This window comes from Rana temporaria, chromosome 1, assembly GCF_905171775.1.
Source record: "Rana temporaria chromosome 1, aRanTem1.1, whole genome shotgun sequence".
Lineage (NCBI taxonomy): Eukaryota > Metazoa > Chordata > Amphibia > Anura > Ranidae > Rana > Rana temporaria.
Genome location: NC_053489.1, coordinates 206,062,726 through 206,184,025, shown reverse-complemented (window position 1 = coordinate 206,184,025; position 121,300 = coordinate 206,062,726). Strand labels below are relative to the sequence as shown.

General features: G+C 44.9%; 1 protein-coding gene and 1 pseudogene across 3 annotated transcripts; both read left to right on the top strand.

Annotated features, from left to right (window-relative positions):
- The first annotated feature begins 22,719 nt into the window (after positions 1 to 22,719).
- Positions 22,720 to 22,850, top strand: LOC120925176 (annotated as a pseudogene).
- Positions 22,851 to 27,572: 4,722 nt separating this feature from the next.
- On the top strand, positions 27,573 to 113,607 carry LOC120935943 (catechol O-methyltransferase-like). Of its 3 annotated transcripts, none has more exons than XM_040347991.1 (5): positions 27,573 to 27,597; positions 92,705 to 92,984; positions 100,505 to 100,698; positions 110,590 to 110,721; positions 113,208 to 113,607. In XM_040347991.1, exons 2-5 carry the CDS (start codon positions 92,705 to 92,707, stop codon positions 113,385 to 113,387), a joined length of 786 nt encoding a protein of 261 aa, XP_040203925.1. In that variant the 5' UTR covers positions 27,573 to 27,597; the 3' UTR covers positions 113,388 to 113,607. The 3 variants fall into 3 exon arrangements, with proteins under 3 accessions (XP_040203925.1, XP_040203910.1, XP_040203916.1); XM_040347976.1 differs by lacking the exon at positions 27,573 to 27,597 and adding an exon at positions 38,552 to 38,737; XM_040347982.1 differs by lacking the exon at positions 27,573 to 27,597 and adding an exon at positions 70,214 to 70,354.
- The last annotated feature ends 7,693 nt before the right edge of the window (positions 113,608 to 121,300 follow it).

Below are 121,300 nucleotides of genomic sequence, written 5' to 3'. Positions count from 1 at the left end.
TTGCTAGATGCAGCTCTTTACTTTTCATTTCCTCCCACCTATTTTAGTCACCCTGATTTACAAAAAACACATCACTGAGGTTCCAAGGTAAGTCATGGTGCAAAGTATTTTGGAAGTCAGGTGCACATTAAATATAGCTCTTCAGCCCAACTTAACCACTTCCTTACTGGGCACTTAAACCCCTTCCTGACCAGAGGACTTTTTGCGATTCGGCACTGCGTCGCTTTAACTGACAATTGCGCGGTCGTGCGACGTGGCTCCCAAACAAAATTAACGTCCTTTTTCCCCCTGCGGTTTTTATTTTTTGAGCTATAAACAAAAATAGAGCGACAATTTTGAAAAAAAAAAATTTTTTTACTTGTTGCTATAATAAATAGCTCAATTTTTTTTTTACGTTTTTTTTTTATCCTCAGTCTAGGCCGATACGTATTCTACATATTTTTAGTAAAAAAAAAAAAAAAAATCGCATTAAGCGACTGGTTTGCGCAAAAGTTATAGCGCCTACAAAATAAGGGACAGAATTATTATTTTTTTTTTTACTAGAAATGGCGGCGATCTGCGATTTTTATTGGGATTGCGACGTTATGGCGGACACATCGGACACTTTTGACACATTTTTGGCGCCATTCACATTTATACTGCAATCAGTGCTATAAATATGCACTAATTACTGTATAAATGTGACTGGCAGGGAAGGGGTTAACACTAGGGGGTGAGGAAGGGGTTAAATGTGTACCCTAATATTAGTGTTCTAACTGTGGGGGAAGGGGGGTGACTGGGGGGGTGACCGATCTGTGTCTCTATGTACAAGAGACACAGATCCGTCTCCTCTCTCCCCTGACAGCACCGCTGTCTGCGAGAGCCGGGAATGAGAGATGATCTCATATGTAAACATATGAGATCATCTCTCATTGGCCGCACAGATCGACTAGGAAACGGCCGCTCCGATTGGCCGTTCACGGCGATCTGTGACTGGCTGTGTCCAAGGGACACGGCCAGCACAGCAGTCGCGCGGGGAACGTGCAAAGGGGCGGCCGTAAAAAGACGGCCTGTTAGAGATTGGGAGCCGCGCTGCAGCCGTACAAAGTCGTACGGCCGTCAGCTAGTGGTTAAAGTGGTTCTAAAGGCAGAAGGTTTTTTACTTGAATGCATTCTATGCATAAGATAAAAAAACCTTCCTGATCCAGCAATGTGCACGAGAGCCTCGGCCCCTCCTAAGGACTCTCCCTCCGCATTGGCTGTGGCAGCAACAAGCGCCATTGGCTCTTGTTGCTGTCAATCAGCAATTACTTTATCTTTATAAGGTGACCTTGGGTGTTTTGAAAGGCGCCTATAAATAAAATGTATTATTATTATTATAATCACAGCCAGTGAGCCAATGAGATAGAGAGTGCTCTGGGGACACTCGGCAGAAGGGAGGGGCCAGGAGCGCCAGCAGTGGACCTGAGAAGCAGAGGATTGGGACTGCTCTGTGTAAAACCACTGCACAAAGCAGGTAACATAAATAACATGTGAAAAGAAAATTAAAAATGTATTTCATACCGCGGTCAAAGATATAAATACTATTAAAAATATGAAAATACAAATAAATATATGAATGGTGTATTCAAATAATGTTAAAATTTGAATATACATTTTCCAATAAAAGTCCAAACAACCACCATCGGCGATTCTTCAATCAATGGATTTTAATGGATATTTTTGATTTTATGAACTATTATTTAGTATTGAACATAAATAACATGTTTGTTATTAAATAAAAAAAAAAGAAAAAGACAAGCCTTTAATAACACTTCAACTATCATTCATAATTTATTCAGTTGTATCCTACCAGCCAGCACAACCAAATCTTTAGCCTGCAGCAACTTAGTCTGGGGGGTTCCCCGTTACGTCAGATGGGGGCGGGGTCACCCGTACATGTCACTGGGTAACCCCGCGGCATTTCCCCGTTGCGTCAGCGGGGACGGGGTCACCCGTGCACATCACGGGTGGCCCCGCCCTCAGCTATTTAAGAGCTGTCTCGCGTCATTCGGTGGACATCTCCCATCGGATCGTGACGGCGTGTTTTCTCTTTTGTTCATGGACGGTGTTATGTATCACGTACCTGGTAACCAGAGCCCGGTGGTAGGAGTAGGCCTCTCTTACAACTCCGGCTTGAGAGCTGCTGGATATGGAACAGCAGACTCAGAAGCCTGGCGGGGTAGGAGTGCCGGCTGGCTGGATAGATGAGTAGATGCAGACCACTGCTGGAAGTGTAGACTGGAGCTGAAACCGGAAGTAGGGTCCGTGACACTGACAGAAGATTCACAGCAACAACTGAGAAGGCAAGCTGGTTAATAGACAGCAGACGGAAGCAGGGTCAAACAAGCCGGATCACATTAGAGAGTTCAGGTATTCAGATGGGGTAAGCAGGAGAGTAGTCGTGGTACAGGCAGGTAGGTCAGGCAACAGTGGATCAATCAGAGGTAGGTCGATAGCAGCCGAGGTCAGGATCGGAGAGGTGCGGAAGGTCAAACAAGCCGGGTCAATAGGTAATAGCAGATAATCAGGTTTCTTCAGGGTAACAGCGTTCAGAGACTGTAGATCAGACAGCAATGTGCTGGAGCTGTCAGTGTCCATTTAAAGCCGTTTTGGCGCCAAGGAGTCAGCGCGCACGCGCGCGCCCCGCTGCACGCGCTCCCGCCGTGCACGCGCGCCGTTAACGCACGCGCGCGCACCACAGGCACACGATGATGTGTAATTGCGCGCCGCTGATTTAACCCTCTGGAAGGATTCCGGGATTGAGAGGTGAGTCCCTGACATTGCCCCCCCCCAAGGGGCAGCCTCCGGATGCCTAGTCGGGCCATCTTGTCAGGATGATCAAGAAAAAATGAACGTACCAATCTTCTGGCATGGATGTTGTCTTCAGGTTCCCAGGAGTTTTCTTCTGGTCCGTAGCCTTTCCATTTAATCAAAAATTGGTTCTGTCCTTGTCGCCTTCTACAATCCAGGATGGCTTCTACCACAAATTCCTCGCATCCGTCAACATGAACTGGTTCAGGAGGCCTTGTACCCCTATTAGGGAAGGGATCAGGAGCTGCAGGTTTCAATAAAGAGACATGGAATACAGGGTGCACTTTAAGAGAATCAGGTAAAGAAAGTTCATATGAAACCGTATTGATTCTCCTTTTGACCGGAAAGGGTCCCATAAATTTGGGTCCCAATTTTTTAGAAGGACAAGCTAACCTGAGGTTACTGGTAGAAAGCCATACCTGGTCCCCTGTTTTCAGATCCAGCTCTCCTTTCCTTTTCCTGTCGAAGAACCTCTTGCTGTCAGCCTGGGCCTTGGTTATAGCTTCCTGTAGTAATTTGGTGTTTTGTTTGAGGAATTCCACTGTATTCTGTACTGCCGGTACTGAAGATTCTGAAAGAAAATCTGGTAGAAAAGTTAGGTTGAAACCATAATTGGCAAAAAAGGGAGATTGCCCCGTGGCAGAATGACTGGCGTTGTTGTAGGCAAATTCCGTTAGGGGTAGCAGAGAGACCCAATCATTCTGAGAAAACGTAGTGAAGCACCTGATGTATTGTTCCAGAGTCTGATTGGTTCGTTCAGTTTGCCCATTGGTCTGGGGGTGATATGCTGAAGAAAGAGCGAGTTCAATTTGTAATATTTCACAGAGGGCCTTCCAGAACCGAGAGGTAAATTGAACTCCCCTGTCTGATACTATGTTGGAGGGTACCCCATGCAACCTAACGACTTCTTTAATAAAGACACGAGCAGTCTCAACGGCAGAAGGTGTGTTCTTTAGAGGGAGAAAATGGGCCATTTTGGTCAAACGGTCCACGATCACGAAAATTGCAGTACAGTCTTCAGAGCAAGGAAGCTCTACGATGAAATCCATGGCCACCATTTTCCATGGTCTGTCGGGTACGAGTAAGGGTTTCAGTAAACCCCAGGCTTGGTTTCGAGGTGTCTTGTTCCGATTACAAATAGGGCATGTGCTGATGTAAGACTTGCAGAAATTCTCTAATCCAGGCCACCAAAAGGTGCGACGCACCAGCTCTAGTGTCTTACGAACCCCAAAATGTCCTGCCATTGGATGGTCGTGGAGGTGTTTCAGAACCTCTACTCGGATGTCTTCAGGGACAAAAATCTGGCTTCCTCTCCAGAACAGTCCATCTCGGGATTCTAAAGAAATGTTGGGAGGTTTGGAAGAGTCTGAAGATGCTCCCCGGAGCAGGGAAAGTAGGTCAGTGTGCAGTAGCAAGAAACTGTTCTCTGGTAGAATGGTGTCAGGAGTGGAGGTATCTTTTGGGTTGTCATGCATTCTGGACAGAGCATCCGGCTTGATATTCTTAGAGCCCTGGCGATAAGTGATGTGGAAGCCGAAACAGGAGAAGAAGAGTGCCCACCGAGCCTGTCGGGGCTTCAATCGCTTGGCTGATCTTAAATATTCCAAGTTTTTATGGTCCGTATAAATTAGCACGGGGTGTGCAGCACCTTCCAATAAATATCTCCACTCTTCCAAAGCGGCCTTTATGGCCAATAACTCACGATCACCTACGTCATAGTTTTTCTCCGCGGGGGAGAGTTTTCGGGAGAAGAAACCTACGGGATGTATTAGGTCTTTGTCTCCCATGCGTTGGGAGAGAACGGCCCCCACTGCGACTTCGGAGGCGTCTACCTCAAGGAGGAAAGGTAGAGCCGGGTTTGGGTGGCTGAGAATTGGGGCAGTCGTGAAGAATTTCTTTAGCGTGTCGAAGGCTTTTTGCGCCTCAGGATTCCAACGGAAACGGAAGTTTTGTTTTGTAAGCTGTGTAATGGGAGCAACAATGGTAGAAAATCCTTTAATAAAACGTCTATAGAAATTTGCAAAGCCTATAAAACGTTGGACCCCCTTCTTGTCCAGGGGCACCGGCCAGTCCAAAATAGCAGACACTTTCTTGGGGTCCATCTCAATTCCCGTCGGGGAGATCACTAGGCCCAAAAATTGGATGGTATGCAACTCGAATTCACATTTTTCTGCTTTCGCATATAGACCGTGTAGACGAAGACGATTCAAAACCTTCCGGACATGCTCTCGATGTTGATTTAATGAGCCCGAGAAGACCAGGATATCATCCAGGTAGACGATGACAAAAATATCTAAAAAGTCTCTGAACACGTCATTGACGAAATGCTGAAAGGTGGCAGGAGCATTGCACAACCCGAATGGCATGACTAGATACTCGTAGTGACCATACCGAGTACGGAAAGCAGTCTTCCATTCGTCACCGTCCCTGATGCGAATTAAGTTGTAGGCCCCCCTCAGGTCCAGCTTAGTGAAGATAGTAGCGAACCTTAATTTTTTAAACAGTTCGGGTATCAATGGCAATGGATAACGGTTTTTAACCGTGATGTTATTGAGCTCTCGATAGTCGATGCATGGGCGAAGGGTCTGATCCTTTTTAGCGACAAAAAATATTCCAGCACCTGCTGGTGAGGTGGATGGACGAATGAACCCCTTATTTAGGTTCTCGTCGATGTAGATTTTTAGAGCATCTTGTTCCTTCTCGGATAGGGGGAAGATGCGCCCAAAAGGGATCTCGGCCCCAGGAAGTAGTTCTACCGGGCAATCATAGGGGCGATGAGGTGGAAGGGAGTCGGCCCCCTTTTTACTGAACACATCGAGGAACTCATGATAGGGCTCCGGAACAGACTGAAATAAACTGGGATCGGTGTTCAGACATAACAGAGTTGGAGAGAAACTGGAAGATCCAGGAAGGCAGTGTTCCAGGCAGTATTGGGAGGGAAATTGTAAAGTTCCAGAGACCCAGTCAATCTGGGGGTTGTGGACCCGGAGCCAGGGGATGCCAAGGATCACTGGAAACAAGGGTGAAGAGATTACATCCAGAATTAATAATTCTCTATGATTAGCGGAAGTAGAAGCAGGTAGAGGAAGGGTTTCTTGGGTCACTTGACCCGATTTAATGTGGGATCCGTCGGCCAGAAAAACTGAAAGCCTGAAGTCCTTCTTTCGAAGAGGAATGTGGTGCAGACTGGCAAAGGTGGCATCAATAAAACAACTGCAGGCGCCGGAGTCAATGATTGCGTGGACCGGAATCGTTCTTCCTGGGAGCTGTAAAGACAGAGAAAGAGCAAGGTGTGTTGTATTGGTTGAGAGAGTGGAAACGTTGACAGGAACAGAAAAACGACACTTACGCATCTTGATGGGGCAGTTGGCGACATAATGACCGGGCTCACCACAGTAGAGGCACAAATTTAGCTGCCGACGACGTGTTCGTTCTTCTGGAGGCAGGGTGGGTCGCATGACCCCAAGTTGCATAGGCTCAGAGGTGTCAGGAAGAGAGCTAGCCGCACTAGAATGGACGGGTGGTTGGTAGCGAGAAGCAGGCAGGGGCGCTTTAGTAGTGACCCATACAGGGCGACTTAGATGAGAAGATCGCTCTGCTCGTCGCTCTCGTAGGCGTCGGTCAATCTGTATAGATTTATTAATTAAGTCCTCCAAGGTATCAGGAACCCCAATACGGGCCAACTCATCCTTTAGGTTTTCTGAAAGTCCCAAACGGAATTGGTGCCGCAGAGCTGCGCTGTTCCACTGGGTGTCCGCACTCCAGCGGCGAAAGTCCGTAACATACTCCTCAACGGCTCGGCGGCCTTGTTGAAGCGCAAGCAGGGCGGCCTCAGCAGTAGCAGTTCGCTGAGGATCGTCATAGAGTTGTGCCATGGCCTGAAAGAAAGCAAGTAGAGTCTCAGTGTTGGTGCCATTTTCCTCCAATAGTCGGTGCGCCCAGGTTAGAGGCTCTCCTTGAAGAAGCGACACCACAAATCCCACCTTTGTGGCTTCTAAAGAGAAAGTCCTAGGTTGGAGGGCAAAATATAATTGGCAGGTGTTGCGGAAATTCTGGAATTTGGAGCGATCCCCGGTGAACCGCTCTGGCATCGGAACCCTGGGTTCGGGTGGTAGCATCACTACAGTTGGAGCAGCGGCTGATGAAGACGATCTGGCGGAAGGTTCAGGAGCTGCGTCTCCGGACAGATTCTGTACTTGACCTTCCAGTCGCATGTAGCCGTCCTGTAGATTTTTAACAGCTTGGGTGAGAGATGCAAGGTGTTTACAAATCTCCTCCATTGCTGGGGCCACTCCTGAGGGCTCTGACATGGCTGTCTGATACTGTTATGTATCACGTACCTGGTAACCAGAGCCCGGTGGTAGGAGTAGGCCTCTCTTACAACTCCGGCTTGAGAGCTGCTGGATATGGAACAGCAGACTCAGAAGCCTGGCGGGGTAGGAGTGCCGGCTGGCTGGATAGATGAGTAGATGCAGACCACTGCTGGAAGTGTAGACTGGAGCTGAAACCGGAAGTAGGGTCCGTGACACTGACAGAAGATTCACAGCAACAACTGAGAAGGCAAGCTGGTTAATAGACAGCAGACGGAAGCAGGGTCAAACAAGCCGGATCACATTAGAGAGTTCAGGTATTCAGATGGGGTAAGCAGGAGAGTAGTCGTGGTACAGGCAGGTAGGTCAGGCAACAGTGGATCAATCAGAGGTAGGTCGATAGCAGCCGAGGTCAGGATCCGAGAGGTGCGGAAGGTCAAACAAGCCGGGTCAATAGGTAATAGCAGATAATCAGGTTTCTTCAGGGTAACAGCGTTCAGAGACTGTAGATCAGACAGCAATGTGCTGGAGCTGTCAGTGTCCATTTAAAGCCGTTTTGGCGCCAAGGAGTCAGCGCGCACGCGCGCGCCACGCTGCGCGCACGCGCGCGCCCCGCTGCACGCGCTCCCGCCGTGCACGCGCGCGCGCCGTTAACGCACGCGCGCGCGCACCACAGGCACACGATGATGTGTAATTGCGCGCCGCTGATTTAACCCTCTGGAAGGATTCCGGGATTGAGAGGTGAGTCCATGACAGACGGACACAGCACTCTCTTGACAAAGTGGGGTATTCAGCCTCCAACTAGGAGAGGACTAGGCAGAAACAGGTTAATGTTTACAACCCTCTTCCTGCACAATGCAGCTCAGTTTTTTTCTGCCTAGTATAGGGGAAGGACATGGCTCCCTTCGGGCCCATGGCTCTTGGAGTTTTTTTCTATTTTTATTTTTTATTTTTCCCTTTTGTTCCTGAGATCTGCTAGCGACTGGGTGACAGACTGGATCCCAGATCCTTGGAGTCTCCCCAGTTTCGGCCAGCGAACGTGTGCCAACCATTAGCTATGCGCTGGGTTGTCCACGACATGCTCCATTGTTCCAGGGGTGGCCACTGAACTACGTGCTTCGGGGTACACATATGACCGGGCTCCATGCCTGATTCACAGTGTGCCGGGGGGGGGTCCCTCGTTCTCTGCAGCAGCTAGGGTTTTCAGCGTGCTGGACCTTGGTCCTTGTGTCACACACATGGGTCAGCATGGTGTCGGAAGCCGGCGCCTCCGCCCCAGAAACACCTGAGTTAGCAACTGGTGCCCCTGCACCTGATGTGTTAGTGGATGCTATGTTGGCGGTCCTGGAGGCCTTTGTTGCCAGGGTGGAAGTGGCGAGTAGGAACTCGAGGGTAAAAAGCGCCCCCGCCATCTTCCGGGGACAATTCTGATGCTGAGTCGGGCCCGGCTGCGGCTCATGGCCAGGATTCTAATGCGCCATTCAGATAGTGAGGATGACTCCAGGTCTGGATCACCACGCAAAAAGGCTCTGGTCAGTGAGATTATCACCGCAGTGTGAGACACACTAAAGATGGAGGATTCTGCGGAAGCAGCAGAGGCGTCGGTCCCTTTTGGGTTCCGTAAGCCGACCCGCACTACAAAAGTGTTTCCTTGCTTATCTTGATAAGCTTTTGTACAAAGATTGGGTAAAACCACAGAAGGTTTTTTCTGCCCCAAAAAAATTGGCGGTACGGTATCCCTTTGAGGAGAGTTTCCTAAAGAAATGGACCTCTCCTCCGGTAGTGTCCAGGCTCAATAAAGTGACCACGATTCCGATGGAAGGGGCTCCTGCTTTCAAGGACCCTGCTGACAGGAAGGCTGAGGCAAACGCCCGCTATCTATACACGGTGGTGGGCTCGGCGGTGTGCCCAGCGGTGGCTGGGGCTCCATTATCTCAAACGCTGACTGAATGGGCAAAGATACTGGTCCAGGGGCTAAAAGCTCGTCAGGTGCCTGCGGATGAGGTGGCTTTGGCCGACCAGCTAGTGCAAGGCCTTAAGTTTGTTTGCGAGTCTGACCTGGATACTATTCCTTTGCTGTCCAGAGCCTCGGTCTGTGCGGTGTTGCGCCGCCTGATCTGGCTTAAGTGTTGGTCGGCGGACCAATCTTCTAAGAAGGCCCTGATGGATTTGCCTTTTAAGGGCGACAGACTTTTTGGTGCCTCTCTTGATGAGATTATCAAGGATGCCACGGGGACAAGAGCACGCTGCTCCCGCAATCCAAGAAGAGTCAGGAGCCACACCGTAGGCAAGGCCCCTCTTTCACTATGCACAAGCGATTATTTTTTTTCATCCGCCCAGTACTGCGGGTAAACACTCCCAGGCTGACAAAGCGCCTGCTGAGGGTCAGAAGCTGCCAGCGGGAAAATAACACATATTTTGTTTGAAGATGAGGTCAAGAATGTGACCTGACACATGCGTGGGAGTATTTATCAGTTGCTGCAGACCTAGTTCTACGAGTTGGTCGATGCAGGCGGTGGCGATGGGGTCCTGGGTTGAGTTGGCCTAGAGGTTGAAGTCCCAGAGTAGCAGCAGGTTTTTGGTTTTCAAGGTGTATGACAAGATGAATTCGGTGAAAGGTGTGAGGAGATGCGTCTTTGGTCCCGGGGGTCTGTAGCACGGTTTCCTCGAGTATAGTTTGAAGTTGCAGAGTGAGTGTTTCCATAAAAGGCAAAGAGTTCTGTAGAGTTGGTTTGATGAGAGAGAGGTGGGATTTGTAGACCACTGCTAGGCCTCCTCCTCTTTGTCCTATATTATAATATCCTATTATACTATTTTATGCTCGGTTAGGATGCAATAGTTCTCAGGCACCAATTCTGTTAGAATGGAGTTACAGTCAGGTGTTAGCCAACTTTCTGTGATAAAGAGGCAATCTGTGTTTCAGTTGGATGATGAAGTCGTAGATTTCCTGTCTGTGATTAACTGCCGATCTTGTGTTGATCAGGGCACATGATAGATGTTGTAGTTAAATCAGTGACTTCCCGTTTTTGGTGGTTGATTGACAGTTGATTAATAGTAGTTGTTCTTTCCGTAGTGTTTTTTAAATGAAGGTTAGTAGAGTTGAGGCAAAATTCCTTAGGCTGCGGAGGGTGTCAGCTGAGTACTTGATGATGAGAATGATGGGAGAGGGCTGATGGTGATGTGATGATATGATGATCCTACCAATGCAGCGACGATGATGATGATGTTAGGGTGATGATGGTCCTGGAGTTGCGGTTGATAATTGGATAGTGATGATGATGATGATGATGATGATGATGATGATGATGCGATGATGCTGCTGAAAAGATGATACCCCAATCTAAACAGCCCCCCCTCAGTTGATCCAGAGGAAGGCAAAAAACCCAGCCGAGCCTGGCCAATTTGCTGCAACAAGGGAAAAAAATCCTTCCCGATCCCTCTGTCCCTCTGGAGGCAATCGGGGAACCCTGGATCAAAGGGCCATATTCTTGTACTTTCTGCGGCGGCATCGCGTAAGCTAATTACACTACGCCGCCGCAACTTACTGGAGCAAGTGCCCTATTCCTCAAGCACTTGCTCCGTAGTTTGCGGCGGCGTAGTGTAAAAGGCCCGGCGTATCCCCGCGTAATTCCACAAGGGGGCGGCTTGTATTTAAATTAAGCGCGCCCCCGTGCCGTTCGAACTGCGCATGCGCCGGGCTTAAAATAGCCCAGTGCGCATGCTCCAGTTCTCGATGGAAAACGTCAATGACGCCGACGTGTGCGTAATTGACGTAAAGTTGTATTCAAGAACGACTTAGGAAAACGGCGTACCCGACGGGAAAAGACGACGTGGACCCGACGCCATACTTAACATGGCATACGTGGGACTGGCGTAAGGTTACCCCTCATATAGCAGGGGTAACCTTACGCTTACGCAAACGACGTAAGCGACGGGATTTCGTTCGGGAATCGGTGTATCAGGCTCATTTGCATAAACAAATGAGACCTGAACGTAAACGCCACCTAGCGGCCGGCGGCGAATTACATTTAAGATCCGACAGTGTAAGTGACTTACACATGTCGGATCTTCAGCGTATCTATGCGAAAATGATTCTAGGAATCACTCGCATAGATACGCGGGTCAAAAAAGAGAGATACGACGGAGTTTCCTGAGATGCTCAGTCGTAACTCTTCTGAGAATATGGCCCTTACTGTCTAAGATTGGTTTCCCCCGGTTTACTTACCTAGCCGGTGTTGGAGCTAAGATGAGACGGTTGAAGGTGAGAAGGATGTGGGGGGGGTGAGATGGGGGGGAAAAAAAGGATGGCAGGGAAGGGTAAAGAGACCATTCGGGAGTACCAAGATGGCCACTACTTACCAGGCTGGATCCCTGGACTCCCTTCAGGTTGCTGATTGTGAGTGGCCCGGTGAGGGTTTCCTGGCCGTTTAGGCAGTGCCTGTTGTGTCCTGATATTTTTATCCAGGATGGCTGCTTGGGGTTGGTGGCTAAGTGTTCTCTGGCTACGGCTGGGTGGACCAAGAGGTCTGTGGATATTACAGTTGGGGATATGTCTGTGGATATTACAGTGGGGGAGATGTCTGTGGATATTACAGTGGGGGGAGATGTCTGTGGATATTACAGTTGGGGAGATGTCTGTGGATATTACAGTGGGGGGGGGAGATGTCTGTGGATATTACAGTGGGGGAGATGTCTGTGGATATTACAGTGGGGGAGATGTCTGTGGATATAACACTGGGGAGATGTCTGTGGATATTACAGTGGGGGAGATGTTTAATTAATCGAAATTAGTCAATTAATCGATTAAAAAAAAAGATTAATCGAACACGAAAATGTTAATCAGTAACAGCCCTAATTTATATATATATATATATATATATATATATATATATATATATATATATGATAAGGCCTGCCATCGCTGTAGCTATTGGGGTAAATTGCCTGCAAGTGGCACAGAGGCAAGGGTTGCTGTTAAGGATGGGTCTGCCTAAAGGACCTGAGCAAGTCTCCTGTGATCTTGTTGGTTCCAATTCCCAAACCTCGTGTGTGAAAAGCTAGTAAATAAGCCAGGGTCCCAAAAAAACAAAATCATTAGGCCTGCAGAAGGCGATATTTAGAGAGCAGTTTGTATGATTCCATATATGAATCGTCTGTCGAGTAACTTCGGAAGGAATTGAGAGCCCAAGACGAGTAGTCAGTAAGGTCCAAGGAAGGGCGCGGAGATCTATAGGGTTTATATGGCCCTCTAACTGGACCCATACCTTTTGAGGAATGGTGATGGAACCAATCTAGAATTCATGTGAATACTGCAGCTTTATGATATAGGGCTATGTCCAGGACTCCTGCCTCGCCCTCATGTTTTGGAAGAGAGGCTTTTTGTATGCCAAATGATCTTAGGAAACTCCTGATGTAAATACCATAAGTACAAGGCGGGAATGCAGATGGGGACCATTTGGAACAGGTACAAAAAGTGAGGAAGGGCATCCATTTTCAATGTGTTAATTCTACCAAGTCACCTTGTAGCATATACTAAGTTCTTTAGTTTTATGTAAGACTGAGAATTTAAAGAGTAGAGTTGGGATGCCTCCGTCAGAATCTGTATCCCCAAATAGCGTATAGCGGTAGACACAGTTTTGAAGAGGAAAGAAGCTGAGATTCGTTTTAGGACCTCTGGCGGGAGGGATATACAGTATTTAAAAGTTCTGACTTGTTATAATTTACGTTAAAGTTGTTGACACCGCCAAATCTCTGAAATTCCGCCAGAAAAAGGTATTTTAAACAACAAACAGCATGGATTCATGAAAGACAGAAGTTGTCAAACAAATTTGATTTCTTTTTATGAGGAGGTAAGTAAAATCTTGGACAAAAGCGTGGCTGTGGATATAGTATGCTTGGATTTTGCAAAAGCGTTTGACACAGTTCCCCACAAACGACTAAATTATAGGGTAAAGTCTACAGGCTTGGAAAAATCGGTTTGTAAATGGCCACACATACGGACCCTTTGTTCGTTTTTCATCCATCCGTTGATGGATGAAAAATGGACATCAATGAATCTCTATGGAAAGATGGATGATCTTCCATTTACATCCGTTTTCATCTGCTTCGGTGAACATCTGTTTTTTTTGAACAGATGAAAGCCCTCTCTCTTGCACTTTTATTTACCCAACAAGGTAAAACAATAAAACTTTCAGTGGAGGGTAAAGATGTAGAAGGAGGAGAAATAGCAGACTCAGGCATAACGATATGGAAACAGTCCTGCTTCCAACCACTTTGTTTCTTCGTCGCCACTCTCGCCAGAGTGGGTTTAGTGTACCTGGACAGGCTCCTCACACCGACCTGGCAGCCAGAGTATCACTTGGAACTTTGAGGGAAGAAAGCCTCTGCCACAGACCCTCCCTGTAATGTAGATCACGGAGACGATTCTCCTCAGTATGCTTTGGGCCTGTATCTCCCTCAGGTAGTTTTTTTAGTTAGGTACCGATTGACAGGTGACTAACGTCCATCCTCTTAGTGTCCGGATACCTTGATCCTCGATGGATTGTCGAAGCCCTATTGGAAGGCCAGCCTCTCTTGGCTCTTCTCAGGCGGACTCCCCACCGAACAGCTTCCCCTCAGAGGAACAACGCTTGGGATCTTCTCAGAATTTGGGGACCCAGTCGATTACTGGGTCCCCGCCACAGCTTACACGTTCCGAACCATCATGGTCAAGGAACCAGGAGCACCGCGTGGCACACGCACCCCTGCCTGGTAGGCCATCTCGCCGGGGGGGGGCCGTGATGTGTGGTCACCCCGAAGGTGGGTGCCACACCGGAAAAAGAACCCCCGCCCCAATGGCGTCTGTTCCAGAAGTACCCTCTCCCAGCATGCCCCGCGAGAGAACCTCTCTCCTCATTGGCTGCTGGCTAACGGCACCCAACCCCCGACTCTACTGCTGCCACCTGTCGCCCCAGGGTGGTATTACACCCCAGCCACAACAGAATGGGCACACAGCAGAGCCAAGCCGAAACAGAGACCCTTTTTGAATTCAAATTGAAATCAGAGTCACCTACACTCTGATCACCCCCTTAAATTTCGTCAGCACCGGTACTTAGAAGTAACCCGGCGTTACATAAAATTCACAGATCTCTTGTACAAACTGAGGATGTGTATGTACAGGAAGAAGAGAAGAAGAATGCAAACTGATGAAAACTAACATATCACTATTTCCAGATGGAGTAGATGCCCAAATAAAAGCAATCCACAGGTTACACCAGATCTAGCACCAGGCAAGGTCCTGGTAGGCTATAGAGTGGTACTAAAGTAGTTAATGCTAATTTAGGTGCATTTTTATTTTATTTCTATTTTGAAAAGGTGGACTTAGCATTGTTGTACTGCTGCTCATCTCTTCCTGGATTTCCTGCATGCTTTACAGTTTCTCCACTGCTGCTTACTTTCAGTTTCTAAGAACTACATATCCGATGGTACCTTGCTGCCTGCAAGCAATGATTCCTGTACTGACTCCACCTCCTGAAACTCTTTCTCTTATCAACTCTGCAGTTCAGGAGGCAGGCTCTGTGAAATGTGTGACACAGCAGTGCCTACTCACAGGGCATAATTAATATGTATCACGGAATTCAAATGTGTTGAGATCTTCATAATGTAAGGCTCTGATTTTACAAGGTGGGGCAATGACATCTCTGAATGACGTTTTTGCAGAACAGCCAACATCCTGTGTTCAGAATGAGGCAGGACAGCTGCTTAAAGCGGTGTTGCGCCCCAAAAAATAATAATTAAAAACACATACTGCAGCTGCTGGCTTTTGATAAATGGACACTTACCTGTCCTGGAGTCCAGCGATGTCGGCACCCGCAGCTGATGTTTCCATCTTCTGTCGGGGTGCTGCCACTGCCATTGCGGGTAAAGGGTACCAGGAACCCTAATGTTAATGCGCAGGGCCCGCTCCTCTCTCCTACTGTCAAAGACAGATATCCTGTCCCCCCAAAAGGTGCCAATTGTGGCACCGGGGCACACTGTGCAGGGACCGCCCTGTCTTTTCTCCGCTCTCCCCTATGGGGGGATCGGATGAACACGGACCGTATGTCCATGTTCATCCGATCTGATCTGCAGACGGAAGGAAAAATAGGGTTTTCTTCCGTCTGCAGAATCGGATCATTGCGGAGGCGGACGAGATCGGGTGTCAGCGGATGTTCATCCGCTAACACCCGCAATCACATAGGGACCAATGTATGTCCCTTTTTCATCTGCAAACGAATGAATGAAAAAGCGGACATACGGTCCGCATGTGTGAAAGGGGCCTAAGAGAAAATTCCTCTTTTCAATGCTCTAACTTCATAAAACTAAAACCTACACAGTATGAAGGTATATTGCAGTACAAAGTCCATAAGTAGTCTGTATACACCTAGAATAAGTAAGAAAAGATCTAAGTTAAAGGGGAAGGAGTGCCCATCTAGAAATCAGATTTTCTCTAAAGTTGTCCTTTCCATGCATTCCTTATCTCATTGCTGGCATATTATAAAGAATGATGTAATCTCTGCTCATGCTTTATGCATACTAAACAGTCCCACCTCTATATTCCTCAGTTGCTGCTGATGTTTGCACAGTCGGCTTTGAGCGATTATTTCAGCAGTGACCATTCACAATGCTGGGATTGTGTTCATCAATGACCGTGCCTGCCATTATCACTCTCACTGCATTAGGATTCTGTTCAGCCTCTAGGTTCTCAAGCAGCTCAGATGCCTGAAACCAGGCCAAGAAAATCAGTAGAAACACATATGTGAGACTGGCACACACTGTCCATGGTTTTCATAATTATACCTATTATAATAACAATTGTAATTTGTATACAACATTTACAGTTCTGTTACTCTAGTTGGGATTTAAATATGATAAAACTATTTGATATATGAAAGCGTCCATTGGCAGGTTCACACCGCAAAAAATCTCCAGATCCATCACGCATGTGTTTCTGCATGTACGTTTTTAAGGAGTTTTTAAAGCGTTCTGGTGCGTTTTTGATGCGTTTCCAGATGCTTTTTTTTTTCTGTTTTTTCCCCCACTGTACTAGGGTTTGTTGCGTTTTTGATGCATTCCTGTGCATTCCGGTATGTTTTTGATGCGTTTTACCACGTTATATTATAGTCTAGTGCAAGAAAAATGCAGCATTTTTTTTTCTGGAACTGACTGCACTGGTGTGAACTATGCCATTAGAAACCATATATCCTAATTTGTATGCGTTTTTGATGCAGAAAAAAAAACGCACTGGACTGCATGTGGTGTGAACTGTTGTCCTTCAGGAAAAACAAAAAGGTAAATGGAATGGTTTATATTTGCAAAATAGGACGTTCAGATGTCAGATACTAATGCCGCGTACACACGGTCGTTTCTTGTGATGAAAAAAAACCGAAGTTTTTAAAAACTTCATTTTAAATGACCGTGTGTGGGGGAAAACGTTGTTTTATGTCTTCTGAAAAACGACAAAAAAAAATTCGAGCATGCTTAAATTTTTTGTGTCGTTTTTCAAAACGTTGTTTTTTGTGTCACAAAAAATCACCGTGTGTAGCTAAAACGACGTTTAAAACAACGTTTTTAAACCAGCGCATGCTCAGAAGCAAGTTATGAAGCGAGCTTCAATGGAAAAGAGTGCTGAACGTAACCGCGCTTTGCTAGAGCATTTTGAAAAAACGATGGTGTGTAGGCAATGTCGTTTTTTAAAATGAAGTTTCAAAAACGTAGTTTTTTTACTTCACAAAAACTACGCGGCATTAGATTTTGATCAAGGTTAGTATTAAAAAAACATGTAAATAATCATTCTGTATAGAGAAATCCTTTAAACAGTGTATTAAATGTTTCAAAAGGGTTGTAAACAATCGTGTTTTGTATTCTGACACTGACCAGCCCCCTAGCCCCCCCCCCCCCCATTTTACTCACCTGAGCCCATTTGTTCCCTCGGCGGAGACGCGTTCTTCCTCTCTGCCTGGGGGTTCCAGCTCCTGATTGGATAGATTGATAGCAGCGCAGTCATTGGCTCCAGATGCTGTCAATCAAATCCAATAAAATAGGTGCCGGGGGGCGGGCCGAGTCCTGCATTCTGTGTGAATGTACACAGATACAGAAATCGGGAGCGCGTCTGCCGCCGGGGGACCCCAGAAGAGGAGGATCTGGGCCACTCTGTGAAAAACGAACTGCAGGTGGAGGTAAGTATGACATGTTTGTTATTTAAAAACAAATAATTTAAAAGGAGTTGTAAAGTCAGAAGATTTTTTTATCTTAATGCATTCTATACATTAAAGGGGTTGTAAAGGTAAACAAAAATTTCCATAAATAGCTTCCTTTACCTTAGTGCAGTCCTCCTTCACTTACCTCATCCTTCCATTTTACTTTTAAATGTCCTTATTTCTTCTGAGAAATCCTCACTTCCTGTTCTTCTGTCTGTAACTACACACAGTATTGCAATGTTTTCTCCCTGGTGTGGAGTGTTGTGCTCGCCCCCTCCCTTGGACTACTGGAGAGTCAGGACACCCACTAACACACAGCTCCTTTCTCTATCTGCAATGTAGAGAGTTTCCTGACTCTCCTGCTCGCCCCCTTCCCCCTCAAGAGGCTTTCTCCACACCAGGGAGAAAGCCTTGCATCACTGTGTGGAGTTACAGACAGAAGAACAGGAAGTGAGGATTTCTCAGAAGAAATAAGGACATTTAAAAGCAAAATGGAAGGATGAGGTAAGTGAAGGAGGACTACACTAAGGTAAAGGAAGCTATTTAGGGAATTGTTTTTTTTACCTTTACAACCCCTTTAAGATAAAAGCCTTCTGTGTGCAGCAGCCCCCCTAATACTTACCTGAGCCCCATCTCTGTCCTGCAATGTCCACGAGTGTCTTAGCCGTCCAAGCCTCTCCCTCCTGATTGTCTGAGACACAGCAGCAGCACTATTGGCTCCCGCTGCTGTCAATCAAATTCAGTCAGCCAGTCAGCAGAGAAAGTGGCGGGGCTGGACCTCAGCTCAGTGTCTGAATAAACAAATGGAGCTGTGGCTCTGCTTGGGAGCCCCCATAGCAAGCTACTTGCTGTGAGGGCACTCGCCAGGAGGACAGAAGAGGGACAGAGAAGAGGAGGATCTGGGATGCTTTGCGCAAATCCACTACTCAGAGAAGGTAAGAATAACTTGTTTATTATTTTTATTGAAAAAAAAACAATACTTTACAATCACTTTAACATTAAACTCGAGTTGTAATGTGTTTTACTGAAAAACACAAAGTCTCAGCCAGCAGGACATTTTCTAATGCATCATTCATGCAATGCACCTAAAACACATAGATGTTATTGGGGTTTAGTTGTCTTTAGGATTGATTTACTAAATGAAGAGCGACTGTTTACTTTAAAAAGTGAATGTTCACTTATCTTCGAGAAAAATGTGAAGCTGTGTTGCAAGCAGGTCTTGTTTTGGTTATCTTTCTTGTACATGATTGTGTATTCAAAAGGAACAAAGTTCCATTGTATTTAAAAGTCTATGGAAACATTTTCTTTGCAATAAGTGCAAGTCTCTATTTCTTAACTAGTTACCGACCGCCCACCGTCGTTATACGTCATCACTTTAAAGATGAATATCTCGGTAACAGCAGCAGCTGCTGCCACAATCGAGATATTCATCTCTTCAGTGGGCGGCCGTGTAAACGATAACGGCAGTCTCCGCGGCGGATTCGCCGCGAGATCGCCGTTATCGGTGGCGGGAGAGGGCCCCCCCCCTCCCGCGGCTCTCCCGCGTCCTTCGCCGCTTACCGGAGCCGTCGGTAGCGGCGGAGGTGATCGGGACCGTTCGGCTGGTGACTGGGGACGAGACTGAAGGAAAAATCTCCTTCACCCATCCCCATAGCTCTGCTGGGCAGAAGTGACGTCAAAACGTCAGTCCCGCCCAGCGTCTTAAAGCAACATTTTTTTTTTGTCATTTGAAAAAATTACATTTCCAAATTTTTTTTTTTTTTTTTTTTTGCATTTAAGCCTAAATATGAGATCTGAGGTCTTTTTGACCCCAGATCTCATATTTAGGACCTGTCATGCTTTTTTCTATTACAAGGGATGTTTACATTCCTTGTAATAGGAAAAAAAGTGATCAAATTTTTTATTTTTTTTATTTCAGTGTTAAAAATTGTAAAATAAATAAAAATAAATGCGAAAACCAAAAAAATATTTTTTTAAAGCGCCCCGTCCCGACGAGCTCGCGCGTAGAAGCGAATGTATACGCGAGTAGCGCCCGCATGTGAAAACGGTGTTCAAACCACACAAGTGAGGTATCGCCGCGATCGTTAGAGCGAGAGCAATAATTTTAGCCTTAGGCCTACTCTGTAACTCAAAAAATGCAACCTGCAGAATTTTTTAAACGTCGCCTATCGAGATTTTTATTGGTGAAAGTTTGACGCCATGCCACGAGCGGGCACAATTTTAAAGCGTGACATGTTGGGTATCATTTTACTCTGCGTAACATTATCTTTCACAATATATAAAAAAATTGGGCCAAATTTATTGTTGTCTTATTTTTTAATTAAAAAAAGTGAATTTTTTCCAAAAAAAGTGCGCTTGTAAGACCGCTGCGCAAATACGGTGTGACAAAAAGTATTGCAATGACTGCCATTTTATTCTCTGGGGTGTGAGAAAAAAATATATATAATGTTTGGGGGTTTTAAGTAATTTTCTAGCAAAAAAAAATGTTTTAGTCTCGTAAACACCGAATCTGAAAAACAGGCCCGGGGCTAAAGTGGTTAGTGGCTGTAAACCTCAGACATGAAATATGAACAAAGCATAGCCCTCTATAATGTGTACTTTTCTCAATTGAGAGCACTAAGTGTCATTTATGTCTGCTGCTTCCTTTCTCTGCTATCAGCATGAGTCACTTCTGACAAGTATTCTAACACCAAGACAAAAAAAGCGACGGGTGGTATCTCCAGCACATAGCCTGTGATTGACGGCCTCAGCTCTGTTCCTGTTTGCTGTGTGAAGGGGTGTATGTCCCGTCCCTCTCAGAACTATCCTCACTGTGAAAAGCTCAGACAAAAACTTTATAAACTCTGGACTTTGAACTGATTGAGGTAGAGAAGAGAGGACTGCAGATAAACAGGTGAAACTTTTGTAGGAGTTTATTTTTCATCTCTCTCATCACCTGAGCCTACTCACTGCACTGGGTTTACAACCACTTTAACCACTTGACCACTGGGCACGTAAACCCCCTTAATAACCAGACCAATTTTCAGCTTTCGGTACTCTCACAATTTGAATGACAATTACTCAGTCATACAACACTGTACCCAAATGAAATTTTCGTCCTTTTTTTCACACAAATAGAGCTTTCTTTTGGTGGTATTTAATCACCGTTGGGTTTTTTATTTTTTGCGCTATAAGAGAAAAAAGACTGAAAATTCTGTAAAAAATAATAATTTTTCTTTGTTTCTGTTATAAAATTTGGCAAATTTAGTATTTTTTCTTCATTCTTTTGCTTAAATGTGAAAGATGAAGTTACGCCGAGTAAATAGATACCCAACATGTCACCCTTCAAAATTGCACACGCTTGTGGAATGGCGCCAAACTTTGCTACTTAAAAATCCCCATAGACGACGTTGCAGGGTATTGTGGAGTATTGTGGGGTATTGCGGAGTATTGTGGGGTATTGTAGAGTATTGTGGGGTATTGTAGAGTATTGTGTGGTATTGCAGGGTATTGCGGAGTATTGCGGGGTATTGTGGGGTATTGCGGAGTATTGCGGGGTATTGTGGGGTATTGCGGAGTATTGCGGGGTATTGTGGGGTATTGCGGAGTATTGCGGGGTATTTCGGGGTATTGCGGAGTATTGCGGGGTATTGCGGAGTATTGCGGGGTATTGCGGGGTATTGTGGGGTATTGCGGAGTATTGCGGGGCATTGCGGAGTATTGCGGGGCATTGCGGAGTATTGCGGGGCATTGCGGAGTATTTTGGGGCATTGCAGAGTATTTTGGGGCATTGCAGAGTATGGGGGCATTGCAGAGTATGGGGGCATTGCAGAGTATGGGGGCATTGCAGAGTATGGGGGCATTGCAGAGTATGGGCGCATTGCAGAGTATGGGCGCATTGCAGAGTATGGGCGCATTGCAGAGTATGGGGGCATTGCAGAGTATTGCACAGGGAGGGATGGATGGCTGGCTGGATCTGTGACTGCATGTGTCACAGATCCAGCCCGCAGCAGCAGCAGTAGCTGCTGCTGCTTCCGCTCTCTCCCCTCTCCTCTCTCACACTGTACCGTTCGGTACAGAGAGGAGAGGGAGGAACCGGCGTCATCACATGACGCCGGTTTGTTTACTAGTGGTCGCTCCGTCATTGGACGGAGCGATCACGTGGTAAATCGCCGCTATCAGCGGCGATTTACCGTGATCCGTGATCAGCCGGGTCCGGAGGACCCGGCGGTCACGGAGACTCCCGTGTGCGCGCCCCACAGGGCGCGCGGGAGCGCGATTCTGGGAGGAAGTACATTGACGCCCTCCCAGAGTTAAGCAACCGCCTTGTAGACTTATTTCGTCTATAGGGCGGTTGCTAACTGGTTAAAGCGAAGTTCCACCCAAAAATGGAACTTCTGCTTTAAGGGAAGGTGATCCCCTGACATTCCACATTTGGCATGTAATTTTTTTGGGTGGAGCAAAACCCCTCTTTTTAGAGGGTTCAAGCTCCCACTTCCACCCGGGGCACCGCTGTACCGGAAGGAAGTTTACCTCTCTCACCCTCCCTCTCTGCAATCATCTGGGACACGTCACAGGTCCCAGATGATTGCTCGGCCAGTCACGGTGCGCAGCGCGGCTTGCGCATGTGCAGTACGTGCCCGGCTGTGAAGCCACAGCTGGGCGCCCACAGTGACAATGCCGGTGCCGCGGAGAGGAGGGGGAGAGGCTTCATTCCCCCGCATCGCTGGACCCTGGACAGGTAAGGCTTGCGTACACACGGTCGATCCATCCGATGAGAATGAGAATGGTGAGAATCCATCCGATGAGAATGGTCCGACGGACCGTTTTCATCGGTTCACCGCTGAAGCAGACCGATCAGGTCAGAACGCGGTGACGTAAAACACACGACGTGCTGAAAAAAAAACCTGAAGTTCAATGCTTCCAAGCATGCGTCGACTTGATTCTGAGCATGCGCAGGTTTTGAACCGATGCTTTTGTGTACTAACCATCGGTTTTGACCGATGGTCAGCCGTCCATCAGTTCGATTTTAAAGCAAGTTCTCTAATTTTTGTCCGATGGGCCGTACACACGGTCAGTTTGGACCGATGAAACTGAACTTCAGGCCGTTTTCATCGGTTTGGACCGACCGTGTGTACGCGGCCTAAGTGTCCGATTATTAAAAGTCAGCAGCTGCAGTATTTGTAGCTGCTGACTTTTAATATTTTTTTTTAGTAGGAACTCAGCTTTAACATGTACTATTGGTCATATCATGTGATCAGCTCTTCAGTTGGTGGCTCTCAGTAACCTGCTCTCTGCTCTGCCCCTCCAACGCATGCGGTGCGCTCAGAGGCTGAGCCAGATGCCAGTCCAGGCATCTGGGTGGATCCCGACCATGTGAAACGGCTTCTCGGCCTTTTGGCTAAGATCAAGTGTAGTATCTGTTCTTATCAGTTGCCAATAGGTGGTGCTAAGCTGACTGTCCCCGGTACCCTGTTGCAGGGGGAAAGGGATGGCAGTCGGCGGACGCTAAGCCTGTTGGCGTGGAGGTGGAGGCCTTCTGATCGGGACAGAGAGGCATGAGGTCGAAGCCAAGAGGCCGGGTCCCTGGCCGTTGGCCTGGATTTGGTGGTATCTGCCCCAGTCAGTTGTTCTGGAGGGAACCCTTGCTTCTCCTTTAACCGGGAAGGAGCGGGTAGTACTTCCAGAATGTGATTAGGCGGGAGAGATAGGGGTTGTGGGTAGAGCCTGCTTAGGTGGGTTCTCCCCAGCCTCTTCTCCCACCTTCCTGGCTGGGTAGGGTGCTGCCGGTCCGGACCGGGGGCTAGGGACCGTTGAAAAGCCTGTGGAGATTGTGCCCCTGGAGTGGCAGTCCAGGGGTGCCATACATTGCACGAGTGTTTGAGGGGCACTCATCGTGTGGCACCTTCAGGTCACTGATCTCCACAACACACTTTTCACACCTGCCTCTAGGGCCGGGCCTTTTGGCTAGGACCAGAGGAATTTTTGTTTCCTGGCCGGAGGGCCGGCCAATGTATTGCACATTGGTCACTTTACCTCACTCTCCCATCTTCCTTCTCCCCACTTTCCTTTTTTATTTTTCCCCGTGTTTGTTTGTTTTGTCACTTTTTTTGTTTGGTGCTTGGCACTTTATGTGTGGCGAGTAGGGTGCTGGTCCTCGGGCCTGCCTCTGAAAGTCTTGGGAGTTGGTGGACCCGGCCTTCTGGCTAAGTTCGCCGGCTCTCATGGGGTCTCCCTTCGGGGGAGCCTCACCGAGGAGGGTTCTGTTTCGGCAGTCCCTCCGAGGATGTTGGGTCCTTGTGGCTTCGGCTGCTTGGACCAACTCTAGTCCCTGTCAGGAGCCTAACGACCCGGGGGATCAGAGATGGGTCCTCTTCGGAGGACAACTGACGTATGCACCCGTTGCAGTTTTTTGTGATTTCACTCTTTATGTGTGTGCACATTTTTCTCTGCACCGAGTGGAGTTTTTGGGTTGTGTTTTGCACGCCACAGGCTTTTCAACAGAAAAAAAAAAAAAATGTGAAACGGCTCTTTGATATCGGCCAACAGCGGGCTTTAGCCCACTGTGGGCTGAAAATGGGTCACTGGAGTGCATAACTAACTGAACTCCTGTGATCCATAGAAGTACAGACAAAACAGTTTTGGCTATACTCCTCCTTTAATTGAAATGTATCTTGTGAAGCAGAATTTTAGCTGCAATCATCTGCAAGTAATGGCTTGTTCACACTTTTGCAGAGATTTACTGATCTCTGCAAGGGCACACAAAAACCTATTTTCTGTTTTTACACTAAAACACAACCTTCAGACCAGTTTTGCCAACCTGCCAGATTGAAATTTACTGACACAACACCCAAAATTTACTGGCACCGCCAAGTTTTTTTACTGGCATTTCCAAAAGTAAAAAAAATGACTGTTTTAAGTGCAAATTTCTGTATTTAGGCTACACACAAGTACAATATGCAATTAGCAATATGATTTAAGGTAGATAATAAGGCAAATAACATATTTTCTTATTTTATTTTCGATATAGTAAGTAAGTAGCTCAGGGACAGGACTCAGGAGGGTAAGAAATTAGAATGGTCAGGCGCACACACATGAAACTGACTCTCACAATGACAGTAAGGTGCAGCATCACAGATCATCAACACGACACGTCCTCTCCTGAGTCACAGTGACAGTCTCTCCAAGCAAGGTGGTCCCTTCAGTCCACTCCAGTCTAAACAGCACTGAAAGTCCCGCTCCTGGCCTGCTTTGCTCCCAACCCACACACAAGGCTCTGGTCGCTCTGCTTTGCACCATGAGATCACACCACATGCTCAGGCACCGCCTCCGCCAGAGCCACCCGAACACACTGTAGCAGGCACTCGGATGGTCTCGGCCGGCTCCGGACCGAGCCGAGCGTCACAGCCATATTTTTTACTGGCAACCTTTTCCTTTTGGAGATAGAGTATTACCGCGCTACCAGAGAAATGGGAGGGGGGAGGAGGGGGGGGGGAAGGGGTGGTGGAAGAGGAGTACTGCTGCAGCACTAAAGGTGTATCAAACCCAAAGTAAATATTATGAATAGGTAGTGCTGATGCGCTGTATAGAAAAATTTAGGTGAATGAATTAAATGTTACTATAACAGATATGTGAACATCAAAGGACAATAAAATTCTTGCTGATAATGATAATAAAATGACATCAAATCCAAAAAAAACAATGGATGCAAAGTGCGAGGTGAAACTAAATTGGAGCATGCTACTAGAAGTCCCAAAGGCAGCAAAACTAAACAATACACATAAGTGATAATTGTGAACTAGAATGTTGCACCAGTGTCCATGCAGAAACAAATCATAAAGATGGAAAAAGTCAAAATAAAGTGCTGGTGCTTGTGCCAAATATTCAACGTGAAGGTAGTGCAGGCAGGGCTGATCCTAGGCAGGGTGCACAGGGCGCCAAAGTGCCAGAGTTCTCCCCTCCCTCCTTCTCTACTTGTTTGTGTCCGTCCAGAACTAGTGTTCTGAGCATAGGTATGTGTCCGTCCAAAACTCGGGGGAGGGGCCGCTCCTCTTCCTGACATGAGAGTTCTAGTTTTCAGTGGCTGCTGAGTGCTGATGTGCAGGAATGAATTCCTAACACCGGGAGTCTTGGATTCCGCACTGTCTCCACCAACTCCAGTTGGAATGCCTCCCACTCCCATCTCTATCTCAGGCTGCACAGAGAGAGAATAGAGGTGAGTCACAGTGTTCAGTGTGCTGGGGGATGGCATCCCCAGCATCCCTTTACACGTGCTCTGGGCTGCTCTAGATGTTTTATGGCATGATAGATTGCATAGGATCAGTGGCGGTTCGTCCATAGAGGGCGCTGGAGCGCCGCCCCCTCTGGCTCTCACCGCCACTGAGTGAAATAACATAGATTCATGCATTGCACGAATCTATGTTATTTTCGCCGCTGCCGCTGTTATTCAGATGGTCGGCGCTCAATGTCCGGCCATCTGAATAACGCCAGCTGGTTGGCTGTAGGGAAATGTCTATCAAAGCCAACGGCTCTGATAGGCTTTCCCAATACAGCCCTCGGGTCCCGGAAGCTTATTCTCGGAGCGCACAGACTGTACGCCCCTTGAATAAGATGACAGGCGTCTCAGCCAATCACGTTGGCCGGTTCTGGCTACCTGTAACCTGATTGGCTGAGACGCCTGTCAGTCATCGAGGGCGGGAGAAGACATCGTGGGACGTGGATGCCTGACTCCAGTAAAGGTAAGTGCCGGGCGGGGGGGGGGGGGGGGGGGAAGAACGCAATTTACAGGGCACAGTGGGGACAATTCGCACAGCGGTGACCATTAAAGGGCACAGTGGCTGCGTTTAATGGCATGGCACAGTGGTGACAATGGATGGCACAGTGGCTGCGTTTAATGGCATGGCACAGTGGTGACAATGGATGGCACAGTGGTGACAATGGATGGCACAGTGGCTGCGTTTAATGGCATGGCACAGTGGTGACAATGTATGGCACAGGGGCTGCGTTTAATGGCATGGCACAGTGGTGACAATGTATGGCACAGGGGCTGCGTTTAATGGCATGGCACAGTGGTGACAATGTATGGCACAGTGGCTGCGTTTAATGGCATGGCACAGTGGTGACAATGGATGGCACAGTGACTGCGTTTAATGGCATGGCACAGTGGTGACAATGTATGGCACAGTGGCTGCGTTTAATGGCATGGCACAGTGGTGACAATGGATGGCACAGTGGCTGCGTTTAATGGCATGGCACAGTGGTGACAATGTATGGCACAGTGGCTGCGTTTAATGGCATGGCACAGTGGTGACAATGGATGGCACAGTGACTGTGTTTAATGGCATGGCACAGTGGTGCGAATTGATGGCACAGTGGTGCAAATTGATGGCACAGTGACTGCATTTGATGGCATGGCACAGTGACTGCGTTTAATGGCATGGCACATTGGTGCGAATTGATGGCACAGTGGTGCGAATTGATGGCACAGTGACTGCATTTGATGGCATGGCACAGTGACTGCGTTTAATGGCATGGCACAGTGGTGCGAATTGATGGCACAGTGGCTGCATTTGATGGCATGTAACAGTGGCTGCGTTTGGGCACCGTGAGACTGCAATTTTTTTTTTCCTTTGCGCCCCCCCAAAAATTTTGAGCACCAGCCGCCACTGCATAGGATACACAGCCCGGCCCATTCCTGCGCCTAGTCCATCAACAGATGTGATGTATAAGGAGATGTAAAGGGGAGGAGTTAGTAAATGACAACGCCCATTTGGGGGCGCCAGAAATATTTCTGCACCCAGGCGCCTATGACCCTAGGATTGGCCCTGAGTGCAGGAAAGGATTCCAATTTCCTTTTAGAGTTAGTGAGGGTGTCCCCTTACCTTACTGCTGTAAGGTAACAGCATGTATAATACAGCCAAGGCGTTTAAATTGTTTCCAAATGTAGTATGTCCCAGTGAGCTGCAATCTCTATCTGTGGATATAGTCCCCCTCAGGAGTCACGTCCAATGGACAACAATGACCCTTCCTATCCACACCTCAGATTTCTAGGTGCCTGGCTTTTAGACTGATTCTCTTGCTTCCGCACTTTGATTCAGTGACCAGAAGACTATTAATGATTAGCCTGTAAGTGTGATCCACCCTGTCAGACAGGGACTGTATCCACAGATAGAGATTGCAGCTCACTGGGACATACTACATTTGGAAACGATTTGAACGCCTTGGCTGTATTATACACGCTGTTACCTTACAGCAGTAAGGTAAGGGGACAGGCAGAGGGACTGGAAACATATGGCCTATGCGCCTTGTGTGCAAGGGGTCTAAGTTCTTTGTTCAGAGAAGGAACTATGCTGGAGGAATAGATGATCTTGCTGCTCTCTTACCGATTCTAGTAAATGGATAGTTAGTATGATCCGGGCTAATAAGTTCACCTTTTGGAGCATCTTACACGTTACACCCATATAATGAGTATAACATGTAACATGTTCCAGACCTGTTCCCTGCACCCCCAATCCCCCCTCCCTGTGACATTTTTAAAATGATGCTCCAACACGGCCGCATTGTTCATTCACAAGAATCTGTGAATGAATGGACTACAATTTCTGTCTGCCACATTGCTGTCAATGGACCACAAGTGTGCTGATCAGCGCGCTTGTAATCTATTTGTACTCCCTACAGTCCTGTAACATATAGGCTCATACAGAGGTACAAGCAACAGGACTGCGGGCAGTCTATACAGGAGCCTAGTATTGCACCCACAATTCTCTGCAGGCTCCTGTGAAACAATTAAATAAAATGCACATTTTAGTTTTTCTGCGAAATATGTTGATTTATTATTTTTCAAAAAGGTGAACTTGTCCTTTAAAGCAGAACCGAAGGCATCTAACAAAGACAGGCAGGTCAGTGGCACTGTTGGTCGGTCGGGCATCCACCCCTGCACTTACCCCAACCCTGTTGCAGGCGACCAAGGCTCCTATGGGCAGCGGCTCCCATTGTGTCACCTCCTAGGCTTCCAATAAGATCGCCTGTTTCTTTAGCCAATCAGACCCGCTTCCTGATTGGCCAGTAGGAGGATCAGTGCGACAATAGTGAATATTCATTCGCTATTGTCACACAACTGGGTGGGCTCGGAGCGCAGTGCTCTGTGCGCCAAGCCTGCCCTTTTTTTAAGCCAATTGGAGCCTCTGGCTCTAATAACATGCTTAAAAAAAATTCCCCTATTGGAATCCATGCGTCCGGCGCCCGGCATGTAGATTAGGGGGTCGGACACATGGATAGGATGGGCCCCCACTGAGGCAGGCTATTATCACAGAAGAGACTTCTTCAATAATATATACCTACCTACCTGCCTTCTTCTGTGGCATGTAAACGGAGCTGCGCATGCGCAGCTCTGCTTACTTTGCCGGCATGGTCATTGTGCAAGGATGTCCGGTTCCTGCATGTGTGCAGGAGTTATGTCATCATGTGCTGGCCAGTGGAGATGCCTGAAGACCAGCACCCAGTGAGGGACCCAGACCATCAGAGAACAGGTTGTTTAGTGCCTTTAGTTCCACTGTCAGGCCAGGTTTACACTTGTGCCTCTGCATTTTTCATGTGTTTTTCATGCGTTTCCTTAAAAATGAATGGGACCAAAAAAAGCACCTGTATTTTTTCCAAGACTCACAAAAGAGGAACGCAGGTGTCGATGGAGCCCCTAGAAAATAATGGTAATCCTCTTCTCACATGTTGGCCAATGCATGTGGAATGGCACAGGTGTAAATGGGGCAGTTGGAAAATGTCAGGCAACTATGACCTGCAGAAGTGGCAGCCTATACATTTCTCTTTGTACAGGCCGATACCCCTGGAAGCTGGCAATCAGTAGGCACTCATTCATCAAAGCCATGTTACGGTTTCCCACATTGAAAGGTTCTCTATAATCTGATTAGGTGGACCTTTCATTCATCTGCCTGTCCTCCATTCATAGTGCACTTTTCATTCTGGGAAGCTATAGCATGGCTATTATGAATATAGCAAGAGAGCAGAAAGGGTTGGCATAGTTGGCACATTTGACGAGTGCCTATGACAGGTGCAGCCACTTCTACCCTTCAGTACTTTGCATATACCATACCTGGCTATACCATACTTTATAGATAGTTACACTGAATCAGCTTGGAGCTTCAGTAATCCAGCTTGGACCAATGTAACCATGTACAGTGAAACCTTGGATTACGAGCATAATCCGTTCCAGGAGAATGCTTTTAATCCAAAGCACTCGCATATCAAAGAGAGTTTCCCCAAAGAAGTCAATGGAAACAAAGATAATTTGTTCCGCATTCACTTCTATTGCATGCAATACCGCATGTGGCCAGAGGTGTGGGGGGCGCCGGAGAGCCTCGGAAATACTCGAGGACAGCTCGGCGGAACTCGAAAAACCTTAAACACTCGGGAACTGAGTATTTCTGAGTGATTCTGAGTACTTCCAAACGGCTCCGAACCTTTCCGAGTGTCACCGGTGCCCCCGCACCTCTGGTCAAATGTGGTACTGCACACCCCATTGGCTTAAATCCTGCTAATTTTGCGAGACAACACTCGCAAACCGAGTCAGGATTTAAAAAAAAAGTTGCTTGTCTTTCCAAACGCTTTTAAACTGCGTTACTCGTTAAATAAGGTTCCACAGTATACACCATACTGTACCAGGCTGATCCCCCTGGAAGCTGGAAATCATTAGATACAGCTACATCAGTGATCTCCACTAGTGTCTGGATCCCGTGCTGAGCGGCTGCCCCGCTTATTCTGAACACAGGCGGTCGATTGCTTGGCACAGGTGCCATTCACAGAATGCTTTGCATTCTCTGAATGAATACAAAGCGTTATTTGATTGGAGGAGTGGAGAGGTAGGGTGGTGACATCACGCTCCCTACCTCATCCAATCAGTGAACACTTTGTATACATTGAGACTGAATGCAAAGCATTCTGTGAAAGGCATCTGTGCCAAGCAGCCAACCTCCTGTGTTCAGAATAGAGCAGGGCAGCCGCTTAGCATGAGATCCAGACACTAGTGGAGATCACTGGATTTGTGGTTCCTAGTATTCTGACTTCCAGCTTTCAGGTGCATCAGCCAGGTATGGTATATACATTGCTACATTGATCCAAGCTGGGTCACTGGAGGTCCAAGCGCATACCTCCTAACTTTTTGAGATGGGAATGAGGGACACCTATCAGCAAAACCTACGTTAGATCTACCGGTAACGGTATTTCTACGAGCCTTCCAGGACGGCACACCAGAGAGATGAGGGCTCCTCCCACAGGAAACACAATCAATTGACAAGTTTGTTATAAGTTCCCACCCACCCCCTTGCTCCTCAGTATTTAATAAAGTAATCTTGAACTGGTTCACAAGGGGCACCCCATCGGTACTTATCTTTTAGCATATAGCTTACCTTTCTTCACATAGGGTGGGTAGTAGGCCTGCCGTCCTGGAAGGCTCGTAGAAATACCGTTACCGGTAGATCTAACGTAGGTTTTCTCCTACGCCTTCCAGGACGGCACACCAGAGAGGATATTAAAGGACCTCAGGCCTACCTCAGGGTGGGACCACAGCTTGGAGGACCTTCCGACCGAAAGCCAGGTCTTGCTGTGACAACAATTCTACACGGTAGTGTTTCAGGAAGGTGTGATGACTTGACCAGGTAGCCGCACTACGGATCTGGTCCCAGGAGGCACCTGCTCTCTCAGCCCAGGATGTCGCCAGAGATCTGGTTGAATGAGCTTTGATATTAAGTGGAGCTGGTTCTCCTGCACACTGATAAGCCTCTGAAATAGCTTCTCTAATCCATTTTGAGACTGATGGCCTTGAGGCCTGCAATCCCTTCCTGACTCCACCATAGAGGATTAGGAGATGGTTAGATTTCCTAAAACTTTTGGTTCTCTCTAAATATATAAGAAGACATCTTCTTACGTCCAAACAGTGAAACTTAAATTCCTTCTCGTTCTTTGGTTCTGAACAAAAGGACGGCAATATCATTTCTTGCGTCCTGTTGAGTAAGGATGCTACTTTAGGTAGGTATAGGGGATCTGCCCTAAGAGTGACCCTGTCTGGTTGCACCCTAAGAAAGGGCTCTTTCATGGACAGAGCTTGCAGATCTCCCACCCTCCTGGCTGTAGTAATAGCTAACAAAAAAGCTAATTTTAACGTAAGGAACCTAAAGGAAACTTTCTCTAAAGGTTCAAAAGGGGGCATAGATAATGACTCTAATACCCTAGTAAGGTCCCATGGTGGACAGAAGCTTTTAAGGACAGGGGACATTCTTTCCCTAGCTAGTAAGAACCTCTTAACTAGGTCGTCCTTCGCTAATCTTTTATCCAGGTACACGGAGAGGGCTGCTACCTGTACTCGCAGGGTGCTAACCTTAAGCCCGGCGTCTGCTCCATCCTGGAGAAAATCCAGGATAACCGGAACCGACTGGGAAGACTCTAGCCTTTTTCTACTCCAGGTCTGGAAAGTTTTCCATATTTTTAAGTAGATCTTTCTGGTGACCGGCTTTCTACTTGTAAGGAGAGTATTAATCACCTTTTCTGAACAACCTTTTCGTTTCAGAATCTGGCGCTCACTAACCAGGCTGTTGGTTGAAAAAACTCTGGTCTCGGGTGAGACACTGGACCCTGCCTGAGGAGATCTGTCCTGGCTGGGAGTTTCAGAGGTTCTGCTACTGACATGAATCTCAGATTCGCAAACCATGTCCTCCTTGGCCACCATGGGGCAATAAGGAGGACCTGACCGGGGGACCTGCTGACTTTCTGGAGTACCCGCGGAATTAGCGCCAGGGGTGGGAAGGCGTAAGCCAATCTGAAGTGCCAGTTCTGGGACAACGCGTCCAGGCCCTCGGAATCCCGTTCTACGGAGGTTGAGAAGTACCTGTTCACTTTCCTGTTCTTCCGGTTTGCGAACAGGTCTATGTCTGGTTCGCCAAACTGAAGAACTAGGGCCTGAAAGACCTCGGGATTCAATTCCCATTCCCCCTGTCTTATTTGTTGGCGACTGAGGAAGTCCGCTTCTATCTTGTCTGTCCCCTTTATATGTATGGCTGAGATGGAGGTGACCTATTTCTCTGCCCAACCCAGAATTTCCATGGTTAGTTCCAATAGGGGACCGGATCTGGTACCGCCTTGGTGATTCAGGTAGGCTACTACTGTAGCGTTGTCTGAGCTCACCTGGACCTCCCTGTCTGTGACATCTTGTTGGAAGGCCTTCAGGGCTTCTCCTACTGCTCTGAGTTCCCTGAAATTGGAAGATTGACGAGCTAGGAGGTAGCACCATCTTCCCTGGGCTTTTTTCCCCCCCATGTGGGCACCCCACCCCCATGTGCTGGCATCCGTAGTCAATTTTACCGGATCCCATTGTGCCCAAGGTCGACCTTCCCTTAGGTTTTGGTGACTGGTCCACCACTCTAGGGATGACAGGACCTGAGGGGTGAGTAGAATCTCCTGATCCAGGGATTCCTTCTTCTTGTCCCAAGAGGACAGAAAGAAAAAATGGAGTATCCTGGCATGTAACTGGGACCAGACTACCGCTGGTATGGATGCCGACATTAAGCCTAGGACTCTCATAACTGACCTCCTGGGAAGTCTGGGGAATCTCACCAGATTCTCTGCTGCTGACGATAATTTTTTTATTTTTTCTTCTGGCAGGAAGAGCGTCTGAAGCCTGGAGTCTATAGTGTAGCCCAGAAATATTTTTACCTGTTCTGGTATGAGGGAGGACTTCTCTAAATTGATAATCCAGCCTAGGCTTTCTAAAAACTCCATCACCCTGTTGGTATCCCTCTGAACCTGTGATTCTGTCTGACCGGAGATCAGTAGATTGTCCAGGTATGGTATAAGGCATATCCCTTGAAGATGTAGGAAGGCTACCGCCTCTGCCAGTATCTTTGTAAAGATTCTGGGGCTGGAGGTTAGGCCAAAGGGCAGCGCCCTGAACTGCCAATGACAGATTTCCTTCCCTACCACTACCGCAAACCTCAAAAAAGCCTGATGGTCCACATGAATTGGCACGTGTAAATAATCGTCTTTCAGGTCTATGGTTGTCATGTAGGTTTCCTTCATGAGGTTCTTTCTTACTGAGTAAATACTCTCCATGGAAAACTTATTTTGTTCTAAAAATTTGTTTAGTTTTCTCAGGTTTACTATCAGGCGGAATTTTCCTGATGGTTTCTGAACCACAAACACGTGGGAATAAAACCCCCGGTATTGCTGTTCCACTGGCACTGGTATTATTACTAGTTGCTCTGCCAATTCCTGAATCCCTTCCAAGAGGGCCTTTCTCTTTAGGGTATCCTTGGGGAGCTGCGTGAGGGTGATCATAGGGGGGGGGGGAGGTAACAAATTCCAGGCGGAACCCATCCCTTATAATCTTGTGTATGTAGGGACTGTCTGAAATACTTTCCCACTGTTGTACAAACTGGGACAGCCTCCCCCCTACTTTGACCTTGGCGTCACTTGGTCTGTTTAGCATCAGCCTTGGCAGGGGGAAAGAGCAAGTTATTCTTTTTGTTCCCTTTGCCATAAAACCAGCGCCTATTGGGTTCTCTTTTATACTTCTGTTTGTTTTGCCCCTGGGGGCCTCGAAAAGTCTTCTTAAAACCATCTTTCTTAGGTTTCACAGGGAATTTCTTTCCCTTTTCTGAAGACCTAACTAGGACATCATCTAATCCTTGGCCAAACAGGAGTGAACCCTGGAAAGGGAGTCCACACAGTTTTCCCTTTGATGTGACATCCCCTTCCCAAGCCTTAACCCAGATAGCTCGCCTGGACGAGTTGATCAAGGCCGCTGTCTTGGCTGAAGCTTTAGCAGTTTCCAAGGCGGCATCTGCCAAGTACGCAACAGCTTTCCCTATCAAAGATAGAGACCCCAAGATTTCCTCTGACTCCGTAAACTGGGCGAGGTGTTCTGCCAGTTTCTCTACCCATAAGTCTGCATTCCTGGCTACACAGGTCGCAGCTAAGGCTGGGGCCATAGAAGCTGTGTTAGCCTCCCAGGCTTTCCTTAGGAGTGATTCGGCCCTACGATCCATTAGGTCTTTAATACTGCCAGCATCTTCAAATGAGAGGTCTGACTGTTTCGTGACCTGGGACAGGGCCGCATCCAGTTTTGGGAGTTTAAAGAAAACTTCCCCAACTGACTGGGGGAACGGGTACTTCCGTTTCCAGGTTTTCTGAGTGGTCAGTCTCCTTTCTGGATACTTCCACTCTTCTAGGATTATTTCTTTTAGAGATTGGTGAAGAGGGAAGACTCTATCCTGTGTTTCACTGAGCCCCCTATACACCTTATCCTGTGCAGAGGTCGTTTTTGGAACCTCCGGAATCTCTTCAGTGGCATAGATTGCCTGAAGGAGACTGTCCACATCCTCTGCTGAGAAGAGGAACCTTTTCAATTTTCCTTCCTCCCGAGACATGACTGAGTCTCTATCCTCCTCACCCTCTGAGCTGTGTCTAGTGACCTGGCTCATGACCTCACTTTCCTCTTCTTCCTGATCATGAGAAAAGATCTGGGAGGGTAGGAAAGGGGTACTGGGTCCTGCGAGGAGCCTTCCCTGAGAGATCAAACTCTCTCTAGGGACCGGTTCCTCTGTGCTAGGGCCTGTGGCTGCTTGTGTAGCCGTCTCCCTGAAAGCTCTAACCGTGGCCAACATTTCAGACTGCATTGATAAGAGAGAATCTTTCATCGTGGCAGCTGCCTCCTTTCCAGCCAGCTGGTTAACACACTTGTGGCAGAAGGGTTTGGTGTAGGATTTTGGGAGCTTATCTTTACAGTTTCCGCATTTTTTAGAGGAACTGCCACTAGCTGATGCTGAGGATTGAGCAGAGGCCCCCTGGGTTTCTCCGGGAGATTCTGTTAGAGAGGGAACATAATAAACAACCGTGTTATTCCTTCCCACTCTGGGCTGCAGGCTGTACTGGGGAGAAAAGAGAGAGAGAACGAGGAAGGCAGCCGATACCAGCTGCATCCTGAAGTTCAGGAACTCTCACTCTCCTCTTTCCTCCCTTTCCAGGAGGGACAGTACTCACCGACCCCCGATCTGGATTTGGTTGCCGCAGCGCTAGTCTTCCCTTCCTCTTCCATCATGAGGAGGTTGACTGGGTCCTTGGCTTGCCGGTACCTGTTGTAGGGTTTATCCGCCGCCGACCCCACCGCTCCACGCTGCCCTCCACGCCGAAGCGTCACTTCCGGGTTGCCGTGTAGGGAACGCCCACTCTCCGGTGATGCGCTTCCTGTACCTCAGAACGAGGCCTGGAGCGCAATGCTCCTTGCAAACCCCCCCAGGAAGGAGAGATCAGCAGCGTGGCGGATTTTTTGCAGAGGGACGATGGCTTTTTCACCACAGCTCAGAGCGTCCATGCATGTCTTTGTGGCGACCTGTGAGCGACCGAAGCCAACAGGTTAGTTCAGCTCTCCCCGGCCTCCCTGAACCTGCCTCAACAGGGGTACCCTTCGACCTCACCGTCTCCAGGTAATATAAAACAACAAACGTGCCGCTGTGTTCGGGAGAAACACAATCAAAATACTGAGGAGCAAGGGGGTGGGTGGGAACTTATAACAAACTTGTCAATTGATTGTGTTTCCTGTGGGAGGAGCCCTCATCTCTCTGGTGTGCCGTCATGGAAGGCGTAGGAGAAAAGTATGCAGGCATAGGACACACCCTTTGCCATGCCCCCTTAAAGGAGAATTGTACAAAAAAATAAGATTGGTTAAACCCACAAGTGCTTTTTTACCACTGCTATGCCTTTATATTGGCTTTTGGAATTTACAAATGCAGCAATTTAGAACTCAAATGAAAGGTTTAGCACTGGGAAACACTTTTTGATAGATAAAAAGTTCCATTTTATTTACAACTATATAGATCAGACTAAAGTGAGGGACAAATGAGGAGGAATGAGGGACAGAGGGACTTTGTTCCAAATCAGAGACAGTCCCTCGAAATCGAGGACAGTTAGGAGCTATGCAAGCTGGATCACTGGAGGTCCAAGCTAGGTCACTGGAGGTCCAAGCTGGGTCACTGGAGGTCCAAGCTGGGTCACTGGAGGGCCAAGCTAGGTCACTGGAGGTCCAAGCTGAGTCACTGGAGGGCCAAGCTGGGTCACTGGAGGGCCAAGCTGGGTCACTGGAGGGCCAAGCTGGGTCACTGGAGGGCCAAGCTGGATCACTGGAGGGCCAAGCTGGGTCACTGGAGGGCCAAGCTGGATCACTGGAGGGCCAAGCTAGGTGAGTGAGTGAGAAACTTGTAAAGCGCAACACATGCGAACTGAATCGCCTCTGGGCGCTGTTTCCATTTCTTGGGTAAGGAAAAACCCCTTGACCTCAAAAGAGATGGGTTTTAATCTTTCTCCTGAAGGCCAAGTGGTCCGACTCCAGACGGATGGTATTTGGTAGCGCATTCCACAGTCGAGGTCCCTGGACTGCAAATCTTCGATCTCCTTTTGACTTGTATCTGGTTTCGGGTATTTGGAGTAAGTTTTGATTGGTTGATCGCAGAATGCGATTGGGGTTATGGGCTTTTATTTTTTCGCATAGATATTGGGGGGCGTTGCCTTGAATACACTTAAGGGTTAGGTAGAGTGCCTTGAAAGTGATTCTGTCTTTTACCGGCAACCAATGAAGGGATCTCAACGAAGGTGAGATTGACTCCCATGTTTTTTTGCCAGTCACTAACCGAGCTGCCGTATTTTGGACGACTTGCAGACGAGTGATTTGGTATTTGGGGAGTTCTAGATAGAGGGCATTTGCGTAGTCAAGTCTGGAATTGATGATTGTTCCCACCACGACTGCAATGTCCTCTTTCGGGATGAAGGGGGTGAGACGGCGTAGGTCACTGGAGGTCCAAGCTGGGTCACTGGATGTCCAAGCTGGATCACTGGAGGGCCAAGCTGGGTCACTGAACGTCCAAGCTGGATCACTGGAGTTCCAAGCTGGATCACTGGAGGGCCAAGCTGGATCACTGGAGGGCCAAGCTAGGTCACTGGAGGTCCAAGCTGGATCACTGGAGGGCCAAGCTGGATCACTGGAGGACCAAGCTGGGTCACTGGAGGGCCAAGCTGGATCACTGGAGGGCCAAGCTAGGTCACTGGAGGTCCAAGCTGGATCACTGGAGGGCCAAGCTGGGTCACTGGAGGGCCAAGCTGGATCACTGGAGGGCCAAGCTAGGTCACTGGAGGTCCAAGCTGGATCACTGGAGGGCCAAGCTGGATCACTGGAGGACCAAGCTGGGTCACTGGAGGACCAAGCTGGATCACTGGAGGGCCAAGCTAGGTCACTGGAGGTCCAAGCTGGATCACTGGAGGGCCAAGCTGGATCACTGGAGGGCCAAGCTGGATCACTGGAGGGCCAAGCTGGGTCACTGGAGGGCCAAGCTGGATCACTGGAGGGCCAAGCTAGGTCACTGGAGGGCCAAGCTAGGTCACTGGAGGTCCAAGCTGGATCACTGGAGGGCCAAGCTGGGTCACTGGAGGGCCAAGCTGGATCACTGGAGGGCCAAGCTAGGTCACTGGAGGGCCAAGCTGGATCACTGGAGGGCCAAGCTGGGTCACTGGATGTACAAGCTGGATCACTGGAGGGCCAAGCTGGGTGACTGGAGGTCCAAGCTGGGTGACTGGAGGTCCAAGCTGGGTCACTGGAGGTCCAAGCTGGGTCACTGGAGGTCCAAGCTGGAACACTGGAGGGCCAAGCTGGGTCACTGGAGGGCTAAGCTGGGTCACTGGAGGTCCAAGCTGGAACACTGGAGGGCCAAGCTGGGCCACTGGAGGGCCAAGCTGGGTCACTGGAGGTCCAAGCTGGGTCACTGGAGGTACAAGCTGGGTCAATGGAGGGCCAAGCTGGGTCACTGGAGGTCCAAGCTGGGTCACTGGAGGTCCAAGCTGGGTCACTGGATGTACAAGCTGGGTGACTGGAGGTCCAAGCTGGGTCACTGGAGGTACAAGCTGGATCAATAAAACTATGTATAAAATATCCCTAGCTGAACTACAGAAGCAATGTGAAGCAATGTGATGAGTGTAGTAGAAGTCCTGTAGTGTTGTAGTTGATAGGTAGCAGTGAGAGTTCTTATATGTCAGTGTGTCATGTGTGGTTATTGCTGAGCCCTGAAGAAAGCCATGGAGTAGGCAGCGCTCTCCTGTCCGCACAGCCCGCACTGTCACCTCCAATCAGCGTCTCCCCCGCTCTAACCTATAAGAAAGACGTGGCCGGTCAGGGAGTTCAGAATGTACAAAGAGGCATCTGCTTGGAGGCGGGGACAGGGGCCCAGTGAGTCCAATCACAGAGCTCGGATTGATGTTATGATCTGTCATTGGAGATCGCTCCTCGCACTCGGTATAAAGTTCCCATCACTGACAGCCGGGCACAGAGGAACCTCTCCTGATCACATAGGCAAGGTACAGGCATGCTTCATTCTCTACTACTCCATACTGACTTCATCCTCCATTGTGTCTTCACACCGATCAACCTGAGCACTGGATGGCATTATTATTATTATACGATGAATGTATAGAAGGGTGTGTTCTAGGAATACTATAGCCTGGATACTGTCAGTGTACACTGCAGGAGGAGTCTGGTGTCATGTTGTGTACACAACCTCTGCACACTGATCAGAAATCCTGACATTTCCACCGTATTGTGCTTATACTTGCTGATGTCATCTCACTCCATTAATGTACACAGACCAGGGCAGGAGCTTTACATTCATCTTATGTACTTCATGCTTCATACGATGGGCTGTACATTCCATCCAGGCACTACGATCACCCTCTGCATACAACTACACCACTCATCATTGTAGGAGGATGACATTCTCTATGGGATTGTAGCAGAATGTAACAGGTTCTTATATAGAAGAGAATCACTGGTGATTGGAATGTCCTGTTGTGTTATATTATTATTATTATTGTTGTTAATTATTATGCTATATATATATATATGTCACTATAATATAGTAATTATGCTCTCTCTCTCTCTCTCTCTCTCTCTCTCTCTCTCTCTCTCTCTCTCTCTCTCTCTCTCTCTCTCTCTCTCTCTATATATATATATATATATATATATATATATATATATATATATATATATATATATATATATATATATATATATATAATGTTATATCATTACTATTATTATTATTGATAATAATTATTAAATTATAGTGACACATATATGAATATATATAATAGTTAACATTTAATTATAATGATTACATTAAAGTTACATTTATATGATATATTATTATCATTGATAATTCTTATTAATTACATTATAGTGTGATATATATATATATATATACATATATATATATATATATATATATATATATATATATATATATATATATACATTGTATTTATTTATATATATATATATTTTTTTTTCCCATTTTATTATTTTTTATATATGTAAAATATTGCAATTCAGTGCGCAGAGTTATTATTTTACAGACATTCTTCATGACATTTTCTGTATTGCTGTCAGGACCTTGAAATGTGCAGACTTCAGTAGTATCACATAGGCAAGGTACAGGCAATCGGTCAGAATTCATAGAATATCTTTATGTACATATTATCCGCAGGTCATGCCTGTCTGTGTACATCAGTGGCCATGTTATTGGTCACCTTTTGCCTTTGGATCTTTGCGTGGATTCGACACAGTGTTGAAAACTTTCCTTAAAAGCTAGATGTGAAGCCAATCACTAAAATCTTATTTCATTCTTTTTTTTTTTTTTTTTTTAAGGTGTTTATTTAGATTTTACAGAAGTTAAATATAAACAAGAAGAGAACAACTCTGACACTCAATATACATAGAAGGAATGTAGATATTTTTCAGTACTCATTGCATAAACAGTGCGTGTGGGATACTCAAACACTAATAAATCAGATGCCCACCCTGCTCTTGCACAGTTAAAAAAGTAGAGAACCCCAGGAGGTGAGAGGTCATAAGCAGGATTATAAAAATACTGCAGTGCAAAAAAGAAAAAGAAAGGGAACCCTAACTACATCCACACGTACACATTAATACGAACACCACATACATTCCCCATACAGCAGCGCCATGGTCCCTAACAAACTCCAACTTGGATGATAAACCAGAGTGAAACAGTGCAAGGCATAATTAACAATGGACCTTTGTGTATGCCACACTAAGTTACATCAGTGGAGAGAACCTGATTAAGTAAGCTGTGATAAGACATTTCCCCAAAAAGCATCAGACATCCAACCATGGTTGCCATATCTTGGTAAATTTCTTAGGGCATGCCCTGCTTTTAAATATCAGTTTGAATTTGGGTAGATCATCATGAACGTTACGAAAGAAATTGTGGGCTGTGAAAGGCCCAGCTTCCTTCTAATGTAATAAATATAGTTTTATGAGCATAACATTATACGTGGCAGAGTCCTAGCATGCATCCATGGACAAAATCATTGAGAACACCTAAAAGTCCAACTTCCAGGGTTTGAGGCATTGGAAGATTAAGCTTGTGCTCTAAGAAACAAAATAGATACTTCCAGAAGGTCGATAGGCCAGGGCAGTTCTAGAACATATAATTTTTTTTGGCAGAATCAAGATCACATCTAGAACAAGCAATATCCAAATCCAATCCCATACAAACCAGCTTGGCTGGAGTATAGTGTAAGTGGTGGACAAACTTAAGTTGAATCAACTGATTAGATCCTGAAAGCAAACCTCTGTAGCTTCTTCCCAGTCCTCCTCCGAGAGCTCAGCCAGCAGCAATAGCCACTTGCAATGAGAATTCTGAAAGGGGTCAGCCCACATCAACTGAAGACGACCATAGAAGGTCGTCACCAGTTTGGAGATTTCGGGGTATGCCCAGAGGTCTTCAATGGAAGATTCCGTGAACTCGATCACCCAAGACCAAAGAGCTCAGGTACAGTAGGTATGGATTCCTCCATAAGGGGGCATGTGGTGACATCCATGTGAACTGTGTAAGTATTTATTTCCCTCCCTCCATGGCATGAAACCTACTTCAGTAGGAGAGGATCCTGAACCTCTAGCTCCTTTTGACCTGTGCAGTTCGTCCCTGAGAGAGGTGGAGAGACCAAAAAAGGGCCAACAAAAGTGCAGTGGAGGGAGTTTGGGGTTCAGAGTGTAACCATTCATAGTCCTAAGTGAGGTGGGAAGCAATAAAGTAATTTTGTAAATTTGGGCAAGCCAGTCCTCCAGCGGTCTTAGCCGCTATACAGAGTTAATTACCATTCCAAAGAAAGGAGGGTAAGGTAGACTCAACCTGTGCGAAGAGTTCTTTGGGGAGAAAAACCGGGGCAGCTCTAAAGCAGTATGAATTTTGGTAAAAAGATCATCTTGAAGATATTTATGCGGCCAATCAAGTTAATGGCCAATGATGTCCAGGTATTGAGCTTGCCCGCCATTTGCTTGACTATTGGGGTAACATTTTGTTCCTCTTACCTGGAAAGCTCACCATGAATTTGAATGCCCAGCTTCTTAAAGGATGGTGTTTTTTGCAGGTTTGACCTCTGTATATAAGCAATAGGTATCGGTGGGGCCTATAAGAAAGGTATTCCCACTCCACCTGTAAACCAGAGACCTCCCCAAACTTCTCCCACACCTGTAACAGTTTAGTAAAGGAGCTCTCCTTACCATCTAGATAGACAAGTGGATCATCCGCGTAAAGAGAGATTTTCTCTTCCAATTGACCATAGCAAATGCCCCCAATCTCTGACGTCTGACGCACTGCCAGAGCCAAAGGTCTAATAGCAAGTGCGAACAGGAATGGAGAGAGAGGGCAGCCCTGTCTGGTACCTCTTGTCAAGGAGAATGGCAGAGACATCTTTATTGGTGTGGACTCTGGCCTGTGGATCTGCATACAACAGACAAACCCACTGGACAAAGTGTGAACCAAACCCTTCTGCGACACAAAAGGACCAACGTACAGTAGGGATCGACTGATTATCGGGAAGGCCGATTATGAGCATTTTCTGACAAATCGATATCGGTCTCAAACTAGACCGATATTACCTATATTGCTTTAAGGGGTTTTACCAGGGTGACGGTAGGCTTTATTGTAATAACAACCAATGCGGCTCAGCAGCCGATCGGCTGTTATTACAAGCAATGGGAGGGGACATCCCCCCTTGCGCCGCCTTCTGCCGATGCCTCGTTCGGGTCTCGGATCTAGTAATCCGAAAGCAATGTCATGACATCATTTCATGGATTACTGGCATCTTAACCACTTAAGGACCTTTTCACACCGATATACGTTGGCAGAATGGCACGGCTGGGCACAATCACGTACCTGTACGTGTCTCTTTAAGCCCAGCCGTGGTCCGAAGCTCCGTGACCGCGCCCACGGGACCCGCGGACCCGATCGCCGCCGGTGTCTTACGATTGGTCACCGGAGCTGAAGAACGGAGAGGGGTGTGTGTAAACACACCTTCCCTGTTCTTCGTTGTGGCAATGTCAGTGATCGTCTGTTCCCTGATAAAGGAAAAGACGATCAATGATGTCACACATCCAGCCCCGCCCCCTACAGTTAGAAACACATATGAGGTCACACTTAACCCCTACAGCGCCCCCTAGTGGTTAACTCCTAAACTGCAATTGTCATTTCCACAGTAAACAATGCATTTTTATAGCACTTTTTGCTGTGAAAATGACAATGGTCCCAAAAATGTGTCAAAATTGTTCAATGTGTCCGTCATAATGTCGCAGTCACGAACAAAATCGCTGATCGCCGCCATTAGTAGTAAAAAAAAAATTATTAATAAAAATGCAATAAAACTATCCCCTATTTTGTAAGCGCTTTAAATTTTGCGCAAGCCAATCGATAAATGCTTATTGCAATTACCAAAAATAGGTAGAAGAATACGTATCGGCCTAAACTGAGGAAAAACATTTTTTTTATATATATTTTTGGGGGATATTTATTATAGCAAAAAGTAAAAAATATTGCATTTTTTTCAAAATTGTCACTCTATTTTTGTTTATAGTGCAAAAATAAAAAACCCAGAGGTGATCGAAAAACCACCAAAAGAAAGCTCTATTTGTGGGGAAAAAAAGGACGCAAATTTTGTTTGGGAGCCACGTCGCACGACCGCGCAATTGTCAGTTAAAGCGACGCAGTGCCGAATCACAAAAAGGGGCAAGGTCCTTAACCTGCATAATGGTCTGGGTCTTAAGTGGTTAAAGGCACCAGTTTTAAAAAATAAAGTATTAAAAAAGCGCTGATCTTCATGTTTTGAATACTTTGAAGTGCAAAGGAGGGGTTTGAGTACCTGTCACTGCCTAATCCTGTCACAAGGGATGTTTACATTCCTTGTGACAGCAATACCAGTGATTAAAAACATAAAAAATGTACATTTTTTAAATGTACAAAATATCAGCCAAAAATATCAGTTATCGGCAGGAGAGGTGGCCGAAATGTCGGTATCGTATTGGCACCGAAAAAACGATATCGGTCTATCCCTAACGTACAGTGTCAAAAGCTTTTAACACATCTAATGAAATAACCAACCCATTACGTTTTGTGAACGATGCATTATGGATATGTAGGAATAACCTGCTCCTGCCAGACATTTTATCCTGATTGATCAGGTGGTATAAGAGAAAGAACAACTTTCTGCAATCTGAGAGCAAGAATCTTGGCTAGTATTTTGGCATCATTATTCAAGAGAGATATGGGACTATAGGACCCGTGCAATAGCTTGTAATAGTTAATAGTTAATGCATCTGAGGTAAAGGACCCATCAGGGAGTTGAAGTTCAGGAATCAAACTATCCTGAAAATTCTTATGGGCGAGAAACACAAAAAGCCTACAATTTTTTCCCCCCATGTTTGTGAATACGAACAGAGCGGTATAATTGTTGCTTTTTGGTTTGATTTACCATATTAAGTTGTAATGCCCTATGTGCATCCGTCAGCATACCCCGGGTGTCAAAGGACGGATTCATTATGTGACTGGAGCGTGCAATAGCCAGCATACCCCGGGTGTCAAAGGACGGATTCATTATGTGACTGGAGCGTGCATTATCCAATGCTTTTTGTAACGCCTCTTGTGCGGCCCATCCAACAGATCTATAATGTTTGATACGGGAAATATAGGAGCCCCACCCACTGCCTAAAAAAGGCATCCCAGACAGGTCCCGAAGCGGTAGAGTCAGAGTAATGCCTTGTACACACGACCAGTTTTCCCATCGGGAAAACTGCCATGACAGCTTTTGGCCGGGAAAACCGTCCGTGTGTATGCTCCATCTCAGTTTTCCCGACGAGAAAACTGCGGGAAAAAAAAGAGAACATGTTTTCTTTTTTCCCACCGGGATTCCCGGCGGACTTTTTCCCATCTGGAAAACCGGTCGTGTATATGCTTTCCAGAGGGGGAAAAAAACGCGCATGCTCAGAATCAAGTATGAGACGGGAGCGCTCGTTCTGTTAAAACACGCTTTCGGAATGGAGATAGCACATTCGTCACGCTGTAACGGACTGAAAAGCATGAAAACTGAAAAGCGTGAATCGTCTCTTACCAAACTTTTACTAACACGAGGATCAGCAAAAGCAGCCCAAAGGGTGGCGCCATTTGAATGGAACTTCCCCTTTATAGTCCCGTCGTACGTGGTGTACGTCACCGCACTTTGGACAGTATTTGGCCTGAACGTGTGTATGCAAGGCAGGCTTGAGAGTAATCCCATTGGGAAAAACGTTGTTTTATTTCCTGCCGAGAAAAACGGTCGTGTGTACGAGGCATTAGAGGACCAGTAATTGGCCATGTCAGTCGGAATGGAATTATAAATTTCCAGTGTGGAGATCCAGAGGGGACTGAGCCTCCAAACCTGAAACGAGGGTCTATGGCCCAAAGTCAAAACTACCTGAACCATGATTGGAAATTGTCTAAGATCGATAAGCTATAGATTGAACACAGGGTAGTAAATCTTTTGTGGCCAGTGCATAGTCCAGCCTAAAAAGAGCAGCATAAGATTTTAGTGGAAACAATTTTGAGGTAGAGGTTCACATATCTATAAGTCTCACACCATACGCAAAACAATTTTGATTCTGACAATAGAGGTTTCAACCTGTCCAAGGCAGGTTGCATCACAGAGTTAAAATCTACAAAAATAATCATGGGACAAATTGTAGCCGTGACCGGGGGGTAAACCGTGACCAACAAAAGAGAAACACCATGTATAACCACCTGCAAAATAAGGTATTGTCCCTTAGGGTCAGAAATAACCAGTTGACAGTAGAATGGTAACCCCTTACGGATTAGAATCGCTACCCCAGGAGCATAATTGGAGTAGGTGGAGTGATAGTGATGAGCAACCCAATACTTCTTTAAAGCTTGAATCTTTGAGCCCATTAGATGGGTTTTCCTGGAGGCACAGAACATGTGGTTTATGTTTTATAAGTACTTCAAAAACAGAAGCTCTTTTTAAATTTGGAGTTCAGTCCGCAAACATTCCACAAACAGTTATTTACTGTGGACATGAGGAAAGCAGTAAAACCCATAGGACAGGAGGGGAAAAAAAGGGGGATGAAGGCCCATTGGAGGTAACCTCAGATCCGAGCACGGCTACAGCGGGATGAAAAGTAAAAACTTTTGTCCAACAAGATTGGGGTGGGCAATTCACCACATGGCAGCTCAGGCCATCTCCGTAGGTGAAGGTCATAAACTCTCCTACAGGAGAGATGTACGGTCGACCACAGAATGGCTTAATAAAGCCCATTGCAATAACCATAAACAAATAAAGATAAGGAGGGTAATAATAAACATAATTCCGTTACTCAATAGGTGGACATCCATCAGGCGGATGCTCGGGGAGGTTGGGGCCGCGATTTCCACCAAGACAAAGCATTTTGAGGGGACTGGAAGAAATTAATGCTCCTGTTGTGAGTAACACAGAGGGTAGCAGGAAATAGCATAGAATATTGGATGTCATGCTCCCACAGCTTCTGCTTGACACGCTAATAACTTGCTCTCATATTATTAACTGATGCAGAATAATCAGGGAACAAAGACATCACAGCATTGTTAATCTGGAAACTCCCTTTCTTCCGGACTGCATCAAGAATGGATTTACAATCCCTGTAGTTGAGGAGGCGAATCACCATCATGCAGGGAGGGTGTCCCTCAGGAAGAGGACACCTAGGGACTCTGTGGGCCCTCTCAATCACAAAGCAGGAGGAGAGCTGATTGCGTCCAAATTCTTGCTCAAGCCAGCTTTCCAGATAGGCTACAGGGTCTGATTCCTCAACCCATTCAGGGAGACCGACCAGACACAGGTTATTATTGTGGAGGCGATTCTCCAGATCATCCACCTTATCCTCTAATGTTGCAATCTTACCCCCACAGGTGTTAAGTTTGGGGTTAATAGTGTCCTCCATATCGCCTATAAGCCTTTCAGTCTCAGAGACTCTGCCTTGTATTTTGTGCATGTCTTGCTTCATAATGGCAAGATCAATCTTTAGTTCATCCACCTTCCCCATAAGGTCTGAGTTATTTACCTTAATGGTGACCAGGACCTCCGGCAGTGTGGGCCCTTTTCCGTCATCCACACCATCCTTACTCAGGTCCGGGGTCCCAATGGAGGGTGATGGAGAGACATTCTGGACATCCCTAAAGAGATCAGGGGTAGAGGTCCGAGAGATGCATGGCGCGCTGTTGTTATTGCGGTGGCCATCTTGGCAGAAGCAGGTGGTAATGCTCATCTTGGCCCGAGGTTGCTTTTTTCTCCGCTTGCCCATCCACCAAAAATACTCACAATGGTGTAGGGGTCATCTCCAACCAGGTTGGTATCGAAAGATCAGTGTTTTAAACTTGGCCAATCCAGGATGGAGTAGGATTGTTGTAGGAGAGACCGGAGCTGCTCAGGGACATATCTGATCACATCCCGTGCTTGGCCACCCCCCTTTATTTAATCTTTAACAAGGCAATGGAATTTCAAAACCTATGTTCAGTATTTTTAAATCTACACATTTCATTAAAGCTGAATACCAGATTAAGGCCCAGTTTGCACCTGATTCGCACAGCCTTTGTCTCCCACTGCTGTCAATCACGAGGAGAGAGAGAGGAAGCAGGGCCAAGCAGCAGCTCTGCATGTGAATGGACATGCAGAGCCGTGGCTCACGAGCAAGTCTGCTTACGTGCCCTCATTGCAAGCGGCTTACTCTGGGGGCATTTGGCTGGAGGGAAGAGAAAACTAGTGGGGGACCCAAGAAAAGAAAGATCAGGGCTACTCTGTGCAAAACCACTGCACAGAGGAGGTAAGAATAACACCCATATTATTTACAAAAAAAAATTCACCCCCTTCCTGCCCAGGCCATTTTTTTATTTTCAAGGCTGTCACACTTTGAATGACAATTACTCAGTCAAGCAAATCATTTTTTTATCATTTGTTTTTAGACAGATAGAGCTTTATTTTGGTGGTATGTAATTACCACTGTGTTTTTTACTTTGTGATATAAGCTAAAAATATTGAAAATTATGAAAAAAAAAGGATTTCTATTATAAAATTTTGCAAATAAGTACATTTTCTTCATAAATGTAGGCCAAAATTTATGAAGCCTCTATTTCTTTGGTAAAATTAACCCAAATCAGTGTATATTATTTAGTCAGTGTGAAAGTTATAAAGTTTACAAGCTACGGTACATATCATTGAAAATGGATCGATCTTGATGTACTGACTGCCTATCTAATTTTTTAAGGCCCTAAAATAACAGCACAGTACAAATACCCCCCAAGTGAGCCCTTATTGGAAAGTAGACACCCAAGGGATTTCCAGTGCATCCGGAAATTATTCACAGCACTTCACTTCACTTCAAGTATTTCAAGGTCGCTAAAAGCCAAAAGGCCATCTCTCATAACAACCAGGTCAAACCCAGCATCATAGCTGGTAAAGCCAGAGGTAAGATCCAAAAGGCTGGTAGGAGTGGTAAGAGGGTTCCATTCTGTTGAAAGGTAGAACCCATGGGCATCCCCAGTGTTGGTGGTGCAACTGAGTGGAGCCACATTGCTGCCAAGAGTCCATTAAATCCTGAGCCAATGGAGTGTGACATAGTCTGAGCATGTCCTTGTGTGCTTGCCTGGGCTTAGTCACAGATCTGGACATGCTGAGCTCTGTTGTAAATATAAGGGGGGAAATGTGCATGCCTTTCTGGACTCTAGAAGCCTAGTTACCTTGGTTCATACCAGGCTTGTTGACCTTGAACAGTTGATCCAGCTTCTTGTAGGAGTGGTATGTGTGCACTGTGACTGTAAAAACTACTTCACACAGCTGGTGACCATTGAAACCATCTCAGGATCAGTTTGCCATGAATTAGCTGTGTCCCCAATCAAGGCCGTTTGAAGGAATTTGGGGGCCCCAAGCAAAATGGGGGCCCCCAAGCACCCCCCCCCCAGATGCAAAGCCTTCGTTAACGCTACACTAATTTTTCTTTTCTATTCTTACCTCCCCTTCTTCCCTGTAGGCTGCCACTGTAGCGTGGCTGAGCTCCTCTTCCCCCTGCCTCTTCCCCAGTCCCCTATCAGATAGTGCCCGGGCCGGGGATCATGCGGTACAGGAGATTCAGTTTCCTGTCTTCCCGGCCAGACTGAAAGGAAGTGAGCACTCAGTGTGCATTTCAGGAAACTGAATCTCCTGTACCACACGCGGTACCCGGCCAGACTGACAGGACTCCAGGTGGAAGGAAGAGAAACTCGGCCACGCTATAGCCTGGGAAGGGGAAGTTGGGGGCCCCAGGCCAGCTCGGGCCCCAAGCAATTGTTTGTTTTTGCCTGTCCTGTAGCGACGGGCCTGTCCCCAATACTGTTGCATACAGTAGGGTAATACTGGGGAGAGACTTTTCACTGTTCCAGCAACTTTGCAGTAGGAAGCCTGGACTTTCTAGGGATACTGCAGGGAGGACCCCTGACACCTTTGAACCAAAGTTTAATGATGCTGTAGGTGTGACCCCTGATAAAAACGTATCTTTTCCCCTAGCAGTGTTTGCAGGTGAACCGGAGGTGGCCCCTGAGACCCTCAAGAGGCTCCGGTGTGCCAGAGCTAAAAGTCTCTCAGGACAACTTTGGGACTGCCCAGTTACAGTACCATACTGTTGAAAAAGCCTGGAAAAATGTGAAGATAAACAATGGAAACCCAGTAGCTCTGGGGCGTTTCCTCATATTACAGTTCACCATTACCTGTTGTATCGGTTTGACATTGTATTTGAAAATTTTGCTAAAAAATACTCTTTCTTCATAAAGGCTGCTCCTTTAAGAAATACTTCCTACAAGACTATTGTCAAACTAGGAACCCAAGGTAAATCCTAACTGACCAATGGACCCCCTTTATGAAGGCAATGAAGGAGTTGGGCAAATTGTTAAATATTAGGCACTTGCATGCTTCGGTTTACCACCCTCAGACGTATAGTTTGGTAAAACAGTTTAACAAAACCCTCACAAATATGCTAAAGTAGGTGGTGGATGAACATGGGAGGGACTAGAATTGTCTTCTCCTTATTTGTTGTTTGCAATTAGAGGTCTCACAGTCTTCCATGAGGCTTTCACCCTTTGAACATTTGTATGGGAGGCATCCCAGAGGGTTGCTAGACAATGCGAAAGAAACCTGGGAGACTGAAACTACTCCCTACTGGAGTGTCATAGAGCATATCTCAGCCATGTAGGACAGAATTACCTTGGTAATGCCCCTGGTCTGAGAACATATACAAGAAACACTGAGTTGTGAGTACAATAGCTTGGCAACGGTTTGAAGTTTTCTCCCAGGGGAATGTATACTCGTTTTAGTTCTCACAGTGAAAAATAAGTTCCTCACTAAGTGGCAAGGACCCTATATCACTCCTAGTCCTGGGAAATAAGACCCTGAAGAAAGAGGAAGATATAATCAAGGTTTAGTCACCCAAGTCTATGTCTGAATCCCAACAGCAAGAGGTGAGAGGGTATCTACAATGAAATAAAGATTTCTCCTCATAGTTTCTAGGCTGCACAAATATAATTAAACATTACATTGTCACCAACCCCAAGGTTTGAGTAGGGTTTAAGCCTTATGGTATTCCAAAAGCCTGCTGACAGGCAGTAGCCAAAGAAGTACTGAGGATGTTAGACCTTGGGATATTAGAGAGGTCTTAAAGTGAATGATGTAGTCCTATAATCTTGGTTCACAAACCAGATGGTTCCTTAAGATTTTTAACATCCAGAAACTGAATGAACTGTTAACATTTGACACTTACCCCATGCCCCAGGTTGATGAAGTGAAAGGTTGGGTTCCTGACAGGTATATAACCACACTAGAGGACAATGGCAGGTGGTCATGAAAGACAAAAGTAAAATAAAAGACAACCTTTGTGTGATACATTTGCCTATAGGTCTCAGTTTACTGCTCCCTGCTAGCCAGGTTATTGATGTGCTAATGTCCCCTCACTATTTCTAAAGGTTAATTGATCTATTGTGTTGTGTGAAGGAGAGCTGGGTTTAAGTGGCTTGGGTTAATTATTCTGATTGCTTCATTGTGGTAATTATCTCTCTATATGCGGGGTCGAGCGGTCTGGTTGATGTATTCAGTACAGCTAGTGCTCAGCGTCATTGATGTCATTGTCTAAAGAAAATGTGTTTCAGCATCGGCCCCGTCGTGTCTACTTACTTATCTGTATGGAAGCCCCAGTGTGAGGGGGGCGGAGATTTGTCATTGTAACAGTTTTGGAAATGACATATAAGCTGTGTGTTATAACATAAAAGTCTGTGTTGTTCAAGCAGTAAGCTGGTCTCATGTGTGGCTTTCTGGGCGATTCCAGGGATATCCCTCCTCGTGGAATATTGGGGTGATTTTCGTTATGGGAAGAAGGGAACGTTGACGGGGATATCATACCGATACCGTCACACTTTGCAACCCCAGAGGGCTTGTGGCAGTATGTTTAGATGCCCTTTGGGCTGAATAGGGCTCCCACTACATTCAAGCGGGTAATGGATGAAATTCTCAGCCCACATCAAAGCTATTCAGTGGCCTATCTAGATGATGTGGTTATTTGGAGCACAGACTGGGAAAGTCACCTACCCCAATTGCAGACTTTCCTGAATTCCATTAGAAAATTAGACTTAACAGCAAACCCAAAGAAGTGTGCCATAGGGTTGAAAGAGGCTTGGTATCTAGGTTACACTATTAGGAGGGGTCTAATGGCAGCACCTTTAACTGGCCTGACCAAGGGCAAGAGCTCCTTTGTAGCAGTTAAGTGGAATCTCAAGGCTGAAGAAACTTTCCAAAGTCTGAAGCAGGCTCTGTGTAGACAGCCAGTGCTATTAGGCCCAGATTTCAATAAACAGTTTGTGATCCAGACTGAAAGAGTTGAAAGCTGACCCCTCCAGGAAGGAATTCAAGTATTGTGGAGCGAGATTGTTTGGCCATTAAGTGGGCCTTAGAGGCTCTATATTACTATTTGCTGAGCGGCAGTTTCAAACTCATAATAGACCATGCTCCCTTAAAATGGATGGCCCAGACTAAGGACTGTGATTCAAGGGTTACCCACTTGTTCCTGGATCTCCAAGATTTTTCTTTTAACGTGGAGAATTGGGTGGGATGTAATCATAAAAATGCAGAGGCCCTCTCTAGAGCTTATTGTTTGGTAGCTGGTATTCAAACCCACGGTTCAAAAGGGGGGGGGGGTATGTGGCCAACCGCCCCTGCCAGTTGTGGATGGATAATATCTGCCATATAGAGTTTTTACGGTTCATGAGATGTGGCATTATAACGTCTGTAGCAGGATGCAGGGGGTTAAGCACTGGCCACACCTTGTTCCCCATCTGCGGTATAATTTGTCTTTTTTCTGAGTTACTCAGTTGTTGTTGGGGCAAGGTCTAAAGCAGACCCAGTATTGTCTCACTACTAGCCAGGAGGCTAAATAGTTTTTGCTGGTCTTTGTTTTGACTGCGACTACTACTCTTACGAGGGAACTTCTTGATTGGGTCTTATTTTGTTGTAAAGCTGACCAATAAACACTAGCAGGAACCCCTAAACCTACTGGATGCTTGGATTACCTTTCTGCGAGGTCTCTGCTTAAAGAATAAGATCACCTTTGGGATTATGTTTCATGTTCCATCCATTTTTAAGCTGGAACATGTAACATATTCCCATTCCTGCAGCCACAGCCTGCTCTACTGAATCTAGTGACAGCAAGTGGGAAAACTTCTCCCTCCGCTCACTGTGACTATAAAAAAAAACCACAGTGTCTGCCCGTGTCATTCATTTACAGAGTTCTGTGCATGAGAAACTACAAGAAACCACTATCTGTGGAATAGCCCATGTATCCCCATAGACTTATTGCAGTATGGTCGTGTAGGAGGTGTGCTACCGGCCGATATCTGAGTTGTTTGTAATTTTTTAATGTTTGCATCAATTATTTAATAATTTTCATTAAAGTTGATTTTTAAGTGTTCCTTAACCACTTCAATACCAGGCACTTACACTCCCTTCCTGCCCAAGCCAATTTTCAGCGCTGTCACTGTTTAAATGACAATTGCGCGGTCATGCTACACTGTACCCAAACAGAATATCATTTTGTTTACACAAATAGAGCTTTCTTTTGGTGGTATTTGATCACTTCTGCGTTTTTTATTTTTGCTAAACAAAAAAAAATATACCCCAATTTTTTTTTAAAAAATACGTTTTTCTTTTGTTTCTGTTATAAAATTTTGTAAATAAGTATGTTTTCTCCTTCGCTGATGGGCACTGATAGGCACTAATAAGGCGACACTGATGAGGTTGCACCAATGAGGAGGCACTGACGATGGGCACTGATAGGCGGCACTGATAGATGACACTGATGGGCACTGAAAGGCTGCACTGATGGGTACTTATGGCATTGATAGGCAGCTCTACTGTGCACTGATACGTGCCACTGATATGCGGCACTGATAGATGCCACTGATAGGCATCCCTGGTGGCACTGGCAAGCATTGTGGATGGGCAGATTGGCAGCTGCCTGGACAATCAGAAAAGACCCCCCCTGTCAGGAGAGAAGCTGATCGGCTCTCCTCTACTTGCGTCTGTCAGACGCGATTGAGGAAAAGCCGACCAACGGCTCTTCCTATTTACATTGTGATCAGCCGTGATTGGACACGGCTGATTATGTTGTAAGAGCCTCCGTCAGAGGCTCTTTACCGAGATCGGTGTAGCGGTGTGTCAGGCTGTGACACAGCACCACCGATCGCGTGCGGCGGCTGTTATCGTGCTGGCCGTCATATGATGCCCAGTCAGGATAAGTGATTAATAAGGTTTCTGGTGATCTTTATTTTTCAGTTACAAGAACCGACAGCCCTTGCACTTGTCGCTTGTAGTTCTCAATGAACTACCAAGGCGCTGTTGAGCTCTCTGGTAGTTAATTGTCTCTTCCAGTCAGTGTGTATCTGCCTGCCCGTATGAGGTATGAGCAGACAGATACCCAGATACGTCTGCAGAAGTCGTGCATTGCACCCAAGATCTGGTAATTACAATACTTTCCAGGCTACTAGTAAAAATAAATAAATACATGCACATTGTTTATCTGCAAAGGGATGTGCATCTATTATTTTTTTTAAAGGTGAACTTATCCTTTAAAGCTGAACCTCACAATATATACGGTACATATGCCTAGGGCAGCCTAAACTCTGACCATAGAGTTCAGAGATTCTATAAAAAAAATACAATGTCAAATTGACAAGACCATAAAAGTCCAGTATGGGGTTAAATATATAAATAGTTCTAAATCAGTATCCATATTTAATAACCCTTTAATGGGAACTGTATACAGTATTTAAACTTAACATGTTCCACTTCAAAGCTGCAGCAAATGCTATGGCAACAAGTACGACTGCATCAGGAGCTGTGACTCGGCAACAGGGATAACACTGTCAATTGATGTTTAATTTCATGTCTACTATTGTAGCTCTGGACAACAAAAAAATGATTAAATTGTAATCTTTAACTACCATTACCTTTCTCTAAACAGTGCAGTGTCTGCACTATGAAGGTAATATTCCCTCATATGGGAAAATTAACCAGACCTTTGTGCCTTTCATAATCTGTGATACTTTCCTATTTACAATAGCTAGGTACTTCCAAAATGAAGTGCTTTCTTTTCCATGGAAACAGATTTTTTTCTGATTTATGTTCCATTAGCAGTAGCCATAATGTACTGAAGGGGGATCAAGGCTTTTGTACAGATGTTACTATTCTAATCTTGATTGTCTGCACAATTTTTATAGTACATGGCTAAAAAGTAATGTACCAAAAAAAAGCATTATTATTGTGGTGCGATAATTTAAAGCCCAACTCCAGGCAGGGCCGTCTTTAATATGGTTTGGGCCCTGGGCAAACATTTTTTTTTGGGCCCCCCTCCAGCTTATTTTGGGCCTGGCTGGTTCACATGTATGTTTTGGCGGTCCTCATTTGTGCAGGTACAGCAGCCCATTGATTTGAATGGGCTGCCATGCCTTTGTTTCCTGCAGAAAAAAGGTGCATTCAGCATTTTAAAAATACAGTTGCCATGAAATACATTCTGCTTTTGCACCATGCTACTTACCTGCAGTTCTTGCACACACAAACGCACTGTGTTTTTAAATACGTGACCTAAACGTTTAAAAATGCAGCAAGTTTGACAGTGCGGGAACTGCAGATAAGTCACAGCAGACAGCATAATGGACAGACAGTGCTTTATTTCAGTGCTTGATGGGCATAGACATGCCGTGTGCGCAGCCTATTACATGAGGCATGCGCTTTTCTTTGCAGGAAACGCAGGCATGGCGGCCAATTCAAATGAATGGGCTGCTGTGCCTGCGCAAATGTGGGCCTCCAAAACACATATATGTGAACCAGCCAGGCCCAAAATAAGCCCATCAAGCAGTTAAATACAGACAGTAATGCCATGTGCTCTGAGGCCTTACTCAGCCTGGACTGCAGGTCTGGTCTGTGATTTAAAGAGTTCCTCTATTTTACACATGGCATGGCATGGGGTCCCATGGTGCTAAAGCAGAATGGACAGATGGTGCTGTGACCCCTTGCCATGCCATGTGTAAAATAGAGGAACTTTTTAAAACACTGACCAGACCTGCAGTGAATCATCAAATATTATAAAGACTTTGGGCACACTCTACAGAAAACTTCTATTTACAATATAGATTAGCAAACAGTGACATACCTTGAGGAGCAGGACATGAAGAAGTCAGCCTCGGGAAGAGCAAACTGGGGATGTTATAAAATCACATTCTAATTCACTTGTATATACAAGCAGCACCCAGTGGCAGGAAGGGAGAAGTGCACGTCTAAAGGGAAGCCAGGGGTGCTGTACATTTTAAAACACTGGGAAGGGAAGCAGTACTGTCACTGGCTGCGTGCCGCTGATGATTTTCAGCCTGATTTGTGGGCAGCACAGGGGCTTAACGGGCGGCAGGGCCGCCATCAGGAATTATGGGGCCACTTACACAGCTTCAGGCATGGGCCCCCTGGAGCAGAGAACCGGGATGGGGGGTGCTGCTGCCTGAAATTGAGAAGCAGGGGGGGCTGCCGCGAATTTAGAAGCGGGGGGCCCTTTACAAAAAAAGAAATAAAGAAAAATATATATAAAAAAAGGGGTGTAGCCATCCGGGGCCCTGGGGACCTTGGGGCCCTTTAATAAAAAGAAAAAAAGAAATAAAAAATATATATAAAAAATATATTTCAAAAAGGGGGTGCCATCTGGGGCCCTGGGGACCTCTGGGCCCTTTAATATTTTTTTTTTAATAAAAATAAATTACAAAAACAAGGGGGTTGCCATCCGGGACCTCTGGGCCCTTTAATAAAAAATAAAAAAATATATATAAAAAATAAACATTTATAAAAAAAAGGGGGGCTTGCCATCCAGGGCCCTGGGGACCTCTGGGCCCTTTAATAATAAAATATATATATATATATATATATATATATATAAACAAAAATAAAAAAATAAACATTTATAAAAAAAATAAAGGGTGTTTGCCACATGGGGCCCTGGGAACCTCTGAGCCCTTTAATAAAAAAAAAATATATATATATATATAAAAAAAAGAAATAAAATATTAAAAAAAATGTTTTTTATAAAAAAAAGGGGGGTTGGCATCCGGGGCCCTGGGGACCTCTGGGTCCTTTAACCAGTTCCCGACCACCGCATGTACATATACGTCCACAATATGGCACGTACAGGCACATGGGCGTATAGGTACGTCCCCGCCTTACCTCGGTTCGGGGGTCCGATCGGGACCCCCTCCGGTACATGCGGCGGCCGGGAACGGTGTACGGGAGGTCCGGGAGGAGGGGGCGGCTATTGGTTTCCAGCCGTCCCCTCTCGATCTCCCTCAGCGAATGAGAATGCAGCAGAGCCCTCCCTGCCTGTGTAACTGTAAACACAGGCAGGGAGGAAGTGACGTTTTCTCCCCTCTGGCGGTCTTTTCGTTTGATTCCAGAGGAGAGAAGACGTCAGTACTGTGAGTTGCACCAACAGCACACTGACACAGCACACATAGGCACATAACCCCCCCCGATCACCCCCCCAGCACCCCCAGATCACCCCCTGTCACAGTGTCACTGATTGCAGTGATCATTTATTTTCTGATCACTGCTTTTAGTGTCAGTGTGACAGAAAAAAGTGTCAGGGCAGTTAGGTTTAGGCCCCTTTAGGTCCAGGGTAGCCCCCTACCCCCCCCCCAATAAAGGTTTAACCCCTGATTGCCCCTAAAGTTAACCCTTTCACCCCTATTGCCAGTGTCACTAAGCGATCGGTTTCTGATCGCTGCATTAGTGTCACTGTTGCCGCTAGGCAGTTAGTTTTTTTTGAGGTTCGCCGCCAGGTTTATATAGCGTTAGGTACCCCCATAAATAAAGGTTTTAACCCCTGATTGCCCCTAGAGTTAACCCTTTCACCCCTATTGCCAGTGTCACTAAGCGATCGGTTTCTGATCGCTGTATTAGTGTCACTGTTGCCGCTAGGCAGTTAGTTTTTTTTGAGGTTCGCCGCCAGGTTTATATAGCGTTAGGTACCCCCATAAATAAAGGTTTTAACCCCTGATTGCCCCTAGAGTTAACCCTTTCACCACTGATCACTGTATAAGTGTCACTGGTGACGTGGTTAGCCAGTTAGTTATTTAGTTATTTTAGGTTCGCCACCAGGTTTTTAGAAAGCGTTAGGTACCCCCATATATTACCGAATAAAGGTTTTAACCCCCTGATTGCCCCCTAGTTAACCCTTTCACCAGTGATCACCGTATAAGTGTTACGGTTGACGCTGGTTGGTTAGTTTGCTGTTTATAGCATCAGAGCACCCGCCGTATATAACCCAATAGGTTTAACCCCCTGATCACCCGGCGGGTGATATAAATTTAATTTTAGCGCCAGTCAGGGTCTGCGTCACCCCAGGCAGCGTTAGGTTAGAGCCAGTACCGCTTACACCCACTCGCTAAGCATACACCCCCCTTAGTGGTATAGGATCTGAACGGATCGATACCTGATCTGATCAGATCTATACTAGCGTACCCAGCAGTTTAGGGTACCCAAAAACGCATTGTTAGCGGAATCAGCCCAGATACCCGCTAGCACCTGCGTTTTCCCCCTCTGCCCAGCCCAACCCACCCAAGTGCAGTATCGATCGATCACTGTCACTTACAAAACACAAGACACATAACTGCAGCGTTCGCAGAGACAGGCCTGATCCCTGCGATCGCTTACAGTTTTTTTTGAAGCGTTTTCTACATTTGCTTTTCTATAGTCAGGTGCTTTTTTTACCTGTGAATCCTTACCATTGTACCACTAAATTTAGAGTCCAAAATGGCAAACCGAAGGTACAATGATAAGCAGGCCTTTGAGTTCATGTGCATGTCAGATAGTGAAGAGGAGGAGGTCACGCATCTGACAGATTCTGGCTCAGAATATGAACCCATTTACGACAGCGGCTCCATGTCAGATAGCTCGCACGACGAAGTTGAGGTCCCTGCTAAGGCCAGGCGTACCCGATCCCATTCTGATGTTGTTGAGCAGCAAGAACCGCAGGACCCTCGTATGGAGCAGAGATCCAGTACTAGCGCCGCTATTCCTTCTGGTGAATTGGCAAGCACCAGCGGCCTAGTACACCCTGGTCGTTTATCCAGCACTGCAGTAACACTTGGTGACGTGGCGAGTCCCATAAGTGCAGTTGAAGCTGGCGATGTGGCAAGCACAAGTAGTGTCCCGCTGCCACCAAGAAAAAGACAGAGACAGGCCCGTCGTGCCCATAGTGCCCTTCCTGTAGAATTTGCCTATCCTGATTGGGTCCCCACCACTTCTACAGCACCTGTACTTCCCCCATTCACTGGCCAACCCGGTATTCAGGTGGATACAGCGAACTTTATGTCACTTGATTTTTATTCGCTGTATTTCACGGAAGATCTCTATAGATCTATTGTGGACCAGACCAATTTATATGCTGGTACTTACATCGCCGCTAACCCCCAGTCTCGCCTTGCCAAAGAATGGAAACCTCTCGAGGTTTCCGAATTTAAGACCTTTCTGGGCCTTACCCTCAACATGGGCATACACAAATTTCCGTCATTGCGGATGTATTGGTCCACACATCCCATTGACCATATGTACATTTTCTCTGCTCACATGGCCAGGAGACGATACGAGGCGATCCTGCGGTTCCTGCATTTCAGTGACAATGCACTTTGTCGTCCACGTGGAGACCCTGAATTTGACCGGCTCTACAAAATTCGGCCCCTCGTAAACCATTTCAACGAACGTTTTGCAGCCTTGTTTAATCCCCAGCAGGTTGTATGCGTTGATGAGTCCCTGATTAAATTTGCTGGCCGCTTGTCTTTCAAACAGTACCTTCCCAGCAAGCGTGCCAGATACGGGGTCAAGCTCTATAAGCTCTGTGACAGGGCCACAGGCTACACATGGAGCTTTAGGGTTTACGAGGGAAAAGATAGTCAGGTAGAGCCGGAAGGATGCCCAGATTACATGGGGAGCGCTGGCAAGATTGTTTGGGACTTGGTGTCACCCTTATTCGGAAAGGGGTACCATTTGTATGTGGACAATTTTTACAGCAGCGTGCCACTTTTTAGCCACTTATTTGATCAACAGATTGGAGCATGTGGCACCGTGCGACCTAATCGCCGGGGCTTCCCCCAGCGGCTTGTAGATGCCCGTGTTAGGCCGGGGGCGAGAGCCTGCTGCAGATGTAAAAATTTGCTCGCTGTGAAGTGGCGGGACAATAGGAATGTTTTCGTTCTTACCACCCTTCACGCAGACACGACAGTCCAAATTCGTACGGCGACTGGTGTTGTGGAGAAACCCCTCTGTGTCCACGAATATAACCTTAATATGGGAGGGGTGGACCTCAACGACCAGTTGATGGCGCCGTATCATATTGCCCGTAAGACGAGACGCTGGTACAAAAAAGTGTCTCTACATTTATTTCAATTGGCTCTACTGAATGCTCATGTCGTATACAGAGCTTCAGGACGGAATGAATCCTTCCTTCAATTCCAGAGGGATATCATCACAGAACTCCTGTATCCAGGCGGTATTGTACCTCACCATCTCCTACCAAATGCAGTAAGCCGACTGCATGAGAGGCATTTTTCTTATGTCCTCCCGAGTACCCCTACCCAACGAGCCCCCCAAAGAAAATGTCGTGTCTGTACCAAGCGCGGATTTAGGCGTGACACCCGTTATTTTTGTCCCAAATGTCCTGGCAATCCTGGTCTTTGTATTGGTGAATGTTTTGAACGCTTCCACACACACGTTAATTATTAGTGTAGGGTGAAACATTTCACAGGCTAGGCACACTCACACAGGGTCTCCCAAGATGCCATCGCATTTTGAGAGACCCAAACCTGGAACCGAAAAGTTGAAGTTACAGTTCACAGTTACAAAAAAAAGTGTTAAAAAAAAAAAAAAAAAAAGTAAAAAATAAAAACACACAAAAAAATATAAAATAAAAAAACCAAAAATAGTTGTCGTTTTATTGTTCTCTCCCTCTCTATTCTCTCTCTATTGTTCTGCTCTTTTTTACTGTATTCTATTCTGCAAAGTTTTATTGTTGTTATGTTTTTTCATGCTTGCTTTTCAGGTATGTAATTTATTTTACTGTTTTCAGGTACGCCATTCAGCTGTTGCGCGGACTTATTTATCTTGACAGCAACAGCGTTTGCTCCCACGATATATAAAGCCGCGACTCCAGTGCTGTAGGAGGTGATTTCACCACCACAGTTAAAAAAAAGAGCATATATGCCGAAGCATGCGGGCAGCAGGGGCGGAGGAGCGATTTTGCTCCTAATGCCGCGTACATACGGTTGACATTCCTACGGAGGCTTTCCCGTGGAAAAGTCTGACCATGTGTACACGGCATAGAAAAGTCCGACCGTGTGTACGCGGCATAGAAAAGTCCGACCGTACGCGGCATAACTTTTTTGCGGGAGGATGCCCCCATGCTTTGGCATATATATATATTTTAGGCACAGGTTGCGTTAAAAAATGTTTTATTTTTTACTATGTTTTTTTATAGGTATTTGCTTTGCAGGTATGGTATGATCTTACTGTTATACTGGAATGTTACTTTGTTTTAATGTTAACCATCATTTGCTTAGCAGGTACGCCATTCAGTTGCAGTGCGGATTTATTTAGCGTGACAGCAACAGCGTTTGCTCCCACGATATATAAAGCCGCGACTCCAATGCTGTAGGAGGTGATTTCACCACTACAGTTCAAAAAAGAGCATATATGCCGGAGCATGGGGGCATTAGGGGCGGAGGAGCGATTTTGCTCCTAATGCCGCGTACATACGGTTGACATTCCTACGGAGGCTTTCCTGTGGAAAAGTCTGACCATGTGTACACGGCATAGAAAAGTCCGACCGTGTGTACGCGGCATAGAAAAGTCCGACCGTACGCGGCATAACTTTTTTGCGGGAGGATGCCCCCATGCTTCGGCATATATAAATGGTGCATGTATGCCCATCATTAGAAGTGGGTGGATGAAGGGAGGTATTCTAATGGTGGGCATACCCACCGATCAATCTTTTTTTTGTTCAGCCAACAGACTGCATGAAAAAAAAAAAGATTACAATACATGTCCAACAAGAACCATCAACGTACTGGTATGTTGCAGGACTTTGAATGGTTATACCAGAATGATGCCTGCGGGTTTAGGCATCATCTTGGTATCATTCTTTTCAGCCAGCGGTCGGCTTTCATGTAAAAGCAGTCCTAGCGGCTAATTAGCCTCTAGACTGCTTTTACATTCAGTGGGAGGGAATGTCCCCCCCCCCAGATATAAACGGCGCCATTGAGAATATGGGAAAGCATTTTATCACACCGATCTTGGTGTGGTCAGATGCTTTGAGGGCAGAGGAAAGATCTAGGGTCTAATAGACCCCATTTAAAAAAAAAAAAGAGTACCTGTCACTAACTATTGCTATCATAAGGGATATTTACATTCCCTGAGATAACAATAAAAATGGTAAAAAAATAAATAAATGGAAGGAACAGTTAACAAATAAAATAAAAAAAGCGAAATAAATATATAAAAAAATAAAAAAATAAAAAAAAGCATCCCTGTCCCCCCCTGCTCTTGCGCAAAGACGAACGCAAGCGTCGGTCTGGAGTCATATGTAAACAGCAATTGCACCATGCATGTGAGGTATCACCGCGAAGGGCAGATCGAGGGCAGTCATTTTAGCAGTAGACCTACTCTGTAAATCTAATGTGGTAACCTGTAAAGGCTTTTAAAGGCTTTTAAAAATGTATGTAGTTTGTCGCCACTGCGCGTTTGTGCGCAATTTTAAAGTATGTCGTGTTTGGTATCCATGTACTCGGCCTAAGATCATAATTTTTATTTCATCAATAATTTGGGCAATATAGTGTGTTTTAGTGCTTTAAAATAAAAAAAAGTGTATTTTTTCCCCAAAAAATGCGTTTGAAAAAACGCTGCGCAAATACTGTGTGGAAATTTTTTTTGCAACACCTACCATTTTAATCTGTAGGGCCTTTGCTTTAAAAAAATATATAATGTTTGGGGGTTCAACTTTACTTTCTTGCAAAAAAATAATATGTTTTTATGTAAACAAACAGTGTCAGAAAGGGCTTTTTCTTCAAGTGGTTAGAAGAGTGGGTGATGTGTGACATAAGCTTCTAATTGTTGTGCATAAAATGCCAGGACAATTGAAAACCCCCCCAAATGACCCCATTTTGGAAAGTAGACACCCCAAGCTATTTGCTGAGAGGCATCTTAAGTCCATGGAATATTTTAGATTTTGACCCAAGTTGCGGGAAATATAAATATATATATATATATATATTTTTTTTTTGCGCAAAGTTGTCACTAAATGATATATTGCTCAAACATGCCATGGGCATATGTGGAATTACACCCCAAAATGCATTCTGCTGCTTCTCCTGAGTACGGGGATACCACATGTGTGAGACTTTTTGGGAGCCTAGCCGCGTACGGGACCCCAAAAACCAATCACCGCCTTCAGGCTTTCTAAGGGTGTAAATTTTTGATTTCACTCCTCACTACCTATCACAGTTTCGAAGGCCATAAAATGCCAAAATAGCACAAAAAAAACCCAAATGACCCCATTTTGGAAAGAAGACACCCCAAGGAAACTGCTGAGAGGCATGTTGAGTCCATTGATTTTTTTTTTTTTTGTCCAAAGTGATTGAATAATGAGAAAAAAAAAAAAAAAAGAAAAATGTGTCACTAAATGATATATTGCTCACACATGCCATGGTTATATGTGGAGTTGCACCCTAAAATACATTCTGCTGCTTCTCCTGAGTACGGGGATACCACATGTTTGGGACTTTTTGGGAGCCTAGCCGCGTACGGGACCCCGAAAACCAAGCACCGCCTTCAGCATTTCTAAGGGCGCAAATTTTTGATTTCACTCCTCACTACCTATCACAGTTTCGAAGGCCATAAAATGCCAAAATAGCACAAAAAACCCCCAAATGACCCCATTTTGGAAAGTAGACACCCCAAGCTATTTGCTGAGAGGCATGTTGAGTCCATGGAATATTTAATTTTTTTGCCCCAAGTGATTGAATCATGACCAAAAAAAATTAAAATAAAAAAATGTACAAAACATTGTCACTAAATGATATATTTCTCACACATGCCATGGTTATATGTGGAATTGCACCCCAAAATACATTCTGCTACTTCTCCTGAGTACGGGGATACCACATGTGTGGGACTTTTTGGGAGCCTAGCCGCGTATGAGACCCCGAAAACCAAGCACCGCCTTCAAGATTTCTAAGGACATAAATTTTTGATTTCACTCACACAAATCTTGAAGGCAGTGCTTGGTTTTCGGGGCCCCGTACGCGGCTAGGCTCCCAAAAAGTCCCACACATGTGGTATCCCCGTACTCAGGAGAAGCAGCAGAATGTATTTTGGGGTGCAATTCCACATATAACCGTGGCATGTGTGAGAAATATATCATTTAGTGACAACGTTTTGTATTTTTTTTTTTTTGGTCATTATTCAGTGACTTGGGGCAAAAAAATTAAATATTCCATGGACTCAACATGCCTCTCAGCAAATAGCTTGGGGTGTCTACTTTCCAAAATGGGGTCATTTGGGGGGGTTTTGTGCTGTTTTGGCATTTTATTGCCTTCGAAACTGTGATAGGTAGTGAGGAGTGAAATCAAAAATTTATGCCCTTAGAAATCCTGAAGGCGGTGATTGGTTTTCGGGGTCCCGTACGCGGCTAGGCTCCCAAAAAGTCCCACACATGTGGTATCCCCGTACTCAGGAGAAGCAGCAGAATGTATTTTGGGGTGCAATTCCACATATAACCGTGGCATGTGTGAGAAATATATCATTTAGTGACAACGTTTTGTATTTTTTTTTTTTTGGTCATTATTCAGTGACTTGGGGCAAAAAAATTAAATATTCCATGGACTCAACATGCCTCTCAGCAAATAGCTTGGGGTGTCTACTTTCCAAAATGGGGTCATTTGGGGGGGTTTTGTGCTGTTTTGGCATTTTATTGCCTTCGAAACTGTGATAGGTAGTGAGGAGTGAAATCAAAAATTTATGCCCTTAGAAATCCTGAAGGCGGTGATTGGTTTTCGGGGTCCCGTACGCGGCTAGGCTCCCAAAAAGTCCCACACATGTGGTATCCCCGTACTCAGGAGAAGCAGCAGAATGTATTTTGGGGTGCAATTCCACATATGCCCATGGCATATGTGAGAAATATATCATTTAGTGACAACGTTTTGTAAAAAATTTTTTTTTTTTTTTTTTGGTCATTATTCAATCACTTGGGGCCATAAAATTAAATATTCCATGGACTCAACATGCCTCTCAGCAAATAGCTTGGGGTGTCTTCTTTCCAAAATGGGGTCATTTGGGGGGGTTGTGTGACATCTTGGCATTTTATGGCCTTCAAAACTGTGATAGGTAGTGATAGGTAGTGAGGAGTGAAATCAAAAATGTATGCCCTTAGAAATCTTGAAGGCGGTGCTTTGTTTTCGGGGCCCCGTACGTGGCTAGGCTCACAAAAAGTCCCACATATGTGGTATCCCCGTACTCGGGAGAAGCAGCAGAATGTCTTTTGGGGTGCAATTCCACATATAACTATGGCATGTGTGAGCAATATATCATTTAGTGACAACTTTGTGCAAAAAAAAATCAGTTTGTCATATTCCCGCAACTTGTGTCAAAATATAAAATATTCCATGGACTCGACATGCCTCTCAGCAAATAGCTTAGGGTGTCTACTTTCCAAAATGGGGTCATTTGGTTTTTTTTTTTGCTATTTTGGCATTTTATGGCCTTCGAAACCTTGATAGGTAGTGAGGAGTGAAATCAAAAATTTGTGCCCTTAGAAATGCTGAAGGCGGTGCTTGGGTTTTGGGGCCCCGTATGCGGCTAGGCTCCCAAAAAGTCCCACACATGTGGTATCCCCGTACTCAGGAGAAGCAGCAGAATGTATTTTGGGGTGCAATTCCACATATAACCATGGCATGTGTGAGAAATATATCATTTAGTGACAACTTTTTGTAAACATTTTTTTTTTTTTTTTTTTTTCGTCATTATTCAATCACTTGGGACAAAAAAATTAAATATTCAATGGACTCAACATGCCTCTCAGCAGTTTCCTTGGGGTGTCTACTTTCCAAAATGGGGTCATTTGGGGGGGTTTTGTACTGCCTTGCCATTTTAGCACCTCAAGAAATGAGATAGGCAGTCATAAAATAAAAGCTGTGTAAATTCCAGAAAATGTACCCTAGTTTGTAGACGCTATAACTTTTGCGAAAACCAATAAATATACGCTTATTGCGATTTTTTTTACTAAAGACATGTGGCTGAATACATTTTGGCCTAAATGTTTGACTAAAATTTAGTTTATTCGATTTTTTTTACTTTTTGTTATAAGAAAAATCATTTTTTTTCAAAATTTACGGTCTTTTTGCGTTTATATCGCAAAAAATAAAAATCGCAGAGGCGATCAAATACCATCAAAATAAAGCTCTATTTGTGGGAAGAAAAGGACGCAAGTTTCGTTTCGGTACAACATTGCATGACCGCGCAATTACCAGTTAAAGCAGCGCATTGCCAAATTGTAAAAACACCTCTGGTCTTTAGACAGCGTATTGGTCCGGAGCTTAAGTGGTTAATAATAATACTAATAATAACATTTATATTATATAATATATATATATATATATATATATATATATATATATATATAAAAAAGGGGGGTTGTCATCCGGGGCCCTGGGGAACTACGGGCCCCTGGGGACCCCCAGACCTCTAAAAAAAAAAAAATTGTCCCTTTAATAAAAAATAAAATAAAAATATATTAAAAAATATATATATATATTTTTATTTAAAAATAAATAAAAAAAGGGGGGTTGCCATCTGGGGCCCTGGGGGCCTCCGAACCCCTAAAAAAAAAATATATATATTTTTTTTTTTTCAAAGGGGGTTGCTTTGGGCCCCCAACAGTGACAGGGCCCAGGGCACCTGCCCCATTTGCCCTGCGGTAAAGACGGCCCTGACTCCAGGAAACCTAATAATCAATCGTTGCACCTGCAAGACAAGGGTTAACTGCTCATTTAAGTCTAAGGAACGGAAAAATAGTTTTACTTACCTGATCCTCTGCTCCCATTGCAGACATTACTATCCCAAGTTCCAGCAGTAAGCTGTTCCCCAGCTTATACCTAACTATCCTTGAGCCCAGGTTCACACTGGGTACGATTTCCTTCGATTTGAGATGCGATTTCACATGTGAAATCGCATCTCAAATCGGCGAATGCCAATTATCGGCAATGACACTGTCCTAATCGGTGCGACGCCGCATCTGCGGCGCTGCACCGATTTAAAAAAGTAGTTCCTGTACTACTTTTTGCGATTTCGGGCCGCGAAACCTGCACAGATGTCTCTTAAATCGCGGCCGAAATCGGGACTGCCGGCGGGAGTGAAATCGTGCGAGTTTAGCTGAACTCGCACGGCTTCACTCCCGCAGCCCAGTGTGATCAGGGCTGAAACTGTTTCTTCCCCCCTCCTAACACCCATGCTAACTAGTTTGTATAACAAAGATGCATATTCTTACCTATTTTCAGGCCACTCCAGTCTGGGTTCAGTGATCTCCTCTGTTTCAGCCAGCGGTGGCTGCAGGGCAGAGGAGGAAGCACTGACCAAGGCTGGGCCATTAAAGCCTATGGGTGATAACCTTGCTCTAAACTTTACTAATGGTTGTCGGAGTGCTCTCTCTTCTCCCATGCAGCCATCGTTGGCTGACACAAGAAAGGAGATCATGTGATTGGACTGGTGCAGCCTAAAAGGTAAGTATGTACAATGCCTTGAAAAGGTATTCATATCCCTTAAAAATGTCCACATCGTCATGTTACAACCAAAAACGTAAATGTATTTTATTGGGATTTTATGTGATAAACCAACACAAAGTGGAAGGAAAACTAATAAATGGTTTTCAATTTTTTTTACAAAGAAATATGTGAAAAATGTGACGTGCATCTGTATTAAGCCAATATTTTTTTGTAGAACCACCTTTCTCTGCAATTACAGCTGCAAGTGTTTTGGGGTATGTCTCCAGCTTTGCACATCTAGAGAGTGAAATTTTTGCCCATTCTTCTTTGCAAAATAGCTAATTTTAACACATAGATATGCTTTGATCCAAACCATTCCATTGTAGCTCTGGCTGTATGTTTAGAGTCATGATCCTGCTGGAAGGTGAACCTCCGCCCCAGTCTCAACAGGTTTTCAGATTGCCCTGTATTTGGCTTCTTTCATCATCCCATCAACTCTGACTAGCTGCTCTGTCCCTGCTGAAGAAAAGCATCCCCACAACATGATGCTACCACCACCATGTTTCACGGTGGGGATGGTGTGTTCAGGGTGATGTGCAGTGTTAGTATTTTGCCACATGTTTTGCTTTTAGGCCAAAAAGTTCAATTTTGGTCTCAGCTGACCAGAGCACCTTCTTCCACCTGTTTGCTGTGTTCCCCACATGGCTTCTCGCAAACTGCAAATGGGACTTCTTATGGCTTTCTTTCAACAATGGTTTTCTTCTTGCCATTCTTCATAGAGGCCAGATTTGTGGCATGCTCGACTAATAGTTGTCCTGTGGACAGATTCTTGCACCTGAGCTGTGGATCTCTGCAGATCCTCCAGGGTTAGCATGGGCTCTCCCTGCCCTTTGTGCCAGTTTAGGTGGATGGCCATGTCTTGGTAGGTTTGCAGTTGTATCATACTCTTTCCATTTTCGGGTGATGGATTGAACAGTGCTCCGTAAATTGTTCAAAGCTTGGGATATTTTTTTATAACCTAACCCTGCTTTAAACTTCTCCACAACTTTATCCCTGACCTGTCTTGTGTGTTACTTGGCCTTCATGATGCTGTTTGTTCACTAAGGTTCTTTAACAAACCTCTGAGGGTTTCACAGAACAGTTGTATTTATACTGAGATTAAATTGCACACAAGCAATTGGTTTACTAGATTTTAGTTAGGGGTATTAGAGTAAAGGGGGCTGAATACAAATACACACCACACTTTTTTTAGATATTTATATGTAAAAAATTTGGAAAACCATTTATCATTTCCCTTTCATGGAAGCATTTAATGTTAAGCATGAGAGCAGCAGATAGTCAGAGGGGGGAGAGGACACAGGAGACAGAGAGCAGGGCTCTAGTGGATGGAGGCAAGTACGCTGATATATCGTGGTCAGCGTACAGGGGAAGGGCAAGATCAACTAGGTATTACAGGTGATATAGGGGGCCAAATGACACGGCACACATGCTGTGCTGTATAAAATGCTTTAAGGGAGCAGGATCTGTTTTTTTGGGGGGGGGGGGGGGTTAACAAGCGCTTTAATATTGATGTCCGAGTTTGAACTCTCTGTGGTGGCTGCTGTTCTCAAGGAGTTGGAGAAGCGTACATTTTGGGTGAATGGAGAGCTTTGAAGGTATGTAGGCCAAGATCTTCCAACAAGCTTTGCAGGTCTTCTGAGGTCTGACTGACTGATAAATTAAGTGCAGACAAAGGGAAAGCCCCATCTTTGCTTGCTCTGGTGATGGATGGGAACCTGGAACTGGGATTTTATTGTTCTGTGTTTAACGATAGTGAGAGGTCAACAAAAAATCAGTCGCTGCCCTGAAACATTAGGTTGCCTTTATCCTTTACCACTTGCAGGAGTTTCTCTTTATTGCAGTAGAAGTACAATTTATATACGGTTTAGAATGTTCAGATCCTGTTAGGAGATTTTCTCTTCCTGTGTAACACAGAGTGTGATGTCTGGGCATACAGCCAAGATAGCTAAAATTGCTGATTGGCGGAAAGGCACACACCGCCTATCCACATAGGCAGAGACTCTCAGAGGTGTTTTGTAACAGGGCCTGTTTCCTGCTAATCTATTTATAGCAACCTACCCGGACAGAAATTTCAGGCTGCTTTTATCTGATGTGTCCGAGAATTTATCAGGAGTTATCTTGCTGATAACGGAGGAATGGTTCAGGAGAGAGCTATGGGACTTAGCTCATGGAAGAGAGATAACAATATACTGTAGATATATGCAGGGCCGTTTGAAGGAATTTGGGGGCCCCAAGCAAAATGAACATGGGGGACCCCAAACCCCAGCCCCCCCTCACACGCACGCAAAGCCTACAGGAACCACAGCATAGCGTTATATAAACAAAAAATACAGTGCAAATACTGCTGTTGCATATAATGTGCCGTAGCAAACGCGTGTAGCTGAATTGCGAGTGTTCTGCATGGAATGCAGAGGTCAGATATGTCCTGGGGAGAGGGCTAGTGCTAGAGAGGGGAGAGATAGATATGTGCTGGGGACAGAGGCAGTCGGTGCTCAAATTTGTTTGGGGGGGGGGGCGCAAACTGATTCTAAAAAAAAGGAACATCAAATGCAGCCACTGTACCCCATCAAATTCAGCCAATGTTCCCCATCATATGCAGCCACTGTGCCCCATCATATGCAGCCACCGTGCCCCATCAAATGCAGCCACCGTGCCCCATCAAATGCAGCTACAGTGCCCCATCAAATGCAGCTACCGTGCCCCATCATATGCAGCCACTGTGCCCCATCATATGCAGCCACTGTGCCCCATCATATGCAGCCACTGTGCCCCATCATATGCAGCCACTGTGAGGTACTGTATGTGAAACAGGTTATTCTCCCCAGCACTGCAAGGGAGAATAACTTCCCTGGAGTTGGGATGTTATATGGCATCCATTCTTTGTTTTTTATGCAAAAATTCTTCAATAGGTTTGCAATATACTGGGACTTTTCAATCAGCTGCATAGATGTATTCCACATTATTACTTATTAAAATAATGCTTTATAAATCAGGTATAGTGTGTGTATGTGGAATACATGCATGTAACTGATTGAAAAGTCCCAGTATAATGCAAATCTATTCAAGAATGTTACTTTCACTTTCAGGAAAACGTGCAGTGCAAAGTGCAGAGGAGGTTTACAGCACAGCACTGCACAGTGAAGAAGGCAGAGCAGTCGGGACTCAGGTTGAGAAGGAAGATACAGTGTGGAAGGTAGGTAGAGTAGCCAGGACTTACAGTAGAACACACAGCCTGACATCCGTCCTCTGACATGTTCAGTCTGCCTGCCTGGGGAGAGCTCTGTGTCTGCTGAGCAGGAAGAAGCAGGAAGAAGTTCCCAGGGCTGCACTGTGTTGCCTCACCCACCCATGCTGCCGCACTTACTATAACAGATTAGATGCAATCCGACAGGCAAACAGGAACCCAACACAGGACGAGAGAAAGGGGCGTGGTTCCTGACGTAGAAAGGGCGCTGTAAATATGTATGAAGGCATCCTCGGCTGTGAGCACGGTGGTGGATAGATTCTTCTCCATGGTCCCAGCCTGACAGTGAAGCCCCCTTCCAGACTCCGCCCAGTGTAGCCGCTCCTCCCGCCCACCCCTTGTACCGGCCCTGAGCCTCAGCAAACAAAAGCCACCATCTCCGCAGCGGAACAAACAGGCTCCTGCTTGGGGGCCCCTGGCCAGCTCGAGGCCCCAAGCAATTGCTTGCTTTGCCTGTCTTGTTCCGACGGCCCTGGATATATGTGCCCAGCTCAAATTTCATCAATTTACATCCACTTTAATGTATGCTGTTCATTAGGAGGGACATTAAGAGAAGGAACTCCTGAAATAAGACAGTGATTGTTGAGTAAAGATCAAGGACACTTTAACCTCCCTGGCGGTATGATTCTGTCTGGAATTACGTACCAAAAGCGGTACAATTATTTGCAAGGAAATTTGGCGTTTTATACTGTAGGCCTGTAATTCTTAGGAATAACTCACTTAAATCTGACCAAACAAGAATCTAATAGGCATCCCGGGTATGAATTTTTTTTAAAAACAAAATTATAATATAATAAATAATTATAAATAATTATAACAAATAATAATATAATTCTAATAAAAATTATTCAATAATGTAATCAAATCAAAATCACTGAAATTTTCTCAGTTGCAAAATTGTCGCTGTCATTATTTTTTTATTTTTATGACGATGTTCCCCACAAATCGCTATCGCACAATTCTGCAAGTGATTATAATTTATTATCGCTGTTTTTTAGCTGATCTAAAACCATTTTTGACATAAAGGGACACTTTTGGTTGCTATGGACAATCTACAGTTTGCAGGGAGAAAGAAAGGTTTTTATTATATAAAAGTACATGTAGGACACTGGGCAGACCACTAGGGACAAGGGGGGGGGTGTTTTTTTTTACATACAGTACTGTAATCTATAAGATTACAGTATACTGTATGTATAGTGTTTGTTTACCTTTTTGAATTTGGCGCCGATCTTCGCTCCCGTGCGTCGTAACGTCGCAGGGAACGGAGATCGGCGGCACAGGAGGACGCTGTGTCAATCGAGCGAGGTCCCGCTCGCTCACACAGCGCGGTGACATCGCTGGATCCAGGACAAGGTAAGCCAGCGCACGCTGCAGGCTCTGCATATCTACCCCGAGCGTGACCGAGGGGATACCGATTATAGCAGAAAAAATCAACCCCGAGTCACGCTCGGGGATACCGCCAGGGGGGTTAAGGGTTGCTGCTCACTCTCAAGTAGAAGCAGGGATAGTTTTTCTAGACAGGTGAGGAGTATTTTACCGTTGTCTCAGAGGAAGTAGATTTATTTCTGCCCTGTTCTAATGGTGAGGTCGTTAACTTGGGTTTCTAGGTCAGCGCATTGGCCCAATTCTTAATTTCCCTGAAAATGAATTGTTAATATTTTATTTTAGGGTTTACTTTAGAGTTAAAGTGGATGTGGATTTTTTTTATGTCACAATGTAGAGTATAAGATTTCCTATCATCTGTGCCCAGTCTTGCCACACAGAGTTAATCCAGCTCTGAGCAATCCTCTTTTATTGTTCAGTGAAAATTAACAGACTTCCAGATAAAAACCTGTCTAAATAAAAAGTCCATTCCTCTCTCATTGCTTTGAGTTACAGGTTATTTACATATCTAGCTTGTACATGTTTATTATATGTTATGTTATGTTATGTTTATCATAATATGAGGTGATCCACAGTTCATTGTATATTACCAGGATGTGTTATGTGGGGGAGGGGTGGATTTCTCACTTTTTATACTGTGGATCACCTCATATTATGATAAACATAACATTACGTATGATAAACATGTCCAAGCTAGATATGTAAATAACCTGTCACTCAAAGCAAGGAGAGAGGAAAGGACTTTTTATTTAGAAAGGGTTTTATCTGGAAGTCTGTTAATTTTCACTGAACAATAAAAGAGGATTGCTCAGAGCTGGATTAACTCTGTGTGGCAAGACCAGGCACAGATGATAGGAAATCTTATACTCTACATTGTGACATAAAAAAAAAAAATGTTTGGGTTTACATACACTTTAAAGTCTCCTTTTCAAAAACTGGAATCGGGAAGGCTCTCCTGCTATAAAAAAAAAAAAAAAAACCTGCCTGTCTACTCACACTCCCACTTCTTTGGAATGTACATTCTGGCATTCTCATTTAGCACTCTGCTTCAAGTATAAGTATTGCTAAAACTTTCCTTTTTTGAAGGAAAGGACAGGCAGCCCTCTCAGATTTTTATTGCTGTCTGACGCTGCTGGGGAGATTTACCCTCCCCATTGTCACCAGAATAAAATCTAAAATGTATAGTTGTTACTGTGGTGGTGGGATCTTTCATTGGGGATACTTCTTCTTGAGGGTCTTTAAAGCGGTAGTTCACCCTCAGTGTCAACATTGTACCATAAAATCAGGCATTGTAGCGCGAGCTACAGTATGCCTGTCTCGAATTTTTTATCCCCGTACTCACAGTGTACTGGTACATTATAGATTCCGACTCCCGCGGGGAATGGGCGTGCCTATGGCGAGGGAGGATGATTGACGGCCGGCTCTGGCACGTCACGCTCCCCGAAGACAGCCGGAGTAGGTCTCGGCTCTTCACGGCGCCTGCGCACAGGCTATGCGCAGGCGCCGTGAAGAGCCAAGCCTATTTCGGCTATTTCCGGAGAAACGTGACGCGCCAGAGCCGGCCATCAATCACCTTCCGTCTGGATTGGAACGCCCATTCCCCGTGGGCAGTCGGAATCGTCTATGTACGATTACACAGTGAGTACGGGCATAAAAAATTCGAGACAGACATACTGTAGCTCGCGCTACAATGCCTGATTTTATGCTAGAAGAATTTTTTTTTTTTTTTTCTTGTTTATAGGGTGAACCCCCGCTTTAATTTACTTTTGAAGGACTTCCTATTGTGTCTTTTGGATAAGTAAAGTACTAGTAAAAAAGGGGAAGTCGCGCTGATTAAAAAATAAATAAATGAAATAAAAAACACCAGTGATAGTGAAAACAGTACGTGGAAATAGACAATTCTATATATAGTGATAATCACCCGCAATGGGTTAGGTGTATATTATAAATAACTTTAAACGGCATAAATGTCTCTTCAGTTTAGTGTGGGCAAATTGACAGTCCAGACAGGCCAAGCGATTTATAAAGCAGTCCACAGGTGTAGTGATGAAAAAGAAGTCCTTAGATAACAGTGATAACGACCACTCTGTGTTCAGAACAAACGGAAGACCTCCACCACAAATAGTACTGACTCTTACCAGAATTCAGTAAATAATAGGCATAGAGACAAATCCAGCAGCAGCCCACAAGATTATCTTCAACCAGCGATATCCATGCATCAGTAATCACCATTGAAATCCAGACTCCATAAATACAAAAGAAACACCAAAGGAGGGATATAGCGTAATACTGCGCTGGTTTATTGTAACTAAAGGCAGCTAAATGCTTACTTACATTTGTAGTGATAAAATGGGCATCGAGCGGACATAAAAAGGATAACAGAATAAAAAGCACAGCACAGCCGGCCGGACTGTGTGTGGGCGTACGTCCGGATATCCGGATCCTTACACTCAGTAACGCGGTAACGTCAGGGCGTCTCCTCCCGACGTTTCGTCACAATAGGGACGTGTTCACGGGGTAAGGAGACGCCCCAACTCACCGCACGTATATCGAAAAAGGGGCGGAGTCAACCAGGGAGCTGATCCAATCACGATCGCCCATCCACCATTTTGACTCCTGGAAGCCTGCAACGCATGCTTGCAAACCGCTGCCACAGTAAGGGAAAGAATAATTACATTCTTCCCTAAGACAAAACGGCAATTATATTTAAAACAATTTGATAAAACTTACAGGTTAAGAAGACGGAAGAACAGGGGAAATGGACTATTATGGAAAAGGGAACAAAGTCCTTATGTAACCATAGTCTTAAAACAATGCTACCAGCGCATTGGTCCCTGTCTTAACCAGTCCTCAAAGAATTAAAAACAAAAAAATGAAATAAAATAAAAATATACGGAAGATGCGATCATCAGAGTTCACCCCTGGTTGTATACACCCCCTTGCATATAGATAAACATATACATTTTCATAATAAGCAATCCTAGCTGGATTAAAACAAATAAAGTTACATCCCATTACTAAGTAAATATTCGTAATTTAAATGTCACATTAGTACAGACTTTTTAGAACTCTCTCATTGAAAATAAGAAATTAGCATACTGTATTGACATTAAAGGGCCAGTGTAAATACAGGTGAATAAATTAGCAACTCTAATATCCAAACTGGCTCTCCTGAAAAATATATATTAAAATACGGAAAATTATGAATTATCCAGAAAACAATTTAAGTCTACCTCAATATTTAAACCATGAGGCGTATAGCATTTAATTCTATGTATCCAGGACATCTCGGTCCTAGATATAGATCTAACCAAGTCGCTCCCCCTCCAATGGGCGGTAAACTTGTCAATCCCAAGGAATATAGTATCTTTGGGATCACGTGCATGGGCAGTAAGGTAATGTTTAGATACGGAATGCTCCGTAAATCCACTCCTAATGTTCGCAATGTGCTCATTAAGTCGCACATGTAGCGGACGTTTGGTCCTCCCTACGTATTGTAAGCCACATGGACAAATCAATAAGTAGATAACACCAACGGTGGAGCACGTAATAAAAGGTTTGATCGCAAACTTTTTACCGGTGCAACTGGAGATAAACTCCACTGTTCTTTTCTTTGTGCGATTATTAATGCTACAGCTCTGACACCGGCCACACTTATAAAAACCTGTCAAACCTGCCAAGAACATTGAAGGAACTCTCGGGGGATTCATTATATTGCCAGCCACCTTATCTCTTAAGGAAGGGAGACCCCTAAAGACCACCTGGGGCCTATCGGGTAGTAAACTGCCCAAAATGTTGTCACTCTTAAGGATGTACCAATATTTGGACAATATGTGTTTAATCCCCCCATGCTGGCAGGAGAAGTCTGTAATAAAAGGACATTTAAATTTATCAGACTTGCTACGAGGCTTATCTTCTAATAAAGTGCCCCTATCCAATTGTGTTACATGCTCCAGGGCACTAGATAGATCATCCGGCTTGTACCCCTTCGCTAAAAAGCGATGGGTTAGCATGTCTGCTTGTTGCACAAACGATGTATGCCTAGTGCAATTCCTCTTGATGCGCAAATATTGGCTCTTTGGGATGGCGTCAAGCCAGGGAGCATAGTGACAGCTATCCTTAGAAATATAGGCATTTCTATCTGTCGCCTTGAAATGAGTTGCTGTCTGAAAATTCTCCCCCTCCACAGAGATCACCAAATCCAAAAAGTTGACTTGTATCTGGCTAGCCTCATAGCTCAGCGAGATACCCCGATCATTTGCATTTAAGGTGCTCATGAAATGGGTCAAGTCATCTTCAGTGCCATCCCATAGGAGGAGGATGTCGTCGATATACCTGGCCCACAACAAAACTTGTGGCCTGGATTGAACACAAACGACATCCTCCTCCCATAGTGCCATAAAGAGATTGGCCAGGCTCGGAGCGTATTTGGCTCCCATCGCTACACCGCGATTCTGTTTGTAGAATTTGCCATCATGCCAGAAAAAATTATGCGTTGCCGCAAATTTTAAAAGTTCCATAATAAATGATGTCTGACTTTTATCCAACTTACTGTCCCTATTCAAATAGTATGAAACCGCATGTAGGCCTAGGTCATGCGGTATTATAGTATACAATGAAGCAACATCGCATGTTACCAGCCACACACCCGGAGGGGGTTTGATCCCAGATACAATATTAATCACCTCTTTAGTGTCCTTAATGAATGATGGTATCATTTTCACCAAGGGCTGAAGGAAGAAGTCTATATACTTGCCCACCCGGGACGTAACCGAATCTATCCCACTAATAATGGGACGTCCCGGGGGGCAAGTAAGACTCTTATGTACCTTCGGCAAATAATATATAATCGGCGTTCTCGGAGCCTTAGGGACCAGAAAATCTCTCTCTTTTTCATTAAGAATATTGCTCCGGAAGCCTCTATTAACTAACCTGGTCAGAATCTTCTTATATTTCATGCCTGGATCTAGGGAAAGTGGAATATAGGTTTCCTCATCTCCTAAAATCCGCTGCATTTCCTGCATGTAGTCGGATTTATTGAGGACCACAATACCACCACCCTTGTCCGCTGGGCGGATGACCACATTTTTATTATGGCACAGAGAATCTATCCCCCTTTGAATATCCTGTTTGCACCGAACCTGCTTGACTTTCATGTCATCTAAGTCTTTCAGAGTAAGATCTCTGAATACTTTAAGAGCTGCTGGAAGGTGACCAGGAGGGTTCCAAGTAGAAGCGTTGGACAATCCTGAATGTACTATCTTTGGGGTGGACATTGCAGATTGGTTAAAGGGGTTAGAGGCGCAATATCTCTGGATATTGAGTTTCCTGATATACTTATGTATATCCATGTATACCTTAAATTTATTGATATTGGCAGGAGGAACATACTTAAGTCCTTTATCTAGAACTGTTATTTCTGAGGGGCTTAAAATATGAGAGCTCAAGTTGAAGATGCCCTCCCCCTTCACAGTCTCGACCTCTTTGGGCTTCCTGTTCCTCCCCCCTCTGGTTCCTCTTTTCTTTCTGCAGTTCTTTTGATACCTTGGCTTGCCCGGGGAAAACCCCATTGTGGGCGACTAAATTCATTAATTGGATTAGGAGCACTTGACCCTCCATATCCAAGTTCATAAATCCCAGACTGGGTAGGTCCATTCTGTCCCTGGGGGGGGCCGTAAGCCCCTTCTTCCAAGTCAAGAGTATCCCCCAGGGGAAGAAATGGGTTGTGGGTTAGTATATTAAATTCTGGTTCTAACCTTTCAGCATAGTGAACTACCTCCTGAATCTCTGAGGCTAGAGGAGGACCAAAATAATGCCCTCCATAGGGCTGACTCCCTCTATGACCCCCAAATTGGTGCTGGTAGCCAATATTGTACTGGGGGGCCAAAGGGGGTGGTGGTCCCTGAGGGCCCCTTCCCCTCGTGGTAGGAGGGCCGGATGGATAGACAGAACCCCACTGATAGGTTGGAAGACCTAACGTGGGGATCGGGCGTGTCCTTTGAGGAGGGACGCCTCTGCCTCTATTAGTGGCTAATGCAGCAGGAAACTTTTTGGTTTTATAATTTTTTGGGGTACCCCCCTTACTAGATTGATTGTGAGGTCCCTTAAGGACATGGGATGGGGGGGGAAGGGAGTACATGACATCAGTCTGACTGGAGCTAGGTTGTGATGTTACCTCCATCTGGGGATTATTCAGGGCATTGGCTTCCGCTAGCAATTTCTTTTGCCAGTCGAAAACCACATTCCCCTGATAATCAACCAGATCCCTATTAAATTTTTTCTTTTTTTTGATTTTTTGTTCCCTCTCTTCTTTTTCCAGAATTTTTAAAAGGGTTTGAGACCTTTCCACATACTCTGGACTTGTCATAAAGGGAACCAGTTTCTCCTTTATAAGAATAATTTCTGCATCTAGTCTCTTTAGTTTGGTAGTTTTACGTTCACCTAGAAACTGCAAGAGACTTAGACCCGCTTCATTAAAATATTTAAACCACCCATCAAGGTCCGTATCTCCTTTTTGGGGCTGTATCTCCCATCTGAGGCTCCTAGGAACCATCTGTTGTTTGATATAAGTCTCCAAAAAGACTATATCCCATTGGGTATGCAGTTCTGACACTGTAAGGTTTTTAAGCCTCATAAAGAGGCCACCTAGATCTCCATCACCCTCTTTGAAAATTTCGAATACACCCTCAGTATTGACTACTCTCTTGGCACGAAAATCAAAGATATCCATAACGAAAACTCGTTAAACATAAACACCAAAAAGAAAAAATCAAAAATTAGTGCTTAAAGAATACTAAATATTCCAGGGTCGCTGCAACAAAACGTATAAACAACAATAGAAAAAAGAAAATATTGTTGCGCAGACCCAACGTGTGATACAAACATATATTATCAGCCGCGTCTTAAGTGTGCCATACAGCACAAACAAACATAGTAAAAAAGGGGAAGTCGCGCTGATTAAAAAATAAATAAATGAAATAAAAAACACCAGTGATAGTGAAAACAGTACGTGGAAATAGACAATTCTATATATAGTGATAATCACCCGCAATGGGTTAGGTGTATATTATAAATAACTTTAAACGGCATAAATGTCTCTTCAGTTTAGTGTGGGCAAATTGACAGTCCAGACAGGCCAAGCGATTTATAAAGCAGTCCACAGGTGTAGTGATGAAAAAGAAGTCCTTAGATAACAGTGATAACGACCACTCTGTGTTCAGAACAAACGGAAGACCTCCACCACAAATAGTACTGACTCTTACCAGAATTCAGTAAATAATAGGCATAGAGACAAATCCAGCAGCAGCCCACAAGATTATCTTCAACCAGCGATATCCATGCATCAGTAATCACCATTGAAATCCAGACTCCATAAATACAAAAGAAACACCAAAGGAGGGATATAGCGTAATACTGCGCTGGTTTATTGTAACTAAAGGCAGCTAAATGCTTACTTACATTTGTAGTGATAAAATGGGCATCGAGCGGACATAAAAAGGATAACAGAATAAAAAGCACAGCACAGCCGGCCGGACTGTGTGTGGGCGTACGTCCGGATATCCGGATCCTTACACTCAGTAACGCGGTAACGTCAGGGCGTCTCCTCCCGACGTTTCGTCACAATAGGGACGTGTTCACGGGGTAAGGAGACGCCCCAACTCACCGCACGTATATCGAAAAAGGGGCGGAGTCAACCAGGGAGCTGATCCAATCACGATCGCCCATCCACCATTTTGACTCCTGGAAGCCTGCAACGCATGCTTGCAAACCGCTGCCACAGTAAGGGAAAGAATAATTACATTCTTCCCTAAGACAAAACGGCAATTATATTTAAAACAATTTGATAAAACTTACAGGTTAAGAAGACGGAAGAACAGGGGAAATGGACTATTATGGAAAAGGGAACAAAGTCCTTATGTAACCATAGTCTTAAAACAATGCTACCAGCGCATTGGTCCCTGTCTTAACCAGTCCTCAAAGAATTAAAAACAAAAAAATGAAATAAAATAAAAATATACGGAAGATGCGATCATCAGAGTTCACCCCTGGTTGTATACACCCCCTTGCATATAGATAAACATATACATTTTCATAATAAGCAATCCTAGCTGGATTAAAACAAATAAAGTTACATCCCATTACTAAGTAAATATTCGTAATTTAAATGTCACATTAGTACAGACTTTTTAGAACTCTCTCATTGAAAATAAGAAATTAGCATACTGTATTGACATTAAAGGGCCAGTGTAAATACAGGTGAATAAATTAGCAACTCTAATATCCAAACTGGCTCTCCTGAAAAATATATATTAAAATACGGAAAATTATGAATTATCCAGAAAACAATTTAAGTCTACCTCAATATTTAAACCATGAGGCGTATAGCATTTAATTCTATGTATCCAGGACATCTCGGTCCTAGATATAGATCTAACCAAGTCGCTCCCCCTCCAATGGGCGGTAAACTTGTCAATCCCAAGGAATATAGTATCTTTGGGATCACGTGCATGGGCAGTAAGGTAATGTTTAGATACGGAATGCTCCGTAAATCCACTCCTAATGTTCGCAATGTGCTCATTAAGTCGCACATGTAGCGGACGTTTGGTCCTCCCTACGTATTGTAAGCCACATGGACAAATCAATAAGTAGATAACACCAACGGTGGAGCACGTAATAAAAGGTTTGATCGCAAACTTTTTACCGGTGCAACTGGAGATAAACTCCACTGTTCTTTTCTTTGTGCGATTATTAATGCTACAGCTCTGACACCGGCCACACTTATAAAAACCTGTCAAACCTGCCAAGAACATTGAAGGAACTCTCGGGGGATTCATTATATTGCCAGCCACCTTATCTCTTAAGGAAGGGAGACCCCTAAAGACCACCTGGGGCCTATCGGGTAGTAAACTGCCCAAAATGTTGTCACTCTTAAGGATGTACCAATATTTGGACAATATGTGTTTAATCCCCCCATGCTGGCAGGAGAAGTCTGTAATAAAAGGACATTTAAATTTATCAGACTTGCTACGAGGCTTATCTTCTAATAAAGTGCCCCTATCCAATTGTGTTACATGCTCCAGGGCACTAGATAGATCATCCGGCTTGTACCCCTTCGCTAAAAAGCGATGGGTTAGCATGTCTGCTTGTTGCACAAACGATGTATGCCTAGTGCAATTCCTCTTGATGCGCAAATATTGGCTCTTTGGGATGGCGTCAAGCCAGGGAGCATAGTGACAGCTATCCTTAGAAATATAGGCATTTCTATCTGTCGCCTTGAAATGAGTTGCTGTCTGAAAATTCTCCCCCTCCACAGAGATCACCAAATCCAAAAAGTTGACTTGTATCTGGCTAGCCTCATAGCTCAGCGAGATACCCCGATCATTTGCATTTAAGGTGCTCATGAAATGGGTCAAGTCATCTTCAGTGCCATCCCATAGGAGGAGGATGTCGTCGATATACCTGGCCCACAACAAAACTTGTGGCCTGGATTGAACACAAACGACATCCTCCTCCCATAGTGCCATAAAGAGATTGGCCAGGCTCGGAGCGTATTTGGCTCCCATCGCTACACCGCGATTCTGTTTGTAGAATTTGCCATCATGCCAGAAAAAATTATGCGTTGCCGCAAATTTTAAAAGTTCCATAATAAATGATGTCTGACTTTTATCCAACTTACTGTCCCTATTCAAATAGTATGAAACCGCATGTAGGCCTAGGTCATGCGGTATTATAGTATACAATGAAGCAACATCGCATGTTACCAGCCACACACCCGGAGGGGGTTTGATCCCAGATACAATATTAATCACCTCTTTAGTGTCCTTAATGAATGATGGTATCATTTTCACCAAGGGCTGAAGGAAGAAGTCTATATACTTGCCCACCCGGGACGTAACCGAATCTATCCCACTAATAATGGGACGTCCCGGGGGGCAAGTAAGACTCTTATGTACCTTCGGCAAATAATATATAATCGGCGTTCTCGGAGCCTTAGGGACCAGAAAATCTCTCTCTTTTTCATTAAGAATATTGCTCCGGAAGCCTCTATTAACTAACCTGGTCAGAATCTTCTTATATTTCATGCCTGGATCTAGGGAAAGTGGAATATAGGTTTCCTCATCTCCTAAAATCCGCTGCATTTCCTGCATGTAGTCGGATTTATTGAGGACCACAATACCACCACCCTTGTCCGCTGGGCGGATGACCACATTTTTATTATGGCACAGAGAATCTATCCCCCTTTGAATATCCTGTTTGCACCGAACCTGCTTGACTTTCATGTCATCTAAGTCTTTCAGAGTAAGATCTCTGAATACTTTAAGAGCTGCTGGAAGGTGACCAGGAGGGTTCCAAGTAGAAGCGTTGGACAATCCTGAATGTACTATCTTTGGGGTGGACATTGCAGATTGGTTAAAGGGGTTAGAGGCGCAATATCTCTGGATATTGAGTTTCCTGATATACTTATGTATATCCATGTATACCTTAAATTTATTGATATTGGCAGGAGGAACATACTTAAGTCCTTTATCTAGAACTGTTATTTCTGAGGGGCTTAAAATATGAGAGCTCAAGTTGAAGATGCCCTCCCCCTTCACAGTCTCGACCTCTTTGGGCTTCCTGTTCCTCCCCCCTCTGGTTCCTCTTTTCTTTCTGCAGTTCTTTTGATACCTTGGCTTGCCCGGGGAAAACCCCATTGTGGGCGACTAAATTCATTAATTGGATTAGGAGCACTTGACCCTCCATATCCAAGTTCATAAATCCCAGACTGGGTAGGTCCATTCTGTCCCTGGGGGGGGCCGTAAGCCCCTTCTTCCAAGTCAAGAGTATCCCCCAGGGGAAGAAATGGGTTGTGGGTTAGTATATTAAATTCTGGTTCTAACCTTTCAGCATAGTGAACTACCTCCTGAATCTCTGAGGCTAGAGGAGGACCAAAATAATGCCCTCCATAGGGCTGACTCCCTCTATGACCCCCAAATTGGTGCTGGTAGCCAATATTGTACTGGGGGGCCAAAGGGGGTGGTGGTCCCTGAGGGCCCCTTCCCCTCGTGGTAGGAGGGCCGGATGGATAGACAGAACCCCACTGATAGGTTGGAAGACCTAACGTGGGGATCGGGCGTGTCCTTTGAGGAGGGACGCCTCTGCCTCTATTAGTGGCTAATGCAGCAGGAAACTTTTTGGTTTTATAATTTTTTGGGGTACCCCCCTTACTAGATTGATTGTGAGGTCCCTTAAGGACATGGGATGGGGGGGGAAGGGAGTACATGACATCAGTCTGACTGGAGCTAGGTTGTGATGTTACCTCCATCTGGGGATTATTCAGGGCATTGGCTTCCGCTAGCAATTTCTTTTGCCAGTCGAAAACCACATTCCCCTGATAATCAACCAGATCCCTATTAAATTTTTTCTTTTTTTTGATTTTTTGTTCCCTCTCTTCTTTTTCCAGAATTTTTAAAAGGGTTTGAGACCTTTCCACATACTCTGGACTTGTCATAAAGGGAACCAGTTTCTCCTTTATAAGAATAATTTCTGCATCTAGTCTCTTTAGTTTGGTAGTTTTACGTTCACCTAGAAACTGCAAGAGACTTAGACCCGCTTCATTAAAATATTTAAACCACCCATCAAGGTCCGTATCTCCTTTTTGGGGCTGTATCTCCCATCTGAGGCTCCTAGGAACCATCTGTTGTTTGATATAAGTCTCCAAAAAGACTATATCCCATTGGGTATGCAGTTCTGACACTGTAAGGTTTTTAAGCCTCATAAAGAGGCCACCTAGATCTCCATCACCCTCTTTGAAAATTTCGAATACACCCTCAGTATTGACTACTCTCTTGGCACGAAAATCAAAGATATCCATAACGAAAACTCGTTAAACATAAACACCAAAAAGAAAAAATCAAAAATTAGTGCTTAAAGAATACTAAATATTCCAGGGTCGCTGCAACAAAACGTATAAACAACAATAGAAAAAAGAAAATATTGTTGCGCAGACCCAACGTGTGATACAAACATATATTATCAGCCGCGTCTTAAGTGTGCCATACAGCACAAACAAACATAGTAAAAAAGGGGAAGTCGCGCTGATTAAAAAATAAATAAATGAAATAAAAAACACCAGTGATAGTGAAAACAGTACGTGGAAATAGACAATTCTATATATAGTGATAATCACCCGCAATGGGTTAGGTGTATATTATAAATAACTTTAAACGGCATAAATGTCTCTTCAGTTTAGTGTGGGCAAATTGACAGTCCAGACAGGCCAAGCGATTTATAAAGCAGTCCACAGGTGTAGTGATGAAAAAGAAGTCCTTAGATAACAGTGATAACGACCACTCTGTGTTCAGAACAAACGGAAGACCTCCACCACAAATAGACTTTGTTCCCTTTTCCATAATAGTCCATTTCCCCTGTTCTTCCGTCTTCTTAACCTGTAAGTTTTATCAAATTGTTTTAAATATAATTGCCGTTTTGTCTTAGGGAAGAATGTAATTATTCTTTCCCTTACTGTGGCAGCGGTTTGCAAGCATGCGTTGCAGGCTTCCAGGAGTCAAAATGGTGGATGGGCGATCGTGATTGGATCAGCTCCCTGGTTGACTCCGCCCCTTTTTCGATATACGTGCGGTGAGTTGGGGCGTCTCCTTACCCCGTGAACACGTCCCTATTGTGACGAAACGTCGGGAGGAGACGCCCTGACGTTACCGCGTTACTGAGTGTAAGGATCCGGATATCCGGACGTACGCCCACACACAGTCCGGCCGGCTGTGCTGTGCTTTTTATTCTGTTATCCTTTTTATGTCCGCTCGATGCCCATTTTATCACTACAAATGTAAGTAAGCATTTAGCTGCCTTTAGTTACAATAAACCAGCGCAGTATTACGCTATATCCCTCCTTTGGTGTTTCTTTTGTATTTATGGAGTCTGGATTTCAATGGTGATTACTGATGCATGGATATCGCTGGTTGAAGATAATCTTGTGGGCTGCTGCTGGATTTGTCTCTATGCCTATTATTTACTGAATTCTGGTAAGAGTCAGTACTATTTGTGGTGGAGGTCTTCCGTTTGTTCTGAACACAGAGTGGTCGTTATCACTGTTATCTAAGGACTTCTTTTTCATCACTACACCTGTGGACTGCTTTATAAATCGCTTGGCCTGTCTGGACTGTCAATTTGCCCACACTAAACTGAAGAGACATTTATGCCGTTTAAAGTTATTTATAATATACACCTAACCCATTGCGGGTGATTATCACTATATATAGAATTGTCTATTTCCACGTACTGTTTTCACTATCACTGGTGTTTTTTATTTCATTTATTTATTTTTTAATCAGCGCGACTTCCCCTTTTTTACTATGTTTGTTTGTGCTGTATGGCACACTTAAGACGCGGCTGATAATATATGTTTGTATCACACGTTGGGTCTGCGCAACAATATTTTCTTTTTTCTATTGTTGTTTATACGTTTTGTTGCAGCGACCCTGGAATATTTAGTATTCTTTAAGCACTAATTTTTGATTTTTTCTTTTTGGTGTTTATGTTTAACGAGTTTTCGTTATGGATATCTTTGATTTTCGTGCCAAGAGAGTAGTCAATACTGAGGGTGTATTCGAAATTTTCAAAGAGGGTGATGGAGATCTAGGTGGCCTCTTTATGAGGCTTAAAAACCTTACAGTGTCAGAACTGCATACCCAATGGGATATAGTCTTTTTGGAGACTTATATCAAACAACAGATGGTTCCTAGGAGCCTCAGATGGGAGATACAGCCCCAAAAAGGAGATACGGACCTTGATGGGTGGTTTAAATATTTTAATGAAGCGGGTCTAAGTCTCTTGCAGTTTCTAGGTGAACGTAAAACTACCAAACTAAAGAGACTAGATGCAGAAATTATTCTTATAAAGGAGAAACTGGTTCCCTTTATGACAAGTCCAGAGTATGTGGAAAGGTCTCAAACCCTTTTAAAAATTCTGGAAAAAGAAGAGAGGGAACAAAAAATCAAAAAAAAGAAAAAATTTAATAGGGATCTGGTTGATTATCAGGGGAATGTGGTTTTCGACTGGCAAAAGAAATTGCTAGCGGAAGCCAATGCCCTGAATAATCCCCAGATGGAGGTAACATCACAACCTAGCTCCAGTCAGACTGATGTCATGTACTCCCTTCCCCCCCCATCCCATGTCCTTAAGGGACCTCACAATCAATCTAGTAAGGGGGGTACCCCAAAAAATTATAAAACCAAAAAGTTTCCTGCTGCATTAGCCACTAATAGAGGCAGAGGCGTCCCTCCTCAAAGGACACGCCCGATCCCCACGTTAGGTCTTCCAACCTATCAGTGGGGTTCTGTCTATCCATCCGGCCCTCCTACCACGAGGGGAAGGGGCCCTCAGGGACCACCACCCCCTTTGGCCCCCCAGTACAATATTGGCTACCAGCACCAATTTGGGGGTCATAGAGGGAGTCAGCCCTATGGAGGGCATTATTTTGGTCCTCCTCTAGCCTCAGAGATTCAGGAGGTAGTTCACTATGCTGAAAGGTTAGAACCAGAATTTAATATACTAACCCACAACCCATTTCTTCCCCTGGGGGATACTCTTGACTTGGAAGAAGGGGCTTACGGCCCCCCCCAGGGACAGAATGGACCTACCCAGTCTGGGATTTATGAACTTGGATATGGAGGGTCAAGTGCTCCTAATCCAATTAATGAATTTAGTCGCCCACAATGGGGTTTTCCCCGGGCAAGCCAAGGTATCAAAAGAACTGCAGAAAGAAAAGAGGAACCAGAGGGGGGAGGAACAGGAAGCCCAAAGAGGTCGAGACTGTGAAGGGGGAGGGCATCTTCAACTTGAGCTCTCATATTTTAAGCCCCTCAGAAATAACAGTTCTAGATAAAGGACTTAAGTATGTTCCTCCTGCCAATATCAATAAATTTAAGGTATACATGGATATACATAAGTATATCAGGAAACTCAATATCCAGAGATATTGCGCCTCTAACCCCTTTAACCAATCTGCAATGTCCACCCCAAAGATAGTACATTCAGGATTGTCCAACGCTTCTACTTGGAACCCTCCTGGTCACCTTCCAGCAGCTCTTAAAGTATTCAGAGATCTTACTCTGAAAGACTTAGATGACATGAAAGTCAAGCAGGTTCGGTGCAAACAGGATATTCAAAGGGGGATAGATTCTCTGTGCCATAATAAAAATGTGGTCATCCGCCCAGCGGACAAGGGTGGTGGTATTGTGGTCCTCAATAAATCCGACTACATGCAGGAAATGCAGCGGATTTTAGGAGATGAGGAAACCTATATTCCACTTTCCCTAGATCCAGGCATGAAATATAAGAAGATTCTGACCAGGTTAGTTAATAGAGGCTTCCGGAGCAATATTCTTAATGAAAAAGAGAGAGATTTTCTGGTCCCTAAGGCTCCGAGAACGCCGATTATATATTATTTGCCGAAGGTACATAAGAGTCTTACTTGCCCCCCGGGACGTCCCATTATTAGTGGGATAGATTCGGTTACGTCCCGGGTGGGCAAGTATATAGACTTCTTCCTTCAGCCCTTGGTGAAAATGATACCATCATTCATTAAGGACACTAAAGAGGTGATTAATATTGTATCTGGGATCAAACCCCCTCCGGGTGTGTGGCTGGTAACATGCGATGTTGCTTCATTGTATACTATAATACCGCATGACCTAGGCCTACATGCGGTTTCATACTATTTGAATAGGGACAGTAAGTTGGATAAAAGTCAGACATCATTTATTATGGAACTTTTAAAATTTGCGGCAACGCATAATTTTTTCTGGCATGATGGCAAATTCTACAAACAGAATCGCGGTGTAGCGATGGGAGCCAAATACGCTCCGAGCCTGGCCAATCTCTTTATGGCACTATGGGAGGAGGATGTCGTTTGTGTTCAATCCAGGCCACAAGTTTTGTTGTGGGCCAGGTATATCGACGACATCCTCCTCCTATGGGATGGCACTGAAGATGACTTGACCCATTTCATGAGCACCTTAAATGCAAATGATCGGGGTATCTCGCTGAGCTATGAGGCTAGCCAGATACAAGTCAACTTTTTGGATTTGGTGATCTCTGTGGAGGGGGAGAATTTTCAGACAGCAACTCATTTCAAGGCGACAGATAGAAATGCCTATATTTCTAAGGATAGCTGTCACTATGCTCCCTGGCTTGACGCCATCCCAAAGAGCCAATATTTGCGCATCAAGAGGAATTGCACTAGGCATACATCGTTTGTGCAACAAGCAGACATGCTAACCCATCGCTTTTTAGCGAAGGGGTACAAGCCGGATGATCTATCTAGTGCCCTGGAGCATGTAACACAATTGGATAGGGGCACTTTATTAGAAGATAAGCCTCGTAGCAAGTCTGATAAATTTAAATGTCCTTTTATTACAGACTTCTCCTGCCAGCATGGGGGGATTAAACACATATTGTCCAAATATTGGTACATCCTTAAGAGTGACAACATTTTGGGCAGTTTACTACCCGATAGGCCCCAGGTGGTCTTTAGGGGTCTCCCTTCCTTAAGAGATAAGGTGGCTGGCAATATAATGAATCCCCCGAGAGTTCCTTCAATGTTCTTGGCAGGTTTGACAGGTTTTTATAAGTGTGGCCGGTGTCAGAGCTGTAGCATTAATAATCGCACAAAGAAAAGAACAGTGGAGTTTATCTCCAGTTGCACCGGTAAAAAGTTTGCGATCAAACCTTTTATTACGTGCTCCACCGTTGGTGTTATCTACTTATTGATTTGTCCATGTGGCTTACAATACGTAGGGAGGACCAAACGTCCGCTACATGTGCGACTTAATGAGCACATTGCGAACATTAGGAGTGGATTTACGGAGCATTCCGTATCTAAACATTACCTTACTGCCCATGCACGTGATCCCAAAGATACTATATTCCTTGGGATTGACAAGTTTACCGCCCATTGGAGGGGGAGCGACTTGGTTAGATCTATATCTAGGACCGAGATGTCCTGGATACATAGAATTAAATGCTATACGCCTCATGGTTTAAATATTGAGGTAGACTTAAATTGTTTTCTGGATAATTCATAATTTTCCGTATTTTAATATATATTTTTCAGGAGAGCCAGTTTGGATATTAGAGTTGCTAATTTATTCACCTGTATTTACACTGGCCCTTTAATGTCAATACAGTATGCTAATTTCTTATTTTCAATGAGAGAGTTCTAAAAAGTCTGTACTAATGTGACATTTAAATTACGAATATTTACTTAGTAATGGGATGTAACTTTATTTGTTTTAATCCAGCTAGGATTGCTTATTATGAAAATGTATATGTTTATCTATATGCAAGGGGGTGTATACAACCAGGGGTGAACTCTGATGATCGCATCTTCCGTATATTTTTATTTTATTTCATTTTTTTGTTTTTAATTCTTTGAGGACTGGTTAAGACAGGGACCAATGCGCTGGTAGCATTGTTTTAAGACTATGGTTACATAAGGACTTTGTTCCCTTTTCCATAATAGTCCATTTCCCCTGTTCTTCCGTCTTCTTAACCTGTAAGTTTTATCAAATTGTTTTAAATATAATTGCCGTTTTGTCTTAGGGAAGAATGTAATTATTCTTTCCCTTACTGTGGCAGCGGTTTGCAAGCATGCGTTGCAGGCTTCCAGGAGTCAAAATGGTGGATGGGCGATCGTGATTGGATCAGCTCCCTGGTTGACTCCGCCCCTTTTTCGATATACGTGCGGTGAGTTGGGGCGTCTCCTTACCCCGTGAACACGTCCCTATTGTGACGAAACGTCGGGAGGAGACGCCCTGACGTTACCGCGTTACTGAGTGTAAGGATCCGGATATCCGGACGTACGCCCACACACAGTCCGGCCGGCTGTGCTGTGCTTTTTATTCTGTTATCCTTTTTATGTCCGCTCGATGCCCATTTTATCACTACAAATGTAAGTAAGCATTTAGCTGCCTTTAGTTACAATAAACCAGCGCAGTATTACGCTATATCCCTCCTTTGGTGTTTCTTTTGTATTTATGGAGTCTGGATTTCAATGGTGATTACTGATGCATGGATATCGCTGGTTGAAGATAATCTTGTGGGCTGCTGCTGGATTTGTCTCTATGCCTATTATTTACTGAATTCTGGTAAGAGTCAGTACTATTTGTGGTGGAGGTCTTCCGTTTGTTCTGAACACAGAGTGGTCGTTATCACTGTTATCTAAGGACTTCTTTTTCATCACTACACCTGTGGACTGCTTTATAAATCGCTTGGCCTGTCTGGACTGTCAATTTGCCCACACTAAACTGAAGAGACATTTATGCCGTTTAAAGTTATTTATAATATACACCTAACCCATTGCGGGTGATTATCACTATATATAGAATTGTCTATTTCCACGTACTGTTTTCACTATCACTGGTGTTTTTTATTTCATTTATTTATTTTTTAATCAGCGCGACTTCCCCTTTTTTACTATGTTTGTTTGTGCTGTATGGCACACTTAAGACGCGGCTGATAATATATGTTTGTATCACACGTTGGGTCTGCGCAACAATATTTTCTATTTTCTTTTTTCTATAAGTAAAGTACTGCTAGGACCTTGAAGAAGGGGACATTCTCTGAAAGCTTGTCCTGAAAAATTGTGTTAGTACAAATAAAAAAAGTATCATGCACAGTACTCAATTGTTTCTGGGACAAGTAAAGGGAAATCTCCCCATATGGGACACAGACAGCAATAAAGAAACTGGCAGGGGTTTTAATCATTTACAACTATTTCCAACTATTTGGCTGCAAAAAAAACTTTAAGCAGTAAACCCTTTTTTAGCTTAATTAATTAAGCTCAATTAAAAAAAGAAACAATTCCCCTAATGCTGCGTACACACGATCGTTTTTCGGCATGAAAAATACGACGTTTTAAAAAAAATGTAATTTAAAACGATCGTGTGTGGGCTCCACATAATTTTTCGGGTTCTGAAAAACGACAAAAAAAAAAAAATTCAAACATGCTGCATTTTTTAACGACGTTTTAAACTATGTCGTTTTTCGGGTTGTAAAAAATGATCGTGTGTGTGGGCTAAAATGACGTGAAAAACCCGCGCATGCTCAGAAGCAAGTTATGAGACGGGAGCGCTCCTTCTGGTAAAACTACCGTTCGTAATGGAGTAAGCACATTCATCACGCTGTAACAGACAGAAAAGCGCGAATCGTCTTTTACAAACACGAAATCAGCAAAAGCAGCCCCAAGGGTGGCGTCATCCGCATGGAACTTCCCCTTTAGGCCCCTTTCACATTGAGGAGTTTTTCAGGCGGTAAAGCGCTAAAAATAGCGCTGCTATCCCGCCTGAAAAACTCCTGCACTGCAGACTCAATGTGAAAGCCCGAGGGCTTTCACACTGAGGCGATGCGCTGGCGGGAGACAAAAAAATCTCCTGTCAGCAGCATCTTTGGAGCGGTGAGAGGAGCGGCATGTATACCGCTCCTTCACCGCTCCTTCCCATTGAAAACAATGGGAACCGCGGAAATACCGCCCGCAATGCGCCTCTGCGATATTAACTCTTTATCGGCCGCTAGCGGGGGTTAATACCGCGGTATAGCGCCGCTATTTTTAGCGGCGTTATACCGCCACCGCAGCTCCCGCCCCAGTCTGAAAGGGGCCTTATAGTGCCGTCGTACGTGTTGTATGTCACCATGCTTTGCTAGAGCACTTTTTTTAAACGACCGTGTGTGGGCAACGTCGTTTTAATGATGAAGTTGGAAAAAACTTTGTTTTTTGTACATGCCGAAAAACATTTTTTTCATGCCGAAAAAACGCGGCATCATACCTTTTGTTCAAATTCTTCCCCAACTTTACAAATGTCAATGCTGCTGGATCCTGCTCCCTCAGTGCTACTTCTCTACACTACACGAGAGAGTTAAAGGAGTTGTAAAGGTTTGTGTTTTTTTATATATATATATATATAATAGGTTTCTTTAACCACTTAAGGGCCGAGCCTGTTTTTCAGACTTGGTGTTTACAAGTTAAAAACAATTTTTTTTGCTAGGAAATTACTTGGAACCCCCAACCATTATACATTTTTTTTTCTAACACCCTAGAGCAGGGGTGTCAAACTCAATTTCATCGTGGGCCGCATCAGCATTATAATTGCCCTCAAAAGGGCCGGTTGTATCTGTAAGATTAGATGTCCAGCGCATCCCCTTCCCTTACATTAGATGTTAAGAGCCAACCCATCATCAGAAGTTGAGTCCACCACTCTCCCTTACATCACAGTGCACCCCCCTTTCCTTATGCTGCTGCTGGGAAGAAGCTGGATGCATTGCTTGAAAGCAGAAAGTACAGTGTCTTGAGGAAGACCAGAGGAGGGCAGGAGCTCTGCTGCAGCTGCAGGAGAGGTGTGAGTGACACATGAAACGGCCCGGAGGGCCGGATTCGCCCACGGGCCTTGTGTTTGACACTTTTTTTAATTAAAAAATAAGACAACAGTAAAGTTAGCCCAATTTTTTTTATATTGTGAAAGATAACGTTACACCAAGTAAATTGATACCCAACATGTCACGCTTCAAAAATTGTGCCCACTCGTGGAATGGCGTCAAACGTTTACCCTTAAAAATCTCTATAGGCAACGTTAAAAAAATTCTACAGGTTGCATGTTTTGAGTTACAGAGAGCGTCTAGGGCTAGAATTATTGCTCTCGCTCTAACGATCGCAGCGATACCTCACATGTGTGGTTTGTACACCGTTTTCATACGCGGGTGCTACTCACGTATGCGTTCGCTTCTCGTCAGGACGGGGCGCTTTAAAATTTTTTAAAAATAATGACAACACACTTATTGTGAGCAAGCCCCAATGCTGATTTGTATTGCTGAATAGCTGTTTGACTGCAATTATAAATAATAATATTTTTTCTTCTTATGCAGATGCTGGACCTGAGCACAGTTTTGCTTCTGGCAGCAGGTGCTCTGTTCGTTTTTACCTTGTATACTGTTCTGCATGATCAACGGCGTGCATATGCCAAAATTGTCTATCATGAAATTACAATTAGAATCAAGGATCTCTTAATTAATCAGGCAAAGGAAAAGCGAGTCTTGCAGTTTGTGGTCGAGAATGCAGTGCGCGGAGACCCCCAAAGCGTGGTGGATCATATTGACAAGTACTGCAGTGAGATGGAATGGGCCATGAATGTGGGAGATCAGAAAGGTAATTATTCTTTTTTTTGTTTTTACATATATTATATAACTTTACCTTTTAAAAATGTACATTTCATATGCTATAAGATGATATTACATTTTTACAAACAATTCTTACAGGCACATGGAACTTTATAACTAATTGTGCATGGAGCAAATCAAGGGGTTGTGCATATAAGAATGTATCTGTAGGCTAAACTTTTGTTTGGAGGGAGTAGGGTTAGGGTAGAACCCCCATGGTTTGGAGATTCACCCTCTCTATTTCTCCTGGTGATCATTCTCATGTTAACAGAGAGGGATGTGAGATCCTAAATTTACACTGAAATAATAGGTGAGGGGAAATCTTCTGATAGGAACACATGTTTTGGGGAAGAGCCGTTCCGTACTATGTCTAAAAATAATATAGATATGGATAGAGAATGATCTTCTGCAGAGTGACTGTGACATAGCAGAGTTCATACATTCTTCTGTTCACTCTTAATAAAAGCACAGGTGTACTAAAGACCTTCTTAAGGCTCATACACACAATCGGACTTTTTGACAACAATTGTCTGAGGCCTCGTACACACGACAGAGTTTCTCGGCAGAATTCACAGAGAAACTCGGTCAAAACCCGGATTCTGCCGAGAATCTCTGTCGTCTGTACAGTTTTGGCTCGATGGAGCCGCAAAGGAACTCGACGAGAAAATAGAGAACATGTTCTCTATTTTCTCGTTGTCCTCGTTGTTCTATAGGAGAAGGCGGCCCGCCGAGCTCCTCGGCGGCTTCATCCCAAAACTCGACGAGGGAACTCGACGTGCCAAGCACGTCGAGTTCCTCTGTCGTGTGTACGGGGCCTGACAGACGTGTTTTATCGGACAATCCAACCGTGTGTATGCTCCATCGGACAATTGTTTCCAGTTTTTCAAAGGACAAATGTTCACTGTGAATGCTCTCAAACTTTCCGGCAACAATTGTCCGATGGAGGATAATCTGATTGTGTGTACAAAGTCCAAAGTATAAACACGCATTCTTAGAACCAATGCTAAAGATCAGACAACAATAGCAAAAGTTGCCCAAAGGGTAGTGGTAAAGAGCTGAAAAACCACGTGATTTGGTGAATGTTGGCTTAAAAAGTTCTGCCGTGTGTATGCATACCAAGTTCACGGCCAACGCCCCTTCGGACCAAAATCCACAGAAAAGTCAGATGGAAGTCCGATCATGTGTATGAGACCTAAAGTGGATGTAAACCCAATTTTTTTTATGTCACAATGTAGGGTATAAGATTTCCTATCATCTGTGCCCAGTCTTGCCACACAGAGTTAATCCAGCTCTGAGAAATCCTCTTTTATTGTTTAGTGAAATAAAACGGACTTACAGAGAAAAACCTTAGTCCTTTCCACCCCCTTGCTGTGAGTGACAGGTTATTTACATATCTCATGCACTAGCCTGAGACAGAGGCACATTTTGTGTAAAAAGTTCACATTTCACATCCCTCTCCCCTCCCCTCCTCTCCCTTCCAGCTCTCCCAGGATTGGCTGCATTTACTGTGTTTTGACTGGATGTTTCTCATCATGGTGTGTTGTCCACAGTTCAGTGTGATGAGGAAATGCATGTATATTGCAGAATATACACAGACAAGTGTTCTGATTTAGGTTAGATGTATCTAGTGAGAGCTGGGCAGAGGAAAATCTTGAGTGATCTGATTGTTATATTGCAGTGTGTATGTCTCAGGTCACCTGCTCACAGTTGCAACATCAGGTTATTTACATATCTCATGCACTAGCCTGGAGACAGGCATTATTTTTTAATTCCCACCCCCACTCCTTTTCTGAAGTCATCTGGATTTTGACTGGATGTTAGTGATCATAGCAGAATTTAGTGTAAGGAATACACAAGAGAAAATGCATGCTGACAAGGGGAGTGTAGAGGTGGGCGGGGAGTCTACTGACATCACGACTCTACCCACCGAACTCCAGACAACAGACCCACCCACAGAATCTGCAGTTTTTCAGGTCTTATAACAGACAGAGGGGAGACATTTGACAGGTAAGGATACATGCAGGAGGCATGTATATCCTTATAAATCACCACTATGGCAGTAGTTTAGAAAGGATGAGAGTGGGTTTACATCCACTTTTACCACTTAAGACTCGGACCAATATGCAGGTAAAGGACCAGGCCCCTTTTTGCGATTCGGCACTGCGTCGATTTAACTGACAATTGCGCGGTAATGCAACGTGGCTCCCAAACAAAATTGGCGTCCTTTTTTTCTCACAAATAGAGCTTTCTTTTGGTGGTATTTGATCACCTCTGCGGTTTTTATTTTTGCGCTATAAACAAAAATAGAGCGAAAATTTTGAAAAAAAAACAATATTTTTTACTTTTTGCTATAATAAATATCCCCCCAAAATATATATATATAAAAAAAAAACATTTTCCTTAGTTTAAGACGATACGTATTCTTCTACCTATTTTTGCTAAAAAAATCGCAATAAGCGCTTATCGATTAGTATTCGCAAAATTTATAGCGTTTACAAAATAGGGGATAGTTTTATTGCATTTTTTTTTAACTACTAATGGCGGCGATCAGCGTTTTTTTCATGACTACGACATTATGGCGGACACATCGGACAATTTTGACACATTTTTGGGACCATTGTAATTTTCACAGCAAAAAGTGCTATAAAAATGCTTTATTTACTGTGAAAATGACAATTGCCGTTTGGGAGTTAACCACTAGGGGGCGCTGAAGGGGTTAAGTGTGACCTCATATGTGTTTCTAACTGTAGGGGGCCGGGGCTGGATGTGTGACGTCATTGATCGCCTTTCCCTATATTAGGGAACAGACGATCAATGACAGCGCCACTGTGAAGAACGGGGAAGGTGTGTTTACACATACCTCTCCTGGTTCTTCAGCTCCTGTGACCGATCACGGGACTCCGGCTGAGATCGGGTTTGCGGGTCCTGCGGTCACGGAGCTTCAGACCGGGTCGCGGGTGCGCGCCTGCGACACACGGCTGGGCATTTCACAATCATGTACAGGTACGTGATTGTGCCCAGCCGTGCCATTCTGCCGACGTATAGAGGCGTTGGGCGGTCCTTAAAGCGGGAGTTCACCCATTAATATATTTTTTTAAACAATCCCCTTAGCTTCATGCTCGTTTTGTCTAGGGGAATCGGCTATTTGTTTTAAAATATGAGCTGTACTTACCGTTTTCGAGATGCATCTTCTCCGTCGGCTTCCGGGTATGGGTCTTCGGGAGCGGGCGTTCCTTCTTGATTGACAGTCTTCCGAGAGGCTTCCGACGGTCGCATTTATCGCGTCACTAGTAGCCAAAAGAAGCCGAACGTCGGTGCAGCTCTATACTGCGCCTGCGCACCGACGTTCGGCTTCTTTCGGAAAATTTTGACGCGATGGATGCGACCGTCGGAAGCCTCTCGGAAGACTGTCAATCAAAATAGGAACGCCCAGTCCCGCAGCCCATACCCGGAAGCGATGGAGAAGATGCATCTCGTAAACCGTAAGTACTACTCATATTTTAAAACAACTAGCCGATTCCCCTAGACAAAACGAGCATGAAGCTAAGGGGAAAAGGTATATTGTACGGGTGAACCTCCGCTTTAAGTGGTTAAGAAGGCTTAAAGATAAGAAAGTAAAAGGTTTCCTAGTACTGTCCATGCACTGCAGTCCTAAATCTGGACCAGGAACCCGTAGAACCTTTTTCACTGAACAGAATGTTTGTTTGGTTAGTCTTTCCCTGCCTATGACTCAACCTTACTTCAAAATAGAATTCTAGGTTTTCTGACCAGTTTGGACCAAACAAAATTTGCCAGAACAAATTGGCTGCTGCTTAGGCTGTAATACACTGTAGTAGCTTGTGCTACGTGAGATTTCCCCTTCCCCTTTACTGACAGATATAGAGAGAGGTGGTTGTACCACATTGCTGCCATTTAAGAGAAGTCTTTCAATATATTTATTTTTCCAGTAAATACAGTAAAACCTTGGTTTGAGAGTAACTTGGTTTGAGAGCGTTTTGCAAGACAAGCAAAATGTTTTAATAAATTTTGCCTTGATATACAAGCAATGTCTGGATATAAGAGTAGTGTCATGTCACAACTGAGTATAAAACAGAAGAGAGGCCAAATTTATTTGGAATAAGAAAGGCCCACGAATAGCTTCCCGTAGCCTTTTTAATCTCACCACACAAGGTGGTTTAGGACTCCCAAACCTTTTGCTAGACTTGCGCAGTTGTCAGACTTGTATCTTAAAATCGAACAACCCGACTGGATATCTATTGAAACTCAGGCTTCACCCACCTTATCGCTGGAAAGCTTATTATGGTGCTCTTCCAAAAGCAGGCCTCCTATTTTGTCTCCAACCCTTTCACAATCCTTAGCATTTTGGGACTCACTTCGGGGTCTTCCTTCCTTGATCTCTAAGCTTCAACCTCTGGCTAATTTATTGAAGGACCCGATATTTTCCTTAGATGTTGATATAGAAAACTTCAAATGGTGGTGTGACAAGGGGGTGTACCGCATTGGACACTTTTTTTTCTCGCTCAGGTCCCCTTTCCATGGAATATTTCATTGACAAATTTGGTCTTTCTCCTACAGAAAGATCTAGGTTCTGTACAATCTCTAAGGCCTTGTACACAATATAGGATTGCCAGAGGAGAACGGTCTGAAGGTTGTCCTAGGTTAACCTATGAAGCTGACTGATGGTCCATCGTGCGTACACACCATCAGTTAATAAACCGATCTTGTCAGAACGCGGTGACGTAAAACACGACGTGCTGAAAAAAACGAAGTTCAGGGCTTCCAAGCATGTGTCGACTTGATTCTGAGAATGTGCGGGTTTAAAACCATTAGGCGTCCATTGGTTCAATTTTAAAGCAAGTTCTCATTTTTTTGACCGAAGGTTAAAGAACCTATGGGGCCTACACACAATCGGTTTGGACTGATGAAAACGGTCCTTCAGACCGCTCTCCTCTGGCGATCCTATCGTGTGTACGAGGCCTAACTTCACCCATAAACTATGGGATTGTAATTCTATGGCTGGAGGTTTCACGCCTTACGGACTTAGATGTGAACAGGCCAAGGACAGGAGAGGTATGATTTCGTCACTAGCCTCTAATACTAATAAACTACCTTATATGCTAGCCTGGGAAAAGGATACCCAAAATGACTGGGATTTAAAGGATTGGTTTGGTAACTTCTCTAGATCACTAAAAGGCATTCTTAACATATCACTTGTAGAAGCAAATATTACAATTTTTACAAGATGGTATCTAGTTCCCACAAAAATAGCCTCAATGTATCCCGCCTCCTCCCCTCTATGTTTTAGAGGCTGTCAGGGTTTAGGATCAATGATTCATATTTGGTGGGAATGTCCCAAGATCCGTGGGTTCTGGAACAAAGTTTTCCATATCATTCGAAAACTGATTCTTTTTATTCTAATGGGTGCTAGAATCACCATTGCCAAAGCGTGGAAAAAAACAACAGTTTCTATTATAGTAATGAAAAGAAAAGTTTCTTAATGGAACAAGAAAAATTCATAAATTCATTATTAGATGAAAACATAAAATTTGAAGCTGTCTGGGAACCCCGGGCTCGCTTTTTGGGTTTTTCTTTACACTCTTTGTAATTAGCAGTACCGATCACTGTGTATTAAAGTATACATTGAGCAGGTAGGCCTCCTTTTCCCTCCTTTTTTTTTTCTTTTTAATATATGTATCTATTCTCTTTCTTATCTATTTACTTCTCTTTACATTTTGACGATTCTCTGAAGATACATAACTTGGTTCTGTACTGAGTTATGGTATAACTTTTCACATGTTTCCAACAATTTAAGGTTCTTAGGGTCTGTACATTAAAGCAGTTACAATGATTTGAAAATAGAATGTGCATCACTTCTAGTTCACAGGTTATTCCTGACATTGAAAAATATGTTTGATTTTGCAAACACTTGACCCTCCTCTTCTTTATTATCTATACCGGGGGTGACGTAATGTTTAATTCAGAGTTGGGTGGGGTGGGGGGGCCTTCTTAATCCTTCGGACACAGTTAGATCCCTTTAGGGGTGTCTGGGGGGGTTGGGTGGTCTCCTCACCATTCAATGTTTATACACATGAAATAGCTGATTACCTCTTGTGTAGAGATACTAATATGCTTCAATATAGTACCGGTATGAGGAGGATGATGGGATGATAGGATGAGATTTCCTCTTCTCCCCCCCCCCTTTTTTTTTCTATCTTTTATCCTCTCTTCACATTTAATTTTTGCAATTGCTATTGCTTATGTTTTGGTATCAGATCTGTGTGGATATTTCTTTCCTTGGAAGAAGTTCTTGCTTTTGACCTAATACATTTCGATTTCACTGTATATTTTATATACTGTAACTTTATCCTACAGTTTATATTGTAATGACTCTATTTTATTTGAAATGAACACAAACTTGAATGAAAAAAAAAGAGAGAAAGAGAAGAGAGGCACCTCCTAAGTGTAGCAATATGGTTACATTTAATGAAGTTACAACATTTAGCAACTTATTGCTACACTTAGAGGTGCCTCTCTTCTCTTTTATACCCTGTAAAAAAATGCTTTCATATACAAGTGCTTTGGATTACAAGCATGCTTCTGGAACAATTTATGCTCGCAAGTTTTTACTGTACAAGACTTCCTCTCATTGACTGAGATGGAGATCATGATGTCATCTGCTGTCTGTCCAATTCGGCAGATCAGAGGAAGCTTTGTATTCATTGAAAAAATACAAGGCTTCTCCTTAATGCTAGAGATGCAGTAAACAACAGATACATTGTAATTTGTGGCTCCCGAGAGACTCAGCTAGTACAATGCATTGATTTTTGTTGACATTTTATTACCCACTGACACTGAAACACGTGTTTCTGATGCTCAGTGCTGCTGCTAACATCGGCGCATATTTATGCCGCCATAGCGTATCTCTTTTATGCTACGCCGGCGCAACGCACAGAGGCAAGCACTGGATTCACAAAGCACTTGCTCCCACTCGCTCTTAAAGATACGCTGGGTTTCCTCGGCGTAAGCCAGTGTAGGTGGAAGTGGGCGTGAGCCATGCTAATGAGGCGTGACCCCATGCAAATGATGGGCCAAGCGCCATAGAAGTACTTAAAATGAACGGCGCATGAATGGCCGCATCCCAGTGCGCATGCTCAGAATCACGTCGAAACAACTGCCTAAGATGTGTTTACACACACAGCTCCCGGTTCTCGCTCGGTCACGAGCGATCCTGGGTGCCCGGCGGTGATCGCGCGATCACCGCCGGGCACTCGCATCAGAACCAGGGGCGAGCAGGGGGGGCGCGCCCCTAGTGGCCGCAAAGCAAAACCACGCAATATTACCTGATTTTGCGCAGCCGAACCGACCTGTCGCCGTAAAACTACGGTGGGCGGTCGGCAAGAGGTTAATAGAATTCTTTTTTAAGCCAGCGTTTTATATTTTATACTTTAAATATTTTATACCAGTTTACTTTTAACCATCTTATATATCATGTTTGTGTATTTGTTACAGGCCTGATCTTGGACAATGTAGTAAAAGAGACCAACCCAAACACATTACTTGAACTGGGCACATACTGTGGATACTCAACAATCCGAATAGCACGACTCTTAAAGCCTGGAGCTTGTTTTTTTACTGTAGAGTTTAACCCTGCATATGCTGCAGTAGCCAAACAGATAATTGAATTTGCTGGACTTAAAGACAAGGTATTTTTTTTTTACCACAACCTTCTAGATATAGTAGCTTGTTAACTGTTAAAGTGGTTGTAAACTCCAGTCATTAAATCTGAATAGAGCAAATATATCTGTAGCGCTTAGTTGTCGCTCTCTAAAGCTCTAAGGGCCAGATTCAGGTACAAATGCGGCGGCGTAACGTATCGTCTTTACGTTACACCGCCGCAAGTTTTTAGCGTAAGTGCCTGATTCACAAAGCACTTACCTGTAAACTTGCGGCGGTGTATCGTAAAGACGTCCAGTGCAAGCCCGCGTGTACCATTTAAATTAGGCGCGTTCCCGCGCCGGACGTACTGCGCATGCTCCGTTTTGAAATTCCCGCCGTGCTTTGCGCGAAGTGACGTAATTTTTTTGAACGGCGACGTGCGTAACGTACTTTCGTATTCCCGGACTTCTTACGCAAAAAAAAAAATTTTTGAAATTCGACGCGGGAACGACGGCCATACTTTAACATGGCTCGTCTAAAGTTAAGCCATGTAAAAGCATGCTTAACTTTGCGACGGGAAAAAATTACTAGCGACGACGTAACGAACGCGAAAACCTTCGTGTATCGCCGTAAAAGCTCATTTGCATACCCGACGCTGGAAAACGACACAAAAACTCCACCCAGCGGCAGCCGAAGTATTGCAGCCTAAGACCTGAAGGCGTACGAAGCCGTAAGCCTGTCGGATCTTAGCCAAAAGCCGTCGTATCTTGTTTGTGAATCACAAATTAAGATACGACGTGGGAAAATTTGAAAATATCTCTTCTGTGAATCTGGCCCTAAGGCCCCATACACACGATAGAATCCATCCGCTGAAAAATCCCAGCGAATGGGTTTCAGCGGATAGATTCTATGGTGTGTACACTCCAGCGGATCTGTTTCCACGGATTTTTCTCCCATGCGATGGATTTCCAGCAGATAAATATTTGAAGACATGTCTTCAAATCTATCCGCTGGAATCCATCCCAACGGATTGATCCGCTGGTCTGTACAGACTCACCGGATCAATCCGTCCAAAGGGATCCCCCGCATGCGTCGTAATGATTCGACGCATGCGTGGAATTCCTTATATGACTGCGTCGCGCACGTCGCCGCGTCATCATCGCAGCGACGGCGCGACACGTCATCGCCAGAGGATTTCGGCGCGGATTTCGATTCGATGGTGAGTACACTCCATCGCATCAAAATCCGCGCAAATCCTCGAGAGGATTTATCCGTGGAAACGGTCCGCTGGACCGTATCCGTGGATAAATCCTCCCGTGTGTACGGGGCCATAGTGTTGTTTCTCTCTGATGTATCTTTGCTCTGTTATAAGCATGAGTCACTTCTGAGAAGTTTTCCACTTTAAAGCACTATTTCAGTATTTGATAGGAGAGTTTCTTACATCTCAAAGAGACTCTGTTGGTGAGATATCTGCACTTGGGTTTTTGAATTTACACACCTTCTGTGCCATTATAAAGGGTTCCCACAATCCCTGTTGGCAGGTAGATCTCACTCTTGGGCCTTGTACACACAGGCAAACATGTCCGATGAAAACGGTCCGCCGGACCGTTTTCAGCGGACATGCCCGCCCGGAGATTTCTGTATGATGGCTGTACACACCATCATACAGAAATCCGCGCGTACACGATACGCGGTGACGAGGCCGCGACAATGACGCGGCGACGTGCACGGCCCTGGAAGTTCAATGCTTCCACGCATGCGTCAAAGTCATTCGACGCATGCGAGGGATGGCGGCCGCTCGGACATGTACGGTAAGTCTGTACAGACGACCGAACATGTCCGACGGACAGGATTCCAGCGGGCATGTTTCTAAACATGTTTAGAAACGAGGGGGCGTGGCCGGGATGTGAACGAGACCAGACGTGTGCTAGCTGAGCTCCGCTCCTACCATTATCCTGGGCAGTTTTTCAGCGCTGTTTCCTTCTTCCAGTATCCATCAGCCTGACACCCTGGGGCGCAAGAAGGCACCCGGTACTCCGAGACCCCCTCCACTGTCTCCGGGTAAGCTACGCTCCTCCGGGGGGACAGGGGATCGAGCCGCGGCGGCCATCTTGCCCACGAGGCTTCCAGCACAGGAGATGTCGGCTGCCTCTCCAGCCTCCCATAATCCGCAGCCATCCCACGCCGCCTCGCATGCTGAGCTTCTGGCGGCGATCAAGGAGGGTCGGGATTCAGTCATGGTCAAAATTGACCACCTAGTTGCGGATGTCAGCTTGATCCGCCATGACATGGACAAATTTAGGGCCCGCTTCACGGAGGCGGAGGGCCGCATCTCACAGCTGGAGGATTCCACACGAGCTGACTCCAGAGACCTGCATGCCCTGCAACTCCAGGTTAAGGCCCTCCAAGAGAAATCTATAGACACCGAAAACAGGCTCAGGAGGAATAATATTAGGATCCTTGGCCTCCCTGAGAGGGCGGAGGGCCCCAGGCCTGCTGAATTTACTGAGACTTTCCTGATTGACCTCCTGGGCCTGCCGGCCATGCCGCCTACCTTCGTTGTGGAAAGAGCTCACCGGGTCCCCCCCAAGCCTCCGATCCTGGGAGCCCCTCCTCGGCCTTTCCTCCTCCGCCTGCTGAACTACCGGGACAGGGACCGTATCCTTGCTGCTGCCAGAGAGAAGAGAGACCTGCTCTACAACGGGGCCAAGATCATGTTGTTCCCTGACTACTCTCCAGAGGTGCAGCACCGACGCCGCTCCTTCACAGAGGTGAGAAGATGCCTGAGGGATCAAGGCCTCAAATTTAGCCTACTCTATCCCAGCAAGTTGCGAGTGATCGACGGGGACCGCACACGCTTCTTCATGGATCCAGAGGCGGCCATGTCGTGGCTGGAGAGTCGCTGAGGATCTTCACTTCGTGGCAAGTATCCTCCTTTGTTGCCCACTTGGCTCCCCCTGAGATGTCAGCCTCTCCCCATCTGGAGGGGCGGCCGGCATTGCCACCTCTCCGATACTGCCCCTGTGCCTGCACTGGCTCCCATCCCCTGGAAGCATCCTTTTTCTTTTTCTTTTTTGCTTTTATTGCTGTTCACATTTTTATTTTTTGTTCCCTCCATATGTGTCGCACAGGCCTGTTTTTGCAGTAACCGGGGCTGCCCCCCCCCCCCCACTTCCCATACTGGTGGATATGCGGGTAGACTGGCCTACATGCGATGATTCCTGTCACTAGACTCTAGATTCGCCATCCTCTCCCTGCTCTCTATGCATATGCCGGTGGTCCCATTCCCAAATTGTATTGCTTTTTTGCCTCGTATTTTAATTATTACCTTCCATCATTTTTCTCCCTGTCTACCTATATAACCCCGACCTCCCACAGGCCCCCCCCTCCTTCATAGATTCTGGGAAGCGGCAGCTATGCATTGTTATGTTCAGGACTCAGCTCTCTTATGATCCATAGGAGCGGTGGCTGCTCAGTGCACAAGCTAGGATACACTTTTTTTATTTTTTTCTTCTCGGCCCAAGGACGTGGTGGCACTCCAGGTTGCTACCCCCCCCCCCTGTGTAAATCGCCCCCCCCGCTGCTGTGTTTGAGTTTTCTTCCCCCACACTTGTTTTGGCGATTGGACACGTTTGATATCAATAGCCTGGACACCGACCGTCGGTCTGTGCTATACCCGCTGCCCGGGTACCAAGTAGGCGACCTGGCGCCTGTTGTGTAGGGCCCCCAATTTTTAGGGGCTCATTTACACCCTTTTTTTTGACTGTTTTTTGGGGAAAAACTATTCCCGCCCCTCCTGACCGTTGTTCGGGGGCCGGGACATAGTAGGATAGGCACTCAGTGCCTGGGAATGTTGTTCTTCTTGTTGTATGTTCAGTGTGATAAGCTCAATGACTTTTACTGCCTTTTAAATGTGCCATACATGGATATTTGCAATGTACAGGGCTATGTGCTTGGGATCTTGCTGCCCCTGGGATACCCTGGGGTGTACCTAGATAGCTATCCTTTCCACTATCCGCCTATTCCACCGAATGGCTGATCGCTCACCTGACTCATTCTCCATCCTTTCTTGGAATGTCAGGGGCCTAAACTCCAAGTTCAAACGTGCCACCCTCTTCCAATACCTAAAAACCCGCTCACCCCAGCTCGTTCTGCTTCAGGAGACTCATCTTATGGGCAGCAAGATCCTAACTCTTAAAAAGCCATGGGTTCAACGGGCGATACATGCTACTTATTCTACTTATGCCAGGGGGGTGTCAATCCTTATTCACAAAAATTTCCCTTGTGTGATTGAGGAGGTCCGAACAGACCCCTTAGGTAAATACGTGATATTGGTCTTCACGCTCTGGGCTCAGAGATACATCATTGTTAACCTCTACATCCCCCCCCCCCTTCTCGCCTGCTTTACTGTACGAAGTGATGGATAAGATTACCCCGTTCTGTCCGGGGAGGGTTCTGATAATGGGGGACTTTAATTCTATACTGTCGCAGGATTTAGATAGACCAATGCCACCTAAACATAGATCCCTAGACCTGCCTGCCTGGGCTCAGGCGATGGGTCTGGAGGAGATCTGGAGATGGAAGCACCCAGGGGCGAGGGCTTATTCGTGTTTTTCGGCTTCCTACAAGACGGCGTCTCGGATAGATTTGGCCTTCTCCAACCCCGCACTGTTAGCGGATGTGTTGGGGGCGGAATATCTATCTAGCGGGCTGTCAGATCACAGTCCCTTGGTTGTAGAGCTCCGGTCGCCGACATCGCGCAGTGCTGCGCTTTGGAGGCTGGGAGCGCAGTGGATCACTCACCCTGACATAGCTGAAAACTTACCCCCCCTACTCTCTGAGTTCTGGGTACATAACACAGGAACTTCCTCCCCCGGAGTTGTCTGGGATGCCTTTAAGGCATACACTAGAGGGCACTACATCTCCTCCATAGCCAATGTCAAAAAACAACACTTGGCCCAGACTCGTGAGCTAGAACGCATCGCCGCTGACAGCACTGACAGATATAATTCGGACCCCACCCCGGACCACTTTGATCTCCTGATGGTGGCCCAACGGGACATGCAGCTGCACCTGGCAGAGGCAACCCGCCTGGAAATCCACAAGGGCAAGCAGCGGGCCTTTGAGCAAGGGGACCGCAATGGTCGCCTGCTGGCTATGATGGCCCAGCACGACCAGCCCCTCACTACAATCTCTTCCCTTCAGACTCCTGAGGGGGGAACCGTGTCCTCCCAACAAGATGTTCTCCAAACCTTTGGAGATTTCTATAAGTCATTGTATTCTTCCAGTTTGCCCACAGACTTCCGACCCGAGTCCCTGAGTGATTTGATGGACCCGTTGGCACTAGGCTGGCTCTCGGACGGGGAGAGGGAGACTTTAGTTAGACCGATCACGGCCCTCGAGGTACAAAACGCCATTCAGTCCTTCCCACCGGGGAAGGCGCCTGGCCCAGATGGGCTCCCCCTAGATTTTTACAGGGCACATGTGGGCCTTTTGGCCCCCCTGTTGGCCCAGCTTTACACTTCAAGCCTGACAGACGGGAATCTCCCTTTGTCCATGTACCATGCACACTTGACACTGATATACAAACCTCCCAAGGACCCAACTCTGTGCGCTTCATACCGGCCCATTGCTCTCCTCAACACCGACTTTAAAATCCTGACTAAACTTCTTGCCCTTCGACTTTACCCCATGCTGCCCACGGTAATAGACTCAGATCAAACGGGCTTCATGCCCCGGAGGTCCACGGACGTGAACCTCAGGAGGCTTTTCACCAACATACATACCCAGCACCTAAACGTGGGAACGAGGACTGTGGCCTCGTTGGACGTCGAAAAGGCCTTCGACACAGTCGAGTGGCCTTTTCTATGGGAAACGTTGCGAAGAATGGGATTCCCCTTACGGTTTATCGACTGGCTTCAGGTAATTTACAGAGCCCCCACCTCGTCGGTGCGCCTGAATGGGGGACTATCTGTCCCCTTCAGGCTCTATCGGGGAACGAGGCAGGGTTGCCCTCTCTCTCCAGCCCTTTTTGCCCTTGCCATTGAACCGGTGGCGGAGGCTCTCCGCACTTCACCACTTATTAGAGGACTCCGTGTGGGCTTGCTGGAGGAGAGGGTGGCCCTGTACGCGGATGATATGCTGCTATTTTTAAATGACGCTGGTCCCTCGCTGCGGGGTGCACTGACTGTGCTGGATGCGTTCGCCTTGGTCACTGGACTCAGGGTGAATTGGTCCAAGTCGCTGCTCTTCCCGATTGACCAGGCAGCCAGGTCTACTTCCCCACCTGATAATCCTCTCTGTTGGGTTGACTCATTTAAGTACCTAGGAGTACATGTTTCAGCCTTGGCCACAGACTTTATCTTATTAAATTTGACCCCAGTCCTCCTGGAGACTCAGTCGAGGATTAAGGCCTGGGAAAATCTCCCGCTATCTGTTTGGGGAAGGGTAAATCTCCTTAAGATGAAAATCGTCCCAAAGTTTATATACCTCTTCCGCCACTCCCCTCAGTGGGTGCCCAAGTCCTTCTTTTGCAAACTAAACCAAATTTTCTCCTCTTTCATTTGGGGCGCCTCCCCGCCACGATACAAATTAGCAACGTTAATGAGGCCTCGGACGCAGGGGGGAATGGCATTCCCCGACTGCTACAAATACTTTCTGGCGACCCAGTTGGTGACCGCGGCCTGGCGACCCAGTTGGGACCATTGGCATGCCCGGACGGGACTAACACCTCCACTGCCCTGGAAGCCTCGGTGGTCGGTTCGCTGGAGGCCCTCCGGTTCTTGCTGTTCCGGGGCCCACGCGCGCCGTACCCCCTGACACCTTCCATGCTTACCACACTACGGGCATGGCGGACGGGACTAGCAATTGAAAAATGCAAACCCACCGAGGTTTCCCCCAATGCTCCTATCTGGCTGAACCCAACCTTGGACCACTTCTATAGACTTCCAGATCCTGTTGCGTGGTCTAGACGCGGCATCAAGTTGATGTCACACATTGTCTCGCAAAATGAGTTGACGCCCTTCGAGGAGCTCCGGTTCACATTTAATCTACCTCCACATTATGTTTTCAGACATCACCAACTGACACATGCGTTTACAGCACAATTTCCTCGGTCATCATGCATCGTGGCCCAGTCGGAGCTGGAGAGAACACTTAGGTTTGGTTGTGATGCAAAGCCCACTTCGCGCTTGTACTCCTACCTGATCTTTGTGTCTCTCCCTCCCTTGGACGGGCTGAGATCCAGGTGGCAGAGTGACATACCCACATTGGATACGGACGATTGGGATGACGTGTGGGACCTCCCCTTTAACACCCTGGTCTCGGTTCGGGACAGGCTAGTGCAATTTAAAATTGTGCATAGAGCATACTTCACCCCGCATAGACTTCATAAAATGAACCCTGCGCACTCCCCGGAGTGTTGGAGATGCAGCGCCTCCCCTGGCGACTTCTCTCACATTTTTTGGCAATGCCCTGTTGTGAAACAATATTGGGAGGAGGTGCTAACATTGGTTAACAAAGTTGCGGCAGTTCAATTGCCCCTGGCAATGGAGGTCTGCCTCCTGGGTATCGTTGAAAACATTGTTCCATCCTCAGCTAAACGTACACTGATAAGCCTGCTACTTTTTTATGCACGTAAGAATATTGCTATGCATTGGAAGAAACCCACACCCCCCTCCCTGATGCAGTGGAGACGTCTGGTTAACTCCAGCCTCCCCCTGTACAAAGATACATATTGCAACCGTGGATGTCCACAGAAATATGATAAAGTTTGGCGAGCCTGGTTGGCTGAGTCGGAAACTGCCGGCTGATCTTTATATGTAACCAGCACCCCTATCACTTAGCCTGGGTCCCGCTGCTGGTATGGACTAGTATCAGGTGTCGACATGTGAGTTTGTGCCATGCTGATGGCTGGGTGCACCCCTGCTCCCTACATGCCTGTCATTGCAACTGAAGCGCACTGTGGTAGTGAATTGTAGCACAAAATTCATGTTTACTATATGCACAATTGAGCTGTGTAATTGTATGTCTTTGTCTTGTCTGTTGTAATTTTTCTTTCCTGTATGTTGTAAAAACTTTAATAAAAACAATTTGAAAAAAAAAAAAAAAAAAACATGTTTAGAAACATTTGTCCGCTCAAACGGTCCGGCGGACAAATGTACGCTGGAAACCTGTCCGCTCGGCCGTACACACGACCGAACATGTCTGCTGAAACTGGTCCGCGGACCAGTTTCAGCAGACATGTTCGGTTGTGTGTACGGGGCCTTGGAGGCATATAAGAAGCCATCTGCTAACTCCAGGCCTACCAGATGTTTAGTCCAGATCAACATTTAACTCATTTAAGGTATAATAATAAAGGTAAAATCAGCAAGCATTATTTTAGCAGAGCAGGGGATATACTTTAACTACTAGTTGAATAGTTTTTAGGGGACTGTACTTTAAAGGAATAGTGCACTTTACATTAGTTCCTGCAGTAGAAATACTGCCTCTATATCTGCTATAAATTGCTATACTTTTTTAACAGTAATGGTATTTTCAGATCCAGCCAGCCTTTTGTGTCTTGGTAGTTTATTTACAGGCAATGGATGCTGAGCCTAACTGCATGCATCCTAGTCTGGTTTAGCGCTTCTGCCGTACAGTACTGTGATACCTGGCTGAAGTCCTGGTGAGGACACTATCTGCACAGAGTTTGCATGTTTTAGCTGTGCTTGTGTGGGTTTCCTCCCACACGCCAAAGAAACACTCAATCAATGGCTCTTTTCAAGATAAGCTCTGGTATGTGCGTGTATGTATGCATGTGAGTTAAGAACCTTAGATTACAAACCTCCTTAACCACTTAACCCCCGGACCATATTGCTGGTCAAAGACCAGAGCACTTTTTGCGATTCGGCACTGCGTCGCTTTAACTGACAATTGCGCGGTCGTGCAACGTGGCTCCCAAACAAAATTGGCGTCCTTTTTTCCCCACAAATAGAGCTTTCTTTTGGTGGTATTTGATCACCTCTGCGGTTTTTAGTTTTTGCGCTATAAATAAAAATAGAGCGACAATTTTGAAAAAAAATCATATTTTTTACTTTTTGCTATAATAAATATCCCCCAAAAATATATAAAAAAAACATTTTTTTTCCTCGGTTTAGGCCGATACGTATTCTTCTACATATTTTTTGTAAAAAAAAAATGCAATAAGCGTTTATTGATTGGTTTGCGCAAAAGTTATAGCGTTTACAAAATAGGGGGTATTTTTATGGCATTTTTATTAATATTTTTATTTTACTAGTAATGGCGGCGATCAGTGTTTTTTTCGGTACTGTGACATTATGGCGGACACTTCGGACACTTTTGACACATTTTTGGGACCATTGGCATGTTTATAGCGATCAGTGCTATAAAAATGCATTGGATTACTATAAAAATGTCACTGGCAGTGAAGGGTTAACACTAGGGGGCGGGGAAGGGGTTAAGTAGATCAGCATTTCCTTCCCTGACAGGACCGGGAGTTGTGTGTTTACACACACAGCTCCCGGTCCTCGCTCTGTAACAAGCGATCGCGTGTGCCCAGGTGCGATCGCGCCCACCAGGCACGCGCACGGGGGCGAGCGAGGCGCGCCCCTAGTGGCCTGCGCAAGAGCCGACGTATAGCTACGGCTCTCGCGCAGGGGAGCCGACCTGCCGCCGTAAAACGACGGCGGCTGGTCGGCAACCAGTTAAAGCAGGGACTGATGTGAATGTACAATATGTAAAGAGATTCGTAAATTGTCAGGGCTTTATACATACTTATAAATAAAGGGAAACGGACATATATGTAGGAAGATCATGGAATCCTAGAGCAGATATCTTTTGCAGTAATCACTTTTGCTTATATAATATATACTGTAATGTGTAGGGTTCAGTAGTTTAGTAGTATCTATGCTGTGTTAAAGTTTTCAATTGATTTTCAGGTTCAGATATTGGAAGGCAACACACACGATATTATTCCTCAGCTAAAGAAGAAATATGAAGTGGACACTCTGGATTTTGTATTTGTGGATCACTGGAAGGAAAAATATTTAGCAGATACCCAACTTCTGGAGGTCAGTGGTAGCCCATGTACCAAGTACATCCATATAGTCTGATAATAATTTGCTACAGGAAAAGTGCATGATTGGACAAAATGCATATAGTTTCTATTAATGCCATTTCCCATGTTAACAACAATACCATATTTTTCACAATAATGATTCATACTTGCCTTCTCTCCAGTGCTGTCTTCCCACAGAACTCACAGATCACAGATTCACAGAGCTGATCGGATGCTGATTTTCCAGCATGTTTCTTCAACAACAGCCGGCTTCTGTGGGATAGACAAGCTGCGCACACTGCCCGAAAGTCGACCAGTTCCTGCTGAACCAGCCAATTTTTGGACAATGTGTACCCAGCTTTAGTGCACCCGTTCCAACATGCTAATGACCTGGACACAAGTACTCTCCAGGAGACAGCCCATGACCATGATCTTTTCTCTGTTAATACCTCTGATATTACCATGTTCTCTCCAAGCTGGGAAGGCGACAGAATAAGCTTAAATTGTTGTAAACCCTTTACAACCACTTTAACCTACAGGTAAGCCTAGATTACGGCTTACCTGTAGGTGCTTGAAATAACTCCCAGACCATTTCTATCTCGGGTCATGCTGTTAAAGGCGGCTCCCACACGCATGCGCAGGAGTGATGTCACGTGACTCCGGCTGGTCACAGAGCCGGAGTTTGCTGCCCCGGAAAGGAAGAGGGGTGAAGAATGGACGCTCGCTAGTAGCGAGGAAGATGGGGACATCGCGGGCCTCTCCTGCAGGTAGGTGTCACATAATGGGCTTCTAGATTGTAAGCTCTAACGAGCAGGGCCCTCTGATTCCTCCTGTATTGTTTTGTAATTGTACTGTCTTCCCTGAAGTTGTAAAGTGCTGCGCAAACTGTTGGCGCTATATAAATCCTGTATAATAATAATAATACTATGCGATGCATAGTAGTCCATTATGCTTTACCTTTGCAGGGAAACAAAGAGGAAGTAACACCCCACAGGGTTTACTTCCTCTTTAAAGTGTTACTAAACCCAGTATATGAAAATAGTTCATCCATCTCCCCACAGTGTCCACAGCTCATAAATCTTTTTTTTTACATTAAAATATTGCCACTATATATCTTTTTGGATGACCTGTATACTACGGTTACATGATAAACTGCCCAGTTTCTCCAGTGGTGAGAGTTTAGGTGGGAGGAGATTTCCACTACAGCCTGTATACACGCCCACATGTGTGATGTCAATATCATGTGACCTGGCTAGCTCTGAGAACAAGTATTCTCTCCAGCGTAAAAGACACTGAGCATGTGCAGGTTGGCTACCCTGCCTGTGTTATCTGGCTTTCCCCAGATAGACAGTGCAGGGAGGGAATGATCTGTGCATACAGGATAAAACAGCCTTTTTACACAATGCAGAGGATTAACCCATTAAAGGGGAGTTCCAGCCATTTGTATGTTTATTAAAAGTCAGCAGCAACAAAAAGTGTAGCTGCTGGCTTTTAATAAACAGGCACTTACCTGCTCCAGCGACGCGCCGGCCGGGGCTCCGCTCCTCTCCCCCCCTCCCCGGCCGGCGTCTTCATCTTCAGTGTGGGCACCCGGCCGTGACAGCTTTCGGCTTCACGGCCGGGCACCCACTGCGCATGCGCGAGCGGCGCGGCACTGCGCATGCGCGAGCGGCGCGGCCCGGTGCCGCGCCCTGTAATTGGCCAGGAGATCGCCTAGGACCTGTGACGTGTCCTAAGCGATCGCCTACAGCAGCCACTTCCTGAAGGCGACTAAGCTTAGTCGCCTACAGGAAGGAGGAAGTGGGACAGGAAGTCCCACTCGTGCTGAAGCCCCCACTCCCCCCCCAAAAAAAATTACATGCCAAATTTGGGTGGAACTCCTCTTTAAGTTCCACAGTGGGTATAGCAAGGATGCTATGCTGCATATACAGACAGATTTTACTGTTGTGGGTTTAGTAACACTTTAACATGGCATTAAAAAAATATTCTCTCACATTTCCCGATCACTGTGCTAGGAAGCTCACTGACCTATTGGCAAATTGCAGGTAGTATGCGGGAAGGGCCAGCTCTGTACTTTTCTAGTGAATGTAGTAATTTGTATATTAAAGTGGAATCTCCACTTGTCTGCCTCCTCCCCCCCTCCACTGACACATTTGGCACGTTTTAAACGGGAGTGGGTACCTGGTTTTGATAGGTACGTGCTCCAAGGCTTCACTGTCAATTTCCCTTAGTCACGATGGCATTGTCAGCACTCGATAGCCAATTGAAGAATCAACTTGGGTGAGGACACCACTGGGTTCGGTGACAGGTAAGTGCCCTAATATTAAAAGTCAGCAGCTACAGTATTTGTAGCTGCTGACTTAGATTTTTTTTTCTGAAGAAGCCTGGAGCTCCTCTTTAAACCCACAGGGTATGAAGGATTGAAGGATGTTTCCGTAGGCATGTACAAGCATATCTATGTGCTAACCTAAAGTCTTTTTTTTTTTTTTCTCTCTACAGAAATGTGGTTTGCTCAAAAAGGGCTCTGTCATCCTCGCAGACAATGTGATTGTTCCAGGGGCTCCAGACTTTTTGGAATACGTCCGTACTTGTGACCGCTATGACTGCACACACTATCCATCCTTTTTGGAGTATATGAGTGAGAAAGATGCACTGGAGAAGGCTGTGTTTAGAGGATAGATGGTATTATGATGTAAATAGGTCAGAGGAGCCTTTGATAACAAGAACAAATGATACTCAGACCTCTTTGGTTTATGGCCCATGTCATGGCACAGTGACTTCTTACAAGGTCTTACGCTGGCCTTATATCTATAGGCCCAGATAGGCGTAAATATAAGCGGGCCTATCGTATCGTAGTTACGCTACGCCGCCGCAACTTAGAGAGGCAAGTGCTGTATTCACAAAGCACTTGCGTCTAAAGTTACGGCGGTGTAGCGTAAATGTGCCGGCGTAAGCGCACCTAAATCAATTGAGGAACAGGGGGGCGTGTTTTATGTAAACTAAGCATGACCCCACGTAAATTACGCTTTTTTCGAAACGGCGCATGCTCAGTATCACGTCGAATTTTCAAATTAAATTACGCCCGCTCAATGCCTAGACGACTTGAACGTAACTTCCGCAAAGCCCTATTCGCGAAAGTTTTACGCAAATGACGTAAACAACGGAAAATTGGGCGCTGTCCCGACGTCCATACTTAACATTGCGTACACCTCATTATAGCAGGGGTAACTTTACGCCGGTCCGACGCCTTACGCAAACGACGCATATAGATACGCCGAGCGCAAGTACGTTCGTAAATCGTCGTATCTACCTAATTTGCATATTCTGCACGTAAATCTACGGAAGCGCCACCTAGCGGCCAGCGTAAATATGCAACTAAGATACGACGGCATAAGAAACTTACGTCAGTCGTATCTAAGCAAAAATCCGGCGTATCTTGCTGTCTGGATACAAAAAAAAGATACGCCGACGCATCCTAGAAGTTACGCGGAGTATCAATAGATACGATGACGTAAATTCTTTGTGGATCTGGCCCATAGAATTTTGTTAAAAAATCGCTGTTTTTACAGACATTCTTTCAATTAACTTAGAGTTAAAGGAGACAATTTGACAATTGGTTCTGATCAACTCTACTGGGAACTAACAAATGTCTAATCAAAGTTTCTTGTCAAAGTTATTCTGGAAGTAGAACGCCCACTCTACAAAAGACATTAACGTGCAGTGGCGTACCTAATACATTTGGCACACAAGGCCCCCCCCCAAAAAAAGACTATGAGTAAATATAACATTGTGGCCAGTGGGAGGAGCCTTAAAGAGCCATAGGTAAATAATACCCGAGCCTACTCCCCCTATACTCATCACGCACATGCCACAGTCCCTTTACACATAAAATATGTTTAAATGACTGCCATAAGCCAGAGTCCAAGGTCTCGTTCACACTAGCAGATCGCTCTTCAGAGAGCATTTGACAGTGATGAGGAGATGTTGTTTTGTCTTTTTACTGCTTGCTTGAACCTCACACTAGCATGCCACAACTGTCTGAGTTGCTCGTGGTTGTGAGGAGATTGTAGAGCAGCCCCATTGACTTGAATGGGTTGTGTTTGGTGGCGCCCGCTAAAAGCGACAAGGGGTACAATTCCTGCTGTGGTATGTGTACACCTCCACCTGTTGCCTCTGCAGCTAAAATAGGAATGGTTGGGGGGTAATAAAAACACTTAGCAGTTTTTCTGCTCTCCAATTACTACTGTGAATGAGCCCCAACAGACACATACAAACCTCAGCACACTCATTTTAATAAAAAATAATAATAAAACGTTTCCATTAATACAAACCCCCCCAGCACACACCCTTCAGAATAGACTGGCCTCCCCGACACAGACCAACTCCCCCAGTACAGATGGACCCCTCAGTGCAGATAGACCACCCAGCACAGACTGACCCTCCCAGCACAGGTTTTTCAGCACAAACCGTCTGTCTGTTTAGCACCATCGAAGGGTCTGACAAGTGATTTTATATTTTCTTGTTCAAGAGAAATTCTACAGGTGTAATGCCAGCATTAAAATGACAGTTTATGTTAAAATGTATTAGTACTACAAATTTTGATGGAACTTGTAGTACTGTGCAAATGCTGTTTAGGCAGGTGTGAAGAAATGTAATCAATTAAGAATGCTTTCAAAGATATATATTTTAATTGTTTGTTTTTATCAACTTACAAAATGTCAGTGAAAAGAAGAAAAATCGAAATCAAATCAATATGACTACCCTTTTTTCTTTAAACCAGCATCAATTATTCTAGGTACACACAGTGCTTGTGCACATAGTTTTTGAAGAAACTTGGCAGGTAGGTTGTTCCAAACATCTTAGATAACTAACCACAGATCTTCTGTTGATGTAGGCTGCTTCAAATACTTCTGTCACTTCAAGTAATCCCTGACAGACTCAATAATGTTAAGATCAGGGCTCTGTGGGGGCCAAACCATCACTTCCAGGACTCCTTGTTCTTCTTTATGCTTAAAATACTTCTTAATGACATTGGCTGTATGTTTAGGGTTGTTTTCCTGCAGCAGAATAACTTTGGGGCCAGTTACATGCCTCTCTGAGGGTATGGCATGATGGATAAATATCTGCCTGTATTTCTCAGCATTGAGAACACCATTATTTGGTCGGCCAGTGGTCAGCTAAGGAAGCGTAATGCAGCAGATGTAAGACACATCATGCTTCCCTTCTTCAACATCAGATTTCCAGCAGAGCCATTAACACAGAACTGGCGTAAATTAGTGGGACCCAGATAAACCCTTCTACTGTCTGGAGAAGGCTGGCCAGAAGTGGTCTTCATGGAAGAATTGTGGCTAAAAAGCCATACTGTTGATATAGAAACAAGGCTAAGCATGAAAACATAGGAACTGGGTTCCAGAAAATGTCAGCAAGTGCTTTGGACTGATAAGTCAAAATTTGAAATATTTGGCTGTAGCAGGAGGCAGTTTGTTTGTGAAAGGCTGGAGAGCGGTACAATAATGGGTGTCTGCAGGCAACAGTGAAGCATGGTGGAGGTTCTTCACCTGCAGATTTTGGGCTACATTTCTGCAAATGGAGTTGGAGGTTTGGTCAGGATCTATAGTGTTCTCTATGCTAAGTAGTGTAGGAAGACACTTATTCATCATGCCATACCCTCAGGGAGGTGTGTAATTGGCCCCAATTTTTTTCTGCAGCAGGATAACGACCTCAAACATACAACCAATGTCATTAAGAACTATATTCAGCGTAAAGAAGAACAAGGAGTCCAGAAAGTGATGGTTTGGCCCACACAGAGCCTTGATCTCAACATCATCTTGTCTGTCTGGGATTACATGAGGAGACAGAAGGATTTGAAGCAGCCTACATCCACAGAAGAACTGTGGTTAGTTCTCCAAGATGTTTGGAACAACCTACCTGCCGAGTTCCTTCAAAAATTGTGCAAGTGTACCTTGCAAAAATTGGTGCTGTTTTGAAGGCAAAGGGTGGTCACACTAAATATTGATTTGGTTTGGATTTCTCTTCTGTTCATTTACTTTCCATTTTGTTAATTGATAAGAATAACTACAAACACTTCTATTTCTGAAAGCATTCTTAATTTACCGTATATACTCGAGTATAAGCCGACCTGAATATAAGCCGAGGCACCTAATTTTACTACAAAAAACTGGGAAAACATATTGACTCGAGTATAAGCCTAGGGTGTCTGCATGCCTCACTGTGCCTCACTTTGCCTCACTGTGTCCATGTGCATGCCTCACTGTGCCCATGCCTCACTGTGCCCATGCCTCACTGTGCCCATGCCTCACTGTGCCCATGCCTCACTGTGTCCATGACTAGACTGACATTTAACATGGGAGTCTATGCTCTCAAGCCGTAGGTCCCCTAGACAACAAACTTTGCACACTTGTAGAGAAGAAATGGGGCTATATGTGTGCCAAGTTTGGGGTCCAAGGGATCTAAAGAACCTATGACTGGCCGGTACCGGGTCCCCAAAGTCACAGGAGACATGGGAGTCTATGGAAGGTGTGCCCGGCTTTGAAAAATTGGTGCTCCCCGGCCGTAGGTCCTACGGACAACAAACTTCGCACAATTGTAGAGAAAGAGTGGGACTACATGTGTGCCAAGTTTGGGGTCCAAGGGATATACGGCCGGCCGGTACCGAGTCCCCAAAATCTGGAGATCAGGCGCAAAAAGGTAACTCGAGTATAAGCCAAGGGGGGCATTTTCAGCACAAAAAAAATGCTGAAAAACTCGGCTTATACTCGAGTATATACGGTACTGCATTTTTTCATACCTGCCATAAACTTTTGCGCAGTACTGTATATAATTTTGTTTACAGTACATAGGTGGATGGTAATGGCATATGTTCTAAAAACATTCTGCTCTTGATTATAAAGCACACTAAACTGGGATTGTTACTTTTAATTCTTATGTTTCATTTCTCATATTGTATTGTCATTATTTTTAACAGTTCTATTATTGGCAAATATACTGTACCTTTTCACAATGCAGGAAATGTACTATTAAAGCAAGCCACTGATTTAAATTACTTTATTGCATGGAATAATTAAATCATGCTATTTAATGAAGTTATAACAACATTGTTTGGAAAGCTATTAAAAACGGCATAGACTATGGCCAGTACTAACTGTCAAACTAGGTCCTCTAGAGTACACAAACAAATTTTTGCTTAACAGATATACATAGCATGTATTTATATTGCACTAACACCTTCTTTAAAGAAAGTATTCAAGCTTTTGTTTCTATTCCTGACCCCTGTAGCTGAGAGTACAGTCTAATGTCCCACACACATGCTGAGTCCTGTTTGAGTATAATCCAACTGACCTACTGTTATTTCAACCGTGGGTGGAAAACCACATAAAAATAAGGGGAATATACATACTCCATGCACGCAGTGTCCTTGTTGAAAATTGGAGAATCCAAGCAATCTGAGATAACACCATGTCCTGTATTAGAGCCAAGTGTGCATTTATCTTTTAGAAGATATGAAGAAACATCTTACATTTATCCATCTGTCAGGCTAAAACATTGCATATTTACATATGTTTGTGCTTTCAAGTTTATGAACTGATTTTTATATAATCTTTTATTATTTGTATACAATTTGTTTTGCAAATAAACCTTTAATACAGAGTTGACCTTTGATACATGTTGGATTTTCGAAAGTGTAAGTGAAGGGATAGAAAGTATATTATATACACACAGTATATATACAGCTCGGTACATATATATTTGGACACAGGCTCAATTTCCATACGTTTGGCTCTGTATGCCACCAGAATAAATTTCAAACAAAACAGTCCAAATGAATTTGAAGTGCAGACTTTCAGCTTTAATTCAAGGGGTTGAAAATAAATATCAAGTACAAGTTTTAGGAACTGCAACCCTTTTTATACACAGTCCCCCCATTTTTCAGGGGCTCAAATGTAATTGGACAAATGAATATAATCATAAATAAAATGTATTTCTTTTTATATTTTGTTTAGAATAATTTACTGGCAAAGACTGCCTAAAGTCTGGAACCCATGGACATTACCATAGATTGGGTTTCCTCCTTTCTGATGCTTTGCTATGCTCTAACTGCAGCTGTCTTCAGTTGTTTTGTGGGTCTGTCTGCCTTTAGTTTTTCCTTCAGCAAGTGAAATGCATGCTTAATTGGCTTGAGATCAGGTGATTGACTTGGTCATTGCAGAATATTCCACTTATTTTCCTTCAAAAGATCCTGGGTTGCTTTTGCAGTGTGTTTTGGATCGTTGTCCATCTGTACTGCGAAGCGCCATCCAATCAACTTTGCTGCATTTGGCTGAATCTGGGCTGACAGTATATCTCTAAACACTGCAGAATTTATCTGTCTTCTGTCACATCTACAGATTCATCTTACTTTCATCCGTCCAAAGAATGCACTTACAAAACTGTTCTGGCTTTTTTAGATGTTTTTTTGGCAAAGTCTAATCTGGCTTTTATATTCTTCAGGCTTATGAATGGTTTACACCTTGTAGTGAACCCTTTCTTATTTACTATTGTGAAGTCTTCTCTTGATTGTAGACTTTGGCAATGATAAGCCCACCTCTTGGAGAGTGTCCTTCACTTGTCTGGATGTTGTGAATGGGTTTTTCTTTACCATAGAGAGGATCCTGCGATCATCCACCACTATTGTCTTCTGTGGACATCCAGGCTTTTTTTTATGATGCTGAGCTCACCAGTGTGTTCTTCTTTCCTCAGAATGTACCAATCTGTTGATTTGACCACTCCTAATGTTGCTGCTATCTCTCTAATTGATTTTTTTTTATGCCTTACAATAGTTTCCCTTGCATGGACATCTCCTTTGAACGCATGATGTAGGTTCACAGCAATAGATTCCAAATGCAAATACCACACTTAGAATATACTTAATTGACTGAATTGAAATAAAGAAGGAGTATCCCACATCTGGCCGTGAAACAGCTTTTGATTCAAGTGTCCAATTACTTTTGGTCCCTTGAAAAAGGGGGGGGGGGCTATTCTTAAGAGCTGTATTTCCTAAACCCTTCATCTGATTTGGAGGTACATACCCTCAAATTAAACATCAGAGAGTGTGCACTTTCAGCACATATCCATTATATAACCATAGCTTCAATATGTTTTGGTAAATACCTGAAAAACAAAAATTGTGCCTGTGTCCAAATATAGTAATGAACCTAACTGTATATATAAATATACATCAGAAAAGGTAGGAGTGGGCGAAAGGGCTGTTTACAACACAGGCTATAAAGTAAGTCTTTTAAGAAAGGGTAATACAGCACAGAGTGCCATCTGCTGGCTCCATAGGGTAGATATGAGCTATTCATAGGCAATGTTTTATATTTAATTACTAAATACAAGAAAACTATTTTTTTTATGTATTTCAAGCCCTGGTGATCCTTGTGTATGTTTCTGTGGTGGAGAAATTGAGGCTGAGTTACTAAAAGTGTAATGTACAAAAATAAGTGGCAATTCACTTCAGTTATCCAATTATATGATAAGCATATTCTTGTTCATCTCATCTGCACATGATTGAAAAATTTAAGTGAATTGTCACACTTTTTTTCTGTGAACATTCTAAACTCCTTTAGTAAACCAGCCTCAAAGTCATAAAGGTCATACTGCCACTGGTACGGATGTAAATTGTTGTACATGCTTCATAAAGCACTGTAAAAATAGTCATACCTATATAAATGTACAATGATAGTGTGTGACAGTAGTGGGGATGTTATAATGCAACAAAGATTCATGTGAATAATTCTATGTCCTCTGTAAAGCATGTGGTATAAAGTGTAATAGTGCAGCAATATACAATATGTGAGTGGTGTTTATTGAAAGAAGCTCTGTAACAGAATGTGTTGACTATAGAAATAAATGTTTACAATAAAATCAAACATCCCAAACTTCTTGACATTTGCTTACAAGAATGTTTAGCAATCAAATGTATATGGTGGGGTGGTGAGGACAACCTGGGCCATTAGAACGGTCATCTCAAACCTGTTCTATTCTGACACCCGATAGTTCTGCCCTAGGAATGGATTGCTAGAAGCATTCATTATTCTTGCAAAGAATTTACAGTTTTGAACACTTTAATCTGTTGTATTTGAAACAAGAGGGTACCAGCATTACAGAGGAGGAACAGTGTCTCCCTCCATGTTTTCATAGAGACATCTGATATCAGCCTATCTGGCAACATCTGTGCCCAGTGCCCACAGCCCAACTATTTGGCAAGCTGAATGTTCTGTCTTGTGCATTCCATCAACCAAAATCATATTACTACAAAATCATAATCATATTATCGACATCTTAGAATGGGTAGGTGAGAACAACGGTTTGCTCATGGAGGAGATGCATGCCAAAGCCTTGGCTAAGTGTGATAAAATCTCCACCATCTGGAGCATCTGGAGGCATTACTCCACATCAGAGAAATTAAAGCTTAGAATTCTGTCAATACGAACCCTCCGAGAGCCTAACCACAATAACACTTAGTAACCCTGTTTGGGCTCCCCCGATTTGAAACACCCCTTGATTGGAGCTTGCTGTCTGCACGCCCCCCT

Excerpts from the sequence above, each read along its gene's own strand:
- LOC120935943 (XM_040347976.1), top strand. The coding sequence starts at position 38,567 with ATGTACAAAGAGGCATCTGCTTGGAGGCGGGGACAGGGGCCCAGTGAG. Across the intron at positions 100,699-110,589 it reads TTGCTGGACTTAAAGACAAG|GTTCAGATATTGGAAGGCAA; the intron begins GTATTTTTTTTT and ends ATTGATTTTCAG. Across the intron at positions 110,722-113,207 it reads CAGATACCCAACTTCTGGAG|AAATGTGGTTTGCTCAAAAA; the intron begins GTCAGTGGTAGC and ends TTCTCTCTACAG.